The 139,459-nt window shown below is 50.9% G+C and overlaps 9 protein-coding genes across 29 annotated transcripts in view; 6 read left to right on the top strand and 3 right to left on the bottom strand.

Annotated features, from left to right (window-relative positions):
* The window catches only part of MAST2 (microtubule associated serine/threonine kinase 2), a 57,703-nt gene extending 50,737 nt beyond the window's left edge, over positions 1 to 6,966 (top strand). For all 11 annotated transcript variants that reach the window (XM_072128631.1, XM_072128633.1, XM_072128632.1 and 8 more), the window contains 13 exons: positions 66 to 198; positions 738 to 903; positions 999 to 1,100; positions 1,175 to 1,297; positions 1,883 to 1,989; positions 2,068 to 2,219; positions 2,408 to 2,715; positions 2,800 to 3,015; positions 3,101 to 3,327; positions 3,426 to 3,548; positions 3,768 to 3,904; positions 4,007 to 4,194; positions 4,464 to 6,966. In XM_072128631.1, coding sequence (XP_071984732.1) covers positions 66 to 198; positions 738 to 903; positions 999 to 1,100; positions 1,175 to 1,297; positions 1,883 to 1,989; positions 2,068 to 2,219; positions 2,408 to 2,715; positions 2,800 to 3,015; positions 3,101 to 3,327; positions 3,426 to 3,548; positions 3,768 to 3,904; positions 4,007 to 4,194; positions 4,464 to 6,025 — 3,544 coding nt within the window. In that variant the 3' untranslated portion in view covers positions 6,026 to 6,966. The remainder of the gene's footprint in view (positions 1 to 65; positions 199 to 737; positions 904 to 998; positions 1,101 to 1,174; positions 1,298 to 1,882; positions 1,990 to 2,067; positions 2,220 to 2,407; positions 2,716 to 2,799; positions 3,016 to 3,100; positions 3,328 to 3,425; positions 3,549 to 3,767; positions 3,905 to 4,006; positions 4,195 to 4,463) is intronic.
* PIK3R3 (phosphoinositide-3-kinase regulatory subunit 3) overlaps positions 1 to 32,407 on the bottom strand; it is an 87,295-nt gene extending 54,888 nt beyond the window's left edge. The window contains exons 1-11 of one of the 4 annotated variants that reach the window (XR_011850439.1): positions 30,729 to 32,407; positions 26,555 to 26,660; positions 26,370 to 26,468; positions 26,052 to 26,232; positions 25,847 to 25,972; positions 24,458 to 24,600; positions 24,202 to 24,378; positions 23,960 to 24,034; positions 23,719 to 23,886; positions 18,434 to 18,537; positions 874 to 1,412 (exon numbers count right to left, since the gene is read on the bottom strand). Coding sequence is in view for 2 of the 4 variants with exons in the window: in XM_072128641.1 (XP_071984742.1) it covers positions 23,217 to 23,415; positions 23,719 to 23,886; positions 23,960 to 24,034; positions 24,202 to 24,378; positions 24,458 to 24,600; positions 25,847 to 25,972; positions 26,052 to 26,232; positions 26,370 to 26,468; positions 26,555 to 26,660; positions 30,729 to 32,124 (2,670 nt within the window). In the remaining 2 variants the exon portion in view is untranslated. Of the gene's footprint in view, positions 1 to 873; positions 1,413 to 18,433; positions 18,538 to 18,819; positions 23,416 to 23,718; positions 23,887 to 23,959; positions 24,035 to 24,201; positions 24,379 to 24,457; positions 24,601 to 25,846; positions 25,973 to 26,051; positions 26,233 to 26,369; positions 26,469 to 26,554; positions 26,661 to 27,167; positions 27,192 to 30,728 lie in introns of those variants that run through there. The other 3 variants (XR_011850438.1, XM_072128641.1, XM_072128642.1) reach the window with 3 other exon arrangements.
* A 22,094-nt stretch (positions 32,408 to 54,501) lies between these two features.
* Positions 54,502 to 57,519, top strand: TSPAN1 (tetraspanin 1). Its single transcript, XM_072127672.1, has 8 exons — positions 54,502 to 54,654; positions 55,557 to 55,621; positions 55,909 to 56,118; positions 56,309 to 56,383; positions 56,478 to 56,576; positions 56,669 to 56,809; positions 56,882 to 56,965; positions 57,178 to 57,519. The coding sequence occupies exons 2-8, from the start codon at positions 55,565 to 55,567 to the stop codon at positions 57,241 to 57,243; spliced, it is 732 nt and encodes a 243-aa protein (XP_071983773.1). The 5' UTR covers positions 54,502 to 54,654; positions 55,557 to 55,564; the 3' UTR covers positions 57,244 to 57,519.
* Positions 57,520 to 65,236: 7,717 nt separating this feature from the next.
* On the bottom strand, positions 65,237 to 82,614 carry POMGNT1 (protein O-linked mannose N-acetylglucosaminyltransferase 1 (beta 1,2-)). Of its 3 annotated transcripts, none has more exons than XM_072126648.1 (22): positions 82,482 to 82,614; positions 80,296 to 80,510; positions 79,236 to 79,338; positions 78,990 to 79,105; positions 78,740 to 78,805; positions 77,193 to 77,306; positions 76,962 to 77,079; positions 76,655 to 76,753; positions 75,608 to 75,735; positions 75,377 to 75,447; positions 74,738 to 74,813; positions 73,954 to 74,037; positions 73,706 to 73,747; positions 70,747 to 70,805; positions 70,445 to 70,517; positions 69,457 to 69,585; positions 69,264 to 69,389; positions 68,015 to 68,079; positions 67,862 to 67,906; positions 67,118 to 67,253; positions 66,749 to 66,858; positions 65,237 to 66,564 (listed from the first exon to the last, which is right to left on the bottom strand). In XM_072126648.1, exons 2-22 carry the CDS (start codon positions 80,455 to 80,457, stop codon positions 66,480 to 66,482), a joined length of 2,007 nt encoding a protein of 668 aa, XP_071982749.1. In that variant the 5' UTR covers positions 80,458 to 80,510; positions 82,482 to 82,614; the 3' UTR covers positions 65,237 to 66,479. The 3 variants fall into 3 exon arrangements, with proteins under 3 accessions (XP_071982749.1, XP_071982748.1, XP_071982750.1); XM_072126647.1 differs by having other exon boundaries at positions 82,471 to 82,609; XM_072126649.1 differs by lacking the exons at positions 65,237 to 66,564; positions 66,749 to 66,858; positions 68,015 to 68,079 and having other exon boundaries at positions 82,471 to 82,609.
* A 14,186-nt stretch (positions 82,615 to 96,800) lies between these two features.
* Positions 96,801 to 99,433, top strand: LURAP1 (leucine rich adaptor protein 1). Its single transcript, XM_072127674.1, has 2 exons — positions 96,801 to 97,064; positions 98,663 to 99,433. Exons 1-2 carry the CDS (start codon positions 96,909 to 96,911, stop codon positions 99,158 to 99,160), a joined length of 654 nt encoding a protein of 217 aa, XP_071983775.1. The 5' UTR covers positions 96,801 to 96,908; the 3' UTR covers positions 99,161 to 99,433.
* Positions 99,434 to 102,294: 2,861 nt separating this feature from the next.
* RAD54L (RAD54 like) lies at positions 102,295 to 120,570 on the top strand. 5 transcript variants are annotated; one of them, XM_072127164.1, is made up of 18 exons: positions 102,295 to 102,484; positions 103,034 to 103,111; positions 103,601 to 103,714; positions 103,789 to 103,849; positions 103,921 to 104,056; positions 113,200 to 113,269; positions 116,421 to 116,709; positions 116,793 to 116,917; positions 117,614 to 117,764; positions 117,840 to 117,966; positions 118,105 to 118,179; positions 118,254 to 118,384; positions 118,452 to 118,562; positions 118,645 to 118,768; positions 119,551 to 119,629; positions 119,709 to 119,888; positions 119,964 to 120,127; positions 120,206 to 120,570. In XM_072127164.1, the coding sequence occupies exons 1-18, from the start codon at positions 102,482 to 102,484 to the stop codon at positions 120,405 to 120,407; spliced, it is 2,220 nt and encodes a 739-aa protein (XP_071983265.1). In that variant the 5' UTR covers positions 102,295 to 102,481; the 3' UTR covers positions 120,408 to 120,570. The 5 variants fall into 5 exon arrangements, with proteins under 5 accessions (XP_071983265.1, XP_071983264.1, XP_071983263.1 ...); XM_072127163.1 differs by lacking the exon at positions 102,295 to 102,484 and adding an exon at positions 102,506 to 102,525; XM_072127162.1 differs by lacking the exon at positions 102,295 to 102,484 and adding an exon at positions 102,546 to 102,564.
* A 1,398-nt stretch (positions 120,571 to 121,968) lies between these two features.
* LRRC41 (leucine rich repeat containing 41) lies at positions 121,969 to 128,818 on the bottom strand. 2 transcript variants are annotated; one of them, XM_072129115.1, is made up of 10 exons: positions 128,457 to 128,818; positions 126,928 to 127,014; positions 126,764 to 126,846; positions 125,785 to 126,634; positions 124,613 to 124,840; positions 124,374 to 124,538; positions 123,364 to 123,462; positions 123,147 to 123,269; positions 122,954 to 123,029; positions 121,969 to 122,873 (listed from the first exon to the last, which is right to left on the bottom strand). In XM_072129115.1, the coding sequence occupies exons 1-10, from the start codon at positions 128,557 to 128,559 to the stop codon at positions 122,654 to 122,656; spliced, it is 2,034 nt and encodes a 677-aa protein (XP_071985216.1). In that variant the 5' UTR covers positions 128,560 to 128,818; the 3' UTR covers positions 121,969 to 122,653. The 2 variants fall into 2 exon arrangements, with proteins under 2 accessions (XP_071985216.1, XP_071985217.1); XM_072129116.1 differs by having other exon boundaries at positions 126,776 to 126,846; positions 128,457 to 128,816.
* UQCRH (ubiquinol-cytochrome c reductase hinge protein) lies at positions 128,781 to 130,581 on the top strand. The gene is made up of 4 exons (XM_072129117.1): positions 128,781 to 128,932; positions 129,010 to 129,042; positions 130,056 to 130,217; positions 130,379 to 130,581. Exons 1-4 carry the CDS (start codon positions 128,888 to 128,890, stop codon positions 130,409 to 130,411), a joined length of 273 nt encoding a protein of 90 aa, XP_071985218.1. The 5' UTR covers positions 128,781 to 128,887; the 3' UTR covers positions 130,412 to 130,581.
* An 8,794-nt stretch (positions 130,582 to 139,375) lies between these two features.
* NSUN4 (NOP2/Sun RNA methyltransferase 4) overlaps positions 139,376 to 139,459 on the top strand; it is a 2,725-nt gene continuing 2,641 nt past the window's right edge. The window contains exon 1 of the mRNA XM_072128738.1: positions 139,376 to 139,459. This exon is cut by the window's right edge and continues 66 nt beyond it. Coding sequence (XP_071984839.1) covers positions 139,436 to 139,459 — 24 coding nt within the window. The 5' untranslated portion in view covers positions 139,376 to 139,435.

The raw sequence follows: 139,459 nt of genomic DNA, 5'->3' as shown, positions 1-139,459 counted from the left end.
CAGAGGGCATTTCGCATTAGTAGTAGAGCGTGTGCTGAAGCTCATGTTTGTTTCCTTCCTTGCAGCCTCCTCATCACCTCCATGGGTCACATCAAGCTGACAGATTTTGGTCTGTCTAAGATTGGCCTGATGAGTCTGACCACCAATCTGTACGAGGGGCACATAGAGAAGGACACCCGCGAGTTTCTGGACAAACAGGTGTGTAGAGGAAATCTCCCATCACAATCCACCCTGATAAACCAGGGATATTACTCATGGATACAGATACCGTATATGGCCTCCATCCGTCCAAAATCAACTTTTAAAATTATGCTAATTGGACAGAAGTGTTCCTGGGGGTGTTACCAGAGGCCCTCAGTGCTGTAGTTTCATAGGCTGTTACATTGACTCCCTTAGTGCTTCCCCCTCCCTCTGCCTGATGTAATCTTTCACGGGGGGGGGGGGGGGAGTAATCCTGCACAGTATAACAGCCTGGGAAGCTGCAGCACAGAGGAGCTGAGCTAGCAGCCCCCCTCCCCCAAGCTCATTTGCATAAATATAAAAGTTAATTTTAGAAGGAAAGCGATTATGCATAACAAATATGATAAAATTCTCAGTCACAGTGCCTGGATCGATCGGTATTGTCCCTGGTTTATCATGATGGCTTTTCATGGTAGATAAACCTGCTGATGATCCTCCCTATGATCTGTGGGTCGTGTTACCTGCATGTTAATAATTGCTCCCCACATTCTCCCCAGGTGTGTGGGACTCCTGAGTACATTGCTCCTGAAGTTATCCTGCGGCAAGGCTATGGGAAGCCTGTGGACTGGTGGGCGATGGGCGTCATCCTCTATGAGTTTTTAGTTGGCTGCGTCCCCTTTTTTGGAGACACCCCAGAGGAGCTGTTTGGTCAGGTGATCAGCGGTGAGTGCGGATGTGTCCTGATGCATCCAGTCTGTTTATTTGTTGTTTCTCCGCTGTGAATGGGTTGATCTGATATCTGTCTCTTCTTGTCCCAGATGAGATTGCATGGCCAGACGGGGAGGAGGCTCTGCCGGCCGAGGCTCAGGATCTCATCTCAAAGCTCCTCCGCCAGAGTCCCTTGGAGCGTATGGGAACGGGTGCGACTGCTTCTGATCTTGTCTTGTCATGACCCGGGTCGTGAGCCGCCATGTAATCCACTATCATTTTGCAGGAGGCGCCTACGAGGTTAGGCAGCACCAATTCTTCAGGGATCTGGACTGGAACGGGCTGCTCCGGCAGAAGGCAGAGTTCATTCCACAGTTGGAGTCTGAAGATGACACCAGTTATTTTGATAGTAAGAAACGTGTCCTCAGCTGTGCTTCAGAAACAGTCAGTATGATTGAATGACAATCAGATGGTTCCCCACAGCCAATAGCAGCTCTGCAGTAAATGTATCATAGTATATAAGGCTGGAAAAAGACAAAGAAAAAGTCCAAACTTTAAGAATTAAATAAATGTTTTTTCCCCATAACCCGTGATATTTTTTCTCTCCAGAAAGGCATCCAGGCCTCTCCTGAACATGTACATAGAGTCCACCATAACAACCTCCTGCGGCAGAGAGTTCCATAGTCTCACTGCTCTTACAGTAAAGAACCTTTGTCTATGGTGATAGAAGACATCCTCTACACCTAGAGGAGAGGCAGTTCTACTGTCTATGGTGATGAGCCGCCTCTCCTCTAGGCGTAGAGGATGCCCCCTTGTCCTGGTCACAGGCCTGATGCAGATAGTTCTGTAGTGACCACATTTTTGGGGCTACTCACTGGCTGTGAGAGATCATGTGATTCTCCACAGATCTTTCTTTTGCCATTGTGGGGTCCCGTCTAGTCATTTGGTCTGTGCCGCCATACTATTCTGATGATTGGTATTTTTACCTTTGCAGCTCGCTCCGAGCGCTTTCATCATGTGGATTCGGAGGAGGATGATACCAATGATGAAGAGCGTGTGGAGATTAGACAGTTTTCCTCCTGCTCCCCAAGATACAGCAAGGTACATTGAACCTCTCTTCAGGTCCCCCATTTACATTGCTCCGAGTGTTTAATGATGTCTGCCCTTCGCCCCCTCCAGGTCTACAGTAGCATGGAGCGTCTTTCCATTCATGAAGAGAGGACTCCGCCACCCACAAAGCGTAGTCTCAGCGACGAGAAAGATGACAAACTGGATGGACTGGGAGGCCTGAAGACGAGAGACCGGGGCTGGGTTCTGGGGTCCCCTGAAATGTGAGTGTCTGTGCGGTCTCTGGGGGAAATTACTCCCATTGCTTGGCGGTTGTGTGTGTAGCTTATTGCATGGCTGTCGCTCTTTCTTCATGGTGTACTTGCATCCCACGTGTTGTATGTCTGCCACTTGTACATCTGAATGTGGAGAAGTACAGGTCCGGCTCTGACCACTATTTCCTCTACATTAGACTCCGCAAGCGCCTGTCTGCCTCTGAGTCTTCGCATACAGAGAGTGATTCCAGTCCCCCCCTCACGGTGCGCCGGCGCTGCTCCGGCCTGGTGGAAATGCCACGCTTTGCCATCTCCACCGAAGAGGATCCGCGGTCACAGAGGAAAGTACTTCAGCAGGAGAATTCATCCACACCAATGTTATTTCCCCGAGATGCATTTGTGCTGCAACAGCCGGTGGAGAGGGAGCTGAAGCTGGATGAAGAGCAAGTGCCAAGCACACCGTCCTCCACCATCAGCAACACCAGCGGCTCCACCACGTTGACTGGTAATAGTCGCCCCCTTTCCCTCCTGCTGTGGTGCGTGGATTTCTGTTCACTCCTCTCACAGTGTTGTCTCTTCTGATCCACAGCTGGCAGCACCGCTGACTTCTCGGATCAGAGCACCCACATGGTCCCCACAGACACCCCAGAGTTCACCACTCCAAAAGCCATTAGTGATTTGGCTGTACGGAGGGCCCGGCACCGGCTCCTTTCAGGAGACTCCATTGAGAAGCGCACCTCAAAACCAGTCAATAAAGTTATCAAGTCGGCCTCAGCCACCGCCCTGTCGCTGATGATCCCCTCTGGTAAATGAGAAGTTGTTGGATAGCTGGAAATGTTATGTTATTACTGCCATTATTCACCGCCACTTGTGGTATTGACTCTCCACAGATCACCATATGTGTTCTCCTTTGGTCAGTCCCATGTCTCCACACTCCCAGTCCTCCAACCCATCATCACGAGACTCCTCTCCAAGCAGAGATTTCTCCCCCGCAATCTCCCATCTGAAGCCTCCTATAATCATACATCGAGCAGGGAAGAAGTACGGGTTCACCTTAAGGGCCATTCGGGTCTACTTGGGTGAGAGTGACATCTACACGGTCCACCACATGGTCTGGGTGAGTTATCTGCACATGTCTTCCATTGTCCTTCTGAGGATTGTGTCCTTCACGGTTATCCCGTGGTCGTACGTCATAAACTTTTGTCTTGTGCACAGCATGTGGAAGAGGATGGTCCTGCTCACGAGGCCGGCCTGCGAGAGGGGGACCTCATCACTCACGTGAATGGCGAGCCTGTCCATGGGCTGGTGCACACGGAGGTGGTTGAGCTGATTCTGAAGGTAATGACCTCTTTATAACATTTGGGGATGCCCAGCATTGACCTAGAAATCTGCAGAGGCTCTTGGGTATTGTTGCAAACGAGAGGGTGGAGGGGATAACCTACTACTCTAGACTCCGTGCTGCTCGGCTGGATGTATAGTTGCAGGTTTTTGATGTGACTTCCCAGCAGTCTGTTGTTCCTCTTTGACATGTGACCTGTTTCTTCTGTTGTGTTGCAGAGCGGGAGTAAAGTCTCCATATCGACTACTCCTTTTGAAAACACTTCAATCAAAGTTGGGCCGGCACGGAAGGCGGGTCACAAATCTAAGATGGCACGACGCAACAAGAAGAACAAGGCAAAGGATGGGCAAGAGAGGCAAGTAAATATCTGTTGGCAAATAAGTAGTGGTAAAAGAAGGTAATGATGGTCCCAGCAGAGCGGCGAGAGAAGTCCTGACGTTTTCTATTTGTCTCTCAGTAAGAAGAAGTGTTCCCTGTTCCGGAAGATCACAAAACAAGCCTCACTCCTGCACACGAGCCGCAGTCTGTCTTCCCTAAACCGCTCTTTATCCTCTGGAGAGAGCGTACCAGGGTCCCCCAACCACGTCCTGTCACCTCGCTCTCCAACCCAGAGCTACAGGTCCACCCCGGACTCCACACACTCTGGTGAGCTCCTCTGCTCAGTTTTCTGTCTTGTCTGATATTTGGTCGCCTATGACTCGTCCTTTGTCAGGAACTGGTGCAGATTATAGCCCAACTCTATGCCATGTGGGGCATGCCGAAGAATTATCCATTAGCTTGGCCAATATAAAAAGGCCTCTCAATATATCTGGCAAATAAGGGAGGCACGTTTTTACCCCCTCCCTCCTACTTAAGCACAATTCTTACTCTAATGTCCTGTGTCCCAGTATAACATGTTTTCTTTTTGCTTCCAGTGGGTGGGAATTCCTCGCAGAGCAGTTCTCCGAGCTCCAGCGCACCCAACTCGCCAGCCAGCTCTGGACATGTCCGACCCAGCTCTCTACATGGGCTGGCACCAAAGCTTCAACGCCAGTATCGCTCCCCAAGAAGGAAATCTGCTGGGAATATACCACTCTCCCCTCTGGCACATACACCATCACCAACATCGCAGTCCACCTCCCCACAGCGCTCACCCTCACCACTCCCCGGGCACAGCCTTAGTAACTGCAATCTACTGCAGTCCTTTCCTGTAAAGTTGCATTCATCACCACCACTTGTCCGACAAATCTCCCGACCAAAGAATGTAGAACCCCCCCGATCTCCTCTGCTGAAGAGGGTGCAGTCTGCAGAGAAGTTGTCGGGCTCCTTATCATCGGAGAAGAAGCTTTCTTCCTCCCGTAAGCACAGTCTGGACATCTCCCACTCAGACTTTAAGAAAGAGCTGATCCAGAGAGACTTGAGTTTGCAGTGTTTACCCGAGTCCATGATTGAGTGCAGTAGCGGGAAGGTGGGACTTGCAGAAAAGGGAACTCTTCAGAAACCTGCTTCACGGAAGCTTGGTGCTATCCGGCAAGACAGGGTTGAGAGACGAGAGTCTCTGCAGAAACAGGAGGCCATTCGTGAGGTAGATTCCTCTGAGGATGAAACGGATGATGGGTCTGAGGACAGTCAAGATGGAAGAAGGCTGGATCAGGCAAAGTACAGGAATGACCAGGATACTGGTTTTATTGATGATAGAGAATCTTTTAAGACTCAAACCAAGAGCGGAAATGATGATTACTCCTTCGCTCAATTATCATGCGACAAGTCCAGAACTCTCCCTAAAGCTTGCCTGGAGTCAGATGCCAAAACACTTTCTAACAATCCTGATCTAACACTTGAAGCAGCAGAGGTGACCTCCATACCCCTCCAGCTACAGAGACAAAAGTGCTACCAGGAAAGCCCCACCAAAACAGGTGATGCCCAACCAGGGACCAGCATCAAAGACATTGCCCTGCACTCCCCTCTGCAGTCCATGCTGCATCATGTAGCTTCTGATCATGCACATGAGCCACCCCCCATAGACATATCCCCGGACAATGTGCAATGTAACCCTGCGCTCAGCGACCACACACTGTGCACTTTATTGAACTTGGCAAGTGATGCTGCAGCCGTTACCTCTCCCATGGGGCTGGAAACTGCTGGCTCTGGTTACCCCCTCGCCAAAAGTGTCCTGGGACCAGTCAAGCTCCACGTACCTGCAGCAAAAGAAACCGGAGACACCAGCGCAAGGACATTAATTCCCAGATCGGAGTCCATGCAGGAAAAGGTGCGCTCAGCCTGTGCAGAGGGAGCCTCTCGGACACTTCTATCTCTGAACGAGTGCTCTGCAGTAGTCCAGCCTGGTGACTCCCCATTCCCCATCAGGAACTCTGAGCAGCCCCAACCCTCTGACTACCTAGATCAGACTCCAGCAGTAGTCAGAGTGGTAGACGAGGCTGCAAAGGGCTGCAATAACTGTCCTCCGCCACATACAGACGCTAAGAAGAAAACATAGCACGTAGCCAGACGGCCGCTCGCTGTAGATTTCCATAGAGGACTTTGTTTTTGTGTTTTCATGTGTTTTGCTTCCTTTTGAAGGATTTTTCGACATTTCCAGCTGTTTACAGAGTTCTGCTTGTAGTGATACAAGTTATGGAGCAGCCCCCTACCCAAACCCCCGTCCCTCTTCGTCCCGTGCCAGGATCATTTCACAATTTTTCTTTTTGTATTGCCACCCCCCTTCATACATATGGTATAAAGCAGTATTTACTTCCAGGAGGCGATCAGGGTCAGACCCCTCAGGTGTAATATAGACAGTGAGGACCTCAGAGGATGGAGATTTCATCTGATCCACATTTTCCACTATGTTGTGGTTTCTGAGACCCCGGCATGATGTGCTCCGGCCTAGAGTGCTGCCACTTTGTTGCTCCTGAAGTTGGTCTAGTTTTTAACTTTTTAATATACAAGGTACAACCCACACTTTTATAGATTGCTGCTCCTGGTGTCTTGGTTGTGCGGCTGCTGAGAGCTGGGGAAGCGTCGCAGTGTCTGCACGTGACCGTGCGTCTAGATGTGTGTCTCTGATTAGATTATATTCCTGTGCTCCGTGTAATGTTTACAGCTCCGCTGCGTGTGGATGAGGCCCTCACCTACAACCACTCAGGTTATTATAAGGCAATAAATGTCTGCGGCCTCCTGGTGCCTCTCGTCTTCCTTCTAGTTGGTCGTTACACTGTAATTTGTACTTAATCAAAATTGAGATGAGGGAAATAAGGTGGGTCCAGCACCCCCAGCCGCTGATCCGAGGGACCCACCAATAGACGTACGACAGACAGCACTTGGTTGATCCCTTATTACCAGTGGGTGAGGGGATTGTGTGGAAGATCTGGGGTCGCTGTCGCTTATCTGTTGTCTGCCTCTATTCACAGCAGCCAATAAAATAATTTTTTGCCTCTGTTTCTCTCTATGGTCTGACATTATTATACGAGTCGCCTGTGGTGCGGTTCATACCTGATGGGGAAGACGGGTCAGAAGCAGATTAGTAGTATGTATTACACATGGCAACTCAGGGGTTAGCATTGAGTCTTGTCTTGCTGGGAACAAGCACAGCATCTGCTTTCAGTCTCTATGTTTTACTTGTCTTTATGACTGTATATGAAACCTGGAACACCAGACAAGCTGCAGAGGAGCAGAAGAATCTGTCCACTAGTGCAACCCATAGAGTAGGTGGAGGGGACATAAGAGGAGTGAGGGTTCTGATCACAAGAGCTTACAATGAGGCAATGGAGGGGATACACTAGAAAAGCCAGAAAGGTGAGGAGCAAGGGTCCCTGGTGCTTGGCCCAAGGTCAGCCAGACTGCACAGGTGAGGAGCAGAGGTCCCTGGTGCTAGACCTGAAGTCGGCCGGACTGTACAGGTGAGGAGCAGAGGTCATTGGTGCTAAACCCAAGGTCAGGCAGAGTGCATCGGTGGGGAGCAGAGGTCACTGGTGTTAAACCCAAGGTTGGCCAGACTGCATGGATGACGAAATGAGGTCACTGGTGCTAGACTCAGAGGGCCTATATCGAAACATTTACTGCATCATCCAGCAAGATCTTCAAGATGCAATAAATTCTAATATTCCTGTCTGGTCTTTGTAAGTATTGCTGTATAATCCACTATAAGCCGTAAGTATATCAGTGTAACCTATGAGTATCCTAATGCAGATCTTCAGAGTGCCCTAATAAGGGCAATTATTTCAGACTTCCACTTGTCCGTAATAATAGCAGTCTGTTATACACTTTAGTTCCCTGAAAAGGGCAATTGCTGGTTTTGTTCCTACCTGCCTTGACTGACCCTATGAAGTGCAGCAATCTCTCCCTTGCTCTGTCTCCTGTGTATAATATTGTCTGTACATGTGACCCTGCTCTTAGACTGCAGAGTCACATGTCCAGCCTGGCCAATCACAGTCATACCTACAACATGGGATAATTACTTTAGTGCATGTGAAGGTTAACAGCATTAAGGCAAAATGCCGCATTTATACAGATCTATAATACTGCAGCCATTATGCCACCATCAGAAACCAGCTGAAATCGTCTGCTTTCTTTTGCTATTTTATGATGAATAGAAAATTGCAGAATCCTATGTAGGTTTTTTTTAAATAATATGCACCAGATGTATTAGAGCTCCTGCAGACGGCTGTAATTGGTGGCCATGAGCCAACCACACGAACTGCAACTTGCTGACAACCACCAGTGATTATGCACGGACACGATGCAGTGAGCACATTGTGACCAACCTGGACGGCCACTCCACTCCTATGGACATGGGAGAGGCTCACATCCTTCCCGTTTGCACCCGGCCAAAAGGGTCTGCAAACATTCACATGGTTCAGATATACTGAAGAGTCCATGATGAGCGACTACGAAACCCTAGCTAGACGTTTGGGAAAACGCGGTAAGTGCAGCACGCTGAGCTATTGAGCCGCCAATCAACCAGCTATCAGCCCCAAAGCAAACACAGCCATACTGACATATTGCAGGGTATTGGTTACTCTCAAACACAAGACCGGCTAAAAAACAAAGAGAAATCTGATTCGACAAATCCCCAACCACCCGCCTTACACGAAACTTTGGACCATTACATTGACCCCTTTAGACCGGTTGTACAAACTTTAATACTAGAAAAGCAAGACAGGGAAACCTCTAATGTGCAGGAAACAAGGGCCATCAACTCCCTGAAAAACTACAATCAAACCTGCAGATAACGGAGGCATCTGCCTACATGACAGACGCCCACAGACCGCTCATTCACAGCCAATACGACACCAAATCGAGTAGGAACCAAACTCATAAATACACAAGAGAACCGAGGAAAGTCCTTAGAGAGTTGTCAGAAAACCTTCTGGACTTAATTCTCCAGAATCCCAGAATAGGAGAATTATATATGCTTCCCAAAAACCAGGGAGACCAATCATCTCGGGTGTGGGAACTCTCACTGGAATAATTTCAGAATGGGTAGAGGGTATCCTTAAACCACTAGTGAGAAATACCACCTCCAGGACACCACAGACCTACTGAAAAACATATCTTCCATCCTCTTCCCATAGGTCCTGGCTACCCTGGATGTGGAATCCTAATATTCTAACATCCCACACAAAGATGGACTAATAGCCAGCCAAATTCATTTTGAGGCTCATGGACTTCCCTCAGACCGAGTATTACAGCACAATTATTTCTGCTACAGAAGACTGGAACTGCCATGGGAACAAAGATGGCGCCACAATATGCCAACCTCTTTATGGCAAAAACTAGAAAATGACTTCCTGGAATCCTCCCACATTAAACCCTTTGCCCTTCTACTGGTTTATGAGATTTTGATCATCTGGAAGGGTTTCAGAACGACAGCTAATTACATTTCATGAAAATTCCTTCCTGCAATCAACCAGACTTTAAAATGTTCATACAGTGAAAGTAACTTCTAGGACACAGCCATAAAGATCCTATAACTATATATATCATCTCCTATATAAATAACAAGCAAAAGAAAACACAGCCAATCACATGTTGGTAATACATTAACCCCAAACTCCACACAGGACTCCACTTATCACAGGGATTCATGACCCACTACTACAACATCTAACAAATGTTACCCTGAGCTAGTGGGGTCAGCACAGACTCGGAGACAATAAAACATACGCTCTGCCCAAGTCATCTCGTCTCTACGTTGTTTTTGATTTTGTCTTTTTGTTTACATTTTTTTGTATCACTTTCTCTGTTCACTGTATACAAATACATCTGTGTCACATCAGAAATCTGTCCAGAACATCTTATTATTTCAGACCAAAAAAAGATCAGAATAAGCCGGTCGGAGCATTTAATCCAGGCCGTCCGAAGTCCACGGACCGAAGCTTGTACAGGAAGAGATGGAAATTCAGCACACAAGACCAGACTGGAGTATACACGTGCTTCCTTCTTTCTTTGCTCAGTTAATATACATGCTGATACAAAGTAGCTACGTCTGGATCGTCGCGTTTCGATATACAAATGTCTTAATCATGATCAGTATACAAAATATGTATCGCTTTAGAAATCCGGCTATACCAGGCCTGATGAAGGGACTTGGCTCTCCAGAAAGCTTGTAACCGCTTATATTTCAGATAGCCATTAAAAGGTATCACAGTCTCAAGGAGGTTACCGGAATATAAGGCGACTTTTAAATCCCCAAACTTCTTTTCAAAAGTCAGGGGACCCCAGGTGAGGGGGGCACTTTATTGAAGCGATATAGGACACACAATGGGGCAGATTTACTTACACGGTCCTGCCGCGATCCTGCGGAGCGTTGTCCAACGAGGATTCGGGTCCGGCACGATTCACGTAGCTTGTGTGCCCGAGTTCCTGCATCAGTCACTTCTGTGCCGAGGTCCGCCAGAGTTCACCTGCTTCTTCCCGGTGCTTGTAAGTAAGTGTCTTGTGCAATATTTCTAATTGTTAAATCCTGCGTGTTGTCCAAATCCGTCGGGTTGTCCATGGCCCCTTCCCCCCGGTTTCTGTCGTGTGCAAGCCGGCGCCGATGCGCTAAAATCCGATCGTGTGCGCCAAAATCCCGGGGCAATTCGGCGGAAAACGGAAATATTCGGGAAACCCGACGAAAGTGCGGCATTGGTACCCTTTGTAAATGAGCCCCAGTGACTGCGATAGAAGGACGTCTATCACCAGATCAAGGACTGTAAACCAAGCACACTGACATACTGGTGTGCACCCCTTCTGGCAGGATCTGCTCTTCTTTTAGTTTCTCATGTCCTGATTCTTACAAAAAAAAAAAGGCTTTAAAATTATGCAAATGATGCATAATTTTTAAAACCCTTTTTACTTAAAAACAAGGGCATAAGAAACTAAAAGAAGAGCAGATCCTGACAGAGGGGGCGCACACCAGTATGTCAGTGTGCTTGGTTTACAAGAAATCTTGTGGTCTCTAATTTTGCTCTCCAGTGTATAAAAACAAGACACAAGTTTTGTCTTCATCGTGGTCATACTGCACTGTGGATCACCACATGGTGGCGCTGCCGCTCTGCTTCCATCCTGCCGCTCCAATGCTGTTAACCAGGTGCCAGCTCCTGAAGTCTTCTGACTAGTGTTGAGTTAACTTGTTAAATTATGGGTTTGTCTGAAAAAAGTTCACTCTGGAGACCTGGACATGAACCGATCTTGAACCCAAACTCCATTGAATTACTAATGCGCAAGGTCAATTAACCCCTTCAGCCTATTTAAGCCTCAAGGACACAGTCCTATATTTCAAATCTGCCCTGTGTCTCCATAAGTGTTTATAGTTTTGGAAGTTTTAACATATCCAGGGGGGATTTTGATTGTTATCTCACTACATGTACTTCAAATTAGGTTCATAAATTGGATGATATCTTTTGTGTTTAGTTATTAAAAAAAACTGAATTTTGGCATAAATTTCAAAAGATTCTCGCTTTTCAAAGTTCTAATTTCTCTTCTTTTGAAGCAGATAGTCATAGAACCCAAATTAATTTATACATTTCCCAAATGTCTGCTTTATGTTAGAATGGTTTTTGAAGAATCCACATATTTTACTAGAATGTAACGAGGCTTAGAATTTTGGTTGCAATTTTTGGGGAAAATCGCCAAACCCCGTATTTAGAGGGACCGGCCCAACTTTTAATTGACTGTGAGAGGCCTAAACAATAGCAAGACTCCTAATTTACCCATCATGGAAACTACACTCCTCGTTAAGAAGTTTGTCAACCCTTTAGGTGTTCTATAGGGGTTAAAATAAAATGGCGGTGTGGTCTAGAAATTGTAAATGTTTTGGACTATACATTCATTTTTTTCTTTGTGGTTCACCAAACCATAAAAATTATATTTTTATTCTATGGGTCACTACGCTCACAAAAATACCTCATTTATATGTTGTTTTTAAAAAAAAAAAAATTCTGAACAAAAAATAATTTGGAGAAAATCTTTTCAGAGGCAGAACTTTTTTTTTATTTTTTACCTGTCAAATCTGGTTTAGAACTTATTTTTAAGTTCTAAACTTAAGGAAAAGTTGTTCTTTTTAGTGGTTTTATTCTGGGTTGCATAACTTTTTTTAATCACATTTCAGAGCATTTTTTAAGGGTACTAATTAAAAAAAAAATACTTTTTCTGAATTTTTTTCAGCTTTTTTTTTTTTACGCCGTTTACTGTGCGTGTCGAATACCATTTTTATTTTATTAGAACAGACTTGCAGACGCAGCAGTTTTGTTTTTTTTTGTGCTTTTTATACTTTAGTAAGTGTTTATGGGATTGTGTAATTTTAGGGGCTTATGTTTCATTTATGTGAAAAGTGTTTTAAATTTTTTTTTTTTTTTACTTTATACTAACCGTGAAAAGGGTCTGGCTGCAGAATAGATCGGGCAGCCTCTGGGAACTGAACTGACCCTGAGGCTGCCCTGAAGAGGATCTGATTCCCTGGTAAGCGGCACAGGGGATCCAATTCCTTGGGAGAAACCCCTTACATGCCACGGTCATGCTTGGCCAAGACGTGTTAGGGGTTGATACCCGCAATCAGAGACTTCTCCGATCATGGATGTTAGAGTGTGGTGTCAGCTGTGATATACAGCTGCTTCTGGTGCCGCTTCTTCTCGAGAGCTTGTGCCAGAAGCAGGACACTATAGCTCGTCTATGTGTGGGAAGTACCTATCCACATGGAAGTACTATTACGTCAGGGGTTAAATACTGATTTCAGACACCGCTTGGACACACTGGTTCAGAAAGGCCCAGGAAGGGAGTTAGAGTTGCCCACACAAGCTCCGGCATGGCACAACATTTGCTTAGACCCGTGAGAGGCTGGAAAACCCCTTCCACCCGTCCAGTGAAAATGAGCTCTTACAGGTTTAAGCTGCCACCAGCTGTTAGAATCCCGTTACGGACCCGACTTATATCTATCAGGTCAGAAGCCAATCCCAGCGTATAGGAAACTGAGAACATGGATGTGGGGGAGGGGGTGTACTGTGTAGTGTGGAATAAATATGAAAACCTTGCATGTAACCCCCCAAGTCATCATGGACGCCGGCCTGTGCCACTACAGACTGCGTGGCTGCAGGCACCGGGAGAAGAGGACGAGGAGCTGCGGGGGAGCGCCGGGGCTGGAGCCTGAAGGAGAGTACAGTACATGTTTTTTATTTTCTTGGGGTGTCACTGCTGTATATATACAGGGGACCTGCTGGAGGCTGTATACAGGGGGGGGGGGGGTTCTGGAGGCTGTATATATACAGGGGGGCTTCTGGAGGCTGTATATATACAGGGGGGCTGCTGGAGGCTGTATATATACAGGGGGGCTGCTGGAGGCTGTATATATACAGGGGGGCTGCTGGAGGCTGTATATATACAGGGGGGCTGCTGGAGGCTGTATACAGAGGGGCTGCTGGAGGCTGTATACAGGGGTGGCTGCTGGAGGCTGTATACAGAGGGGCTGCTGGAGGCTGTATACAGGGGTGGCTGCTGGAGGCTGTATACAGAGGGGCTGCTGGAGGCTGTATACAGGGGTGGCTGCTGGAGGCTGCATACAGGGGGACTGCTGGAGGCTGTATACAGAGGGGCTGCTGGAGGCTGTATACAGGGGTGGCTGCTGGAGGCTGTATACAGTGGGGCTGCAGGAGGCTGTATACAGGGGGGCTGCTGGAGGCTGTATACAGAGGGGCTGCTGGAGGCTGTATACAGGGGTGGCTGCTGGAGGCTGTATACAGGGGGACTGCTGGAGGCTGTATACAGAGGGGCTGCTGGAGGCTGTATACAGGGGTGGCTGCTGGAGGCTGTATACAGGGGGACTGCTGGAGGCTGTATACAGGGTGGCTGCTGGAGGCTGTATACAGGGGTGGCTGCTGGAGGCTGTATACAGAGGGGCTTCTGGAGGCTGTATACAGGGGTGGCTGCTGGAGGCTGTATACAGGGGTGGCTGCTGGAGGCTGTAAACAGGGGTGGCTGCTGGAGGCTGTATACAGGGGGACTGCTGGAGGCTGTATACAGTGGGGCTGCAGGAGGCTGTATACAGGGGGACTGCTGGAGGCTTGCATGCTGGGGGGGGGGCTGCTGGTGGCCGTGTATGCAGGGGGGAGGCTAAATTAGGGCACCTAATAAATTGTAGGTGCTGTATATACTATAATTTATTCAGATGACTATATAAAGGATGTTTTATGTAAGGAATAGTGTGTTCAGTCATGTTGTGAAGATAATATATATTAGGAACATGCTCCATTATACTGTAAGTGACTGTGGCATTTTTAGGGACGCCGTGTGGAGCTGTGCTGCATAGAAGAAGAAGTTTGACTGTGAATTCAGCAGAGATAAACCATGGCTGGGAGAAATCGTAATGAAGTCCTCTTCCTGATGGAGCAGATTATCACCTGCATGGTACTAGATGTCACTAATGTCTGTGTCACTGACTAAACTACTGGTGTGTGAGCTAGCATTATCGGGCACCTCAGGCAGCAAAAAGGCTAGAATCGGCCCTGCCTCCCACCGCCTTGACCAGCATGTCGGTAGATGTTTGGAGATATTGTAACCCCACCGCGAGAATATACTCCTGTTACTCAGCCTCTTACCATAGCTTGTCCAGAACAGATATGGCAAAAGGGTCAGAGCACATGGTAACTAAGGTGAGGGAGGTAGAATATTTGGCCCGTAGTATTTCTGAGCGGGGTGAGAGAGAGACCATTGTGGTAAGTCAATCCATTGACTTATATAAGGATCATCAACTGCATAGGGCATCCTATAAGGGGTACTTTTGTTGAAGGGGAAGCCTCATGGCATCTATTAGCCACAGATGAGTAGCTCCATGCTTATGTTCTGCAGAAGGATGGGAGATAACAGATGATTCGGGTATCCTTAGAGAGCTACTGAAGTTGTATGGACAGCTATATAGCTCGAAATTGGGTTACCGGGGTAGTTTTTTTAAAAAAAAGGATTAGGACTTCCTGCTGCCCCTTTTGCTGAAAGTGTTTGAAAAGACAGCAGAAGAGGGTAACCTCCCAATATCCACGGTGGTGGTGTTGCCGAAACCGGAAAAGGATTCAGAAAGAATCCAGAACCTTCTAGCCCCATTTTGCTTTTTTCGACAGATAATAAACTAGCATGTCGCTTATCGGGGGTGGTGCAGGATCTGGTGCATACAGACCAGGCCGGGTTTGTGCCTAATAGGTCTACATGTACTAATACACATAGATTGTTCACCACTACGCAGGTCTCTCCACTGGTGATACTGGAACAAGGGTGGTCCTCTCACTCGACGCTGCCAAAGCTTTTGATTAGGGGACGTATACAGCTCCTTGCACCCGGTGATACACCTTATCATAGAATACGGCATGCACTCTGGTCTCAAAATCAACTTGGACAAGTCCTTTTCATCCCGGTGGATGGGCTCAACACCCATACCCATACACGTCCTGGAGCCCCAAAGAGCAGAGAGCATTAGCTTTACAATATAAGGTATGGGATAGGGGGAAGAGCATGCTGGGATTGGAAGGCTTGAGCAGCCACACACCCATCTGACATTTGGGGAATTCCTGAAAATGGAGGAGCCCCAGTTCTGGTCCAATAAGGGCATTGTGACACTTCAAGAGATTCAAACTGATGGGGAACTAAAAAGCTTTAACACTATCAGGGAGATGTCTTAAATACCGCACATCACCTTTTTCAGGTATTTACAGTTGCGTCATGCATATGACTCCCAGAAACAAATCCTAAATATGGCAGTAAGGAGATTAGGATTATTGGAGTCGTTGTTGCATCCTGGTCCCTCCTAAGGGGCTCATTTCACTGTTATATGGGGCATTGTAGGACGAGTTTCTCAGAAGTGTCGCATTTCCCAGTAGGTCCAAATGGGAGGCTGATATAGGACCACTTACCAATGCTCAATTATCCTTTCCCTAACACCAGTCCTCTCCCTTATTTAAAATAAGAGATCTTCGCTCTTGCTGTTATTACACAGGGTTTATAAACCGCCAAAAATCATGGCCATATCAGACGCAAACTGCATTGAATCCTAGCTATGTGATTTTTCATGACACCATAGAGAGGTAAATGAATCATAATAATTCCTTTATATATCGGGCACAGATTCCGCATCGCTGTACAGAGCTTGCCAAATCGGACCACGGTTACACTAACAGTCAGTAACACAGTACCAAAGTTACATGCTGAAATTCAGGAAAAACAGGAAGAAAAATCAGTGGAGAACCACACGTGGGGTGGCAGCATCCTGATCCAACCAGAATGGTCTTCAAAAGTGGCTGAAGAGTTTGTACCCAGCATCACCTGGTGCACACAGAACACCCCCCACTCCCATCCAGGTACAACATGTGCAAACTTGTACTGAATGGTTATAGCTTATCAGGTTCTAGTTCATGGAAACCGGTTGTCCTATTCCTCTTCCTAAGCTTGCATCAGGTCACACGTGGCCCTTAAACGCTCAGGCCTTGATCACAAAGAGCTCAGGAAGGTGCAGATCCCTTACAAATTGTGAATTGTGCCAAGGGCAGGGTGGCTGACGACAATGGTCATGACACAACAACAGAGGTTAATCGGGTTTTATGGCACCACCAGGAGCCCAGGTTTCATACTGTGGTCTGTATGACATCTGGGGAGAATATCTCCCCAATACAGATTCATAAGGACGCTGTGGCTCTGTGCATGAGGTCTAAACCTCACGGTCATGTATTCCCATATCCCGATCGGAAGGGGTTCTCCAGCCTCCCTATTCCTGTATATGGTGTCATCCGCAGATGCACCTCTCTCCTGTAGATTTCTAGGTGAGGTAATGTCGGCATGAACTCTTTTTTTTTCAACAGCGTTTTCTATTTGGTCTTCGGTGTATTTCACACTCCTTACAGTATTTTGCAGTGGTGACCAGGCCTGCACCCCATCCCCCTCCATCAGCTCTTTCATACAAGTTCCAGATGTTCAGACTTCGCCCCTTACACCATCCCCCCCTTCTAGAAGCTGCTCCAAGGCAAACACGGTCCCTCCCTGCACTGCACCCCTCTCTCGCTGCTCGCATCCTCTATACGTTCCCTTTGAAATGTTCGTGTTTTTGTTGGTTTGCTGGTCACCGCTTCACCTTTCTCATTTCCTATCTCAGGGGGTGAGGAGGGCTGTGGTCAGGGCAATCACAGAAACTCATTCATTCTGTGCTGGGCTCTATGTATACAGGTGCAGCTTCCACCTCACATCCAGCATCAATGGGCGCATTGTGCCCTCAACAGCGCTGACCACCAAACAGCAGCCCCATCCTCTGACCACCTGCGCCAGTCACAGCGTCCTGCTCCGAGCTCGGGTTATCGGGTAGATTCTGCTGCAGCATCTCACTCATTTCCTGTTCCTTCCACAGAGCCGGCGATGAACAAGTTCTCTAGGGATGAATACAGCAATGCCCTCATGCCATGGACAATGGATATATAGCCGCCTGTTTGGTCAGTGGATGAATTGTCTCCACGGCTCACACCAGGAGGGGGAGGCCAAGTCATCCAGGGTATATATTATATATTACACTATACCCTAAACTATATATTATACCATGAGAGCTCAGGAGGATACGGTCATGGAAGATGAGGAGGAGAAGGGGCTGCACATTTACTTTCTTTCTGCGGGTCTTGCTATCACAGCTTTGGTATAGTATTTGTCACTTTCACCAGAGCAGGTGACATCCCTACTGATCCCTGAGAGGTCGTGCTCTAGTATAAGTCCCTGTTCGCTACTCTCAGAATTTAAGTCAAAATCAAAACTAGATCCTAAACTCCGATGCACAGATCCCTCCATGATACTTTCTCTGTAGGACACTCTCCTCCTGTCCATAGTCTGCTGTGCCTCAGTACTGGTTCTTCAGGGCTTGTATCTCTATGGAATAACCTACCCGAGGAACTACAGGAGCTAAACGTCTATCTCATAGTCCCCTCAAGAACAGATGATGGATTTGTAGCCAGTTTAATGTATTGTCCCTGGAGAGGTGTTTTAATCATAGCGTTGTGTATAGTGTTAGGACTGTAAAATATGGGTTTATGTTCCAGGATTATAACTGGACTTAAAGCACTCTGGTGTAGTGGTGCGAGATCTCCTCCCAATCCAGCCACAATTCTGAAATATCAGACCATATTTAACCATCTTGCTACTATGATTACTGCTGGTTGCTGACAGGTTCCCTTCAAATATGACTTCTATGATTTCTTTGAACATAATCACCTCGTTGGTATAGTGGTAAGTATCCCTGCTTGTCACATATGAAATTTAGGATCATTTTCCCCAGAAAAGGCTTTGACTCAAGATCCCTTCTTTGCACCCTCCTTACTGTGGCCCGATACTCCGACACTTCATAATCCTCCACCATAAGAATCCATCTGAAGACCCGATACACTGGAAATACCTAGAGCCTACAGTAACTTACCTCCATACTGTTCTTCTGTTCGCTTCCACTTTGATACAAAAGATTCAATCGGCACTTGTGGAAACACATCAGTCCCTGTGGCACATGTTCAGCCTAAGGTGACACTGTAAATCATAGACTAGATTAGTAAGTATTCAATAATGGGGGAAAGCCTAAGCAGGTAGTCAGACATATATGTGGTATTATATCATAACAGTCTAAGGAAAAGCTGTGACCGGAGCAATTAATGCAAAATCCCAGGCTGGTGGGTGCTGTGGGCATCACATAGATCACATTGATTGAGGCATTGGCCAGTCATGAATTTGTTCAATCACCAGATGTGACAATATTCCATTTAAGACATTGATGATCTCCATGAACCAGTGAAAGAAGACACTGCAGCCAAATCAAGAAAATATTTTCTGTTTAATTCTGCAAGACAGGTAAATATAATGGAACCATGGAAATGCTGTCCACGGATCTGCCCCCACGACGCTGGGGTAAAACACAGCCGATACAAAGTACAGAACAATTAGAAACAATTTCACTTGTTACAACAGTGCACCATGGAACCAAACCAAAAGCAAATACTGAGGGTTAAACACAGGTCACCAGATGGCACAGATCCATGAGAAGATGGTTGGAATTGGGGGTTTATCCGGGATGGTCACACCCACCTGTAACAGGGAGCAGTCCCCACCTGGTGACGAGTGTTTCCATTGTGAATCCTACCTAACATCTACAGCATGATCTGTTGGATAAACACGAAAACATATACTTTGCTTCTTGTGAGACCCATTGAATCCTAGCTACATGATTTTTTTTTCATGACACCATAGAGAGACAAACGGTTTACACTAACAGTCAGTAACACAGTACCAAAGTTACATGCTGAAATTCAGGAAAAACAGGAAGAAAAATCAGCGGAGAACCACACGTGGGGTGGCAGCATCCTGATCCAACCAGAATTGTCTTCAAAAGTGGCTGAAGAGTTTGTACCCAGCATCACCTAGTGCACACAGAACACCCCCCACTCCCATCCAGGTACAACATGTGCAAACTTGTACTGAATGGTTATAGCTTATCAGGTTCCAGTTCAAGGGAACCGGTTGTCCTATTCCTCTTCCTAAGCTTGCATCAGGTCACACGTGGCCCTTAAACACTCAGGCCTTGATCACAAAGAGCTCAGGAAGGTGCAGATCCTTTACAAATTGTGAATTGTGCCAAGGGCAGGGTGGCTGACGACAATGGTCATGACACAACAGCAGAGGTTAATAGGATTTTATGGCACCACCAGGAGCCCAGGTTTCATACTGTGGTCTGTATGACATCTGGGGAGAATATCTCCCCAATACAGATTTACAAGGACGTTGTGGCTCTGTGCATGAGGTCTAAACCTCAAAGTCATGTATTCCCATATCCTGATCTAGAGGGGTTCTCCTGCCTCCCCGTATATAGTGTCATTTGCACCTCTTTCCTGTTGTTTTCTAGGTGGGGCATGAACTTGTTTTTTTCAACAGCATTTTCCAGCTGGTCATTAGGAAAATAAAGTGCATGTTGTGGCTAGGATGGGATTTCAGCGAGTCATGATTGTTTAGATATATGTATAACTGCCTGAAGGAAGAAACCACCAATGATAGGAGTGACTGAAAACCTCGACACAAACATCCACCTCCATCCTGGGTAATGGAAGATCTCACCTGACCCCAGCACAAGCATCTGCCTCCATCCGAGTAATGGAAGATGCCACCCAGCCCCCGTCACAAGCATCTGTCTCCATCCCGGGTAATGGAAGATCTATTCCATTTCCCGTCACAAGCATCCATCTCCAACCCAACTAACTGAAGCTTTCTCCTGACCCAGATTCAATCCCAGGTAATGGAAGATCTCATCTGACCCCAGCACAAGCATCTGGCTCCGTCCCAGTAATGGAAGATGCCACCCTATCTCTTGCACAAGCATCCACCTCCATCCCGGGTAATGGAAAATCTCACCTAGCCCCAGCACATGCACCCTTCTCCATCCCAGGTAATGGAAGATCTCTCCTGACTCAGCACATGCACCCTTCTCCATCCCAGGTAATGGAAGATCTCTCCTGACTCAGCACATGCACCCTTCTCCATCCCAGGTAATGGAAGATCTCTACTGACTCAGCACAAATATCTGCCTCCACCCTGGGTAATGGAAGATTTCAACTGACCCCAGCAGAAGTATCCACCTCCATCCTGGGTAATGGAAGCTCTTACCCGACAATGGCACAAACATTCTCCCCCTTCCTGAGTAATGGAAGATCTCACCAGACCCCGTCACAAGCACCCGCCTGCATCCCAGGTAAATGAAGATCTCACCTGACCCCAGCACGGCACATTACAGTACAAGCATTTAATTTATTGCATCATTAAAAAGCGCTGTTTGAGGCTTCTCAGAGAGTGAGGACAAGCCAGGTCCACATGAGAAGCAGTGCAGAGGCGCTCTGGTCCAGATACAACAAGGTGTACCGTGACTAATGAAAACTGGGGAAAAAACAAATCCTGGAAAAAGGTGAGGAAAAAAAAAGAAAAAAATCTATGAAACAAGTTACTTCAATCCCATAAAAAGCGATTACTAGATTTATGTTTCCCCTGAAACTGCAGAAATACAGAAAGATGTAGAAAAACTCCCAACAAACCCATAAAAACAGATCCTTAGATTGTTCAAGTACCAGGAATTCAACTCATTGTCTCTTGTTAATAAAAGAAAATAATTTTGACTCTTAACATCTGCGGGATAGCAGAGGGCAGCAAAGCTTCCAGGGGCTGCTCAACCTTCTGGACAGTATCTACCAAAGGGAGGATTGCAGCTCTGGAGTAGAATCAGATCCAACCATCTCCACACATGTAAAGTCATGTGCAGCTCCAGCCCCTTCCCAAAAATTTAATTTTTAATCTTTATACCTATGGGAGACGGCTGGCAAGCCAGCAAAAATGTCTGAGCTTACATGATGCAGCAATACCGATGGAAGGGGCGGAAAGACTCTCATCCAACACTCTCCTTCTTTGCAGCAGAAGCTACACAAGGACCGGTGTAAATGTTAAGAAACAAAAGCAAAATAAAATATAGACTTGCAAATCACCCTTGTCTGATCGCCACTGGAAGAAATGGGCAAGCGAGGTGTGAATGCATGCCCAGGAGACGAGGATCCACAAAAAGCAAGTCATCGAGACCAAATAATGCCATTGCACATTTCATATTGCACAGATATTCTCATGAGCGAATCAAACTGGAATGAAATAATAAGAGAGCAATGGTTTGGAGGCTTATGGACACATATCCCACAGTCACAACAACAGAATAACATAAAAGAGTGAGAATGTGATCAGGGAAAGGCCCCCCCATCACCTAGTGATGTCTGCCCCTCCGCTCTAGTGCATTAATGCTTGGGGTTTAATTATCCATCTTCTGCCTTTTACCCATATATTACCAAGTGCCGAATGAGTGCAAAATACAGAGTAGGACAGAGTTACTGTGCATCGGCCGACTAGGGTAGAAAATGGGTAGAGGCCATGCGCAAAGGATCTACAGAGAGCAGGTGCACAATGCTTCTAGATGGCTCCATCCGCTCCGCACCAAAGTGATTTCATCAGGTCACAACTCCCTTCCCTCATTAAAAGAATAAATTATAGAATCTGCTAAAAAACGATATATTAAAAGAACCAAAAAGTGTCATATAGCTGCCATAATCAGATATCAAATCTATTTCCAAAAAGAGAAGTCCCTACAACCTCCGATGTTCTACCAATCGAGGCCACTGCTGGAGCCAATCCCGCAGCAGTCATTACTGAGGACTCTTAAAGTGCAACTTCCCATACAGAAGTACTAAACTGCAGGGGCATTAAATTAGGCCTCCCCCCGATCTGCTGAAAATTTCAGCCGGTCCAACATCAAATAAGAGCTTTTCCCTATAAAGCACCAATGAATATGAGAGACCTTCATGAAGGACAAACACCAGTTAGTCACCCGTCCGCGTTACTCTGCTTTTGTATTACGAGCCATCTAGAAGCACTGACCTGGCAATACAAAACAAGACGGATCTTCCCCAGGATGAAAAGACTCGGAGCACCAGCTCCCAACCATATACATTCCAAAGTAAAGCGTCCATTGGAACAAAGTTTTGAAAAAACAAATATTAGAAGCTCATGTAATTGTGCGGGTGGTGGTATTACATGGCATAATGTGCTAGGCCACCACACAACATGTAGAAAGGATAACCCATGATGACAGGTTAGTCGTTTTCTTTCAAACCACCTTTAGTTTTCTTCAAGTTTTGGCGTAAAAAAGAAAAATAATTTGTGCAGGCGCCACGTGCTTCCCACCAAGGTGCTCGAACTAGCAATGAACAAAGTTTTGGTGGCTGAATTTGGTTAAAACTATCAATGTTTCCTCCTTTAAAGGCTCGTGCAGTGGAAGCCAAAACTTTGTTTAACCGTTGGGAAAAAAATAAAGCAACTTTATTAGTTTGTTTCCTTACAGGAAAAGTGAATCTTGAGAATCCTTTGGTCTTCCATCCTAAGCTCCTGCCAAAACCAAGCTGGAGTCAAAGGTCAGCCGAGGGCAATGACCAGGGCAGTCCTGTGATGTTGCATGGTCAGGACTGGAAGCAGCGAGAGCCCTCAGATCGGTGCCGCTACTTCACGCTATATTTCACATTCACAAATTCACTTCTTGTGCAAAACAAGCAGTCTAAGTAGAAAGAATGCCCTCAAAGTTCTAGTAAAAACTTTAGAAAAGATCTAGAACAGCCAGCTCCATCCATCAATGCAGGGGCTTATCTGCACAGGGGGGACGTGCGTGCGTAGACAGGGTGGGCCAGCCTGACGTTCAGACAATCATTGTGTTGAATGAGAGACGTGTGCTGGTAATGAAGCACCAACTCCTTAAGTGTGCTGTATAGATTGTATGGCTCTGCAAACCCGTAGCCTCGAGACGTGCTGTATATGATGCAGTGCTTGACTTCACCATCCGCCCTGTACAAGGAGGAGACAACAAGGCAACATTTATTGTACAAGCAGGAACCTGATTAATAACATCCAAATGCGGGGCTCAGTTTCTCCTCTACATTCCCTGATCCCCCTGAGTGCTCCCACAAAATCCCTCTGCACATATGTGACTTATCCTGACCCAGAAGAATGGCGAGAGCAGCTCTGAAGAACAGTAGTACAGCCTGCCAGAATTTATAAAACACATCCATAAATCTAGACACAGATTGTAGTGTGGGCCACACACATGTCAAGCTTAGGACAAATAAACCAAAAGAAGGCGTCACTCACACCACAGAACAGGCGTAACAGCCTTTCTTGCTGCTTTCCCGGATCAAAAAGGCGCCGTCAGGCTTTTCGTGAAGCAACTCCTCTGCTTGTATCCGATTTATATCCCCAACAAACCAGGTGTTCTGGTCGTAGTGCGGACAGTCCTCTTCCTCACACAGGAGGTACGTCCTGGGGAACAAGGGAGAGGAGGTTATAGTGTGAACACATACATGCTGCCACAACCCTTGTACAGAGAACTCACTCATCAAGTTTCTCGTTCTTGATTCCCAGCCATTCATTAATTCGCTTCTGCTGCACTCCTTTGTGATTGAGCCATCTGTCAAGGAGAGAAAAAATTCTTTTATTAAGAGACACTGCGGGCAGATCATGATACAGCGGGGGAGGGAGCTCTGAATCACATGGGGGAACAACATGAGCAGACAGATGAGAAGGCAATCACTACAGGTTATCGGAGTGGCGAGGAGGCGACATGGCTTGACTTACCCCAGGTACTGGTCTCGGATCTTCCGCAGTTGGATTAGATCGGGTTTGATGCTATTCATCCTCTTGTCTATTTCCCGGTTGTCCAGTGCTTGCTTCTTCAAGTCCTGCTCCAGTCGCAGTTTGCCATCGTGAATTTCCCCCAATCGAGATTTGAGTTTCTCATGATTGACCACTATTCTGTAAAAGCAGTGAATGTGAGAAGCTGCAGTGGTCCCGGTGTAAGAAGAGTTACTTTTCTGAGATGTGACAGCCTTACCTCTCCATCTCCTTATTATTGCCTCCTTGGCAATAGCGTTCCATGATTTCTTTGCTGTATCGCTCTTGGGAATGGCACTGCTCCTCGAAGATCTTAATGGTCTCATTAAAGGCTTCAATGGCAGTCCGCTTCATCTGAATCTCCTGTAACATGCACTTATGTTATTCGTCAAGCCAGAGACTCATAAAACAATGCTAATGCCTACGGTCCCTTCAGAACCGTCCCAGGTCTGTACCTATATCTAAGCCAGGTATGGCCCTCGTGAGTGGCCACTCCTATATGTAAGCCGGGCATGCTATCCTATAACTAAGCCAGGGACGGCCCTCGTGAGGGTTCACTCCTATATAATAAGCCGGGTAGGGCTATCCTAAAACTAAGCCAGGGAAGGCCCTTGTGACAGGCCACTCCTATATGGAAGCTGGGCAGGGCTATCCTTATCCTGTTTCTAAGCCAGGAACGACCCTCATGAGAAGCCAATCCTAAATACAAGTCGGGGAGGACCTTCGCGAGAGGCCACTTCTATATTTATGCTGGACAGGGCTATCCTATATCTAAGCCTGGAACGACACTCGTGAGAGGCCACTCCTGTATGTAAGCCGGGCAGGGCTATCCTCTACATAAGCCAGGGACGACCCTCATGAGAAGCCACTCCTATTTATGAGTCGGGCAGGGCTATCCTATTTCTAAGATAGAGACGGTCCTAGTGAGAGGCTACTGCTATATGGAAGCTGGGCAGAGCTATCCTGTATCTAAGCCAGGAATGGCCCTTGTGAGAAGCAACTCCTATATATAAGCCGGGGACAACCTTCGTGAGAGGCCACTTCTATATGCATGCTGAACAGGGCTATCCTATATCTAAGCAAGTGACGACCCTCGTGAGAGGCCACTCCTATATATAAGCCGGGGACGGCCTTCATGAGAGGCCACTTCTATATATAAGCCAGGCAGGGCTATCCTTGATCTAAGCCAAGGACGACCCCTTGTGAGAGGCAACTTCTATATATAATTCGGACAGGGGTATCCTATATCTAAGCTAGGGACGGCCCTCGTGAGAGGTCACTCCTACATATAAGCCGGGCAGGGCAAACCTACATCTAAGCCAGGCAAGGCCCTCGTGAGAGACCACTCCTATTTATAAGCCTGGCAGGGCTATCCTATATCTAAGCCAAGGACGGCCCTTGTGAGAGGTCACTCCTATACGTAAGCCGGGCAGGACTATGCTATATTTAAGCCAGGGACGGCCATCGTGAGATACCACTCCAATATACAAGTCGGGCAGGGCTATCCTATATCTAAGCCAGGGATGGCCTTCGTGTGAGACCACTCCTTTATATAAGCCGGGCTGGACCATCCCATATATAAGCAGGAGTCATGACCTGAGACACTGACCTGAGATGACTTGGTGTATTCTTCATACAGTCCATCATACTCTTTACTCTTGTCCTGAAATTGTCCGTGGCATTCCTGCAGCTTCTTCCCTACAGCATCAATGTTGTCTTCCTTTATGATTTGTTCCTGTGAAGGACAGAGCCCGGGGCTGTCAGAAAAGCAGGAATCAGCCACACAGGAGGCTCGTGTGCTGGACGTAACTCACCTGCTGGAAGCGGGATACTGGATGCAGTAACTTCACGTCTAGCTTAGGGTTGTATTGGGCCAGGGACTCATGCCTGTAGTGGTCGATCAGTTCCACAACAGATCTGAATGTCAGAGGATCGGAAAAGCCATACTTTCCATCTTGGTGGTAGATCTTTATGAGTTTGTTGTTTCCACCCTTCCTATAACCAAGCAATAGGGAAGCGGTTAGGGTAGAGGACATGTACGAACCTAGTCACAGATTAGCCAAGCTCCATCGCACAGGGCATCACACTTAATGGCATGAGAACAATGGATGCTGCCGTGTATCAACACCTACCGCAGGGTGAGTGTGTAATCTCCTTGTGTCTTGGTGGAGGCGTCACGGACCAAAAATGTCCCGTCCGGCATGTCTCGCAGCTTTTCGTTGACTTCCTCCCTGGAGGCAGAAACCAATGATACGAGAGATGAGACGCATGGATGTGGAGTCAGACTCTGTTACAGCACAATTATACAGGTCCTTACCGTGATATGTCTCCCCAGTACCACTCCACGTCCTCTAGGGGTGTCAGCGTTGTGCCCCTGCTTTGACACACCAGACTCAAAGGCTTGGGGGGTTTGGGAGGAAGAGCTGAAAAATCACAGAGAAAAACCCAGATCAGACAAGACTGAAAGGTGGGGGGGAAACTTATAGTACAACTTCAGACGTATCGATAGAATTCTCCGCAAATTATAATTGGTCAGCAGAGAGCCATGAAGTATAACGTTACTGCTCCTGTAATTCAGTATTACAGGCACTGCGTCTGCGCCCTCATTATCATCTAACTGGGTGTACAAAACCGAGAGATACAAGGCTGCACAGCATATAAAGTGTGTGTGTGTGTGTATGTATGTATGTGTATATATATATATATATACACCCCAAGCAATATAGAATGACTCTGACTACAGAATAATACAAGGCACCTAATGCCAGAGAGAAATATAATACACAGAGATACAAGGCTGCACAGTATAATAGTGCAGTGGATACTTGTAGTGTAATATGGAGCAGAGCCATGTACTACAGTTGAAGACCAGGTATCGAGTTCTGAGCCATGGAGCGCTCGCTAGTAACCCTAATCCTCCTCCATCCAACCTGATCTCTTGTCTTAATCCCAAATCAGACGCCGTTGGCATAAAGTAATCTCTGAATGGAGACAGTGGAGCAGCCAATCAGAAGCCGGCAAGGGGATCGTATGTTACTGACGTTCACTGCATACAGAGCATGTCCGGGGGAAGCTCAGAGGGAATAAGACATGTTCACACCAGCAGACGGAGGCGCTAGGGGGAGGGGACACAACCTCACAGGACCAAGCTGTCTGCCCACAATACCCAGGCACAGCGGGCACCATAAGGCTGACGTCACACACAGATCCCTGTGACATCAAATACTGCAGCAGTGTGAAAGCACCCCGACACAGCCTTGCACTGACCCTCCAATACTGATTCCAGGGGCGGCATAGAAGCACCCCGACTTAACATGGCACTGCCCCCCCCAATACGGAACCCCCCCATAGAGCCACCCGACACAGCCTGCACTGAACCCCCAATACTGATGCCAGGGGCGGCATAGAGGTATCTCGACACAGCCTGGTACTGAACCCTCAATACTGGATCCAGGGGCAGCAAATAATAACCCCCGATACAGCCTGGCACTGACCCCCCCCGATACTGATACAGCTCTGTGTATATGTAGTGTAGGGGGGGGGGGGGCACAGCGTGTATATGTAGTGTAGGGGGGGGGGGGGCACAGCGTGTATATGTAGTGTAGGGGGCGGTACAGCTCTGTGTATATGTAATGTTGAGGGGGAACAGCTCTGTGTATATGTAGTGCAGGGGGCAGTACAGCTCTGTGTATATGTGGTGTAGGGGGGGCACAGCTCTGTGTATATGTGGTGTAGGGGGGGCACAGCTCTGTGTATATGTAATGTAGGGGGGGCACAGCTCTGTGTATATGTAATGTAGGGAGCACAGCTCTGTGTATATGTGGTGTAGGGAGAGCACAGCTCTGTGTATATGTGGTGTAGGGGGGGCACAGCTCTGTGTATATGTAGTGTAGGGGGGGCACAGCTCTGTGTATATGTAGTGTAGGGGGGGCACAGCTCTGTGTATATGTGGAGTAGGGGGCAGTAGAGCTCTGTGTATATGTGGAGTAGGGGGAGCACAGCTCTGTGTATATGTGGTGTAGGAGGGGCAAAGCTCTGTGTATATGTGGAGTAGGGAGAGCACAGCGCTGTGTATATGTGGTGTAGGGGGGGCACAGCTCTGTGTATATGTGGTGTAGGGGGGGCACAGCTCTGTGTATATGTGGTGTAGGGGGGGCACAGCTCTGTGTATATGTAGTGTAGGGGGAGAACAGCTCTGTGTATATGTGGTGTAGGGGGGGCACAGCTCTGTGTATATGTGGTGTAGGGGGAGAACAGCTCTGTGTATATGTGGTGTAGGGAGAGCACAGCTCCGTGTATATGTAGTGTAGGGGGGGCACAGCTCTGTGTATATGTGGAGTAGGGGGAGAACAGCTCTGTGTATATGTGGTGTAGGGAGAGCACAGCTCTATGTATATGTGGTGTAGGGGGAGAACAGCTCTGTGTATATGTGGTGTAGGGGGAGAACAGCTCTGTGTATATGTGGTGTAGGGAGAGCACAGCTCTGTGTATATGTGGTGTAGGGGGAGAACAGCTCTGTGTATATGTGGTGTAGGGAGAGCACAGCTCTGTGTATATGTGGTGTAGGGAGAGCACAGCTCTGTGTATATGTGGAGTAGGGGAGCACAGCTCTGTGTATATGTGGAGTAGGGGGGAGCACAGCTCTGTGTATATGTGGAGTAGGGGGAGCACAGCTCTGTGTATATGTGGAGTAGGGGGGCACAGCTCTGTGTATATGTGGAGTAGGGGGAGCACAGCTCTGTGTATATGTGGAGTAGGGGGCAGTACAGCTCTGTGTATATGTGGAGTAGGGGGCAGTACAGCTCTGTGTATATGTGGAGTAGGGGGCAGTACAGCTCTGTGTATATGTAGTGTAGGGAGAGCACAGCTCTGTGTATATGTGGAGTAGGGGGCAGTAGAGCTCTGTGTATATGTGGAGTAGGGGGGCACAGCTCTGTGTATATGTGGAGTAGGGGAAGCACAGCTCTGTGTATATGTGGAGTAGGGGGCAGTAGAGCTCTGTGTATATGTGGAGTAGGGGGGCACAGCTCTGTGTATATGTAGTGTAGGGAGAGCACAGCTCTGTGTATATGTAGTGTAGGGAGAGCACAGCTCTGTGTATATGTGGAGTAGGGGGAGCACAGCTCTGTGTATATGTGGAGTAGGGGAGCACAGCTCTGTGTATATGTGGAGTAGGGGAGCACAGCTCTGTGTATATGTGGAGTAGGGGGCAGTAGAGCTCTGTGTATATGTGGTGTAGGGAGAGCACAGCTCTGTGTATATGTGGTGTAGGGAGAGCACAGCTCTGTGTATATGTGGAGTAGGGGAGCACAGCTCTGTGTATATGTGGAGTAGGGGAGCACAGCTCTGTGTATATGTGGAGTAGGGGGGAGCACAGCTCTGTGTATATGTGGTGTAGGGGGAGAACAGCTCTGTGTATATATGGTGTAGGGGCAGTAGAGCTCTGTGTATATGTGGAGTAGGGAGAGCACAGCTCTGTGTATATGTGGTGTAGGGGGGGCACAGCTCTGTGTATATGTGGTGTAGGGGAGAGCACAGCTCTGTGTATATGTGGTGTAGGGGGAGAACAGCTCTGTGTATATATGGTGTAGGGGAGAGCACAGCTCTGTGTATATGTGGTGTAGGGGCAGTAGAGCTCTGTGTATATGTAGTGTAGGGGGTGGTACAGCTCTGTGTATATGTGGTGTAGGGGGCAGTAGAGCTCTGTGCATATGTGTTGTAGGGGGGCACAGCTCTGTGCATATGTGTTGTAGGGGGGCACAGCTCTGTGTATATGTGGTGTAGGGAGAGCACAGCTCTGTGTATATGTGGTGTAGGGAGAGCACAGCTCTGTGTATATGTGGTGTAGGGAGAGCACAGCTCTGTGTATATGTGGTGTAGGGAGAGCACAGCTCTGAGTATATGTAGTGTAGGGGGGCACAGCTCTGTGTATATGTGGTGTAGGGAGAGCACAGCTCTGTGTATATGTAGTGTAGGGGGGCACAGCTCTGTGTATATGTGGTGTAGGGAGAGCACAGCTCTGTGTATATGTGGTGTAGGGAGAGCACAGCTCTGTGTATATGTGGTGTAGGGAGAGCACAGCTCTGTGTATATGTGGTGTAGGGGGAGAACAGCTCTGTGTATATATGGTGCAGGAGGGCACAGCTCTGTGTATATGTGGTGTAGGGAGAGCACAGCTCTGTGTATATGTGGTGTAGGGGGAGAACAGCTCTGTGTATATATGGTGCAGGAGGGCACAGCTCTGTGTATATGTGGTGTAGGGGGGGCACAGCTCTGTGTATATGTGGTGTAGGGGGGGCACAGCTCTGTGTATATGTGGTGTAGGGGCAGTAGAGCTCTGTGTATATGTGGTGTAGGGGGCAGTAGAGCTCTGTGTATATGTAGTGTAGGGGGGGCACAGCTCTGTGTATATGTAATGTAGGGGGGCACAGCTCTGAGTATATGTAGTGTTGAGGGGGTACAGCTCTGTGTATATGTAGTGTAGGGGGTACCTGGTGGTGGGGTGTCCATCTCGATGTAGAAGATGAGCTCGGAGGAGTAGGGCATGCTGAGGGTTTCCCCACTGTTGCTGTGGTACATGCTGAGGGTTTCCCCTTGCATGATGGGGGTCATCTCGATGTCACTGTGGTACATGTTGGCGGTCTTCTCGTGGTCGCTTTTGAACATGCTGTGGTTGTTCTCACTGTGGTATGTGATAGGGGTCTTCTCGCTGCTGCTGTGGTATATGCTGGGGGTTTCCTCGCTGTGGTACATGCTGGGGGTCTCTTCGCTGCCCCTAAAGTATATGCTGGGGGTCTTCTCGCTGCCGCTGTAGTATATGCTGGAGGTCTCCTCCCCGTGGTACATGATGGGGGTCTCATCGCTGTGATTCATGCTGGGGGACTTTTCGCTGTCGCTGTGGTATATGCTGGGGGCCTCCTCACTGTGGTATATACTGGGGGCTTTTTCCCTGTGGTACATGCTGGGGGCCTCCTCGACGTCACTGTGGTGCATGCTAGGGGTCTTCTCGCTGTCGCTATGGTAGATACGGGGGGTCTCCTCGCTATCCCTGTGGTATAAGCTGGGGGTCTTCTCGCTGTGGTATATGCTGGGGGTCTCCTTGCTGTCCCTGTGGTATATGCTGGGGGTCTCCTTGCTGTCCCTGTGGTATATGCTGGGGGTCTTGTCGCTGTGGTAAATGCTGGAGATCTTGTCGCTGTGGTATATGCTGGGGGTCTCGTCGCTGTGGTAAATGCTGGGGGTCTCGTCGCTGTGGTAAATGCTGGGAGTCTTCGCACTGTCTCTGTGGTACACACTGGGGGTCTTCTCGCTGTGGTACACACTGGGGGTCTTCTCGCTGTCTCTGTGGTACACACTGGGGGTCTTCTCGCTGTGGTACACACTGGGGGTCTTCTCACTGTGGTATATGCTGGGGCTCTTCTCGCTGTGGTACATAATGGGGGTCTTCTCGCTGTGATATATGCTGGAGGTCTCCTGGCTGTGGTATATACTGGGGGTCTTCTCGATGTGGTAAATGCTGGGGGTCTTCTCACTGTCTCTGTGGTACACACTGGGGGTCTTCTCGCTGTCTCTGTGGTACACACTGGGGCTCTTCTCGCTGTGATATATGCTGGGGCTCTTCTCGCTGTGATATATACTGGGGGTCTTCTCGATGTGGTAAATGCTGGGGGTCTTTTCGCTGCCCCTGTGGTACACACTGGGGGTCTCCTGGTTGTGGTACACACTGGGGGTCTTCTCGCTGTCCCTGTGGTATATGCTGGGGCTCTTCTCGCTGTGGTATATGCTGGGGCTCTTCTCGCTGTGGTACATAATGGGGGTCTTCTCGCTGTGGTATATATTTGGGGTCTTCTCGCTGACGCCCCGCTCCCATCTCCTTTCTCCCCTCATCACATTTCATTATAAGAGCCTCGTGCGCCAACCGGCAACCTGCGGAACCTACCACCGCCGCTGCCGGGAGGGGGAAGGAGGGGGCGGGGACCTGTCATAGAAACAGAGCCGCACGGCCCACCGCCCACTACACAAGCTGGAAGTGGCACAATACACACAAAACACCCCCGCGGAGCTCCAGCTCCGCCATACCGCTACGGCAGCCCCTCGGTGCCCCGGTCCCTATGTCCACGACCCCTCGCAACAGTGAGGGAGAAGAACCCACATGGTACAGTCCAAAAACTGGCCCCAAGCCAAAGCCGTTACAGGCAGGCGGGGGCGGGGCCTATATGAGACAGTAAAGTGACGTGACGATTGGCTGAAGTAGAAGCGCGGTGGGGAGTGAAGGACAGCGCTGAGTGGCTGGAGGGAATCCATGGGCGGGGCGTTGTCTCAGCTTGCTTCTTTGTCTGCGTGAAGTACGCGAGAGCTTGAGAGATGAAATAATCTCTCAGCTCCGCCCCTTCCCTGCGGCACCCAATCAAGGGATAGAAAAGTCGGACAGCTAGTCTAATTGGTTCTCGCAGTTACTAAGAGGGACAAAGGGTGAAAGAAAGCTTCAGAGGAGTGAGAAAACAGGAGAAATGACCGAGGACGAAGATGATGAGGATGAGAGAGAGAAAGATGGGGAGTGAGAGGACGGGCAGGAACTATGAGGATGGAGAAGAGAGAGGAATGATGAAGAGGGGGAGAAAAGAAGAGGAAGGAGAGAGAGAAAATATAAAGAAGAGGGAAGATGAGGAAAGATAAAGAAGGAGGAAGAGGACAGAGAGAGAGGAAAGATGAGGGGGAAGAACAGGAAGGGTGGGATAGGAAAGATGAGGAAGAAAAGGGAGAGGAAAGATGAGGAGGAAAAAGATGGAGAGAGGGAGAGGAAAGATAGGGAGGGAAAGGAAAGTTGAGGAGGAAGAAGATGGAGAGGAAAGATAAGGAGGAAGAACAGGGAGGGAAAGGAAAGATGAGGAGGAAGAGTAAAGATGAGGGGAGAGGGAGAAGAAAGATCAAGAGGCAGAAAGGTAGAGGAAAATGAGGAGGAATTAGAGGGAGGGAGAGAGAGAAAAGATGAGGAAAAAGTGAGGGAGAGGAAAGATCTGGAGGAAGAAGAGTGAAGAGAATAAAGATGAGAAAGAGTAAGGGTTGGAGAGGATAGATGAGGAGGAAAAAGATGGAAAGAGGAAAGATGAACAGAGGAGTACAGGGAGAGGAAAGATGGGGAGGAAGAAAAGGGAGAGGAAAGATAAAGAGGAAGAAGAGGTAGAGGAAAGATAAAGAGGAAGAAGAGGGAGAGGAAAGATGAGGAGGAAGAAGAGAGAGGAAAGATGAGGAGGAAGAAGAGAAAGGAAAGATGGGGAGGAAGAAAAGGGAGAGGAAAGATAAAGAGGAAGAAGAGGGAGGAAAGATGAGGAGGAAGAAGAGAAAGGAAAGATGATGGAGGAAGAGAAATGATGTAGTGGAAGAAGAGGGAGCTAGAGGAAAGACTAGGAGGGAGGATGAGGAAAAAGAGGTAGGGAGAGAAAAGATCAGGAGGAAAAAGAGTGAGAACGGGAGAGGAAAGATTAAGAGGGAGGGAGATTAAAGATAAGGAGGAAGAGGAAAGATGAGGAGGGAATGGAAAGATGAGGAAGAAGAGGGAGGGAGTGGAAAGATGAAGAAGAACAAGATGGAGGGAGAGGGAAGATAAGTAGGAAGAGGGAAGGAGGAGGAAGAAAAGGGAGAGCAAAGATGGGAAGGGAGAGGGAACATGAAACGGAAGAAGATGGAGGGAGAGGAAAGATGAGGAAGCAGGTTGTAGATGAAAGATGAATTGGGAGGGAGAGGGAAGATGTGGAGGAAGAAGAGAGAGGGAGAGGAAAGATGCGGAAGAAGAGGGAGGGAGAGGAAAGATGTGCAAGGGGAGGGCCGTGTGCCCATACAGCATTGTACCACCACATATGGGGTAAGGTACACTCGGGAGAAATTGGGTATCAAACTTTATAGAGCATTTCATCATTTAATTCATTATGAAACAGTAAATTTTGGCCTAAATTTTTCCCCAAAAATTCACTTCATCGCACTTCTATTTTGTTTTAGCCTATGTGAAGCACTTAAAGGGTTAATAGACTGTTTTACATACCTAGAAGTATCTACTTTCTACAGTGGGGTAATTTATGGGGTTTTACAATTATTTAGGCCTTTTGAGGTCACTTGAAAGCTGAGTTGTCCCTCAAAATGTGAATTTGGCATATTCATGAAAATTAGAAAAATCGCACCTAAAGTTCTAAGCCTTCTTAGAAAAATGAGGGGACACTTAAAAAAACATGTCATCATAAAGCAGACATTCCAGAAATGTTAGTTTTTGCATTTTGGGTATTTTTGGGGTATATTCTGGAAAGCAGAGTCTTTCAAACTTTGAAAATAAGGAATTTTTCTGAAATTTTGGCAAATTTTCATCTCTATTCAGAATGAAACTCAAAACTTATCAAAAATTTGACAACTAACATGAAGTACATTGGGGTTCAACTACTAAGGGTCGCGGATCGCACTTTCGACTGTTCGCCGTTTTCGGGGATTACACGGCTTCGACAGGTATTTAACAGGTGTCTGCGCTGGGAGTGTGTCACACACGATCTTTTTTTGGCACAGCTGTGCTGGCTTCCATGCGTCAGAAATGGGGGGGGGGGGGGCGTGCCATCAAATGATCCGACTTATTCGGACTGAACGTAGGATTTAACTTTCAAATTGTGTTGCAAGACAATGCACTTACATGCACCACGAAAAAGAAGGTGAACTCCTGAGCAGGGAAGCGACACATGCAGGATATCGGGCGCACGATCTTAGTGAATCGTGCCAGAGTGCATTATCGCCCGACAATGCACTTTTGGTGAACTCCAACAGCCACGTAAGTAAATGAGCCCCATTGTGGCACAATAAAACAATCTCAAAATCACCTGGAAATGTTAAAGCGTTCCGAAGTTATCACCAATTATGGTGAGACAAGTCATATTCTACAAATCATGTCTGGTCATTAAGGTGAAAACAAATGTCGGTGATATCTTGGAGGGTGGCCGACTCCTGTGGCTACTCCTTGTGATGAACGCCTACTCTCGAGTAGACAAAATCCTCAAACGATGGGATTTATTGCAAAAGAAAATACTAATTTATTGATACGTCAATAAAAACACAGCTTGTTAAAAAGGTAATAAGAGGTCCACCATTATATTAGAAGAAGGGCATAAAGGCTTACAGACTTGGAACACCTCAAGACCTGTAGTTCATCCTCCAATGTGTGCGCCAAACTACCTCTCATCAGTTTTCAGGATATCAGGCTTAGAAACTAAAAACATTCAAAGAAACAAATGTTCGAACAGCTGAACATAATATACAGTACATTGACCATAATATAGACAAGTACAAAAAACCTCAAGAAAAGTGTAGGCATCCAAGAAATCCGCAAGGGGCCGAGGGGGGGCCAGATGTTGGACAAGGATAAGACACAAAAATTGAATCAAGATAAGTACTCCTGATCCTCTCATAGAGATCCTACGGATCCTATGTCCGAGGAGACAGTAGTGCACCTGGTCCTCCCCACCGCACTGCGGCTGCAGTGGGGCCAACAGACGCTTGTACAGCAGGGTTGTGTAGATGCAGGGGAGAAGTACCTGCACCTGATGTCCGTTCTCCGTCTCCCCGAGGCTACCGAGGTGAGGCTAGGTCTGGTGGCGCTTGCTGGTGGCGGTTTCTACGTGGTGTCAGTGGAGAAATGGCGAGCGGAATTGGAGTACCGCCTGTTGCAGCACTTACCGGCGCCATCTTGGCTGCAGAGGCCCTGGTGAGATGCCCGTCTGCTTCCCCTTTCTACTATTGCCCATAGTTAGTGCGGTATCAGCTGGTGTGTAGCTTATGCGAGCGGGTTGGACGGAACGCAGCTAGTGCGCATCCGCCTCGGTCCACATCCAGACACGCCCCCCCTACTCAGTTTTATTACTGTTTTAGCTCTAAAAACTAAGTGATGGTCAGTGTAAAATTCCAGGGTGTGAGCGGGGACTCTCTAAGCACACTTTATGATTCCTCTGTGCTGTTAGATGTTGTGTGCTGACAGTGTGCTTAGATTATCAGGGTACATGGTTTATCTACACTTTCATTTACCTTCTGAACATCCTACTAGTATCTGACACATAGAAAGAGAGATGAGAGATGATCAGATCATGGATATAACACACAATGACGCTCTCAGCTCTGCTAACTCACCTATAGGAAACAAAGTTCTGCTATATACCTCCCTCCCCTGGAGGGAGGTAGATCTTATCTGCCAGATCTTATCTGCCTGTAGCTTGTAGCTTTACTCTTCTCACAATGGGGCTCATTTACTAAGGGTCGCGCTGCTCATTTTTGTCAGGTTGTTCGGGGATTGCACGGCATGGACAGGTATTTAATGAGTGTCTGCGCTGGGAGTTTGGCGCACGCAATCCTTTTTTCGGTGTAGCTGCGCTGGCTTCCATGCAACACAAATCAGGGAGCATGCCCTCGGACGATCCGACTGATTCGGACTGAGCGCAGGATTTAACTTTCAAATTGTGTCACAAGCCCAACACTTACATGCACCACAAAAAAAATGGTGAACTCTGCCAGACCAGAGCGAGGAAGCGACACATGCAGGCTATTGGGGCACATTTACTTACCCGGTCCAGTCGCAATCCAGCGGCGGGTTCTCCGACGCTGATTCGGGTTCTGCCGGGATTCACTAAGGTAGTGCGCCGATATTCACCAGGTGTCGCTGCTGCGCCGAGGTCCGCCGAAGTTCACCTGCTTTTTTCTGGTGTATGTGAGTGCTTGATCTTGCGACACAAATGGCTTTTTAAATTCTGCGGTTTTTCCGAATCCTTCGGGTTGTCTGGTGGCCACGCCCCCCGATTTCTGTCGCGCAAAAGTCGGCACGATTGCGCCAAAAATCGATCGCATGCGCCACAATCCCGTGAAATACAGTGCAAAGCGGAAATATTCGGGAAAAACCCGACGGATTCGCGGCTGCGGACCCTTAGTAAATGTGCCCCATTGTGCGCACGATCTTAGTGAATCGCGGCACAGTGCATTATTGTCAGACAATGCACTTTAGGTGAACTCCAGCAGGCGGCTTAGTAAATGTGCCCCAATGTGTTGTTGTTTGCAGGCAGGAAGTCAGTAGGGCACATCTACTTACCCTTCCAGAGTTCACAAAACGAGCATTGTCCGGCGATAATGTATTTTGCCGCGATTCACTAAGAATGTGAGCCCGATATCCTGCATCTATTGCTTCCCCGCTCAGGTCCGCCGGAGTTCACCTTCGGCCGGCGCCACACAGGGCGCTTTGTCTGCGCTTGCAAACGCAGACAAAGTCGCGCCCACCGGGGCGGGCCTCGGCCCGATCGCATCGGCGTTTCTATGGAAACGCCTGCGATCGGGAACGAGCCGCCGGTGTTTTGCGTTAATTTAACGCCGATGCGATCGGGCCGAGGCCCGCCCCGGTGGGCGCGACTTTGTCTGCGTTTGCAAGCGCAGACAAAGCGCCCTGTGTGGCGCCGGCCTTCTTCTTCCTGGTGCATGTAAGTGCTTGGTATTGCGACACAATTTGAAAGTTAAATCCCGCGCTCAGTCCGAATCAGTCCCATCATCCGATGGCACGCCCCCCGATTTCTGTCGCATGAAAGCCAGCGCAGTTGCGCCAAAATCCGGTTGCATTCGACACAATCCCCTGTTAAATACGTGTCACAGCCCTGCAGAACCCAAAAACGACAGAAAATCTGACGGAAGTGCGTTCGCAGACCTTCAGTAAATAAGCCCCTGTGTCTGTGTCTCTGTGGGAGCTCGTCCTGGAATGTAGTGGGAAGGCTGGAGGCAGAGAGCAGAGAGAAGCTCAGTGCAACGACAGACAGAAAACAAGATGTCTGCCAACCCTAAATCTGCCGACCCTGGTGGCAACCAAAATTGTTTACACCACAACTGATAGAGACATGTGAAATGCTGTATTTTTGTAATTAATAATTAAATTTCCGTCTGCAGTTTCCAGCCGGCTCCATTGAGATGTATGGAGCTGAACAGTCTCATCACTGAGACCCCCACCGATTAGCAAGTTAGACCCTATCTTGTGGTTAGAGCCTAACTTGAATTAGTGGGAAAACCCCTTTAAAGGGCACCTACCACCACAAATCTACCTATAAAGGTAGATTGGGTGGTAGGTGGATCAATGGGACGTGAGGATAGCCCTTTTAAGGGCTAATCCTCACGTCCCTGCACTTTTTTAATAACTTTTATTAGGTATTTATTCAAATTTACTTATGCGGCTACTGGGGCGTGAAGTAGCCGCATATGAGATTTCACGAGGCGGCTACTCCACGCCCCGGTAGCCACTTTACCCCTCCTACTCACCCATCTTTGGCGCGCAGCTCCGCGTAGCTGCGCGCCCTCGTCCGGCGATCCTGCCGTCTGCGCATGCGCAGAAGAGCAGGCCCGCGCCTGTTTCAGAGTAGTGACCGCGCAGGCGCGGGCCTGCTCTTCTGCGCATGCGCAGACGGCAGGATCGCCGGACGAGGGCGCGCAGCTACGCGGAGCTGCGCGCCGAAGATGGGTGAGTAGGAGGGGTAAAGTGGCTACCGGGGCGTGGAGTAGCCGCCTCGTGTAATCTCATATGCGGCTACTCCACGCCCCAGTAGCCGCATAAGTAAATTTGAATAAATACCTAATAAAAGTTATTAAAAAAGTGCAGGGACGTGAGGATTAGCCCTTAAAAGGGCTATCCTCACGTCCCATTGATCCACCTACCACCCAATCTACCTTTATAGGTAGATTTGTGGTGGTAGGTTCCCTTTAAGAAACTTGTCTTTGTGGGAATACCCTTAACAACGTCACCATCTACTGACTCTATCTGGTACTGCAACTGCTTAATATCTGCCTGAGAGATGTTAATTAAGTGACCAATCACATGTATTGTTATTCTTATATTGTACAAAGGTGCTGGTTGGATGATAAGCTTGCTACCTCACAATGGGAGTTTATAAAACCCCTTGGGGCTTATTCACTAAGGGTCCTAAGCCGCACTTTTGTCATTTTTTCTGACGTTTTCGGCATTTGCCCTGCTTGGACAGGTATAACTGGGGATTGTGTTGCACGGCATCGGATTGTGGCGCTGCTGCGCTGGCTTTCATGCGACGGAAATTGGGTGGCTATCCGACTGATTCGAACCTGCAGGTCCTTCAAAGGTAGCAGGTTTTTCTTGACAACAAAAGACAATTACCTGTCGCAACTAGTCCTGGAGCCAACAAGAGGGGGGCACTGCTGGACCTTATCCTTACCAACAGACCTGATAGGGTATCAAAACTACAGGTTGGGGGGAACCTGGGTAATAGTGATCATAATATCATTGATTTTGTATTGCGCTTTACTAAGAATGTTAGGGAAGGGGCAGCCAACACTCTAAACTTCAGGAGGGCAAATTTTCAGCAACTAAGGGAAGACCTTGTAGGCACAATGTTCTCAAAGACAAAAGCCCCCCCCCCCCCCAAAAAAAAAAAAAAAAAGCATAAGAGGAACAAGAAAAAGCCAATGTGGCTAACTAGTCTTGTAAGGAAAGCAATAAGCGAGAAAGATAAGGTGTTGAAGGTAGCTATGAGGCATTACAGGATTATAGAGAGAAAAATAAATCCTGTGTAAAAAAGCAGATAAAGGCCGCAAAAATAGAGACTGAGAGAAATATTTTTCAAGTATATAAATGATAAGAAACTAAAAATGGAGAGTGTGGGCCCCTTAGGAATAATATGGGGATCATGGTGGAAGGAGATGAGGAAAGGACCAATCTACTGGATGTCGCCTTCTCAACTGTCTTTACCCAGGAAAATCCCCTGGTGGAAGACACAATGAGGAATAAAGTAAATTCTCTTTGGAATTTCAACAGTTTAACCCAGCAAGAGGTTCGTCGCCGCTTCACAACCACTAAGATAAATAAATCACCTGGGCCAGATAGCATACACCCCCGGGTTCTGCATTAACTATGAAGCGTGATATACAGACCAATATTTTAATATTTTAAGGTATATCTGAGGACTGGTTCTGTTCCACAGGACTGGCGCATAGCAAATGTGGTACCAATATACAAAAAAGGATCAAAAAACGATCCTTGAAACTACAGACCTGTGAGTCTAACTTCTGTGGTGGGGAAAATTTGAGGGGTTTGCTAGAGATGCTATCCTGGAGTATCTCACTGTACATAACCTTATAACCCAAAAAGTCATGGGTTTATGAGGGATTGGTCCTGTCAGACTAATCTGGTTTCTACGAGGAGGTAAGTTCAAGATTAGATTTTGGGGGACACTGTGGATGTTGTATATCTGGACTTTTCAAAGGCATTTGACACCGTGCCACATAAAAGGTTGGTATATAAAATGAGACAACTGGGAATAGAGGAAAATCTGTGTATTTGGGTAAGTAATTGGCTTAGTGATAGAAAACAGAGGGTGGTCATTAATGGCACATTCTCAGATTGGGTTGATGTTACCAGTGGAGTGCCACAGGGGTCAGTATTGGGGCCACTTCTTTTTAATATTTTTATTAATGACCTTGTAGTGGGTTTACACAGTCAAGTTTCAATATTTGCAGATGATACTAAGCTGTGTACAGTAATTAATACTGAGGTCGATAGTTTAGCATTACAGAGGGATTTGTGGAAGCTTGAGGAGTGGGCAGAGAAATGGTTGATGATGTTTAATGTAGATAAATGTAAAGTTATGCACTTGGGCCACGGAAACAAAAAGTATAATTATGTTCTAAACGGTCAATTACTTAGTAAAACTGGAGCTGAAAAGGACTTGGGGGTATTGGTGGATGGTAAACTTAATTTTAGTGACCAGAGCCAGGCGGCTGCTGCTAAAGCAAATAAAATAATGGGATGTATCAAGAGAGGAATAGATTCTCATGATAAAGACATAGTTTTGCCCTTATACAAATCCCTGGTCAGACCACACATGGAATATTGTGTCCAGTTTTAGGCACCAGTGTATAAAAAGGATATAGTAGAGCTGGAACGGGTGCAGAGGAGAGCAACCAGGATTATTAGGGGAATAGAGGGATTAGAATACACTGACAGATTACAAAATTTGGGATTATTCAGTTTAGAAAAAAGACGACTGAGGGGAGACCTCATTACAATGTACAAATACCTGAACGGACAGTACAAGGATCTCTCCAAAGATCTTTTTATACCTCGGCCTGTGACCAGGACACGAGGGCATCCTCTACGCCTAGAGGAGAGGAGGTTCTACCATCACCATAGACAAAGGTTCTTTACTGTAAGAGCAGTGAGACTATGGAACGCTCTGCCGCAGGAGGTTGTTATGGCGGACTCTATGTACATGTTCAAGAGAGGCCTGGATGTCATTCTGGAGAGAAAAAAATATCACTGGTTATGGGGATAAAACATTTATTTAATTCTTAAAGGTTGGACTTGATGGACTTGCATCAACACATGCAGGATATTGGCACATGATCTTAGTGAATTGCAGCAGAATGCATGATCGTCGGACAATGCACTTTTGTGTACTCTGCGGGATGGGTAAGTAAATGTGTCCCCTTGTGTCTGGAAAAGCTCTCTCTGCCCAGGATGGAATAAGAAGCACATCTGTCTGAGGCTTGCTGCCCAGACACTATCCTTACAACTAAGGTCTCTGCACATCTTTGGGCCCAAACCAGAGCCTACCTTAGAGTACTGCAAAGCAACTCCTCCTCTCCAGCCTGAATCTCCCTATACCAGGCTGTGAGCAACCTCTGCCAAACACCATCCAACCAGCAACCTTGAAGCAGTTGAATGGTTCCCTGCTGTTGTGGCCGTTGCTGTGTTCCAGAATAAACGAACTGTGGGGCTCATTTACTTACCCATCCTGATGCTTTACCCGAAAGTGCATTGTCCGATGATAATGCACTGTGCCATGATTCACCTTCTTCTTCCTGGTGCATGTAAGTGCATTTTCTTGTGACACAATTTAAATCCTGAGCTCAGTCTGAATCAATCAGGCACTCTTCCCCATGAAAGCAAACAGCGCCACAAATCCCGAAAATCCAAAGAAAGTGTGGCCGCGTATCCTTAGTAAATAAGCCCCTGTGAGTTTTGTGGTTGACCATTGTCTTTGAGTGATCCTTGCGTAAAGCTGCTACCAACAAGGGAGCCCCATTTACCATCACCCAAGGAACTATCCTACACCTGCAGCCTCTCGACAAGGCCTGTTCCTCCCGTACCCAATGACCATGACCTAGACAAACACTAGGCCACCCTCAGCCAGCCATTCAAGTACCAAAGGGAATCAAGCTGACCCCAAGCGCAAAAACGCCGGGCCCCGGTGGGGCATTTTGTAAGTCACATGAGAGACTAGGAAGCAGCGTCACATAAGACACCGAGGAGAAGCATATGCAGCGCCACATGAGACATTGGGGAATAGCGCACATGAGACGCCGGGAGCAGAGCCACATGAGATGCCAGGGAAGAAAAGTCACATGAGATGCCGGGGAGCAGCAAGACATGAGACATCGGGGAGCAGTATCTTGTGCGCCAAATGTGACACCGGGAGCATTGTCTACATGAAACACCTGGGAAAAGATGGCACACCTCTCTTGAGGCCCCCAGGGAGTAGCAGGTGCTCCTCTCTTGAGGCCCCCAAGGAGTAGCGGGTGCCCCTTTTTTGAGGCCCCCAGGGAGAACCGGGTGCTCCTCTCTTGAGGCCCCCAGGAAGAAGCGGGTGCTCCTCTCTTGGGGCCCCCAGGGAGAAGCGGGTGCTTCTCTCTTGAGGCCCCCAAGGAGAAGCGGGTGCTCCTTTCTTGAGGCCCTCAGCCCCCCAGCAGGTCCACCATGTCATGAGGCACTGGGAAAAGCAGCTGAATCCTTTCTTCACATTATATGACACTATAAATCTGGAGCAGGTTATCTTGGGTCAGCAGGACTCAGGCTTTCATGTAGAGCCCAGTGCAAGCAATTAGTGAGAGGAGTTTTGCTTGCACAACCAGAAGTAATTCTTTTAGCGGCTCCAATGTGCAGAGAGAAGGTCGGGATGAGCAGAGGCTTTATACAAGGAATATTTTCAGCAGAACATTCTGGTTTGGAAGCGATGTCCAGCTGCACCCAGGCCAAGGAGAGCGTAAAGCAATCCACTCAGCTAATCCATGGGGAAGGATTGAGAGGAGAAGCCGCGTCACTGCCTGATCTCTAGCAGAGATTTCTGATTCCAATGAACAATGGCACAATTACATAAGGGAATGTTAATTGGTATGGAGGTATCACAGCTCCTGGGCTGCAGCTTCTCTCCAGGCGATGATCTTACCGTCCTACAACCACTCCAGGAGCTCAGAGTCAACAAATGTACAGTAAATTATCAGCCTAGTCATATTCCTGATATGGAAATCCTAGCTAGCATCCTACCGCAGCCTCCAAATCTGGTACTTGTGTAATGTCCTGAAGTAGGGGTCATTCCGAAATCCTGTGTCTGGTAATCTTGCTGGTGTTGTCGAAGCTGGCCTGATCAACCTGCAATGATCTGTAACTCAGGGACCTAGCTTTCTACAGAATATAACCAAGTTTTTCTATGTCATTTCCAAATTCCCTACTAGTTAAAGAGAACCTGTCAGGCAAATTAACCCCCCAAAACTAAATACTGTATATTTTGATAAACTGCAGAAAGCATTGGCCCTGCTCCTACATTGTCCTTCTAGATTCCTGTAAACTTAAAGAAAATCTACCAATTGTTTTCATGCATTGTGAACCAAACATACCTTGTGAATGCTGTAGCTACACTGATGCAGAAACATTTCTTGTTTATCCCCTTCCTGCTGAGGCCCTATTTCATTTTTTCTGTTTTCATTTTTCACTCCCCACCTTCAAAAATCTATAAGTTTTTTATTTTTCCATGTACAGAGCTGTGCGAGGGCTTGTTTTCTGCATAACAAATTATACTTCATAGAGATGGTATTGAATATTCCATGCCGTGTACTGGAAAGCGGGAAAAAAATTCCAAATGCAGTGAAATTGGTGAAAAAACGCATTTGCACTGTTTCTTCTGGGCTTAGATTTGCTGGATTTCACTGTGCGCCACATATGACAGGTCTACTTTATTCTTTGGGTCGGTACGATTACGGGGATACCAAATTTGTATAGGTTTTATAATGTTTTCATATATTTACAAAATTAAAACTTTGGGATTTTACCATCTTCTGGCTCTAATAACTTTTTCATACTTTGGTGTACGGAGCTATGGGTGGTGTGGTTTTTGCGACTTTTGATGATGTTTTCAATGCTTTTATTTTTAGTACTGTATGGTCTTTTGATCACTCTTTATTGAATTTTTTATATTTTTCAAAATGGCCATTTTTGGTGTTATTTTCCGTTATGGGGTTAAATTGGGCATTTTCGGACATGGCGATACCTAATGTGTTTAGGATTTTTACTATTTATTTATATTTATATCAGTTCTAGGGAAAGGATAGAATCGGGGGTAAAAGTGGGGTGATTGACTGTCCTGCGGGTCCCTATTATGTATTTTATAGGGAGCCGTTCAGGAGCCAGAAGAGCCGTCTCTTCTTAGTGAGTAGAGCCTAATGAGCCAGCTCACCAAGAAGAGCAAGAATTCCCATCACTAGAGCTCTTCTCTGCTCCCTGCAGTGGCCCCTCCCCCTGCATTCCAGAATGAGCTCACTCTGACTTCCTGCCGGCAAACATCAACAGCAGCGAGAGGCGAGCTACAAGCTACAGGCAGATAAGTTCTCTATCCGAGGGGGGGGGGGGTGAGGCACATGAAATCTGATAGTGTGATAGAGCAGAGATGTAGCAGAGCTGTCTGTCTTGTTGTGTGTAACATGCATCTCATGGATCTCGTCATCTCTGATTTGTGTCAGATACTAGTGAATGTTCAGAAGGTAAATGAAAGTGTATATAAACCTGGTACCCTGATAATCTAAGCACATTGTCAGCTCACAGCATCTCACAGCACAGAGGGATCATGAAGTGTCTGCTTAGAGTCCTCGCTCACACTCTGGAATCTTATACCGACCATCACTGAGTAATAGGAGCTAAAACAGTAATAACACTGAGTAACATTGTAAAGTAAGAGGGTAAAAATTATCTTTATTGTGTAAACATCACTAGGGTATTGAAATTTGAGAATTTTCTTTCATAGTCAAACCCCTTTAAAGCAGCCATTGGACACAGCCATTGCATTGCATCAGCATGAAAACTAGCACTTGCAGTGTTTCACTATCTTTGATCCACTTGTCCCTGGCTAAATCCACTGACATCCTGGGGCTCCCCTGTACCATCAGCTCGGACCCATTACACACACTACGAGTGCCCCAGGGGCAACCATGTTCCCATGAAGTTTCCCCCTCTTCTAGCTCCACCCTGCTGGCCCTGACGGGTGTGGAATAGGCCTACGCTAGAACTGTGCTACTATGACATGCGGGACTAGGCCGCAACCAAGCCAGGCACTCATTTACTGCTTCACCACTTCTAGGACCTCACCACAGTCATTGTATCTTGTACCTGTATCTAGGACCTCATTACAGTCTCTGTGTCTTGTATCTAGGACCTCACCACAGTCTCTGTGTCTTGTATTTGTATCTAGGACCTCATTATAGTCTTTGTATCTGGGACCTCACCACAGTCTCTGTATCTTGTATCTGGGACCTCACCACAGTCTCTGTATCTTGTATCTAGGACCTCACCACAGTCTCTGTATCTTGTATCTGGGACCTCACCACAGTCTCTGTATCTTGTATCTAGGACCTCACCACAGTCTCTGTATCTTGTATCTAGGACCTCACCACAGTCTCTGTATCTTGTATCTAGGACCTCACCACAGTCTCTGTATCTTGTATCTAGGACCTCACCACAGTCTCTGTATCTTGTATCTGGGACCTCACCACAGTCTCTGTATCTTGTATCTAGGACCTCACCACAGTCTCTGTGTCTTGTATTTGTATCTAGGACCTCATTATAGTCTTTGTATCTGGGACCTCACCACAGTCTCTGTATCTTGTATCTGGGACCTCACCACAGTCTCTGTATCTTGTATCTAGGACCTCACCACAGTCTCTGTATCTTGTATCTAGGACCTCACCACAGTCTCTGTATCTTGTATCTAGGACCTCACCACAGTCTCTGTATCTTGTATCTAGGACCTCACCACAGTCTCTGTATCTTGTATCTAGGACCTCACCACAGTCTCTGTATCTTGTATCTGGGACCTCACCACAGTCTCTGTATCTTGTATCTAGGACCTCACCACAGTCTCTGTATCTTGTATCTAGGACCTCACCACAGTCTCTGTATCTTGTATCTAGGACCTCACCACAGTCTCTGTATCTTGTATCTGGGACCTCACCACAGTCTCTGTATCTTGTATTTGTATCTGGCAGGAGCTGCCGCTGACTCCTCTCTCCCCTCCTCCAGCCCCTGGAGGCTCTGGCTAAAGAACAAAGTATTTTACATTTTCTCATTAATTGTGCTTTAGCAAATTGCTTCATTTAGAAATATTGGCAAGAAATCAGAGATTCTGAGCTGAGCTGGACTAAGACCGCGAAAGAGAGATGAAGGTGGGTCCCGACCATTACTGCCTGAGCTGTCACCACTCCAGAGCAGCGCTTCTAACCTCACAAGGTCAACACAGGTCGGCAGGGTCACCGGGTTGATAGAGAGATCTCTGCATCCACCATATATGGCAAGTCACACCAACAGAAGGTCAGAGATTGGGGATAGACATCTCTTCTCCTGGATGACCACACTAGACCAAACCATCAACGACCAGGAACAAAAACGACCCCCATATTACACATCTGTGACCTTTCATTCCTACAGTATTATATCCCCAAGAGATTCAATGTCAGACCAACAGGTCCCTAACTACCAGCTGTGAAAACTGGTCCCAGTTCTACAAGAGGAACATCTACACAACAGTGATGTCACATTTTATCATGTAATAATTAATAGTTCTCCATGGGGAACTCCTGATGGGTGTGTGTGAGAGGATCCCTAGCTAGATGGGAGATAAGAGGCCCGGGATGTCAACCATAACACACAAACTTCAACGTGGGCAACAGGCCAAGGCAACAAAGGAAAGCTCCAGGCTTCAGGATGGAGAGATTGTAGGCTTCTACAGCAGCAGAGTTCAAGGCAGGCTCTGGAGTCTGGCAAGACAGGCGGTGTCCCTGAAGTCTGCAGGACACATGTGCTTCTTACTCTTAGATCTGACTAGAACTTGCCAGCCCCAAGGGGTTTTATAAACTTCCATTCTGAGTGGTCAGTTCAGAGGTTATTCAACCAGGACCTTTGTATAATTTGTTATAAGTCTATTGGCCACATTAATAACATTTCTTCTCAGGTTTTAAGCAGCTGCAATACCAAATTTAGACAGTAGATGGCACACAGGGGTGATTAGGCTCTATGGGACTCATTAGGGCACATGTATTTAACTTTTGGCTTGACTTTTTATTTGATTTTTCAGACTTTTCACAGTGTTTGGGCTCATTTGTGACTTTTTTTTGCACCTAAAACTGTCTCCCTTTAAAGTTGGTCAAGTTTTCTGCAGTGTTCCCAGATGTGAAAGTTGTGAATTTCTTAAAAACTCTCAAAAAAGATGTCAAATTTGGGCTGACCCAAAGAGAAGAGAGAAGAAGCTGCAGTGTGTGGTGCAGGGAGGAGAGAAGAAGCTGCAGTGTGTGGTGCAGGGAGGAGAGGAGAAGCTGCAGTGTGGTCAAGGAGGAGTGGAGAAGCTGCAGTGTGTGGTGCATGGAGGAGAGGAGAAGCTGCAGTGTGGTCAAGGAGGAGAGAAGAAGCTGCAGTGTGTGGTGCATGGAGGAGAGGAGAAGCTGCAGTGTGGTCAAGGAGGAGAGGAGAAGCTGCAGTGTGCGGTGCAGGGAGGAGAGGAGAAGCTGCAGTGTGGTCAAGGAGGAGAGAAGAAGCTGCAGTGTGCAGTGCAGGGAGGAGAGAAGAAGCTGCAGTGTGTGTTGCAGGGAGGAGAGAAGAAGCTGCAGTGTGCGGTGCAGGGAGGAGAGAAGAAGCTGCAGTGTGTGGTGCAGGGAGGAGAGAAGAAGCTGCAGTGTGTGGTGCAGGGAGGAGAGAAGAAGCTGCAGTGTGGTCAAGGAGGAGAGAAGAAGCTGCAGTGTGCGGTGCAGGGAGGAGAGAAGAAGCTGCAGTGTGTGGTGCAGGGAGGAGAGAAGAAGCTGCAGTGTGCGGTGCAGGGAGGAGAGAAGAAGGTGCAGTGTGGTGCAGGGAGGAGAGGAGAAGCTGCAATGTGTGGTGCAGGGAGGAGAGAAGAAGCTGCAGTGTGCGGTGCAGGGAGGAGAGGAGAAGCTGCAGTGTGCAGTGCAGGGAGGAGAGGAGAAGCTGCAGTGTGCGGTGCAGGGAGGATAGGAGCAGCTGCAGTGTGCGGTGCAGGGAGGAGAGGAGAAGCTGCAGTGTGCGGTGCAGGGAGGAGAGAAGAAGGTGCAGTGTGGTGCAGGGAGGAGAGGAGAAGCTGCAATGTGCGGTGCAGGGAGGAGAGAAGAAGCTGCAGTGTGCGGTGCAGGGAGGAGAGGAGAAGCTGCAGTGTGCGGTGCAGGGAGGATAGGAGCAGCTGCAGTGTGCGGTGCAGGGAGGAGAGGAGAAGCTGCAGTGTGCGGTGCAGGGAGGAGAGAAGAAGGTGCAGTGTGGTGCAGGGAGGAGAGGAGAAGCTGCAATGTGCGGTGCAGGGAGGAGAGAAGAAGCTGCAGTGTGCGGTGCAGGGAGGAGAGGAGAAGCTGCAGTGTGCAGTGCAGGGAGGAGAGGAGAAGCTGCAGTGTGCGGTGCAGGGAGGATAGGAGCAGCTGCAGTGTGCGGTGCAGGGAGGAGAGGAGAAGCTGCAGTGTGCGGTGCAGGGAGGAGAGAAGAAGGTGCAGTGTGTGGTGCAGGGAGGAGAGGAGAAGCTGCAGTGTGTGGTGCAGGGAGGAGAGGAGAAGCTGCAATGTGCGGTGCAGGGAGGAGAGAAGAAGCTGCAGTGTGCGGTGCAGGGAGGAGAGGAGAAGCTGCAGTGTGCAGTGCAGGGAGGAGAGGAGAAGCTGCAGTGTGCGGTGCAGGGAGGATAGGAGAAGCTGCAGTGTGCGGTGCAGGGAGGAGAGGAGAAGCTGCAGTGTGCGGTGCAGGGAGGAGAGGAGAAGCTGCAGTGTGCGGTGCAGGGAGGAGAGGAGAAGCTGCAGTGTGAGGTGCAGGGAGGAGAGAAGAAGCTGCAGTGTGCGGTGCAGGGAGGAGAGAAGAAGGTGCAGTGTGGTGCAGGGAGGAGAGGAGAAGCTGCAATGTGCGGTGCAGGGAGGAGAGAAGAAGCTGCAGTGTGCGGTGCAGGGAGGAGAGAAGAAGGTGCAGTGTGGTGCAGGGAGGAGAGGAGAAGCTGCAATGTGCGGTGCAGGGAGGAGAGAAGAAGCTGCAGTGTGCGGTGCAGGGAGGAGAGGAGAAGCTGCAGTGTGCAGTGCAGGGAGGAGAGGAGAAGCTGCAGTGTGCGGTGCAGGGAGGATAGGAGCAGCTGCAGTGTGCGGTGCAGGGAGGAGAGGAGAAGCTGCAGTGTGCGGTGCAGGGAGGAGAGAAGAAGGTGCAGTGTGTGGTGCAGGGAGGAGAGGAGAAGCTGCAGTGTGTGGTGCAGGGAGGAGAGGAGAAGCTGCAGTGTGCGGTGCAGGGAGGAGAGGAGAAGCTGCAGTGTGCGGTGCAGGGAGGAGAGGAGAAGCTGCAGTGTGCGGTGCAGGGAGGAGAGGAGAAGCTGCAGTGGGCGGTGCAGGGAGGAGAGGAGAAGCTGCAGTGTGAGGTGCAGGGAGGAGAGAAGAAGCTGCAGTGTGCGGTGCAGGGAGGAGAGGAGAAGCTGCAGTGTGTGGTGCAGGGAGGAGAGGAGAAGCTGCAGTGTGAGGTGCAGGGATGGGAGAAGAAGCTGCTTTGGGGTGAAGGAAGCAGATTAGGATGCAGAAAAATAGCTTATTTTTATTTTTGTCTGCTCCAGGATCTCTAGTATTGGTAGCTTCATGCTCTGGAGTCTCCAGCACTATTATTGTCTACTCTGGGGTCTCCAGTATTATTATTATTGTCCGCTCTGGGGTCTCCAATAATCTCGGGTCTGCACTATTATTGGCTGCTCTTAGTGCAGTATTTGGGTGGCATGTTGTGCTGTACTCTGGTTGTAGGTGCATCTAGGGTGCTGGTTTCTGATACACCCCTTAAAGTTGAGCATTATGAGACCTTGGACCAGTAAATGTCCCATTGGGACCTCAACACAAGGTCCTATTTTACACCCCGCTCCGTCTGGGGGACAAGACCTCTTAGTGGAGCTTTCCTGGAACGGAAAGTGCGTTGCGGTGTGTGTCATACATTAGATTTGGTCGAGCCGTGGCGTCATTGTCCCGGGTACTTACCTTGTACATTGGGTACATTACTGACCTGTAGGACATTCCTCTTTAATCTCTCCTTTGTTGATATATGATTTCGAATAATTACAATATTTTTAGCTTTGTTTCCGTAACCAGCGCTGCCCTGTGATGTCACCCTCAGAATAAACGGAGCGGGTCATATGACACTGCAGAAATCACAAACCGGTTCTACAGACTCACAAGTCACATGGAGACCATTGTCAGAAACTCCTGTACAAAGGAAAGGTCCACGAAATACAATCTCATGATCACCTGATTATTATATCCATGATGTCATTAGCAGGGGGCGGGGCTGTGACTACCACTCACACAGGATATACAGGCAGGGGGCGGGGCTGTGACTACCTCTCACACAGGATATACAGGCAGGGGGCGGGGCTGTGACTACCACTCACACAGGATATACAGGCAGGGGGCGGGGCTGTGACTACCACTCACACAGGATATACAGACAGGGGCGGGGCTGTGACTACCTCTCACACAGGATATACAGACAGGGGGCGGGGCTGTGACTACCTCTCACACAGGATATACAGGTAGGGGGCGGGGCTGTGACTACCTCTCACACAGGATATACAGGCAGGGGAGCGGGGCTGTGACTACCTCTCACACAGGATATACAGGAAGGGGGAGGGGCTGTGACTACTCACACAGGATATACAGGCAGGGGGTGGGGCTGTGACTACCTCTCACACAGGATATACAGACAGGGGGCGGGGCTGTGACTACCTCTCACACAGGATATACAGGCAGGGGAGCGGGGCTGTGACTACCTCTCACACAGGATATACAGGAAGGGGGAGGGGCTGTGACTACTCACACAGGATATACAGGCAGGGGGAGGGGCTATGACTACCTCTCACACAGGATATACAGGAAGGGGGAGGGTCTGTGACTACCCCTCACACAGGATATACAGGCAGGGGGAGGGGCTGTGACTACCCCTCACACAGGATATACAGGCAGGAGGCGGGGCTGTGACTACCCCTCACACAGGATATACAGGAAGGGGGAGGGGCTGTGATTACTCACACAGGATATACAGGCAGGGGGAGGGGCTATGACTACCTCTCACACAGGATATACAGGAAGGGGGAGGGGCTGTGATTACTCACACAGGATATACAGGCAGGGGGAGGGGCTATGACTACCCCTCACACAGGATATACAGGCAGGGGCTGTGACTACCCCTTACACAGGATATACAGGAAGGGGGAGGGGCTGTTACTACTCACACAGGATATACAGGCAGGGGGAGGGTCTGTGACTACCCCTCACACAGGATATACAGGCAGGAGGCGGGGCTGTGACTACCCCTCACACAGGATATACAGGAAGGGGCTGTGCCTACTCACACAGGATATACAGGCAGGGGGCGGGGCTGTGACTACCCCTTACACCTGATATACAGGAGGCGGGGCTGTGACTACCTCTCACACAGAATATACAGGCAGGAGGCGGGGCTGTGACTACCTCTCACACAGAATATATAGGCAGGGGGCGGAGCTGTGACTACATGTCAGCAGTAATAGATGATGAGCGGTTACTGTAAAGTGTGTGGATTTCGTGATCAGGTAGGTGTGGACCCCGGACCCTTTCCTGTTCTGTGTTCTCACCTGGGGTGTGGAGGGGGTGGAGTTTCTATATTTAACTTTCTGAATGAGCTCAGCGTTTAACCTATAACATGCCATAAAATATTTGCCTGTGTATAGAGGAGGTGTCACAAGTGGCTACTTTACTCTGGTGTCCTACAATCTCAGTTATAAGGAAAGATCAGAGGATCATCATAACATGACCAAACATAACTGAGTGCCTGGACCTCCACCTCCCCAATACATTGTGACCCGGACCTCCACCCCACTACCCCCCCCCCCCCCCCTCCCTTCTCAATACATTGTTACCTGGACCTACACATCCCCAATACATTGTTACCTGGAGGACCACCTCCCCGATACATTGTTACCTGGAGACCTCCTCCCCGATACATTGTTACCTGGAGGACCACCTCCCCGATACATTGTTACCTGGAGGACCACCTCCCCGATACATTGTTACCTGGAGGACCACCTCCCCGATACATTGTTACCTGGAGACCTCCTCCCCGATACATTGTTACCTGGAGGACCACCTCCCCGATACATTGTTACCTGGAGGACCACCTCCCCGATATATTGTTACCTGGAGGACCACCTCCCCGATACATTGTTACCCGGAGGACCACCTCCCCGATACATTGTTACCTAGAGGACCACCTCCCCGATACATTGTTACCCGGAGGACCACCTCCCCGATACATTGTTACCTGGAGGACCACCTCCCCGATACATTGTTACCTGGAGGACCATCTCCCCGATACATTGTTACCTGGAGGACCTCCTCCCCGATACATTGTTACCTTGAGGACCATCTCCCCGATACATTGTTACCTGGAGGACCACCTCCCCGATACATTGTTACCTGGAGGACCATCTCCCCGATACATTGTTACCTGGAGGACCTCCTCCCCGATACATTGTTACCTTGAGGACCATCTCCCCGATACATTGTTACCTGGAGGAGCACCTCCCCGATACATTGTTACCTGGGGGACCACCTCCCCGATACATTGTTACCTGGAGGACCATCTCCCCGATACATTGTTACCTGGAGGACCTCCTCCCCGATACATTGTTACCTGGAGGACCATCTCCCCGATACATTGTTACCTTGAGGACCATCTCCCCGATACATTGTTACCTGGAGGACCACCTCCCCGATACATTGTTACCTGGGGGACCACCTCCCCGATACATTGTTACCTGGAGGACCATCTCCCCGATACATTGTTACCTGGAGGACCTCCTCCCCGATACATTGTTACCTTGAGGACCATCTCCCCGATACATTGTTACCTGGAGGACCTCCTCCCCGATACATTGTTACCTGGAGGACCATCTCCCCGATACATTGTTACCTGGAGGACCACCTCCCCGATACATTGTTACCTGGGGGACCACCTCCCCGATACATTGTTACCCGGAACCTCCACCTCCCCGATATATTGTTACCCGGACCTCCTGATACATTGTTGCCTGGACCACCCTATACGTTGTTGCCTGGACCACCCTGATGCATTAGTGCCTGGACCACCACAATACATTGTTGCCTGGACCACCCTGATACATTGAGCATGAGGCTCTGCCCCCCCTGTATATGTGGGTGCATCCTCTGCCAGGTCGGACTTGCTGGAGATTTCTGGTGGTGACTTTGGTAAATCCGGTGGGGCCGGGCGTTCCCTCCTGCTCCGCACTCCGACAGAGAAGCCTTAATAAATCCCCCCCATTGTTACATATTGGTCACATTGTCTTCTCTGTAGGTGACAGGAAGTAATTATTGTTGGGAATTTCTTGGTTTCATTATCTGAGACAATACTTTTCTGGAAGCAGGAAGAGAAAAGTGACCTCATCCATGACCACAGATCTGGTGGACGAGGCTGATCCAGACATGATAAAGACCCTGTGGTCAAGAACTGGTGCGATCTCTGGGGTCTGATCACTAGATTAGGGGGTCACGGGGACTTTCTCGTATATCCCTGTCCATAGGGTCGGGGGCGTCCGGAATCCGGTGTTACGCTGCAATTATTTTCCCGTGGATGGCGTCCATATCAGCGGGCGTGGGCCAGATAACAGCCGGGCGCTGACACCTCAGCCCTTATCTTATCTACAATGGAGCCGCTGCTGCCTGCTCTACCTCTCTGCCGCTGTTCACACTGTTCACACTGCTCTCATTGTACATTGCCATGGATCTGCTCTTTGAGTGGTGCAGGAGGGAGTTAAAACATTAAAACTTCGTCATCAAAGTAGAGGCACCTAGCAGAGCGGCGCCCCCAGCAGATCCATGGGACCTACTGCAGGTCTCTGAACAGGACGAGGCTTCACAACTTACACAGAATTACACAGAAACTGAAGATTTGCCTGAAGCCAAGTCACAGGTGATTGGCTGGCCACCTCCTGACCACGCCCCCTGGATGCAGGTGCAGGTATAAGACCGAGCAGGTGAGAGCCTGGAGACACCTGTGTGCGGACACCGACGTCTACTGGGACCTGAGTGCAGGTAATGAGAGCTGTATAGGGGGCAGTTGCTGGTGCATTTAGTGTATGCTGCAGGGAAATCTATATAGAAGGGGCATATATAGTAACCTGTATATAAGAGGGGGCAGATTCTGGTGCATTTAGTGTATTCTGGGGGAAAATCTACATAGAAGGGGCATATATAGTTATTTATATAAGAGGGTGCAGATACTGGTGCATTTAGAGTATGTTGGGGGCAGATCTGTATAGGGCGGGGGGGAGTTACTGGTGCATTTAGTGCTGGGTCAGATATGTATAGAAAACATATATACAGTTGCTTGTATATTAGATGGAGCAGACACTGAATATGTCCTTTCTATACATATCTGCCCCCAGCAGATGTGTATAGAAGGGGCAGGTACTGGGGGCATACAGTATATGTGGGGGGGGGGGGGGGGGGCAGAACCTTTTATATAAGAAGGGCAGATACTGATATATAGTGTATGTGGGGGGGGGGAGGGGGTGATACTGTTACATGTGTAATGGAGGGAGGGGGTGACGAGTTGAATATTGGCACAAACCTCTGTGGGCAGAATCGTCACAATGTGTTGGTTGTTCCTCCGCTGTTGATCTCCAAGGGGGGGGGGGGGGGGTAAATGTTGTTGCCCCACCCTCCTGTGGCGGATGCCAGGCTTTGCCACCTCCGATCATAAAACAGAAGGTCCCTTGTCATGGGATTGCGCCACTTCCCTCTGGATTACACAATGGTTGGGATTAACCACTGCTGTGCCGTGGACGTTGGGTGGTGTATTTGTCCCTATTCGGGATTGCAGTGATCCCCCATCATCCTACCTACCCCACATACTGGGCAGTGAGGATTGTGCACTTGTATATTGCGGTCCCCCCCGTTGTCCCATCCTTACCCTTTCTTTCTGTTCTCTCCAGACGGAACCATGAGTTGCTTCACCTGTATCAAAGTTTTGATGATCCTATTCAACCTGGCCATATTTGTAAGTACTGGAGCCCCTAGAGTCCCCCTCTACCTCCCCAGCTCTGCTCATGTGATGGGGTGGGGGTGATGGATGTGTCCTATGGTATTTGGTGTCCCAGGGTGCGGCCGGATCCAGCAAACAAAAGGGATGAAAGATCTTGTGTGTTGGGACCGCGTTTGCTTGAAGATGTTTGTATTAGATAGCGGCGCTCCCCTTCCAGTGCTGGGTCTAAGGGGTCTATAACTTCTGTATCCAGAGACTTTGTCCTTGACCTTGTGGTGTTAACCCTTCTCTTCCCTCTCCAGCTGGCTGGGGGCACCTTGCTGGGGGTCGGTATATGGGTCAGTGTGGACAGCGGCTCCTTCCTGAAGATATTTGGCGCGTTACCGGATAACGTGGCGGCTCAGTTCGTCAATGTCGGATACTTCCTGATTGCCATCGGGGCGCTGCTGGTCATCCTTGGCTTCCTGGGCTGCTGCGGGGCTCAGAAGGAGAGCAAATGTCTTCTGATCACGGTGAGGAGGCTGGCGGGTGGCAGCACACATGATGGGCTTGGATACAGCACCGTATCACATGATGGAATTAGAAGCACAGACATCTCTCATCATGAGATTAGATACATAATGGGGTTAGATACAGGAGGAATTACACACATTGGGCTTGGATTTTTGGGGCGGTAGTGACCGGGGTTCCTTATTCCTCCAGTTCTTCTCCATTGTCCTGATCATCTTCATTGCGGAGGTTGCTGGTGCGGTGGTGGCTCTGGTCTACTCTTCTGTGGTAAGTCCTAGAAGATCCTCCACGTGTATGTAGAAAATTTGGGGGGGGCTCCTGGAGCTTTTGTCTGACCCCCCCCCCCCATCTTCCTTTGCAGGCGGAGAGCTTCTTAACTTCTGTACTGACCCCTGTCCTGAAAAACGATTATGGGCAAAATCCGGAGGTGACGAAGATCTGGAACAACACCATGACTGAGGTGAGGAGCCGCGGGGTGTGACCTAACATGGTGGTGTCTGTAAAAAAAAAAATTTGTGCCCCCCTCACCCTTTTCCCACTCTTCTCTTGCAGTTTAAATGCTGTGGACTGTCGAATTACACAGACTTTGACAATTCGGCTTTTCTGAGCAAGAATAATGGTATTTACCCATCCCAGTGCTGCAAAAACTCCTCCTCCTGCAACAACAACAATGCCGCAACAAGTGCAGTACCGGTGAGTCCCCTGGATAATATGGGTGCCCCTGGATGATGTGAACAGTCTCTGACCCCTGTTCTCTCCTCACAGGGCTGCTTCAATCAGATCCTTAACATGCTGAAGTCTAACGCCGCCATTGTAGGAGGAGTGGCTGCTGGTATCTGTGCACTGGAGGTAAGTGAGGGCTTCTACTCCAGTCACATCTGGAGCTGTACCCTAAAGCATTCTACAGCTCTGGATGTAACTAGTGTATTAGGCACAACCAGCTTGAGGACCCCATTTTGTCTCTGGGAATTTGTAAAGGGTTTGACTCTTAATGGGTGTGGCCTGTAAGCAGGGGAGGGTCATTGTAATGCTCTGCCTCTGAGGTGCTCGTCTCTTTGCAGTTGGCGGCTATGGTCGTGTCCATGTACTTGTACTGCAGGATTGACAAAGAGGGCTCCATCCATTGACGGCTGCAGACTGCGGAGTGACTTGTGTACATTTGTGTAAATTTTCATTTCAAGGCGATGAGGATGAGCGGCATCACTGCGACAGGAATACGGTGTCCGGGGCTTGAGCTTCAGCCCTCCCTGGGCTGCTGTGTGATTGCACTGGTTCTATCTCGTCTCCATCTCTGTGCCAAAATCTCAATGTCTGAATGTTAAATCCTGGTTTTATATTAATTATTTAATGATGGACAATATGACTCTTCTGGATGTAATAATAAAGCTGGACTTTACTAATAAGCCTCTCGCTCTCTGTTTGAAGGTAGGATCCACATCCATGAGGGCTGCCACTAGGAAGTTTGGGGCCAACTGGCACTTTTTAAAAAAAAAATTTATGGGCCTCTCCACCGAATCTGTGCACAGTGGGTTGCCTGTGACTCAGGGCCCCTTTATATATTGTACTCCTTTGTGTATATCTATCTAATATATATATATGACAATGCACAGTACTACCTCTCCTGTGTGTGTGTATATATATATGGACAGTGCAAAGTACTACTACTCCTGTATATATGGACAGTGCACAGTACTACTACTCCTGTATATATAATATATACCAGTGCATTGTTTTGCATGTTTATTATGGATATAAATGGGGTTGGACTTGGTTTCCCCAGGTGATAACTTCTGGGATCTTGATACCCGGATCTTGGCACTTGATATGACATGTGATTGTGAAATGCTCCATTCACATCCAGAGCTGCAGCGACGATGGTGGAGCTTGAGCAGTGAGCGTGGGATTGTTTTGCGCACACAGGGGAACGTTCTGACTTTGTCTTTCAGCGTTATCGGTGTCCGTGTGTACCTACCAGAGTGATAACAGATGTACGAAAAGACTTGTAGTTAACTCTTCCCATGCCATGGTGTGACTGCAGAGGTCATCACATACAGCAGGCTGTGAGTGCAGCTCTGGCTGTGACTAGAGACCGTTCTCACAAGGATAGGATATTCCCTTTATCTCCTGGGACAATGAGGCTGTCCTGTACCTGTCTCGTTATGAGTCTCACATATTATCAGGGCACAAAAGCCTCCAGTGTCTGCACCCTGGGGCAGGGGAGGGGGCACATACTTCATTCAGCACAACACAAACCCAGCAGGAGAAGTAACCCCACAGAGCTCGTGGTCACAGGGGGCTGGATCCTAATACAGCAGCTCCAGGCACCTTCCTTGCTATGAGGTGTATGTCCAGTATGTAGGAGTTCCCCTTCAATACAACAATCACCTGTTTAGAATACACAGAACAATCTGCCCCCCCCCCCTCCCCCAACTATTGCCCTCAGGGTATAATCTCAGATTTCTGCCTCACTGGATGAACCAGTTTATATACTTGTAGTGTCGATGGTGCTGGTTTAGTGTCAGGTATCAGAAGCCTCAATTGGCAGCTCGCTGTGTATGGAGGACGTGTTCAGAGCGCCCATGCTGACCCCTGACCACTGCTGGCTATGATAGAAAGGTGTCAGGACACAGGACATGGCAGCTCGCTGTGTATGGGGGGTGTAGTCACAGGGGGGTCAGAGCGCCCAGGCTGACCCCTGACCACTGCTGGCTATGATAGAAAGGTGTCAGGACACAGGACATGGCAGCTCGCTGTGTATGGGGAGTGTAGTCACAGAGCGGTCAGAGCGCCCATGCTGACCCCTGACCACTGCTGGCTGATAGAAAGGTGTCAGGACACACAGGACATGGCAGCTCGCTGTGTATGGGGGGTGTAGTCACAGAGGGGTCAGAGCGCCCATGCTGACCCCTGACCACTGCTGGCTATGATAGAAAGGTGTCAGGACACAGAAGACATGGCAGCTCGCTGTGTATGGGGGTGTAGTCACAGAGGGGTCAGAGCGCCCATGCTGACCCCTGACCACTGCTGGCTATGATAGAAAGGTGTCAGGACACACAGGACATGGCAGCTCCCTGTGTATGGTGGGTGTAGTCACAGAGGGGGTGAGAGCGCCCATGCTGACCCCTGACCACTGCTGGTTATGATAGAAAGGTGTCAGGACACACAGGACATGGCAGCTCGCTGTGTATGGGGGGTGTAGTCACAGAGGGGTCAGAGCGCCCATGCTGACCCCTGACCACTGCTGACTATGATGGAAAGGTGTCAGGACACACAGGACATGGCAGCTCGCTGTGTATGGGGGATGTAGTCACAGAGGGGTCAGAGCGCCCATGCTGACCCTTGACCACTGCTGGCTATGATAGAAAGGTGTCAGGACACAGGACATGGCAGCTCGCTGTGTATGGGGGGTGTAGTCACAGAGGGGGTGAGAGCGCCCATGCTGACCCCTGACCACTGCTGGTTATGATAGAAAGGTGTCAGGACACACAGGACATGGCAGCTCGCTGTGTATGGGGGGTGTAGTCATAGAGGGGTCAGAGCGCCCATGCTGACCCCTGACCACTGCTGGCTATGATAGAAAAGTGTCAGGACACACAGGACATGGCAGCTCGCTGTGTATGGGGGGGTGTAGTCATAGAGGGGTCAGAGCGCCCATGCTGACCCCTGACCACTGCTGGCTATGATAGAAAGGTGTCAGGACACACAGGACATGGCAGCTCGCTGTGTATGGGGGAGTGTAGTCACAGAGGGGTCAGAGCACCCATGCTGACCACTGCTGGCTATGATAGAAAGGTGTCAGGATACACAGGACATGGCAGCTCGCTGTGTATGGGGGGGTGTAGTCACAGAGGGGTCAGAGCGCCCATGCTGACCCCTGACCACTGCTGGCTATGATAGAAAGGTGTCAGGACACACAAGACATGGCAGCTCGCTGTGTATGGGGTGTGTAGTCACAGAGGGGTCAGAGTGCCCATGCTGACCCCTGACCACTGCTGGCTATGATAGAAAGGTGTCAGGACACACAGAACATGGCAGCTCGCTGTGTATGGGAGGTGTAGTCACAGAGGGGTCAGAGCACCCATGCTGACCCCTGACCACTGCTGGCTATGATAGAAAGGTGTCAGGACACACAGGACATGGCAGCTCGCTGTGTATGGAGGGTGTAGTCACAGAGGGGTCAGAGCACCCATGCTGACCCCTGACCACTGCTGGCTATGATAGAAAGGTGTCAGGACACACAGGACATGGCAGCTCGCTGTGTATGGGGGGTGTAGTCACAGAGGGGTCAGAGCGCCCATGCTGACCCCTGACCACTGCTGGCTATGATAGAGGGGTGTCAGGACACACAGGACATGGCAGCTCGCAGTGTATGGGGGGTGTAGTCACAGAGCGGTCAGAGCGCTTACGTTGGTCCGTTATCCCATTATTATGTGCTATGGCTTCACCATCAATCCGCAAAGGTATATGGGATTCCATGTAGGACCCACAGGATGCTAATGATCAGTGTCCATCCCCCATGCCTGGAAGATTAACCCCTGAGATTCTGCATCTGTCCTGGATGTAAGATGGCCGAGGCCTCTCATCTTATGTGATAAAACATAAACCATGTCATAAGCAGTGTGCAGCATCGCCTCATTACATGCCAAGTACACCCACAATAGAGCGAGCGGCCAGTCAGGCCCCATCAACCCTCCCTTTCTTTATGGAACTTTTAATTTGTGCCCTTTGTTATCAGAAAGCAGTGAAGTGAAGCAATAAAGCTGAGTAAATATTTACAGCCACAACTCCCGTGGCCCGACTTTAAGGGCCATGATTGAATATTAACAAGTTAACACCTGACTCACCCTTATCTGATACAACATGTACAGGAGGGTGCCAGAAAGCGGTGCTAAACTGACCATACTCAGCCTGTATAAATTCACTCCATCAGTAGAATAGTGAGTGCAGCTCTAGAGTATAATACAGGATGTAACTCAGGATCAGTACAGGATAAGTAATGTCATGTATGTACACAGTGACTGCACCAGCAGCAGAATAGTGAGTGCAGCTCTGGAGTATAATACAGGATGTAACTCGGGATCAGTACAGGATAAGTAATGTCATGTATGTACAGTGACTGCACCAGCAGCAGAATAGTGAGTGCAGCTCTAGAGTATAATACAGGATGTAACTCAGGATCAGTACAGGATAAGTAATGTCATGTATGTACACAGTGACTGCACCAGCAGCAGAATAGTGAGTGCAGCTCTGGAGTATAATACAGGATGTAACTCAGGATCAGTACAGGATAAGTAATGTCATGTATGTACACAGTGACTGCACCAGCAGCAGAATAGTGAGTGTAGCTCTGGAGTATAATACAGGATGTAACTCAGCATCAGTACAGGATAAGTAATGTCATGTATGTACACAGTGACTGCACCAGCAGCAGAATAGTGAGTGCAGCTCTGGGTATAATACAGGATGTAACTCAGGATCAGTACAGGATAAGTAATGTCATGTATGTACACAGTGACTGCACCAGCAGCAGAATAGTGAGTGCAGCTCTGGAGTATAATACAGGATGTAACTCAGGATCAGTACAGGATAAGTAATGTCATGTATGTACACAGTGACTGCACCAGCAGCAGAATAGTGAGTGCAGCTCTGGAGTATAATACAGGATGTAACTCAGGATCAGTACAGGATAAGTAATGTCATGTATGTACACAGTGACTGAACCAGCAGAATAGTGAGTGCAGCTCTGGAGTATAATACAGGATGTAACTCAGGATCAGTACAGGATAAGTAATGTCATGTATGTACACAGTGACTGCACCAGCAGCAGAATAGTGAGTGCAGCTCTGGAGTATAATACAGGATGTAACTCAGGATCAGTACAGGATAAGTAATGTCATGTATGTACACAGTGACTGCACCAGCAGCAGAATAGTGAGTGTAGCTCTGGAGTATAATACAGGATGTAACTCAGCATCAGTACAGGATAAGTAATGTCATGTATGTACACAGTGACTGCACCAGCAGCAGAATAGTGAGTGCAGCTCTGGGTATAATACAGGATGTAACTCAGGATCAGTACAGGATAAGTAATGTCATGTATGTACACAGTGACTGCACCAGCAGCAGAATAGTGAGTGCAGCTCTGGAGTATAATACAGGATGTAACTCAGGATCAGTACAGGATAAGTAATGTCATGTATGTACACAGTGACTGCACCAGCAGCAGAATAGTGAGTGCAGCTCTGGAGTATAATACAGGATGTAACTCAGGATCAGTACAGGATAAGTAATGTCATGTATGTACACAGTGACTGAACCAGCAGAATAGTGAGTGCAGCTCTGGAGTATAATACAGGATGTAACTCAGGATAAGTAATGTCATGTATGTACACAGTGACTGCACCAGCAGCAGAATAGTGAGTGCAGCTCTGTAGTATAATACAGGATGTAACTCAGGAGCAGTAATGTCACGTATGTACACAGTAACTCCACCGGTAGCAGACTAGCGGGGGCAGCTCTGGAGGTTATTGCCTCATTAGTAGAGGGTTTGGCTGTGTGTGTGAAGCTGCTTTGTGTTTGAGCTCCTGGATGAAGATGTACGCACACAGGGTCTGCTCTCTCCTCTCCCAGGAAGGGAGTTTTGTGGATAAGTGAGGGAGCCAAGTCCCAAGCTCCTGCTTCCAGTACCAGGCCGGCGTGAGGCTGGAGTAACCAGCTACCGGCCAGCGCTATGGAGGGGTGAGATGTTCCACCAGGAGTCATAGCAATGCAGCTCCTACTCCCCCTGGGTCTGGTGTGAAGCGGCATGTCCATGTCGGTAAGGGCGGTCCTTCCCGGGCTGAAGCGGAGTGGTCACAGAGGTAACGCTGGGAGGTGCAGGGGGGCCGGGGCCTGGACCTTCATGGTGAAGTTGAGGCGTTCAGGTAACTCGGTCCCCCATATGCCTTCATCAGCCTTCCTGGCTTCTACCAGGGGCAGCCTCTGTGACCCCACACATTTCAGCGCAAACTGCACCAAGCAGAGGTGTGCTTTTGTCACTCGTACAGTCGTTGTCCTCTTTCCTTCGCTAATGCATGCTCAGCCCCAGCGGATGAAGATCTTGAGGCTGAATCTGCTGGGGAGGGGACTATCAGAGGCGGAGGAATGGAGAGGCCAGGGAAGAAAGACAGGAAAAAGACACCTGCCCAGCTACGGCGTCTGGCGAAGTGTCAACAGGAGAGAGAGCGGGGGGAGTCTCGGGCTGCTGGGACGACCTCTGATGCTGTCCTGGAGACCACACCTATCGCTGAGGCCCCAGGGGATGATGTACTGGATGAGGAGGTCAGGAGGATGGAGAGGTAGGAAGGTGCCACGTCCTCAGACTCCTCCCATTATGAGAGTATGGATGAGGATACTAGGGCGTGGCTAGAGGAAAAGAGTAAGTGGGACACTAAAAAGAAGAAAAAGGGTAAAAACAAGGGAGGTGTAAGATCCTCTCCCACTCTAAGGTACCGAAGGAAGGTGCAACCGACCCCCCGCTGGTCGAACTTTCAAATTGATTTCTGGCCCTGGATGGAGCCTCTCCTGCCGATGGAGGGGATGAGGGCTGCAGGGGGTGCCGAGTCTCCCCCTGGGGAGTCAGTTTCCTTAGAAGGTGAGACTGGCCCAGAGTCTGGAGGTAGGTCCTGGATCTGCCCCTGAAGCATCAGAGGTGAGGGAAATGGAAACCAAAATCTGTCTAAAAAGGGGGTCTTCAGTTCCCGAGGGTGAAGGTAAAAAGGATGAAAAGAAAGCCGTCTAAATCAATCACACATGATGGCGGCAGCCACTCCATTGATGCGGCTTCATTTGCAGTCTTTGATTTTTTAGGCCGCGTTAAAGCAGACATTTTATTTTTGCAGGAGACCAGGTTTCCTGATTTGGCGGCCATCGTTAAAGCTAAGAGGGAATGGAGACACGGGCCTTCCTATTGGTCTCTTGCGGCCGAGCCGTATAGCGGAGTGACATCCCTTTTTACCGCATCAGTAGAATACCAAAGAGTTATTGAGATAGAAATGGGGAGGTGCCTGATCCTGGATGTCCTCATGACAAAATCTGGGGTGTGGGATATGATGACATCTGTGTGGGGGGCTGTTAGAGCGTGTGGGATGTGCACATGTTTATTTGTGGGTGTGGCTTGTCTTTGTAGTTTATTGGTTTGGTTTAGGATGTGATAATTGGTTTGGGTGGGGCTTGTGGTATTTAGCGTTTAGTTATTTTGGTGTAGGCTAAGTTATTGTTATTTCTAGGTGTTTGTGCTAGGTGTAAATGGGGCTGGATCTACAGGAAAGGTAATGTCATGTATGTACACTTTGGGGGATAAATTTTAGGTTCCATCAGTCTCTGGCTGGAGAGAAGAAAGTTGGTTCCCCCTTTTAGATCACGCTTTAGTCTGAAGCCTTGATAATTGTGGTGCAAGGCCTTAATAAATTCCCCCCAGTGATTTCCAGCAGGGCTGGGTGCTGGCTATACCAAGGGGCTGGAGGTGTCCGCTGGATGTGGAGGTGTCTGCTGGATGCGCCCCCTAGATCTGCCCACAAAGCGGCTTCTGCTGAGTGCGGAAGATACGATAAAAGGATTTGCAGAACTGAGCGTGTCCTCAGCTGCAGTGACAAAAGGGAAAACAGACATTTGCCGGAGGAATAAGGACCCCCTGAGGCCATGCTCAGCCCCCGTAGTGTGAACAGAGCCCAATGTAGCAAAATATCAAGAGTTGCCCAGGAAACCCCTTTAACTGTTAGGTATGAGCAGATGACACTCACAGCCGCCCCCCTCAATCATCTGCTGCACCATCCTTGTTAGTATAGTGGTCAGTATCCCACCCGCTACAATATGGTAGTATCACGTCCATCACTAACCGGTCTCACTACACGTTACTTAGTCTCACTTATTCCTTCTATTTGTTTTGGGATACAAGAATAAGGAAACTGCAGCCACAAAATTACAAGGAACTAACAAATAACCTTCAGCACATGTTCCTGCCAAACCACCGGCTGCGGGAAGTCCCCAGCAGAGGACGGGGCACGAGGTAAAGCAGGAAGGGGGACAATGGCGCCTCCTGTGGGTGAGGGGACAGATAAAGGCAGACAAACTCATACAAGATGACTGACATTAGTGGTTTATTGAGTATGAAAAAACTATTAGTCCATGGGAAGGGTGCGGTATTGGCCCCTATTGACTTGTGACAGGTTTTCATCCCATTCCCCTAAGCTCTGCCCAAACACTGTGCACCTAAAAGCAGTAGCTGGGGGTGCAAGGTGGACATACGGCAGATCCTCCCCACACGAGGCCAGAGGGCTACCATAAATCTATCCTCCGCACGTCTTCCAGAACACTGGGGGGGACATCAGACAGGATAACAGCAATAAGGCACTGAAGAAAGTCATCAACAAAAGTGAGCAGATGACGTCAGGGCTGTGTGGACGGGGCACAGTCATTATCATCCTCCTCAGGACGGGAACACTCAGGATAATCATAAATAAATAATTTCACACATTACTGTCCAGAAGACCAAAACCCCAAGTATATATATATAAAATCCTGAAGCTGCTGAGGTGAGAAACTTCCTGCACTTCAGTCCAGACACCTCGTCCCCAAATGAGCAGCAGCATGGCGGTGTAGAAGGGGACACAAGGGAGCAGGGACACCAGGGGAAAGGGCACAACGCTCTGGAGCAGGGAAACCAGGGGAAGGGGCGCAATGCTCTGGTGCAGGGGCATCAGATGGAGGAGAAGGTGCGCAGCACAAGGGAGCAGGGGCATCAGATGGAGGAGAAGGGGTGCAGCACAAGGGAGCAGGGGCATCAGATGGAGGAGAAGGGGTGCAGCACAAGGGAGCAGGGGCACCTGGCGAAGGAAAATGGGCGCAGCATGAGGAACCAGGGGCACCACGCGGAGGAGAAGGTGCGCAGCACGAGGAAGCAGGGGCACCACACGGAGGTGAAGGGGCGCAATGCTCTGGAGCAGGGGCACCAGACAGTGGAGAAGGAGTGTGGCACTAGGGAAGAACAACATGGTGGAGGAGCAGTGGCAAAACATGCTGGGCACTGGGTGGTGGAGAAGAGGTGCAACACACTGCTGCGGGGGCAGAGGTACCGAACGGTGGAGCAGAGGTGCAACATGCTGGAGCAAGGGCACCGGGCGGTGGAGCAGAGGTGCAACATGCTGGAGCAGGGGCACAGCGGGTCTGCAGAGGTTGAGGCTTCCAGTGAATTAAAGGAACACTAAGTAGTCGAGGTACTGTATGCTACATTCAGATCTGCTTCCTCTGGCGGCACGTGCAAATGTTACGGCACTTTCCTTAGGATGGGCAATAGACAGATGGAGCTGCACAGCTCATCTGAAGGTCAGGCCTGGTCAACGCCAGCAGCAGCATCTTCTTTGGGTGGAGGCTCCAGGTAAATGGGGGTCACAGACTGAGGCTTCTTACTCCTAGAACAGAGAATGAATTAATTCATGTGCTCTTAGGATGGGACAGGACTCCCTGCTCTGATCTGTGCACCAAACACAACACAACCTTCCAAATGGCATGATAAATGTAGGACCTCCATTAGTGGGGAGCAGTCTCCTAGCCAAGTGACTATCACTGCTGCGGTCTAGACGGACAAATACTCACGAGTAAGGAGAAGAAGGAAACCCAACCACCAAGAAATGGTTCTTCTTTCGGAAAAGACGCCAAAGTCCCTTATGGTGCCCTCTGACATCAAGGTCCCAGATGTGGAGGCACTAGGATCGGAAAGAGAGGAAATAGTCTTATTGCAGAAACTGTATGTGAGGCCCCAATATCTGAAACCAATATCTGGCCTGAGGCCAGTCAGCAAAGTGGTGACATCTAGGTCCCTCAAAAGATAAATGGTGCATACACACGTCATCATGTACTCTAAAGGGCCACAGGATGGAAGTATTGGGGGCGATATATAGACAGACTGGCCCCCACACCGACCATATGCCCGCTAAGCAAGCAGTGAGGGAGCAGCTCAGGCACCTTTGCCAGCTGAGACCAGGTGGTGAAATCCACATCCTGCTCCATGCGGATGTACATCACGTATGTCTTCCCCTCAGTATCTGGGATGAACGAGTCTTCACAAGGATTCTTGGAGTGATCCAACACCTCAGCCTGACTGGAAGAAGCAGAGCTGTATGAGCACAGAGTCCGAGCAGCTGAGCAGCTAAGCAGAGGCGCAGAGCGAGCACAGGGTCCGAGCAGCTGAGCAGAGGTGTGGAGCGAACGCAGAGTCCAAGCAACTGAGCAGAGGCGCAGAGCGAGCACAGGGTCCAAGCAGCTGAGCAGAGGCGCGGAGCGAGCACAGAGTCCAAGCAGCTGAGCAGAGGTGTGGAGCGAACGCAGAGTCCAAGCAACTGAGCAGAGGCACAGAGCGAGCACAGGGTCCGAGCAGCTGAGCAGAGGCGCAGAGCGAGCACAGGGTCCGAGCAGCTGAGCAGTGGTGCAGAGCGAGCACAGGGTCCGAGCAGCTGAGCAGAGGCACAGAGCGAGCACAGGGTCCGAGCAGCTGAGCAGAGGCGCAGAGTCCGGGCAGTTGAGCAGAGGTGCGGAGCGAATGCAGAGTCCAAGCAGCTGAGCAGAGGCGCGGAGCGAGCACAGGGTGCGAGCAGCTGAGCAGTGGTGCAGAGCGAGCACAGAGTCCAAGCAGCTGAGCAGAGGCGCAGAGCGAGCACAGAGTCCAAGCAGCTGAGCAGAGGCGCGGAGTGTGCACAGACAGTGGTATACCTGAGGATCCGCTGCACTTCTATCTCATAGGCGTCCTTCCTCAGACTGCAGACAATAGAATGACAACCAGTTACCCCATTACATAGAAGTAGAATGTGCGCCCCCCGGAGGAGGCCTCACTGCACAGAATACACGGCACAGCTCACATCCCACCTTTCCACGTTGGACAGCTGCACATTCGGGACAGTGTTGAACTTGTGTTTTTTAAAATAAGCTTCCTGCAAGAAAATATCAGGAATCAGGGGGGGAAGTGTTTATCTATGATCAGACTGATGGCCTAAACCCCAAAGTAAGAGGTCGGGGGAGGGGGGGGGGGGCATCCACTGTCACAGCCTGAGGGTATAAACCCTATTGTGTACAGTGAGGGGTCCACAGGAGGCCGAGGGGGCCTCTTCTACATACATACAGTAATGATAAAGGGTCTGGGGTGCTGAAGGTACTGGGGATGATCCCTACACTAATAATGAGATGTCTGTGGGGAGTTTCAGGTGCTGGGGACGATCCCTACAGTAATAATAAGGGGGCCTGGAGGAGGCTTCAAATGCTGGGGATGATCCCAACAGTAGTCATGAGGGGTCTTGGGATGATCCCTACAGTAATGTTGACGGGTCAGAAGGTGGGCTGCATTAATGGTAAGGAGTCTGGCGGAGGGCTACAGGTGCTGGGGATGATCCCTCCAGTATTGGTGAGGGGCCGGGGAAGGGGGGGGGGGGGGGCTCCAAATGCCAGGGATGATACCTACAGCAATGATGAGGGGTTTTGGGATGATCCCTACAGTATAGTTGAGGGGTCTGGTGGAGGGCTACAGTATTGATGAGGGATTTGGGGGGGGGGGGGGGCTCCAAATGCTAGGGATGATGCCTACAGTAATCATGGGGGGGTGCAGGTGCTGGGGAAGATCCCTACAGTAGTGATGAGGGGAGTGGGGCTGAAGGTTTGGGGATGATCCCTAAGTTAATGATGAGGGGTCTTGGGGAAGGGGCGGTACCTAAAGTAATAATGAGGGGTCTGGGGGGACTGCAGGTGCTGGGGATGATCCCTACAATAATGATGAGAGGTTGGGTGGGAAGGGAGGTGGGGGCTGCAGGTGCTGATCCCTACAGTAATGATGAGGCGTTGGGGGGGGGGGGGGGGCTGAAGTTGCTGGGGATGATGCCTATGGTAATGATGAGGGGTCCAGAGAGCTTTAGGTGCTGGGAATGATCCCTACACTAATGATGTGGGGTCTAGGTGGGGGATCCAGGTGATGGGGATGATCCGTAGAGTAATGAGGGGTCTGCAGATGCTGAGGATGATCCCGACAGTAATCATCATGGTCTGAGGGGTCTCGAGACTGCAGGTGCTGATCCCTACAGTATTGATGAAAGGTCTGTGGGGCTCCCTACCTTCTGCAGATACTCACATGGAAATATCCGTTCATGTTGAGGCCTACGATGCCAAAGTGATAGGATCTGGAGACATCTGGGATCAGACATTCCCGGCCCTTGCGCTGCTCCGGCATCCGCATCCACATGTCCCAGTCCCACAACTGTCAGAGAACATACGGTCACTACAGGCCTCGGCCACAGGTCAGGCACTCACCTACTGCCACTTACCTTCTCTGGAGTCGGCCATTTTGGCTCTAGTTCCTCCTTGTAAAGATTTTTCGTGAGCACCCAGCCCAGCCCAGGCATGGTCTCCACCCTGTAGAGGAGCGATGGGTCCTCCGCTGTATGTTCATAGCCCTAAGATATCAAGGGCAGCAACGCTCAGCATCTGCACCAGAGGCCACAGTAGTGCAGTCTGTGCCACACGCCCCCTCTCTGCATCGCATCCCCCCCAGTAGCACAGTCGCTGCCCCCCTCTGTAGTGCAGTCTCCGAACTCTGTAGTGCAGTCGCCGCCCCCCCTCTGTAGTGCAGTCGCCGCCCCCCCTCTGTAGTGCAGTCGCCGCCCCCCCTCTGTAGTGCAGTCGCCGCCCCCCCTCTGTAGTGCAGTCGCCGCCCCCCCCTCTGTAGTGCAGTCGCCGCCCCCCCTCTGTAGTGCAGTCGCCGCCCCCCCTCTGTAGTGCAGTCGCCGCCCCCCCTCTGTAGTGCAGTCGCCGCCCCCCCTCTGTAGTGCAGTCGCCGCCCCCCCTCTGTAGTGCAGTCGCCGCCCCCCCTCTGTAGTGCAGTCTCCGCCCCCCTCTGTAGTGCAGTCTCCGCCCCCCTCTGTAGTGCAGTCTCCGCCCCCCTCTGTAGTGCAGTCTCCGCCCCCCTCTGTAGTGCAGTCTCCGCCCCCCTCTGTAGTGCAGTCTCCGCCCCCCTCTGTAGTGCAGTCTCCGCCCCCCTCTGTAGTGCAGTCTCCGCCCCCCTCTGTAGTGCAGTCTCCGCCCCCCTCTGTAGTGCAGTCTCCGCCCCCCTCTGTAGTGCAGTCTCCGCCCCCCTCTGTAGTGCAGTCTCCGCCCCCCTCTGTAGTGCAGTCTCCGCCCCCCTCTGTAGTGCAGTCTCCGCCCCCCTCTGTAGTGCAGTCTCCGCCCCCCTCTGTAGTGCAGTCTCCGCCCCCCTCTGTAGTGCAGTCTCCGCCCCCCTCTGTAGTGCAGTCTGCAGACAGGGCAGCCCTATACCTGATCGTTCCAGGCAGAGATGCAGTACAGGCTCTCGTCTTCCTCCAAGAGATGAACGGTCTGACTCAGGAAACTGCAAAAACAGGAGAAGGGTCAGTGATGGGCGCTACACAGCACGAGACGGGGAGGGGCGTCACCGCCCGACACAGACACAAGGAGGGGGAGGGGCGTCACCGCCCGCCACAGACACAAGGAGGGGCGTCACCGCCTGGCACAGACACAAGGAGGGGGAGGGGCGTCACCGCCCGGTACAGACACAAGGAGTGGTTGGGGGGGTGGGGGGTGGCGTCACTGGACATTACCTGAAGAAATCCACTGAGATGTCCAAATCTTCTTCAAGTACCACGACCAGTCGGGCATCCTGCAGGCGAGGACGGAGGAGGTGAGTGATGATCTGTAGTATCGCCCCTTGGCGTCAGCTAATTGGGGGGTTTTGTACTTCACTACTGTACTTGTGCCGGACTCTGACCTCTCCTTTGCACCGCATATTCAATCTCTTGCTCGCTATTGCCGCATCTCAGAAACATCTCCAGGATCCGACCATTTCTGACTATTGAAACCTCTAATGATAATTGTTGGTCTCGTCTAGACTCCTGTAACTCCCGACTAATCATCTGCCACTCACATAATCTCTCTCCTCTCCAATCTCTTCATAATGCAGTAGCCAGACTTATCTCTCAGACCGAACGCTACACGGATGCCTCCAGTCTGTGCCAATCACTGCATTGGCTGCCTGTCTCCTTCCGTATTCACTATAAAATAATAACCCTCATCCACAAAGCTCTGCATAATGCTGCACCTCCCCATCTCTCTTCTCTCATCTCAGTCTATCGCCCTTCCCGTGCTCTTCAATCTGCCAGTGACATTAGATTAATCTCTACCTTAATTCGAACCTCGAACTCATGTCTCCAGGACTTCTCTCGAGTTGCTCCAAATCTCTGGATTGCCCTTCCCCGGACAATCAGACTAATCCCCACCCTCCAAAGCTTCAAATCTGCTCTTATATCCCATCTCTTAGGCAGATCTATCACACTCGCTAACTGCATGAAACGTCAACTCTCCCTTTACTAATCCATCCCATGTCGTATCTCCTGTCTGTTATCTGGCAAGCACCAGATATATACCAAGCTCCCGGCTTCTCTGCAGTCACATTGACCTTGGACTTTGCATATAAGATGGAGGCTGATGGCTGGTTCAAGAAGCAGAATTTTTATTTATTAAATTATTTTATATTGTTCCCTTATAAATGCTGGGCCATTATACAACCTCTTGTGTCCCCCCTTCATCCTCATAGACTGTAAGCTCTTGTGATACCCCCTCATCCTCATAGACTGTAAGCTCTTGTGTCCTCCCCTCATCCTCATAGACTGTAAGCTCCTGTGTCACCCCTTCATCCTCATAGACTGTAAGCTCTTGTGTCCTCCCCTCATCCTCATAGACTGTAAGCTCCTGTGTCACCCCTTCATCCTCATAGACTGTAAGCTCTTGTGTCCTCCCCTCATCCTCATAGACTGTAAGCTCTTGTCACCCCCTCATCCTCATAGACTGTAAGCTCTTGTCACCCCCTCATCCTCATAGACTGTAAGCTCATGTGTCACCCCCTCATCCTCATAGACTGTAAGCTCATGTGTCACCCCCTCATCCTCATAGACTGTAAGCTCATGTGTCACCCCCTCATCCTCATAGACTGTAAGCTCATGTGTCACCCCCTTCATCCTCATAGACTGTAAGCTCTTGTGTCACCCCCTTCATCCTCATAGACTGTAAGATCTTGTGTCACCCCTCATCCTCATAGACTGTAAGCTCTTGTGTCACCCCTTCATCCTCATAGACTGTAAGCTCTTGTGTCATGGCCCTTATCCTCATAGACTGTAAGCTCTTGTGTCACCCTTCATCATCATAGACTGTAAGCTCTTGTGTCACCCCCTTCATCCTCATAGACTGTAAGCTCTTGTGTCCCCCTCATCCTCATAGACTGTAAGCTCGTGTCCCCCTCATCCTCATAGACTGTAAGCTCTTGTGTCACCCCTCATCCTCATAGACTGTAAGCTCTTGTGTCTCCCCCTCATCCTCATAGACTGTAAGCTCGTGTCACCCCCTCATCCTCATAGACTGTAAGCTTTTGTGCCCCCCCTCATCCTCATAGACTGTAAGCTCTTGTGTCACCCCCTCATCCTCATAGACTGTAAGCTCTTGTGTCCCCCCTCATCCTCATAGACTGTAAGCTCTTGTATCACCCCCTCATCCTCATAGACTGTAAGCTCTTGTGTGTCACCTCCTCATCCTCATAGACTGTAAGCTCTTGTGTGTCCCCCTCATCCTCATAGACTGTAAGCTCTTGTGTCACCCCCTCATACCCATAGATTGTAAGCTCTTGTATCACCCCCTCATCCTCATAGACTGTAAGCTCTTGTGTGTCACCTCCTCATCCTCATAGACTGTAAGCTCTTGTGTGTCACCTCCTCATCCTCATAGACTGTAAGCTCTTGTGTGTCCCCCACATCCTCATAGACCGTAAGCTCTTGTGTCTTCCCCTCCTCCTCATAGACTGTAAGCTCTTGTGTCACCCCCTCATCCTCATAGACTGTAAGCTCTTGTGTCACCCCTCATCCTCATAGACTGTAAGCTCTTGTGTCACCCCCTCATCCTCATAGACTGTAAGCTCTTGTGTCCCCCCTCATCCTCATAGACTGTAAGCTCTTGTGTGTCACCTCCTCATCCTCATAGACTGTAAGCTCTTGTGTCCCCCCTCATCCTCATAGACTGTAAGCTCTTGTGTCACCTCCTCATCCTCATAGACTGTAAGCTCTTGTGTCACCCCCTCATCCTCATAGACTGTAAGCTCTTGTGTGTCACCTCCTCATCCTCATAGACTGTAAGCTCTTGTGTCCCCCCTCATCCTCATAGACTGTAAGCTCTTGTGTCCCCCCCTCATCCTCATAGACTGTAAGCTCTTGTGTCACCCCCTCAGCCTCATAGACTGTAAGCTCTTGTGTCACCCCCTCATCCTCATAGACTGTAAGCTCTTGTGTCACCCCCTCATCCTCATAGACTGTAAGCTCTTGTGTCCCCCCCCTCATCCTCATAGACTGTAAGCTCTTGTGTCCCCCCCCTCATCCTCATAGACTGTAAGCTCTTGTGTCCCCCCCCCTCATCCTCATAGACTGTAAGCTATGTTGCCCCATTGATATGTGCACACCCAGTGCCAAACACATTATGGTCGGGTGCTGGGGCACACTATAGGGCGCAGTTCAGACTCACCGGGTGCAGGTTGAAGGTGGCGGTCAGACTCGACTTGTAATGCTGAGAAAGAACAGATTGTGTGAGTTCACATGACAGTCACGTGACCTGGGGAGGGGTGACACAGTCACGTGACCTGGGGGGCACAGTCACATGACCTGGGGGGGGGGGGCACAGTCACATGACCTGGATTGAGAGGCACCATGATCACAAATACTGCATAACCTGAATGTGTGAACACAGCACAAGCGCTGATGTGAAGGCCTCACCTGCGCCACGCGGGCGTTCTTAATGCTGATGGGCGTGTGCTGGATGCCCTTCAGCCCAAACAGCTCCACCACATCCATGGGTTCCTGCGGGACAAAAGGAAAAGGATGAGGGACAGCTACAGGCACCAAATACTGTGCACACCGGACCACCCCACAGGAACAGTAGACCCCCCACACACACACACAGGAACAGCGGACAAACACCAAAACCCCCCCACAGGAACAGCTGAGACACGACGGATCCCCTTACAGGAACAGCGGACAATAACAGACGCACCCCGAACCCCCCACAGGAACAACTGAGACACGACGGATCCCCCTACAGGAACAGCGGACAATAACAGACGCACCCCGAACCCCCCACAGGAACAACTGAGACACGACGGATCCCCCTACAGGAACAGCGGACAATAACAGACGCACCCCGAACCCCCCACAGGAACAACTGAGACACGACGGATCCCCCTACAGGAACAGCGGACAATAACAGACGCACCCCGAACCCCCCACAGGAACAACTGAGACACGACGGATCCCCCTACAGGAACAGCGGACAATAACAGACGCACCCCGAACCCCCCACAGGAACAACTGAGACACGACGGATCCCCCTACAGGAACAGCGGACAATAACAGACGCACCCCGAACCCCCCACAGGAACAACTGACACACGCCGGAATGCCGACTCCTCCCGGACAGGAACAATGGACGTCCCCCGGACCCCCCACAGGAACACAAAGTATTATGAACACACCCACCACGACAGGCTGCAGAGCATCTCACCTCATAGTAACCATCAATGAAGACCGAGATCATCTGAGGATTAACCCCTTGTGCTGAGAGGAGCGACCGCAGCATCCTGCACCACACAGAACAGACCATAAGGGGTCACATACATCACATAACAGTGCCCCCTCCAGTCGTCACAGGGGAACCTGGGGACCCCCCCTCCTGTCATCAGAGAGGAACCCGGAACCCCCCCCCCCCTCCTGTCATCAGAGAGGAACCCGGGCCCCCCCCCCCCTCCTGTCATCACAGAGGAACCTGGGACCTCCCCCCCCTCCTATCATCAGAGAGGAACCCGGGACACCCCCCCCCCCCTCCTGTCATCAGAGAGGAACCCAGGACACCCCCCCCCCCCCTCCTGTCATCAGAGAGGAACCCGGGACACCCCCCCCCCCCCTCCTGTCATCAGAGAGGAACCCGGGACACCCCCCCCCCCCCCCTCCTATCATCAGAGAGGAACCCGGGACACCCCCCCCCCCTCCTATCATCAGAGAGGAACCCGGGACACCCCCCCCCCCTCCTATCAACACAGAGGAACCCAGGGACACCCCTCCTGTCATCAGAGAGGAACCCAGGGACCCCCCCCATCATTACAGAGAAACCCCGGTGCCCCTTCTATCATCGGTAATTTCTCACCTGTACAAATAATTGGGTCGGTTCCCGGCAATCACCGCCACTGGAACGTTCAACATTTTGTTTTCTTTGAGCTGCAGGGACAATAAGATCAGGGGATTCCATCAGAGCCTTTGATGTAGGGGTCTGCACTACGCAGATTCTGGGACTGAAAGGGTCACATCTGCCACAAGATGTCTCTGAACTACGGAGGCAGCAGGATCCCCCCAGAACCCCTCCACAGGGGGTACTTACGGGCATGGGGTTAAACTCGATGGGGGTGGGGTCCTTGCAGCTGCACACGCTCCCGTACCCCTCCACCTTGCTGCAGAAGCGTCTCCGCCGGCGGTTGTGCTCCGTATCCGGCCACTGGCACTCAGCATCTACACAGAGAGGAGAATTACAGAGGCGCCAGCAGGGGGCGCTGTCCACATCACACACAGGGTATTACCATATATACTCGAGTATAAGCCGAGACCCCTAATTTTACCACCAAAAACTGGAAAAACCTATTGACTCTAGTATAAGCCGATGGTGTAGTATACAGCCAGCCAGCCCCCCATAGTATACAGCCAGCCCCATGTAGTATACAGCCAGCCCCCTGTAGTATACATCCAGCCAGCCCCATGTAATATACAGTCAGCCAGCCCCATGTAGTATACAGCCAGCCAAACCCAATTAGTAGTATATAGCCAGCCAGACCCAATTAGTAGTATATAGCCAGCCAGACCCATGTAGTATATAGCCAGCCAGCCCCATGTAGTATATAGCCAGCCAGCCCCATGTAGTATATAGCCAGCCAGCTCCCTGTAGTATACAGCCAGCCAGCCCCCTGTAGTATACAGCCAGCCAGCTCCCTGTAGTATACAGCCAGCTCCCTGTAGTATACAGCCAGCCAGCTCCCTGTAGTATACAGCCAGCCAGCCCCCTGTAGTATACAGCCAGCCAGCCCCCTGTAGTATACAGCCAGCCAGCTCCCTGTAGTATACAGCCAGCCAGCTCCCTGTAGTATACAGCCAGCCAGCCCCCTGTAGTATACAGCCAGCCAGCTCCCTGTAGTATACAGCCAGCCAGCCCCCTGTAGTATACAGCCAGTCAGCCCCCCTGTAGTATGAGGGATGAGGAGTTTGTCTTGGGTTGCAGGGTGCGTTCTCAGGGTCCGTTCCCTACCCTGGAGGTGCCGTGTAACCTGCGCCTCTGGTTCCATCCCAGCTCCTCACCCAACACCTTGCTACTGTACACATACAATACAACGCCCTCCGGTGATGAGAAGAAGCATGTGCACTACCAGAACCTTCTCACCTTCAGGAGGCACCAGCTGGACGTCTGTCTTCAGCAGCACAGGGTCTCCCCACGTGGACAGCGCCGGAGACTTGGAGTGTTTCTCCCCGTAGATCTGCCCTGCACAAGACAAGGAAGAGACCTGATGTGACGGTGAAGCAGGGGCAGATGGCCGCATGGGCAGTGGGAGAGCGGGGCAGCGTTAGCAACGAGTAGGGGGATGGGGAGGGTTTGGCATCACAGGCAGCAGAAGGGTGTGGCGGGTGCCGGCACGGGCAGCAGGAGGGTGGGGCGGGTGCCGGCACGGGCAGCAGGAGGGTGGAAGTACCTCCTTTTTTCACCACAAACGTCCACATGTCTCGCCAGCTGAGGTTTGGCGCGATCTGACTGCCCAGGCTCTTCAGTAGGTTCTTGGCCGTGTCCTTCAGATGGAAGGAGCCCTCATCCTACACACAAGCAGCAGTAGAGGCCCATCAGACACAGAGCAAGCACGAGAGAGGCCAGAGAGAGAGAGAGATCCTATATCAACCCCAAATCCTGGAGAACTCCTGCAAGTCACCTTGACTGTGAAGATGAGGACTCGGCCTCGGGCCACCATATTGAGGAAAAGAACCATGGCCTCGTCCTCATGCGGGGAGTACGTGTCAAACACTCTCTTCGCCATCACATGACCCTGCACAAGGAGCGGTACAAAGACACATTAACAGATAGGAGAAGAACACAGAGGGTACACACCCCACCATCAGGAGGGGAAGGGGTACACACCCCCATCAGGAGAGGAGGGGAGGGGGTACACACCCCACCATCAGGAGAGGAAGAGATGGGGTACACACCCCACCATCAGGAGAGGAAGGGATGGGGTACACACCCCACCATCAGGAGAGGAGGGGAAGGGGTACACACCCCTCCATCAGGAGAGGAGGGGAAGGGGTACACACCCCTCCATCAGGAGAGGAGGGGAAGTGGTACACACCTCACCATCAGGAGAGGAGGGGAAGGGGTACACACCCCACCATCAGGAGAGGGGGTACACACCCCACCATCAGGAGAGGAGGGGAAGTGGTACACACCTCACCATCAGGAGAGGAGGGGAAGGGGTACACACCCCACCATCAGGAGAGGAGGGGAAGGGGTACACACCCCACCATCAGGAGAGGAGGGGAAGGGGTACACACCCCACCATCAGGAGAGGAGGGGAAGGGGAACACACCCCACCATCAGGAGAGGAGGGGAAGGGGTACACACCCCTGCATCAGGAGAGGAGGGGAAGGGGTACACACCCCACCATCAGGAGTGGAGGGGAAGGGGTACACACCTCACCATCAGGAGAGGGGGTACACACCCCACCATCAGGAGAAGGGGTACACACCCCACCATCAGGAGAAGGGGTACACACCCCACCATCAGGAGAGGGGGTACACACCCCACCATCAGGAGAGGGGGTACACACCCCACCATCAGGAGAGGAAGGGAAGGGGTACACACCCCACCATCAGGAGAGGAAGGGAAGGGGTACACACCCCACCATCAGGAGAGGAAGGGAAGGGGTACACACCCCTCCATCAGGAGAGGAGGGGAAGGGGTACACACCCCACCATCAGGAGAGGAGGGGAAGGGGTACACACCTCACCATCAGGAGAGGGGGTACACCCCCCCCCATCAGGAGAGGGGGTACACCCCCCCCCATCAGGAGAGGGGGTACACCCCCCCCCATCAGGAGAGGGGGTACACCCCCCCCCCATCAGGAGAGGGGGTACACACCCCACCATCAGGAGAGGGGGTACACACCCCACCATCAGGAGAGGGGGTACACACCCCACCATCAGGAGAGGGGGTACACACCCCACCATCAGGAGAGGGGGTACACACCCCACCATCAGGAGAGGGGGTACACACCCCACCATCAGGAGAGGAAGGGAACACACCCCACCATCAGGAGAGGGGGTACACACCCCACCATCAGGAGAGGGGGTACACACCCCACCATCAGGAGAGGGGGTACACACCCCACCATCAGGAGAGGGGGTACACACCCCACCATCAGGAGAGGGGGTACACACCCCACCATCAGGAGTGGAAGGGGGGGGGGTACCTTATACCTCATACCGTGGCCTGATTCAGCACAATAACGTGGACTCCTCTTCCCTGTTCTCGGGCCTCATCCTCCAGCACCTATTAATGGTGAAGTAACAAGACAAGAGGTTATACAGGTCACATGACACAGAGGAGACAGCGGGGGAGGGGGGGGGGGATCTCCTATAGAATATGTGACCCACGTCTCCCCCCACCACATGTAACACGATGGATTGTCTGTCATGTCCAGCAGTGGATTATGGAAAGAGCGGACTCCACTCACCGTCGTCCCGTCCACCGCTATGTACACCTTGGAGCGACTTGAGTACACCTCCACGTCCAGCGCTCTCCTCCCCCCCGCCGCACGATGAGGGAAGTCCACGCTCTGCTCACCCTCATCTGCCAAACACAAATATAACATGATGTAATAAACGCAAATAATCAGAGCTCCCCGAACTGCCACCCGAATCCTGCTCCACCCACCCGAATCCTGCCCCACACACACCCACCCGAGTCCAGCTCCACCCACCATAATCCTGCTCCACCTCCTCCTCATTCACTGCGCGTCGCGTGTCCAGGATAAGTTTGATGTTGACAATGACAGTAACGAGAAGAAAGAGAACCGACACAGTCTGCAGGAGAGGGAAAGACAATAATACTGACACATGGAACATACAGTACACATAACACTGCATCACCCACTACAACCAATCACAACTAAACCACAAGACCCTGAGTTACATCCTGTTTTATACTCCAGAGCTGCACTCACTATTCTGCTGCTGGTGCAGTCACTGTGTACATACATGACATTACTTATCCTGTACTGATCCTGAGTTACATCCTGTTTTATACTCCAGAGCTGCACTCACTATTCTGCTGCTGGTGCAGTCACTGTGTACATACATGACATTACTTATCCTGTACTGATCCTGAGTTACATCCAGTATTATACTCCAGAGCTGCACTCACTATTCTGCTGCTAGAGTCACTGTGTACATACATGACATTACTTATCCTGTACTGATCCTGAGTTACAACCTGTATTATACCCTAGAGCTGCACTCACTATTCTGCTGCTGGTGCAGTCGCTGTGTACATACATGACATTACTTATCCTGTACTGATCCTGAGTTACATCCTGTATTATACCCCAGAGCTGCACTCACTATTCTGCTGCTGGTGCAGTCACTGTGTACATACATGACATTACTTATACTGTACTGATCCTGAGTTACATCCTGTATTATACCCCAGAGCTGCACTCACTATTCTGCTGCTGGTGCAGTCACATGACATTACTTATCCTGTACTGATCCTGAGTTACATCCTGTATTATACCCCAGAGCTGCACTCACTATTCTGCTGCTGGTGCAGTCACTGTGTACATACATGACATTACTTATCCTGTACTGATCCTGAGTTACATCCTGTATTATACCCCAGAGCTGCACTCACTATTCTGCTGCTGGTGCAGTCACTGTGTACATACATGACATTACTTATCCTGTACTGATCCTGAGTTACATCCTGTATTATACTCCAGAGCTGCACTCACTATTCTGTACATACATGACACATCCCACTACCTGGCACATGCGCCGCACTGTCCTCTGGTTGCTCAGTTTGTATTTCCATGCCAGGTACCAGCTGCGCTTTTTATGGGGTAGGGGGGGTTTCCCCTGGATGTTGTTGTCCCACTTGTCCATGACTCCCCGGGTAGCTGCAGGTCCCTGTGCAATGTGCTGCATCTCTTGTCATGGGCATCTGAGGGGCCCAATGCTCTCAGTAGGCAGCAGGAAGGCTGAAAAGAGAGGAAGACAAGGTCAGGAACACAAAGCGCTATACACTCAGTCAGGGCTCGGGTTATGCTCCAGGCTCCCAGTCGGGGCTCGGGTTATGCTCCGGGCTCCCAGTCGGGGCTCGGGTTATGCTCCGGGCTCCCAGTCGGGGCTCGGGTTATGCTCCGGGCTCCCGGCCAGGGCTCGGGTTATGCTCCGGTCTCTCGGTCAGGGCTCGGGTTATGCTACGGGCTCTCGGTAAGGGCTCTGGCTATGCTCCGGGCTCTCGGTCAGGGCTCGGGTTATGCTCCGGGCTCTCGGTCAGGGCTCTGGCTATGCTCCGGGCTCTCGGTCAGGGCTCTGGCTATGCTCCGGTCTCTCGGTCAGGGCTCGGGTTATGCTCCGGTCTCTCGGTCAGGGCTCTGGCTATGCTCCGGGCTCTCGGTCAGGGCTCGGGTTATGCTCCGGGCTCTCGGTCAGGGCTCGGGTTATGCTCCGGGTCAAGGCTCGGTTTACGCTCCGGGCTCTCGGTCAGGGCTCGGGTTACGCTCCGGGCTCCCGGTCAGGGCTCGGGTTACGCTCCGGGCTCCCGGTCAGGGCTCGGGTTACGCTCCGGGCTCCCGGTCAGGGCTCGGGTTACGCTCCGGGCTCCCGGTCAGGGCTCGGGTTACGCTCCGGGCTCCCGGTCAGGGCTCGGGTTACGCTCCGGGCTCCCGGTCAGGGCTCGGGTTACGCTCCGGGCTCCCGGTCAGGGCTCGGGTTACGCTCCGGGCTCCCGGTCAGGGCTCGGGTTACGCTCCGGGCTCCCGGTCAGGGCTCGGGTTATGCTCCGGGATCCCGGTCAATGCTCGGGTTATGCTCCGGTCTCTCGGTCAGGGCTCGGGTTATGCTACGGGCTCTCGGTAAGGGCTCTGGCTATGCTCCGGGCTCTCGGTCAGGGCTCGGGTTATGCTCCGGGCTCTCGGTCAGGGCTCTGGCTATGCTCCGGGCTCTCGGTCAGGGCTCGGGTTATGCTCCGGTCTCTCGGTCAGGGCTCTGGCTATGCTCCGGGCTCTCGGTCAGGGCTCGGGTTATGCTCCGGGCTCTCGGTCAGGGCTCGGGTTATGCTCCGGGCTCTCGGTCAGGGCTCGGGTTATGCTCCGGGCTTCCGGTCAGGGCCCGGAGCATGGGCTCGGTTTACGCTCCGGGTTCTCGGTCAGGGCTCGGGTTACGCTCCGGGCTCCCGGTCAGGGCTCGGGTTACGCTCCGGGCTCCCGGTCAGGGCTCGGGTTACGCTCCGGGCTCCCGGCCAGGGCTCGGGTTACGCTCCGGGCTCCCGGCCAGGGCTCGGGTTACGCTCCGGGCTCCCGGCCAGGGCTCGGGTTACGCTCCGGGCTCCCGGCCAGGGCTCGGGTTACGCTCCGGGCTCCCGGTCAGGGCTCGGGTTACGCTCCGGGCTCCCGGTCAGGGCTCGGGTTACGCTCCGGGCTCCCGGTCAGGGCTCGGGTTACGCTCCGGGCTCCCGGTCAGGGCTCGGGTTACGCTCCGGGCTCCCGGTCAGGGATCGGGTTACGCTCCGGGCTCCCGGTCAGGGATCGGGTTACGCTCCGGGCTCCCGGTCAGGGCTCGGGTTACGCTCCGGGCTCCCGGTCAGGGCTCGGGTTACGCTCCGGGCTCCCGGTCAGGGCTCGGGTTACGCTCCGGGCTCCCGGTCAGGGCTCGGGTTACGCTCCGGGCTCCCGGTCAGGGCTCGGGTTACGCTCCGGGCTCCCGGTCAGGGCTCGGGTTACGCTCCGGGCTCCCGGTCAGGGCTCGGGTTACGCTCCGGGCTCCCGGTCAGGGCTCGGGTTACGCTCCGGGCTCCCGGTCAGGGCTCGGGTTACGCTCCGGGCTCCCGGTCAGGGCTCGGGTTATGCTCCGGGATCCCGGTCAATGCTCGGGTTATGCTCCGGGATCCCGGTCAGGGCTCGGGTTATACTCCGGCCTTCCGGTCAGGCCCCTCACCCGCCGCACACCTCCAGCCTCGGCGCCCGGTACCGGCGGCTCCGCTCATTGTATCTCCGGGATCAGAGGCGAGAGCACGAACACACGTGATGGAGGTACGTAAAAGGAGCGACCAATGAGAAGAGACAAATAAGAGCAAGATTATTGTCACTATGAGGCTTCCGTACACCATGAAGTCAGATGAGCTTCTAGCCCCGCCCTGCTGGAGGCGTGGTCTGAGGGACGACCTCAGCAACTGAAAACTGCAGCGGAGTGCGAAGAACTGCTCTCTGGTGTCAGCCACTGCCGACCAATGCGACACTGCCTGTAGTGAGAATGAAGCTGGAGGAGGACAGAGGAGTGTGGAGGAGGAGGACAGAGGAGTCTGTAGGAGGAGGACAGAGGAGTCTGTAGGAGGAGGAGGACAGAGGAGTCTGTAGGAGGAGGACAGAGGAGTCTGTAGGAGGAGGACAGAGGAGTCTGTAGGAGGAGGAGGAGGACAGAGGAGTCTGTAGGAGGAGGACAGAGGAGTCTGTAGGAGGAGGAGGACAGAGGAGTCTGTAGGAGGAGGACAGAGGAGTCTGTAGGAGGAGGACAGAGGAGTCTGTAGGAGGAGGAGGAGGACAGAGGAGTCTGTAGAAGGAGGAGGAGGCCAGAGGAGTCTGTAGGAGGAGGAGGAGGACAGAGGAGTCTGTAGAAGGAGGAGGAGGACAGAGGAGTCTGTAGGAGGAGGAGGAGGACAGAGGAGTCTGTAGGAGGAGGAGGAGGACAGAGGAGTCTGTAGGAGGAGGAGGAGGACAGAGGAGTCTGTAGGAGGAGGAGGAGGACAGAGGAGTCTGTAGGAGGAGGAGGAGGACAGAGGAGTCTGTAGGAGGAGGAGGAGGACAGAGGAGTCTGTAGGAGGAGGAGGAGGACAGAGGAGTCTGTAGGAGGAGGAGGAGGACAGAGGAGTCTGTAGGAGGAGGAGGACAGAGGAGTCTGTAGGAGGAGGAGGACAGAGGAGTCTGTAGGAGGAGGAGGACAGAGGAGTCTGTAGGAGGAGGACAGAGGAGTCTGGAGGAGGAGGACAGAGGAGTCTGGAGCAGGAGGACAGAGGAGTCTGGAGGAGGAGGACAGAGGAGTCTGGAGGAGGAGTCTGTAGGAGGAGGAGGAGGACAGAGGAGTCTGTAGGAGGAGGACAGAGGAGTCTGTAGGAGGAGGACAGAGGAGTCTGTAGGAGGAGGAGGAGGACAGAGGAGTCTGTAGGAGGAGGACAGAGGAGTCTGTAGGAGGAGGACAGAGGAGTCTGTAGGAGGAGGACAGAGGAGTCTGTAGGAGGAGGACAGAGGAGTCTGGAGCAGGAGGACAGAGGAGTCTGTAGGAGGAGGACAGAGGAGTCTGTAGGAGGAGGACAGAGGAGTCTGTAGGAGGAGGACAGAGGAGTCTGTAGGAGGAGGACAGAGGAGTCTGTAGGAGGAGGACAGAGGAGTCTGTAGGAGGAGGAGGAGGACAGAGGAGTCTGTAGGAGGAGGACGAGGACAGAGGAGTCTGTAGGAGGAGGAGGAGGACAGAGGAGTCTGTAGGAGGAGGAGGAGGACAGAGGAGTCTGTAGGAGGAGGAGGAGGACAGAGGAGTCTGTAGGAGGAGGAGGACAGAGGAGTCTGTAGGAGGACAGAGGATTCTGTAGGAGGAGGAGGACGAGGGCAGAGGAGTCTGTAGGAGGAGGGCAGAGGAGTCTGTAGGAGGAGGGCAGAGGAGTCTGTAGGAGGAGGGCAGAGGAGTCTGTAGGAGGAGGGCAGAGGAGTCTGTAGGAGGAGGACAGAGGAGTGTGGAGGAGGAGGAGGACAGAGGAGTGTGGAGGAGGAGGAGGACAGAGGAGTGTGGAGGAGGAGGACAGAGGAGTGTGGAGGAGGAGGACAGAGGAGTGTGGAGGAGGAGGACAGAGGAGTCAGGAGGAGGAGGACAGAGGAGTCAGGAGGAGGAGGACAGAGGAGTCAGGAGGAGGAGGACAGAGGAGTCAGGAGGAGGAGGAGGAGGACAGAGGAGTGTGGAGGAGACCAGAGGAGTGTGGAGGAGGAGGAGGACAGAGGAGTCTGTAGGAGGACAGAGGATTCTGTAGGAGTCTGTAGGAGGAGGGCAGAGGAGTCTGTAGGAGGAGGGCAGAGGAGTCTGTAGGAGGAGGGCAGAGGAGTCTGTAGGAGGAGGGCAGAGGAGTCTGTAGGAGGAGGAGGACAGAGGAGTGTGGAGGAGGAGGAGGACAGAGGAGTGTGGAGGAGGAGGACAGAGGAGTGTGGAGGAGGAGGACAGAGGAGTGTGGAGGAGGAGGACAGAGGAGTGTGGAGGAGGAGGACAGAGGAGTCAGGAGGAGGAGGACAGAGGAGTCAGGAGGAGGAGGACAGAGGAGCTGGAGGAGGACAGAGGAGTCTGGAGGAGGAGGAGGAGGACAGAGGAGTGTGGAGGAGACCAGAGGAGTGTGGAGGAGGAGGAGGACAGAGGAGTCTGTAGGAGGACAGAGGATTCTGTAGGAGGAGGAGGACGAGGGCAGAGGAGTCTGTAGGAGGAGGGCAGAGGAGTCTGTAGGAGGAGGGCAGAGGAGTCTGGAGGAGGAGGACAGAGGAGTCTGGAGGAGGACAGAGGAGACCAGAGGAGTGTGGAGGAGGAGGAGGACAGAGGAGTCTGGAGGAGGAGGAGGAGGACAGAGGAGTCTGTAGGAGGAGGAGGACAGAGGAGTCTGTAGGAGGAGGAGAACAGAGGAGTCTGTAGGAGGAGGAAGACAGAGGAGTCTGTAGGAGGAGGAAGACAGAGGAGTCTGTAGGAGGAGGAGGACAGAGGAGCCTGTAGGAGGAGGACAGAGGAGCCTGTAGGAGGAGCACAGAGGAGCCTGTAGGAGGAGCACAGAGGAGCCTGTAGGAGGAGGACAGAGGAGTCTGTAGGAGGAGGAGGAGGACAGAGGAGTCTGGAGGAGGAGGACAGAGGAGTCTGTAGGAGGACAGAGGATTCTGTAGGAGGAGGAGGACGAGGTCAGAGGAGTCTGTAGGAGGAGGGCAGAGGAGTGTGGAGGAGGAGGAGGACAGAGGAGTGTGGAGGAGGAGGAGGACAGAGGAGTGTGGAGGAGGAGGAGGACAGAGGAGTGTGGAGGAGGAGGAGGACAGAGGAGTGTGGAGGAGGAGGAGGACAGAGGAGTGTGGAGGAGGAGGAGGACAGAGGAGTGTGGAGGAGGAGGAGGACAGAGGAGTGTGGAGGAGGAGGAGGACAGAGGAGTGTGGAGGAGGAGGAGGACAGAGGAGTGTGGAGGAGGAGGAGGACAGAGGAGTGTGGAGGAGGAGGAGGACAGAGGAGTGTGGAGGAGGAGGAGGACAGAGGAGTGTGGAGGAGGAGGAGGACAGAGGAGTGTGGAGGAGGAGGACAGAGGAGTGTGGAGGAGGAGGACAGAGGAGTGTGGAGGAGGAGGACAGAGGAGTGTGGAGGAGGAGGACAGAGGAGTGTGGAGGAGGAGGACAGAGGAGTGTGGAGGAGGAGGACAGAGGAGTGTGGAGGAGGAGGACAGAGGAGTCTGGAGGAGGAGGACAGAGGAGTCTGGAGGAGGAGGACAGAGGAGTCTGGAGGAGGACAGAGGAGTCTGGAGGAGGAGGAGGAGGACAGAGGAGTGTGGAGGAGACCAGAGGAGTGTGGAGGAGGAGGAGGACAGAGGAGTGTGGAGGAGTCTGGAGGAGGAGGAGGAGGACAGAGGAGTCTGGAGGAGGAGGAGGACAGAGGAGTGTGGAGGAGACCAGATGAGTGTGGAGGAGACCAGAGGAGTGTGGAGGAGGACAGAGGAGTGTGGAGGAGGACAGAGGAGTGTGGAGGAGGACAGAGGAGTGTGGAGGAGTCTGGAGGAGGAGGACAGAGGAGTCTGTAGGAGGAGGAGGACAGAGGAGTCTGTAGGAGGAGGAGGACAGAGGAGTCTGTAGGAGGAGGAGGACAGAGGAGTCTGTAGGTGGAGGAGGACAGAGGAGTGTGGAGGAGGAGGAGGACAGAGGAGTGTGGAGGAGGAGGAGGACAGAGGAGTGTGGAGGAGGAGGAGGACAGAGGAGTGTGGAGGAGGACAGAGGAGTGTGGAGGAGGACAGAGGAGTCTGGAGGAGGAGGAAGACAGAGGAGTCTGGAGGAGGAGGAAGACAGAGGAGTCTGGAGGAGGAGGAGGACAGAGGAGTCTGGATTGATCAGAAAAACTGTAGATGAGACTGAACCATTATTAATAAGAAAGACTGTATAAGAAATCAGATAATTATAGGCGACCCAAATACAATAAAAAAGGAGCCATGACAAGACAATATAGAAACAAATATAGGTAATGAAACTAATGGCAACAAAGTATCCAAATGCTATATAAAAAAGAAGCCAATGTGGAGAGATGCAACACAATAAAACTACCTTCCCATCTAATTCAAGTGGAGAAGTATTTATAATAAAACCAAAGTGAATTGTCACTCGAGATTCACAGTCTATTCAATAGCGTCAATGTGTAGGGAGGAGCAACCAGTCCCTACACTGTAGACTGAACCAACACCTTTTCAAGATAAACCACAGCAACATAAAACAGGGGTTATCAAGACATACAGGAATAAAGCACAAAGGAGAATGTGATAGTAATATTATTCCAATAGATCAAGTACCTGAGAGTCACTCTCATCGATTCGAGACATTGAAAAGACGTGAAATCTAATGGATTTTTAAAATGAAACCAGAAGGGTTAAATTAAGTCTCAGACTATCTTAGTCTAATATCAGCCCTATATATATATATATATACACTCACCGGCCACTTTATCAGGTACACCTGTCCAACTGCTCGTTAACACTTAATTTCTAATCAGCCAATCACATGGCGGCAACTCAGTGCATTCAGGCATGTAGACATGGTCAAGACAATCTCCTGCAGTTCAAACCGAGCATCAGTATGGGGAAGAAAGGTGATTTGTGGCCTTTGAACGTGGCATGGTTGTTGGTGCCAGAAGGGCTGGTCTGGGTATTTCAGAAACTGCTGATCTACTGGGATTTTCACGCACAACCATCTCTAGGGTTTACAGAGAATGGTCCGAAAAAGAAAAAACATCCAGTGAGCGGCAGTTCTGTGGGCGGAAATGCCTTGTTGATGTCAGAGGAGAATGGGCAGACTGGTTCGAGCTGATAGAAAGGCAACAGTGACTCAAATCGCCACCCGTTACATCCAAGGTAGGCAGAAGAGCATCTCTGAACGCACAGTACGTCCAACTTTGAGGCAGATGGGCTACAGCAGCAGAAGACCACACCGGGTGCCTCTCCTTTCAGCTAAGAACAGGAAACTGAGGCTACAATTTGCACAAGCTCATCGAAATTGGACAGTAGAAGATTGGAAAAACGTTGCCTGGTCTGATGAGTCTCGATTTCTGCTGCGACATTCGGATGGTAGGGTCAGAATTTGGCGTCAACAACATGAAAGCATGGATCCATCCTGCCTTGTATCAACGGTTCAGGCTGGTGGTGGTGGTGTCATGGATCCATCCTGCCTTGTATCAGCGGTTCAGGCTGGTGTTGGTGGTGTCATGGTGTGGGGAATATTTTCTTGGCACTCTTTGGTACAACGCCACAGCCTACCTGAGTATTGTTGCTGACCATGTCCATCCCTTTATGAGCACAATGTACCCTGTAACATCTGATGGCTACTTTCAGCAGGATAATGCGCCATGTCATAAAGCTGGAATCATCTCAGACTGGTTTCTTGAACATGACAATGAGGTCACTGGACTCAAATGGCCTCCACAGTCACCAGATCTCAATCCAATAGAGCATCTTTGGGATGTGGTGGAACAGGAGATTCGCATCATGGATGTGCAGCCGACAAATCTGCGGCAACTGTGTGATGCCATCATGTCAATATGGACCAAAATCTCTGAGGAGCTTCCAGCACCTTGTTGTATCTATGCCACGAAGAATTGAGGCAGTTCTGAAGGCAAAAGGGGATCCAACCCGTTACTAGCATGGTGTACCTAATAAAGTGGCCGGTGAGTGTATATATATATATATATATATATATATATATATATACATATACATATATAATAATTCTTTATTTATATAGCGCACACAGATTACGCAGCGCTGCACAGAGCTTGTCATATCAGTCCCTGTCCCCAATGGGGCTCACAATCTAATCAACCTACCAGTATGTTTTGGAGTGTGGGAGGAAACCGGAGGACCCGGAGGAAACCCACACAAACACGGAGATAACATAAAAACTCTTTGCAAATGTACACGAGTCTATATATAAAAAAATAAGCATAATTAGTTATTCCAATTTTTACCTTCCGTAGTTGTAGTTTAACCCATCTGTTACCATACTTGTAGTTTTCAGTGCTATGTATCAGTTGGAGGGAGATGAGAAATATGCAGAGTTTTCCAGGATGGGAGAAGGAAAACCACGCCTCTTAACTACCTTAGCTTTGACATCAAGCATGACCTTCATGAAGCCTAATGACATGATACAAGGTTAAAACCAAACCAGTATATCTATTCCATAAGGAACAGACTTCCAACTGTAGACAGTGCTGCTTCAACCTGTTTGGGGCTCTTCAGTACAGTGTAGGGAACTGGTGAGAGGCTTGTGACTAGGGTAAGTTTTCCTTACGGAGGCTGAAAATTAAGGCCGCTGTGTAGACGTGTGAAGTTTTATAGCCAGGTTGATTCTGGGAAAATATGTAAATTTTCCTGGATCAGATAAAGAAAACCACGCCTCTTTTAGCTGCCTTATAAGGCAGTTCCCTTGACATCAAGCATGACCTTCAGGCTGACTGTAGACAGCACCGATTTGACCTGGAATGAGATGAGCATTTTTAATATTACCCCTTCCGGGTTAATACTGACCTTTCGTCCTGTTTGTACGCAGCAACTGAAGAAGAATCCGTTCCGGATTTGAAATGTGTATCGCCAATTCGTTTTATACTTTGTTTTTATGTTTAACCTGTGGTTTTATAACGATAATAAAATAGATCTTTTCACAAAAACGTTGGATCCTGCACCAAGAATTTCTTTGTGGAATGGAGAAAGTCGTCCCAAGGCGTCCTCACCGCTTCATCTCTGATACAGTTAGGGAAACTGACGCCATACTGCTCCTTCATGTCTTGACAGCTGCTAAGTGCCTCATTGCCTTACATGGGAAGCGCTCGCTACCGCCTTCTCCTATAGATCTCTATTACCACATAAGAGATGTGAGGACAATGGAACACTTTGGGGGTTTTCCCACGAACAATAGTTAGGCCCTATACACTAACTTGCTGATCAGTGGGGGTCTCGGTGCTGAGACCCCCACAGATCATGAAAACAAGGGTTCCGATGGGACCCCTCGTCACTCCATCAGACTAATGGAGCAGGTGGCCGCGCATGACCATTCTGCTCCATTCATCTCTATGAGCTCTGTGCTCACCGATGTCCATCAGCTCCATAGAGATTAATGGAGCAAAACGGTCATGCGCTCCCGTCTGCTCCATTAGTCTGACGGAGCAACGAAGGGTCTGACTGAAGTACATCGGACCCCTCATTTTTGTGAACTGTGGGGGTCTCACCACTGAGACCCCACTGATCAACAAGTCCTGTGGATAGGGCCTCACAATTGTTAGTGGGAAAACCCCTTTAACCCCTTCACGCTCCGTGGCGGATATATCCGCCACGGAGCGCAGTGACTTAGCGCTCAGTGGCGGATATATCCGCCACGGCGCTTATGCCGGCTCGGCTCTGGATCAGAGCCGAACCGGCATCGGGAAACACGGGGTGCCGGCTGTAACTAATAGCCGGCACCCCAGTGTAACACCCGCAATCGGAGTTGTCTCCGATCGCGGGTGCTTAACCCGTTAAATGCCGCGGTCAGCGCGACCGCGGCATCTAACATGCATCTGGGGGGTCTTTCCCCCACGATCGGCCCCCCCGAACCGTTTTCGGGGGGCGCCGATCGTTGCTATAGTAACTCTGGGGTCCGATCTGGACCCCAGAGTTACCTGCAAGAATTGCCGGTAAGATGGCGTCTGTGACGTCATCTTACTGGCACAGTGCCAGCCTATGCAAGTGTATAGGCTGACACTGATAATACTCTGCAATACATGAGTATTGCAGAATATTATCATGAAGAAGCAATCAGATGATTGCTTCTTCATGTCCCATGGTATAAAAGTGAAAAAGTTAAAAAAAAAAAAGTTATTCAATAAAAAAATAAAGTCATAAATCACTAAAAATGCCCCAAACCCCCAAAACATATAAAGAGACATATAACTCAAAAAAAGTCTAAATCATAACACAAACCCCACATATATAGTATCACCGCGTCCGTAACAACCGTAGAATAAAAGTAAATTATTATTGAACCCCCACGATAAACGCCGTAAAAAAAAACTGTTATAAACCCTCCAAAAATTATGATTTTTACCTTTTCAATCCCACAAAAAATGCTATAAAATGCGATCAAAAAACCATATGTACTCAGACATGATACTGGTGCAAAGTACAACATGTCCCGCAAAAAACAAGCCATCAACCAGCTCCGTAGCCAAAAATGTAACAATGGTATGCCACTTGGAAGACGGCAATACATAAATGATAGATTTTTCCCCACATTAGGGTTTTGTTTGACAAATTTAGTAAAACGTAAGAAAATATATTCATGTCTGGTATCCCCGTAATCGTATCGACCCATAGAATAAAGATAACATGATTATTAGGCTATACGGTGAACACCAAAAAAAAAAAAAGTAAAAAATCCAGTACAGAATTGATGCTTTTCTACTCCTGCCCTCAAAAAAAGTTCCTAAATTTTCAACAATAGGTGGTACTAACCCCAAAATGGTAACAATGGAAAAAGCATCTCGTCCCGCAAAAAAAATGCCGTCACATGGCCCCAATAACGAAAAAGCGAAAATTTTATAGCCTTCAAAAGGGGCCAATGAGGAAACTAAAATCCTGGCAGCTGCAGCGCCCTCCTTCCCTTCTGCGCCTCGCTGTGTCCCCATAAAACAAGTAACGGCCACATGTGGGGGGTCTTTGTACTCAGGAGAAATTGCAGAACAAATTGTATGGTGGGTTTTCTCTTTTTATATTTTGGAAATGTGTAAATTTTAGGGCTAAATGAACGTATAAGGGAACAATATGACCATTCTAAATTTCACCTCCATTTTGATTCAATTACTATGAAGATCTCAAGGGGTTAACAATCTTCATAAAAGCTGTTTCTGATAGCTTGAGGGGTGCAGATTTGAAAATGGGTAGATTATATAGGGGGTTTTGATGCTAAATATGTAAAATTTCATTCAAAACTGTATTTATCTCCAAAATAGTCAATTCTGAAAATCCGGAAAAGCGATATTCTATTTGTAAGCCGCGTGACATCAAAATAAATTATCCAGACATTTCAGAAATTATGAAAATGTAAAGTAGACAAATGGGAAATGTTATTCAGCAACTTATTTAGGTGGTAAATCTATCTGCCTGAAAACGCAATGATTTAGAATTTCGAAAATGGCAAATTTTTCAAAAAATGTATCATATTTTCTTTTTTTTTGTAAATAAACGCAAAACTTATCAGCCAAAATTTACCACTAAAATGAAGTACAACATGTGGGGAAAAAAACAATCTCAGAATCGCTTTGATAAGTAACAGTGTTCAAAAGTTATAACCATATAAAGCGAAGCAAGTCAGAATCCAAAAAATCGGGCTGAGCCTTAAGCTACAAAATGGCTGCGTCCTTAAGGGGTTAACAGCATCAATAAAAAATTAAATGGACATGTTTGATTTTATATGGGGAGGGTGGAATTCATACTGTGCTGGGCTTTCCTCCAGTTAGATACGGCTTTGGCCTTTCTCTCTCAACAATATTCTGGTGAACTACCCGCTCCTCACTCCATGCCTCTCTTATGTAGTCTATAAGTGGTGCCACCATGATGAAGGATTGTAAGTCCCCTCTGGCAGAATCTGGTCTTCTCTTAGATTCTTAAAGGGGTTATCCGAGTTTAGGCATATTTTAGGGCAGTGCTGGGGTGGGCTATTTAAAAATAATAAACGTATACTTACCTCGTCCAGTGCTGCTGATGTCGCGCGCCGTTGTCCTTCTGATCTGTGCGCCGGTTTGATTACAAGGGTGCAAGCTCCCATCCGACACCATCTCTCAGCGTTTACAATGCTGGGAGATAGGGACGGATAAGAGGAGCCGGCCACATCAACGGCCGGGAACCTCCCTGTGCGCGGCTTCTGTGCCCCCGTAAACAATCAGGGGCACGGATGAGATGGACCGCGGCGCGGGACATCAGCAGTGCCGGAGGAGGTAAGTACATGTTAATTATTTTTAAATAGCCTGCTCCAGCTCGGCCCTAATTTATTAGTTAACTCGGATAACCCCTTTAAGCCCTTGTTTTTAAGAAAAATAGGTTTTAAAAATGATTTAAATGAGTCTGAGTGGCTCCAGGCTCCATTGACATATATTGTGCCTGGAGCCCCTCAGAATCATTTGCATAAGGTTTTTTAACCTTATCTTAAGGTAGAGAAAATTCTGGCAGATGCGTGGATTTTATTGAAGTCGCAGCATCGTTTCGGTGATACCCCCTTTGTCAAGCAATTTTACAAGTGAACCCATCTGGGTTTAAATAGCAAATACATGATATGAATTTTACATAAAAATGGGCGTATACAAACGTGATCAATAAACCAAATAAAACATAATTGTTGTATAACACCAATTCCAAGAGATCCATAGCCAATTTATGCTCATGAACCAGATATTCAGAACCTTCATTTTTTATCAAAAATTTTTATTGTGTATTCAGACCCTTCTAATTTTCTCCTAACAGCTGCACAAACAGGGGCACAAAAGCTGCAGTGCATTCAGCTTCCAGACGGCCAAGGTGGCCGGACATGCCCAACCATCCCTATTCCCTGCCCTGTATCATGCAGCACGGGTGGGCTTCCACCATGACCCACCATGACCCCCAGGTTATTACTCATCTCTCTCCACCATGACACCCAGGTTATCCTTTATGTCCCTTTACCATGACCCCCAAGATATTCCTCATCTCCCTCCACCATGACCTCAAGGTTATTCTTCATCTCCCTCCACCATGACCTGCAGGATATTCCTCATCTCCCTCTACCATGATCCCCAGGTTATTACTCAACTCCTTCCCATGACCCCCAGCTCATTTTTCATTACCCTCCTCTATGACTCCCAGGTTTTTCATCATCGCCCTCCACCATGATTCCAGGACATTCCTCATCTCCCTCCACCATGACCACCAGGTTATTCTTCATGCTGCTCCACCATAATCCCCAAGTTATTCCTCCTCTCCCTCCACCAGGACCCCCAGGTTATTCCTCAACTCAACTCTATGACCCCTAGCTAGTTCTTCATAACCCTCCACTATGACCCCCAGGTTATTCCTCAACTCCTTCCACCATGACCCCTAGCTCATTTTTCATTACCCTCCACTATGACCCCCAGGTTTTTCCTCATCTCCCTCATGGCCTTAGAGTCGGCTGCTTTCTTCTCCACCTTCAACCTTACCATTGGCTACTGGCAGTTGGCTATGCCACCTGAAGATAGGGTGAAGATGGCCTTCACCATCCCACCCAAGTTGAACAACATGCGATTTGGCTTGTGCAATGCCCGGGGTACTTTTCAGCAGTTAATAGAAAATGTTTGGGACACAGGAACTTTGAAACTGTCCTACTATACCTGGATGACATCATCATCTACTCCAAAACACATGAGGACTACCTACAATATCTGGCTGGAATTCTCCAAATCCTGACCCAGCATGGGCTGAAGGTAAAACCATCTAAGTGCCATCTGCTACAGCCAAGTATAAAATACCTGTGGACATGTGGTGAGTGCCGATGGAATAGAGCCATATGCTGAAAAGATTGCAGCTGTCCACGGCAGACCTGCTCCATCTACAATCCGGGATGTCAAAAGCTTCTTCGGATTTGCCAGTGGCTACCGCCCCCTGGTTTATCCCGAAGTCCTATGGGGACTTCCTAAGGACAGCCAACAGTCCTGAATATCCATCAACTAGACAGAAGAGCAAGTAGCTGCATTCCAGGTGCTGAAGCAAAGGTTCACAGAGCCTGGTGTTAGGGTGTCCAGACTACAATCTGCCTTTCATACTCTACACCAATACCAGCAAACAGGGCCTAGGGGCTGTTCTATCCCAGCTCCAAAACGGAACTGAGAGGGTCATAGACTACGCCAGCTGTTCCATCAAAATTATAGCTTGTTCAAGTTGGAGGACCTGGTGTTAAACTGGGCAGTGACCGAAAAGTTTAAGGACTCCCTGGCTTCTTCCTTCTTTACTGTCCTTATTGACAATAACCCTTTGGCGCACTTGAGTGGTGCGTGGCTCAGGGCACTTGAGCAGCGGTGGGCCTCCAACTGCCCAAGTTCAACTTCCGTCCTGTGCCATTGCTTGAGGAGAGTGACATAACCAACGAGCTCCACAGCAACCCATCGTGAGCCAGCACCCCCTGGAGATTGTGACTAGAGATGAGCGAGCACTAAAATGCTCGGGTGCTCGTTACTCGAGCCGAACATTTCCCAATGCTCGAGTGCTTGTTTCGAGTAACGAGCCCCATTGAAATCAATGGGAGACCCGAGCATTTTTCAGTAAAATTAAATAAAAAAAATATTTTTTTACTGTTCTTCACTTCTTTTTTTTTAATTAAATGCTCGTTATCGAGCAGGGCAAATACTCGTCCGAGCAACGAGCCGGTCCGAGTATGCTAATACTCGACCGAGCATCAAGCTTGGACGAGTATACTCGCTCATCACTAATTGTGACCCTACGTCACGTGAAGGTGGTTCGGCATCATAGACCATTGCACCAAGTTTATGGTACCTGTGCCAGTTAACCCCTTAACCCCATTTTTCACTCCCCCACCTTCAAAAATCTATAACTTTTTTATTTTTCCATGTACAGAGCTGTGTGATGGCTTATTTTCTGCGTAACAAATTGCACTTCGTAGTGATGGTATTTAATATTCCATGTCGTGTACTGGGAAGCGGGAAAAAAATTCCAAATGCAGTGAAAATGGGGAAAAAACGCATTTGGGCCAGTTTCTTGTGGGCTTGGATTTTACGACTTTCTCTGTGCGCCCCAAATGACAGGTCTACTTTATTCTTTGGGTCTCAGCGATCACGGGGATACCAAACTTGTATAGGTTTTATAATGTTTTCATACATTTACAAAAATTAGAACCTCCTGTACAAAAATATTTTTTTTTATTTTGCCATCTTCTGGCACCAATCAATAACATTTAGAGCTGTGCGTGGTGTCATTTTTTTTCTGCGACTTTTGATGGCGTTTTCATTGTTATCATTTTTAGGACTGTGCGACCTTTTGATCACTTTTTATAGATTTTTTTATCTTTTTCAAAATGGCAAAAACTTTGGGCGCTATTTTCCATTACGGGGTTAAACGCAGTGAAAAAACGTTATTATATTTTGATAGATCAGGCATTTTCGGACACGGCGATACCTAACATATTTAGGATTTTTACTGTTTATTAATATTTATTTATATTATGGAGGAGGAGTCCAGGAGAACATGAAGGGTCCTTGAGGAGGGGTCCTGGAGGCAGTGACATGGAGGGTTCTGGAGGAGGATCGCTGAAGACATTAACATGGAAGGTCCTGGAGGGGGAGTCCCAGAGACATTAAGTTGGGGGATCCTCGAGGAGAAGTCTTGGAGGCAGTGATATGTAGAGTCGTGGAGGAAAAGTCCTGGAGGCATTCACATGGAGGGTCCTGGAGGACGAGTCTTGGAGTGGGAGTCCTGGAGGCAGTGACATGGAGGGTCCTAGAGGAGTCCTGAAGGAGGAGACTTGGAGGTATTAACATGGAGTGCTGGAGGAGGAGTTTTAAAAGGAGTGATATGAAGTATCCTGGAGGAGGAGTCTTAGAGTGTGAACCCTGGAGGCAGTGACATGGAGAGTCCTGGAGGAGGAGTCTTGGAGTGTGCATCCTGGAGGCATTGACATGGAGGTTACTGGAGGCCGAGTCCTGGAGGAGGAGTCTAGGAGTGGGAGTCCTGGAGCCAGTGACATGGAGAGTTCTGGAGGAGGGGTCTAGGAGTGGGAGTCCTGGAGGCAGTGACATGGAGGGCCCTGGAGGAGGAGTCTAGGAGTGGGAGTCCTGGAGGCAGTGACATAGAGGGTCCTGGAGGAGGAGTCTAGGAGTGGGAGTCCTGGATGCAGTGATATGGAGGGCACTGGAGGTGGAGTCCTGGAGGAGGGGTCGGGGCTGCTCTTCCTCTTCTACCTTACTGGATGATTTAGTATCGCGCAAGTGACATAGCGTGACGTCACTACCTCCCCCCGCTATCTTCCTGCTAGTGGCCTATTCCGTTCCCCTATCCCTGCGGCGCAGTGGTTTGCTCCGGAGGCTCGGGCTCCCCCTGGCGGCCGCTGCCGCACATCACACACCGGAGCGGAGAGATGGAGGCCCCGGAGCTGCGGGATGTGGAGCGGAAGGTGGGAAGGAAAACCCCGGAGAGTCTCCTGCGCTGGATGCGGGAAGAACCGACACTGAGGAGCGACGGCACCGGGACCCGAGGACTGGACCGCAAGATGGAGGCGCTGAGACTGGAGCTGGTGAGAGGCCAAAGCACCGGGGGATTATATACAGCCTCCCCCCCCCGCACTGGTGTATTATATACAGCTCCCCCCCGTACTGGTGTATTATATACAGCTCCCCCCCCCCGCACTGGTGTTTTATATACAGCACCCACCCCCTTACAGGTGTATTATATACAGCCCCCCCTCCCTTTACAGGTGTATTATATACAGCTCCCCCCCTTTACAGATGTATTATATACAGCCCCCCCCTTTACAGGTGTATTATATACAGCTCCCCCCCCTTACAGGTGTATTATATACAGCCCCCCCCTACTGGTGTATTATATACAGCCCCCCCCCCCTTACAGGTGTATTATATACAGCCCCCCCTACTGGTGTATTATATACAGCTCCCCCCCTACAGGTGTATTATATACAGCTCCCCCCCTACAGGTGTATTATATACAGCCCCCCCTACTGGTGTATTATATACAGCTCCCCCCCTACAGGTGTATTATATACAGCCCCCCCCCTTACTGGTGTATTATATACAGCCCCCCCCCCCTTTACTGGTGTATTATATACAGCTCCCCCCCTTTACAGATGTATTATATACAGCCCCCCCCTTTACAGGTGTATTATATACAGCTCCCCCCCCCTTACAGGTGTATTATATACAGCCCCCCCCTACTGGTGTATTATATACAGCCCCCCCCCCCTTACAGGTGTATTATATACAGCCCCCCCTACTGGTGTATTATATACAGCTCCCCCCCTACAGGTGTATTATATACAGCTCCCCCCCTACAGGTGTATTATATACAGCCCCCCCTACTGGTGTATTATATACAGCTCCCCCCCTACAGGTGTATTATATACAGCCCCCCCCCTTACTGGTGTATTATATACAGCCCCCCCCCCCCCCTTTACTGGTGTATTATATACAGCTCCCCCCCTTTACAGATGTATTATATACAGCCCCCCCCTTTACAGGTGTATTATATACAGCTCCCCCCCCCTTACAGGTGTATTATATACAGCCCCCCCCCTACTGGTGTATTATATACAGCCCCCCCCCCCTTACAGGTGTATTATATACAGCCCCCCCTACTGGTGTATTATATACAGCTCCCCCCCTACAGGTGTATTATATACAGCCCCCCCCCCCCCCTTACTGGTGTATTATATACAGCCCCCCCCCCTTTACTGGTGTATTATATACAGTTCCCCCTCTACTGGTGTATTATATACAGCCCCCCCTTTACAGGTGTATTACATGGCCCCCTATTGGTGTATTATGTACATCCCCCCTGGTATATTATATACCTCCCCCTCCTTACTGGTGTATTATATACAGCCCCCCCTTCCTTATTGGTGTATTATTTACAGCCTCCCCAATGGTGTATTATGCATTTTCTACAGTTACTTCCCCCTACTGATGTATTATATACAACCACTCCCCTATTGGTGTATTATATACAGCCCCCTCTTCCCCGCTGGTGTAGTATACACAGCCGCCCCTCCCCTGCCACACTGTCCCCACCCCTTAGCAATAGCTCCTCCCCCACATTGGATACTGTCTCCGCCCCTGAGGTTCCCTCCTGTCATGTGACCCTCTATGTCTTGTCCCCCAGGTTTGCCTACGAGCCATCGATGTCCAGATTTTGCAGCAGCTGCTCCTGGTCAATGAGGGGATTGAAGCAGTGAAATGGATCCTGGAGGAGAAGGGGGCGCTAACGAGCCGCTGCAGCAGCCTGACCAGCAGCCTGGCGGGCAGCCATGAGACATCGCGGCGTGGAAGCTGGAGCAGCCTGCAGGACCCAGCGGACCGGCTGGACAGCATATCCATCGGCAGCTACCTGGACACGCTGGCGGATGACCTGGACGAGTACAGCCTGAGCGCCAGCGAGCCCATCGTGTCCTCCACCCCGCAGCGCCCCCCGCTGGCAAGCACTGATGATTACATGAACCCCCTCACCCGGCAGCCCAATGGCCCCCTAAAAGACCTAGAACCAGAGGAGAAACCTAAACTCAGGCTGGGACAGAACGGGAGGGCATCCAGCAAAGTACAACTGGAGTACGACGCCCACTGGCGCTGGGTGCAGTCCCAGGATGACGTGACCTTCCTATAAGACATGGCAGTAGGAAGGCGGCCGGACAGTTCTTATGGTACAGGGAAGGGGGAGGCTGTGAAATAGACGGGTCAGGTTCTAGAACTTGTTATAATGGCCTGTGCAGGGGCTCCGACAAGATGGAGGACGGGAGGAGACGCCAGGAAGATAAAATATGCGTTGTGGAAGACATTGCTGAACAATGACTGTGATTGGTTGTTGAAGTCAAACTGTACTAAAGATACGACAACCAGAAACTTCCCCGGTACAATAAATGTTATTTCATGCATCGCTCATCAGTCTGATTGTCCACACAGAGGGGTCAGAGCGCCCATGCTGACCCCTGACCACTGCTGGCTATGATAGAAAGATGTCAGGACACACAGGACATGGCGGCTCGCTGTGTATGAGGGGTGTAGTCACAGAGGGGTCAGAGCACCCATGCTGACCCCTGACCACTGCTGGCTATGATAGAAAGGTGTCAGGACACACAGGACATGGCAGCTCGCTGTGTATGGGGGGGTGTAGTCACAGAGGGGTCAGAGCGCCCATGCTGACCCCTGACCACTGCTGGCTATGATAGAAAGGTGTCAGGACACACAGGACATGGCAGCTCGCTGTGTATGGGGGGTGTAGTCACAGAGAGGTCAGAGCGTCCATGCTGACCCCTGACGGCTATGATAGAAAGGTGTCAGGACACACAGGACATGGCAGCTCGCTGTGTATGAGGGGTGTAGTCACAGAGGGGTCAGAGCACCCATGCTGACCCCTGACGGCTATGATAGAAAGGTGTCAGGACACACAGGATATGGCAGCTCGCTGTGTATGGGGGGTGTAGTCACAGAGGGGTCAGAGCGCCCATGCTGACCCCTGACCACTGCTGGCTATGATAGAAAGGTGTCAGGACACACAGGACATGGCATCTCGCTGTGTATGGGGGGTGTAGTCACAGAGAGGTCAGAGCACCCATGCTGACCCCTGACCACTGCTGGCTATGATAGAGAGGTGTCAGGACACACAAGACATGTTAACTTTGATGTGCAGAGGCGGTATAGACACGCCCATGATGACCGCTAACCACTGCTGGCTATGTTAGAAAGGTGTCATGTGTTTTGCACACTGTAGGCGGCTTACATACATCTTGCAGTGAGGAGAGGCTTCCATTGGCAAACGCTACCATAAAGCCCGGACTGCTGGCGGCTGCAGTGATAGGCGACTCCCATCTGCATCTCTGGAGCTCGGCCACAGGGATCTTCTTCTTTACCTCTCTCACAAAGGTTCTCCTCCCACGATTGCTTAGTTTGGCTGGACGGCCAGGTCAAGGAAGAGTTTTGGTCGTCCCAAACTTCTTCCATGTAAGGATTATGGATGCCACTGTGCTCACAGGAACCTTGAGTGCTGCAGAAATTCTTTTGTAACCTTGGTCAGATCTGACATGCACTGTGAAGTCCTATACAGACAGTTGTGACCTTTCCTAATCAAGTTTAATTAAACACAGCTGGACTCCAATGACGGAGTAGAACCATCTCATGAAGGATCAGAAGGAAATTGTCAGTGTGTGAGTTACATATGAGGGTCACAGCAAAGGGGCTGAATACTTATGACCATGTGATATCTCAGTTCTTCTTGTTTGATTAAGTATCCCACCAGCAAACATAGACCACCACTCCCCATTTCCCACCATCAAACACTCGGTGCCACCTCCCTGCTCCAAAACAGAGGCAAACACAGATCCCCTCTGCACCGCACCCTCCGGCAAACATTAGTTGCCACCCCTTAACCCACCGGAAAGTACTGCTTTCCACCCAGCAAGGAGCACTCGAGGGGGCTGGTCTCTGCCTGTGGATATGGGGGTTCTGTCTGGTCTGAGGAGCATGCGAGGGGGCTGGAGCCCACAACGCCAGGGGGCTGGAGCCCACAACGCCAGGGGGCTGGAGCCCACAACGCCAGGGGGCTGGAGCCCACAACGCCAGGGGGCTGGAGCCCACAACGCCAGGGGGCTGGAGCCCACAACGCCAGGGGGCTGGAGCCCACAACGCCAGGGGGCTGGAGCCCACAACGCCAGGGGGCTGGAGCCCACAACGCCAGGGGGCTGGAGCCCACAACGCCAGGGGGCAGGAGGGGGCAGGAGCACGCAGGGGCCAACATAAAGAGGCGGCTGGAGCACGCCAGACAAGCCCCCAAATCCACAGGCAGAGACCCCAGACCAGACAGCCCCCTCCCATATCCACAGGCAGAGACCCCAGACCAGACAGCCCCCTCCCATATCCACAGGCAGAGACCCCAGACCAGACAGCCCCCTCCCATATCCACAGGCAGAGACCCCAGACCAGACAGCCCCCTCCCATATCCACAGGCAGAGACCCCAGACCAGACAGCCCCCTCCCATATCCACAGACAGAGACCCCAGACCAGACAGCCCCCTCCCATATCCACAGGCAGAGACCCCAGACCAGACAGCCCCCTCCCATATCCACAGGCAGAGACCCCAGACCAGACAGCCCGCTCCCATATCCACAGGCAGAGACCCCAGACCAGACAGCCCCCTCCCATATCCACAGGCAGAGACCCCAGACCAGACAGCCCCCTCCCATATCCACAGGCAGAGACCCCAGACCAGACAGCCCCCTCCCATATCCACAGGCAGAGACCCCAGACCAGACAGCCCCCTCCCATATCCACAGACAGAGACCCCAGACCAGACAGCCCCCTCCCATATCCACAGGCAGAGACCCCAGACCAGACAGCCCCCTCCCATATCCACAGGCAGAGACCCCAGACCAGACAGCCCGCTCCCATATCCACAGGCAGAGACCCCAGACCAGACAGCCCCCTCCCATATCCACAGGCAGAGACCCCAGACCAGACAGCCCGCTCCCATATCCACAGGCAGAGACCCCAGACCAGACAGCCCCCTCCCATATCCACAGGCAGACCCCCATTTCCACAGGCATTGACACCAGACATATGCCCCCCTCCCCATTAGAAGCAGAGACCCCAGCCCAGAGAGATGCCCCCAGTTCAGACAGACTCATCTTACAAACCATGAATACAAAACCATAGCACACGTGATATTCTGGGAGGTGCTGAGCCATGACAGACGCGGCCTCCTCTCTCCTGCACCACAGCCTGACTGTTGCAGATAAGCCGCAGCTCCCGTGTACACACAGGTCATGTGACAATGGAATACACGTGACCCATAGCAAAGCGGTCCGCTGCCGCCCCGGAGCACTGTGGGTAATGTAGTTCGCGCTAGAGACTACAACTTCCGGTCTATGCGCATCCTGATGCTGAAGACCGCGGGAAATATAACTGTAATGATAACGTCCTGACCCCCGCACCATGGTATGTCCTATACCCCTCCCCCCCCCGACATCCGCACCATGGTATGTCCTATACCCTCCCCACCCGACACCCACACCATGGTATGTCCTATACCCCCCTGATCCCCGCACCATGGTATGTCCCATACCCCTCTGACCCCCGCACCATGGTATGTCCTATACCCCCCTGGCCCCCTCACCATGGTATGTCCTATACCCCCCTGGCCCCCTCACCATGGTATGTCCTATACCCCCCTGGCCCCCTCACCATGGTATGTCCTATACCCCCCTGACCCCCTGCACCATGGTATGTTCTATACCCCCCTGATCCCCGCACCATGGTATGTTCTATACCCCCCTGACCCCCGCACCATGGTATGTCCTATACCCCCCTGACCCCCCGCACCATAGTATGTCCTATACCCCCCTGACCCCCGCAGCTTGATATGTCCTTTGCCCCCCCCCCCCGACCTTCCCTATGGTATGTCTTATACCCCCCCTGCACTGTTGTATGTCCTCAGCCCCCCCCCCCCCCGTGCTATGCTGGGTCTAATTGGTTGTCTGTGCACAGAGGCGGAGCCTGGCGCCCAGCCAGTTGGGCAAGCGGAGTCGTGATGTCTCATGTGATGGAGAATTAGGACAGGAGGCGGTGAGTACCTGTGTGCCCCGCCCCGGAGGAAAGGAGCGGTCACCTGTGTGCCCCGCCCCGGAGGAAGGGAGAGGTCACCTGTGTGCCCCGCCCCGGAGGAAGGGAGAGGTCACCTGTGTGCCCCGCCCCGGAGGAAGGGAGAGGTCACCTGTGTGCCCCGCCCCGGAGGAAGGGAGAGGTCACCTGTGTGCACCGCCCCTGGGAAGATAAGGGGGAGGTCACCTGTGTGCCCCACCCCGGAGGAAGGGGGAGGTCACCTGTGTGCCCCGCCCCGGAGGAAGGGGGAGGTCACCTGTGTGCCCCGCCCCGGAGGAAGGGAGAGGTCACCTGTGTGCCCCGCCCCGGAGGAAGGGAGAGGTCACCTGTGTGCCCCGCCCCTGGGAAGAGAAGGGGGAGGTCACCTGTGTGCCCCGCCCCGGAGGAAGGGAGAGGTCACCTGTGTGCCCCGCCCCTCCTGTGGCAGACATTATTCTCATTATTTTGTTGTAGAGGCCAAGAAGGGTGCTGGGTGTTCCTGGGACGCAGGACCTCTGGGTGTCTCCGTACCGGAAGCCGCTGGAGCCATTAACCAACCGTCCGGTGTGTGTGGACAGCCGCCAGCATGTGAGTGATGCCAGGAGCCGAGCGGTGGGTCCATCATGTGACAGCGGCTGTGACCTCTCTCCTCTTCCCCGCAGGAGGCCTTTATCCGCAGTATATTATCCCGACCATTCCGGGTGCCCATTCCCAACTACAAAGGTGAGTGATTGGGGGCGAGGGAGCGGCAAACTTTCCCTCATCGTCCCGTCCTGACTTCTGGGGGTCCACAGGTGGTCTGGGGGCACGGGCTCTGGGGATCAAGAAGACTGGAGTGAGGAGAGCGCTTCATGACCCCGAGGAAGAGGGGGCGCTGGTGTTATATGAACCCCCAAATCTCAGCGCACACGACCTGCTGAAGGTAGACAAGTAAGTGCTGATACACAGGTAGCGGTGATACTATACAGGAGGAGGGGACAGGTAGCAGTGATATTATACAGGAGGAGGGGACAGGTAGCAGTGATATTATACAGGAGGAGGGGACAGGTAGCAGTGATATTATACAGGAGGAGGGGACAGGTAGCACTGATATTATACAGGAGGAGGGGACAGGTAGCGGTGATATTATACAGGAGGAGAGGACAGGTAGCAGTGATATTATACAGGAGGAGGGGACAGGTGTTAGGGTAGGATTCAAGACATCCTCTTTTAGTGTGCGTTGGCTGCGTGTTTCTAATCAATAAGCATGCGTGCACATCATAAGAAATTAATTCAGACACATTTGCTGATTTAAATCTCACTCATGCGATCATGGCCATGGCAAATCTGCACTGCTAGAACTTTATTTGGTTTCACAAAACTATATAGAAATTAAGGAAGAAGCAGAAGGGGCGGAGAATTCCCAGCTCGTGTAGTCTCTTGATTGGAGAACTTCCTTGCTGTTGCTTATTGACGTCAGGATTGAAGTCTTGTTGACATTCTTTAGCTTTAATTGTTTTCGTTATGATTACGAGGCCGGCGCCATCTTATAATGAAGTCTCTGTTACAATGATTTTAGGAAAATAGAACAAGTAGAAATGACAGGATTTGATCTATCAGCAGGTTTACCTTAACAGTCCCCCCTAAATCCTGGAATTTCTCTCAGCTACTCTTAGTCTAGAAGGACCTACAGATCTGCCCATATGTGCATCGCTCTCCTCTTCACCAGTTGGATGACAGCAGACCCCTGTTGGGTGTGCCCCCATTTAGTGGACTTTCACATATGGGAATCAAATCTCTACTCTACTGTTCCCTACTCCAGGGGCTGTTTGATATGTTTCAGGGGTGGTTGATCTTAGAGGGATATCTTCATTATGCAAATTTAGGTAACTTGAGTAAGGGGTCTTTGGCTTGTCTAACTACTGATACCCATGATACTAGGCGGACTTGATGGGGGGGACCACATAACACGCAATAAGTGACAAGAGCAAAATCACAATCCCCAATATCACCCCCACTTACAGGAAACCCTTCCAATCCCCCAACTACAAAGTGAAGGATATAGCGTCCACTTCTGAGTTTCTCTTGGGTTCCCTGGACAGTCCTTCAATCTTTTCAAGTGCATGGATAATGGATCCATAGGGGGCGATGTCATCTGGGATGTACATGCAACAAGTCACTCCCACCATCTTACAGACTCCTCCCTTCTCAGCAAGGGTCATGTCCAAAATCATGCGGTTCTGGGAAGCATCTCGGATATAATCCACAAATCTCTGTTGATTACAATAAAAACAGTTAACCCAACAAACATCTTTACTCATAGCTCTCTGGGGAATAATGGACTCTAGACCTGCCCATATCTGATTGTGGGCCTTGTACTCATCTGGAACCCCCCTTGGTGCTCCAACTGTATCTATATAAACGTTGTCATCTAGGTGCTTCTCTCTCAGACCTCCAGAATCCTTTGGGATTCTCTACCTTTTCTTATGTGTCTGATCAACCTTATCCCTGGGGATCACGAGCAAGGAATGCACAAACCTTATCACCGTGCACTCACCTTCCCGGCCTCTAGGCCTAACCTAACTCTCCTATCCCCACAAATCCTGTACACATCAGACACTGCTAATACAGGGTTACCTGTGCTGTCAGTGTTATAGAAGGTCATTGTCTTGTTGCACCAACCGTAGGTAAAGTCTCCTACCCTGGGGGCATCCTGGTCACCCCTATAGATACAGTGATAGTCATGGTTGGGGTGTCCCTGAGCATACAGTCAGTCAGACGAGACCAGCTAGCAAGAAGAATAAGTAAGTTTGCAATAGAAAGCATGGAAGCGTGCTGACTTCCCTCTAGCTTCACAGACGTGGCACTGGTCAGCAGGACTTGGAAAGGACCGTCATAGCGAGGCTAAAGACTCTCTCTCTGGTGTCTCTTCACCACCACATAGTCTCCAAGCTTCAGGTTATGCGTCCTGAGGTCTCTGTCTGCATCTGAAAAAGGAATCAGAAACACTTTTGCAGACCTTTTTCAAGGCCTGGCTCAACTGTATGGCGTGTTCCACCTGGTTTCCTGCCATCATCTCTAGGGTCTGTGGGAAGTAGGGGCCTAGTCTGGGTGCACAGGCAAAAAGTACTTCAAAGGGGACAATCCCATCTTTCTGGTGGGGGTGGTCCTAACTGAATGATGGTCAGCAGGAAAGCACTAGCGCCATGGTTTCCCTGTTTCTTCCATGGCCTCCTGGATCTCTAACTTAAGAGTGCCGTTTAAAGTATCTCAAACGCACCACCAACTTGGGAAGGGTATGGGGTGTTCAGGGCCTGTTCTACACCCAGGAGGGACAAGGCTTCAGGTCTTTACCTGTCCAATGAAGTGGGTTCTGCGACTGGACTCTATGGTCTCTGGAAGTCCAAACCTGCAGAAAAATCTCACTCACCAACTTCTTTGCCTCAGCTCTGGCAGTAGCCTTGGTCATGGGAGAAGCTTCTGGCCACCCTGGAAAGAGATCAATGCACACAAGCAAGTACTCCTACGTACCACTTTTTGGTAGCTGGATAAAATCCATCTGCAGTCTTTGGAAGGGATACAGCGGCTTGGGTGTCACCTTCTGTGGGGTCTTTTCCACCTTACCCGGGTTGTGGCGGGCACAGACTATACAGGCTTTCACTAGTCTAGTGACAGGGGTAGTAATGCCCGGGGCAAACCACTTGCGGTTTATGTGCACTAGCATGGCCATTTTGGATATGTGTGTGTGTCCGTGGCCTACTTGACTTACTGTCGGGTGCAGGGCTCTGGCCAGGCACACCCTCTCTCCCAGCATCCAGGTCCCATCGTCATCTGGGCTCCAGCTTTCCTCCACACTTCCTTCACTTCTGATGACTCTCGGGCCACCAGGGACTGGAACACCTGTGGACAGCAGCTTTTAGCTCAGAACTCACCGCTGAGACTTCAGGACAGTCTCCAGGCTCCATCTGTGCAGCTGCCATCGCCATCCCGTCAGCCACATACTTGCCCTTGGCTTGTGGAGTTACCAAATTGTGTGTGCTTTTACTTTTATTATCCCCACCTCTTGTGGAAGTAAGAGAGCATCCATGAGCTCTTTAACCAGCGTGCCATGCTTAAAGGGGGTCCCTGCAGAGGTGAGGAAATCTCTAGCCTTCCATATGGGTTCATAGTCGTGTTTAGACCCCAGAACTATACCTTGAGTATAGATGTTTGTCCTTTTACCTTCCACCAGCTGTAGCACTTCCCTGAGTGCCGTCACTTCACCTCCAGCGCTGACCTGTGTGGAGGGAGTGGTTCTGCTTGTACTACCTCATGTGCGCCACTGACCACTGTATATCCAGTGTAGAACCGTCTGTCTTCTCCTGCAGACCTGGAGCCATCTATGAGAAAAAACTCAACATCTGGGTTAATCACCCTTCTCTCCCCCCTCTCTGAATCCTGGAAGACTGGCGATAGAATGAAGGATTCAGAGCTGTGCACCTTATCATTGTATCCTGGGGCATCAGGAGTGCACACTGGAGTCTGAGCTGTCTGGCCTTTGCACAGATGCTTGGGCTGTACTTGGGTGAGGACACTGCAAGGTATATGGCGTTTGCACAGTAACTGAGTGATCTAGGGTCCAGGATCAGCTCACTGGCCTTGCTGAGCAGATTGCTGGCTGCAGCTACTGACACATGAGGGACTCCCCACACAACTGAATCTAACCGGGCCTAATAATGGGCCACTGGGGAGGCCACCACGTTCCTGGGCTAAGACACCTGTGGCCTAGATACTCCGTGCAAAATAAAATAAAAGGTCTGGTTCAGTGGCATGTGCCTAGGGCTGGGGCAGACAGGATTTGCCACCTTAAGGGTATGGAATGCATCAATTGCCTCCTGACTAAGGGCAAATGGGGAAGAGGCAATTCAGTCAGAAAGGGGCAACATCAGGCTGGGGGCAGCAGACCTTATCCCAGGCCTGCAGGAGCTGACCAGTCCTAGAAACATGTGCAGAGGCTTAGGGCCTCAGGACAGGGGCACATTCTGGACTGTTAGCTTTCTTTCCTCTGCCAGATATTTGCCTGTGGCTGAGAAGCAGTGGCCTAGGAAGACCACCTTCTCCTGGCAGTACTGGAGTTTGTCTCTGGAAACTTTGTAACCCTTCTGGAACAGAAAACACATAAGGTCAATAAATGCATCCTGACAAACAAAAAACAGTAGGTCATCCGCATACTGAAAAGGAGAACATCCAGTAAGGGGCTAGTCTGCCAGTCTACTCCCTGTAGGGCCGTGGGGTATTTGCTGGGTGAGTTTTACCCCCCTTGTGGGAATCTGCATCAGGTATACTGGAATACTGAACTGGTAAAGGCAAATAGGTACTGGCAATCCTCATGTAGGGGCACAGAGAGGAGGACATTTGCCAAATCAATAACAGTGAATAATATGTCACTCTCAGGGACTGCTGCCAGTTTGGGCTAGGGACCACTGGGCTTCAGTACACTCATTGGCAGCTTGGAGGTCATGGACCATCCTACATGTATCCGGCTGTTCTTTCTGAGTCTTTTCTTGACTCCGGCTAAAATCATCATCGGACTAGCAGGGGAGAGTTCTACAATGAAAGGCGATAACTCTGTTTGGGGGGGCTGTTCTCTCTGACATCCTTGTCCGTAACCACCCCCCCTTGTCTTGCCCTGTGGGGGCCATCTCCGCCACTCACTACAGTAATGTCTCCTCCCCACAGTCGAAAACACGCCCACTTGGGTCGGTCGGTTGAGACTATTGGAAATGTTGTCAGTGTAACTTTGCCGTGGTCTGTGAAACTGGTCTCTGTTTCCCTCTGGCTTTCAGTCACAATCTTATGAGTGTCAGTGTCTCATCCAGACATTTAGGATTCTCTTAACTATCTATAAACTTCTGGCTAGACTCCAACATCTCAACAAAATCCAGGTACACTTATGTTGGTTTTTAATCAAAAAGGAACAAAAGTCAGTCATAGGCTCTGTAATACAGTTGGGGGGCTCATTCTTGCTTAGTCTGTTCATGGGGTACACAGGAGGACATCACATCATACTGTATCCCTGTTCCACAACAAAATAAATTCCTTCAAGTCTTTTCTTTAGATTGTCAGGGAGAAGTCTAAATGCAGCGATCTGCCCCCTTCTGTAAACAACTTCAGCTTACTGTAGCGTCAAGGTCAGAACAGAACACAAAGTGATAACACAGCTCAGACAGAGCCCTAGATTTTTGGAGAACTTCAGCGTCAAGGCCATGTACATGTCTTCACAAAACAAAACGCAGCTCCAACAGCCCCCACCCTTTTGTTAACCCCTTAAATGCCAGAAAGCAGGTACCAGAGACATTGTAACACTTTTTATAGTAATTTTTCTCTAATTGTCGGGATCAATAAATTTTAATAATACTCAAACAACCTCCCACACTCCAAGACCCCTAGCAGACGTCCGAAAAGGTGAGATATCACCAGCCGGCATTTGTTTTCAAACGTCTGGCAGGACGCCCCAAGCATGGTCAGCTGTTATCCTACAAAGCATAAAATGGCTGCCACTGAAAAATAAACTGACTTAAGATGGCCGCCACTGAAGAATGGTAGGGCGTGTCATCTTCTCTAACCACCAGATACAGGGGTGGAGTCTGGATTACAGGGGCCATTTTTCACTCCAAGGAAAATATAATTAAATCTCTTTTTCTCAAATTCTTTCCACACCAAAAACTTTGAAATGTCCCTTATCGCCTGTCTCTATCTTAAACGGCACTCTGAAGGATCCCTGTCACTCTGTCCTGGTCGTCAGTCAAAGTTAGAGGTTCTCAGAGTCTGTTTGCATGTTTACAAGTTGTACAATCATCAGATCCTCTAACACATCCCAAAACTCTCAAACCTTCATTATTACTTTTTATTTCACCGCAAACCTGTTCCATTAAATCAAATTGCACTTTTCCAACAGTCCTACTTAATTCATCCTACTTGACTCAACAACCTTCTCTCTACTTACATCAAGCCAATCTTCTGTCTACCTCATTTTTCCATTCTTTGCACTGAACTATCGCTAGCGCACCAGTGGTTCCCTCTGGGAGGACGTCCTTTCTATTCCGAAACCGCAGCATAATTTGTCCGAGACCCTTACCGTGCAGCTGCTCACGGCTTAAGGGCTGACCTTCAAGCTCCCCGATCACCAGTTATAGAGACTTAGCTCACTGCGTGTCGGTTAGAGGTTTATCAGAAGGTCCCTGCTTAACGATCTCCCTTTTTCTCCTAATTCCTGTCAAAATCCTCAGACACCCGTTCTTTACCCGTTCTCCTATTCTGGCGGCCTATGTTTGGCGGGCAAACATCCGTCCTTTTTCTCCTTATTCTGGCGGCCTATGTCTGTGTGCAGACATCCGTCCTTTTTCTCCTAATTCTAACGGCCCATATGTCTGATCTTCACTGCGGCTTCGCTACACTCCTCTCTATATGAACTTCGAACGTCCTCGCTCTCCCTTTCTGTTCTGGCTCAGCAAAGCGCATAAACACAGCAGCCAAGGCACTTCTCATACAGAGCTATATAACAATTCAGACCCCGATGCAGGACACCAGGTGGCTATACATATTTACCCTCCAATCCCAGCTGTCTACAGCCACAGGTATCACCACTCCCCGAGTCACAGGCAAGTCACAGGTTAACATATGTTATCTGAAACTTACCGTGATCGTGGGATGATCAGACCCAGTCGGGAAATGGTGACCCCAAGACTGCAAATGGTGCTGGAACGAGGGGGCGTCCTGGTCGTCCTGATCGCAAAATCTCAGCAGTGCCTCCAATGTTAGGGTAGGATTCAAGACATCCTCTTTTAGTGTGCGTTGGCTGCGTGTTTCTAATCAATAAGCATGCGTGCACATCATAAGAAATTAATTCAGACACATTTGCTGATTTAAATCTCACTCATGCGATCATGGCCATGGCAAATCTGCACTGCTAGAACTTTATTTGGTTTCACAAAACTATATAGAAATTAAGGAAGAAGCAGAAGGGGCGGAGAATTCCCAGCTCGTGTAGTCTCTTGATTGGAGAACTTCCTTGCTGTTGCTTATTGACGTCAGGATTGAAGTCTTGTTGACATTCTTTAGCTTTAATTGTTTTCGTTATGATCACGATGCCGGCGCCATCTTATAATGAAGACTCTGTTACAATGATTTTAGGAAAATAGAACAAGTAGAAATGACAGGATTTGATCTATCAGCAGGTTTACCTTAACACAGGTAGCAGTGATATTATACAGGAGGAGGGGACAGGTAGCAGTGATATTGCACAGGAGAAGAGGACAGGTAGCAGTGATATTATACAGGAGGAGAGGACAGGTAGCAGTGATATTATACAGGAGTAGGGGACAGGTAGCAGTGATATTATACAGGAGGAGAGGACAGGTAGCGGTGATATTATACAGGAGGAGGGGATAGATAGCAGTGATATTATACAGGAGGAGAGGACAGGTAGCGGTGATATTATACAGGAGGAGGGGATAGATAGCAGTGATATTGCACAGGAGAAGAGGACAGGTAGCAGTGATATTGCACAGGAGAAGAGGACAGGTAGCAGTGATATTATACAGGAGGAGAGGACAGGTAGCGGTGATATTATACAGGAGGAGAGGACAGGTAGCGGTGATATTATACAGGAGGAGAGGACAGGTAGCGGTGATATTATACAGAAGGAGAGGACAGGTAGCGGTGATATTATACAGGGGGAGAGGACAGGTAGCGGTGATATTATACAGGGGGAGACGACAGGTAGCGGTGATATTATACAGGAGGAGGGGATAGATAGCAGTGATATTATACAGGTGGAGAGGACAGGTAGCAGTGATATTGCACAAGAGAAGAGGACAGGTAGCAGTGATATTATACAGGAGGAGAGGACAGGTAGCGGTGATATTATACAGGAGGAGGGGACAGGTAGCGGTGATATTATACAGGAGGAGAGGACAGGTAGCGGTGATATTATACAGGAGGAGAGGACAGGTAGTGGTGATATTATACAGGGGGAGAGGACAGGTAGCGGTGATATTATACAGGGGGAGACGACAGGTAGCGGTGATATTATACAGGGGGAGAGGACAGGTAGCGGTGATATTATACAGGAGGAGGGGACAGGTAGCGGTGATATTATACAGGGGGAGACGACAGGTAGCGGTGATATTATACAGGAGGAGGGGACAGGTAGCGGTGATATTATACAGGAGGAGGGGACAGGCAGCGGTGATATTATACAGGAGGAGGGGACAGGCAGCGGTGATATTATACAGAAGGAGGGGACAGGCAGCGGTGATATTATACAGGAGGAGGGGACAGGCAGCGGTGATATTATACAGGAGGAGGGGACAGGCAGCGGTGATATTATACAGGAGGAGCGGACAGGCAGCGGTGATATTATACAGGAGGAGGGGACAGGTAGCGGTGATATTATACAGGAGGAGGGGACAGGCAGCGATGATATTATACAGGAGGAGGGGACAGGCAGTGGTGATATTATACAGGAGGAGGGGACAGGTAGCGGTGATATTATACAGGAGGAGGGGACAGGCGGCGGTGATATTATACAGGAGGAGGGGACAGGCGGCGGTGATATTATACAGGAGGAGGGGACAGGCGGCGGTGATATTATACAGGAGGAGGGGACAGGTGGCGGTGATATTATACAGGAGGAGGGGACAGGTGGCGGTGATATTATACAGGAGGAGGGGACAGGTAGCGGTGATATTATACAGGAGGAGGGGACAGGTAGCGGTGATATTATACAGGAGGAGGGGACAGGTAGCGGTGATATTATACAGGAGGAGGGGACAGGCAGCGGTGATATTATACAGGAGGAGGGGACAGGTAGCGGTGATATTATACAGGAGGAGGGGACAGGTAGCGGTGATATTATACAGGAGGAGGGGACAGGTAGCGGTGATATTATACAGGAGGAGGGGACAGGTAGCGGTGATATTATACAGGAGGAGGGGACAGGCAGCGGTGATATTATACAGGAGGAGGGGACAGGTAGCGGTGATATTATACAGGAGGAGGGGACAGGTAGCAGTGATATTGTGCTGGATGAGGTGACATGTTTCTTGTTGCAGGGAGAAGCTTCCGGTCCATGTCGTGGTGGACCCGGTGTTGGGAAGGATCCTGCGGCCACATCAGAGGGAGGTGAGGGGGCGCAGTAGTCGGTTCTGATCCATTACATGACCTCTGTGCCTGGCGGTTCTGTTTGTATTTCGTGGAAGAGAAAGGAAAGTTGGCACTCACCGCCTTTAGTAAAACTCTTTTTCTTTATTGATCCATATTAAAACATGGCGTACACAACAGGGGAGGGTTGAGCAAATGGATGCATTACTTCGTTCAGGGACGATTCGTTTCGCGCACAAATTAGCGCTTCATCTTGCCTGACTCTCCAAGCGTCCTCATCTGGCTTTTAAATGAGGGCGCCGGGAGACTCTGCTGCGTGTGCAGCCACACCTACAATTCAAAGACATTACATTGGATAAAAACAATTGGGGGCGGGGGGATACAATCCTAGCCCCGCCCTTGTCACATGGCAGATTCGAGCTTCGGGTTATAGTACGGGGGCGAGGATAATGAACAAGGGAAAGAGGAGGAGACAAACCTTTCTCCGTATAAGTAATACACTCCAGCCTAGGAGAGATCGTAAACGATAAATATTAAATAAAGGTCGTGAATTCTCACGCATTTTCCTCTTATGCCTTCTTTTTTCCTTCCTTTTAGTGGTTACGATAAGCAGGTATAGCTCCGTTTAAACGGAGAACAAGGGAAGAATGGAGCAGGCATAGTTAATGACCCAATAACAGAGACAATGGGGCAAATTTATCAAGCAGTCTGAAAGTCAGAATATTTCCAGTTGCCCATGGCAACCAATCACAGCTCAGCTTTCATTTCACCAGTGCTCATGAATATTTTAAAGGGGAGCTGTGATTGGTTGCCATGGGCAATTGGAAATATTCTGACTTTCAGACACTTGATAAATCTGCCCCAATATCTTAGTACAGCGGTAAGGCAATAAACGTTAGTACAGCAATAGGCATGTTATCATAGAAAACCCCCCATGTCATTTCTATCATTGAGGCCCAATGCACCTAGTGCTTCAGTACGTATAATCCATTGGGCTTCCTTTCTAAGTAATAGCCTATGCCTGTCACCCCCGTGCGTCGGTATTGGGATTTGTTCGATTCCTGCCAAGGTGAGTATGTTCGTATCTCCTCCGTGAGCCGCATTAATATGTTCTATTAGGCGAGGGGCACCTTTGCCAGTTGTTATTGAATGTTTGTGCTCCCTGAAGCGTGTGAACATGGCCCTAATTGTGTTTCCTATGTAAAATCGCCCACAAGGGCAGAATATAACGTTAACAACAAAACTTGAACGACATGTGATAAATTGTTTGATCCTATGCTCCCAACCACCAATCTTTAAGGATTTTCCAACTACCAGTTGATTGCAATGATTACAGTCCCCGCATCTATGGTTACCCAGGGGAGCGGCCTTTTTTAGCCATTCATCTTTTCTGGGTGCACTCGGGAGCCTGCTACGGACCAACTGGTCCTTAAGAGTTCTGCTCTTACGAAAGGTAATTAAAGGCCCGTTCTCGGCTATGTCTTTTAATAGCGGGTCAGATTTAGCCATAAACCAGTTCCTGTTGATCGCGCTCTTAATTTCTGATGCTAAGGGGTTGTAATCAAATGAGAAGGTAAATTCTTCTCTTTTGTCTTTGTTCGTGGATGTTTTTAAAAGTTGTGCTGGGGTTTTTTTTAAAGGCTTTTTCTTTAAAGAGGTAGCGGGTAGCCTCTTTTATGGAGGTTGTAAAATCTGCTTGGTCTTGGGGTGCCAGTTAATATTAAATTAACAACAATATTCAATGGATCTTTACAGGGGATTTATTAAGGGTACAATACAGGGGAATACACATAGAGGGTAAACTAACTAAGGGACAGAGAGATGGTGGGGAAGGAAGTGCACTGACTAAAGATCTGTATACCATCATATATACACGCACACATAGCTCACACACATTGCCCATCATCCCACCTCTACCACTGTCTTGGCCAATCCAATGATGATGTAGAATCAATACATTCTTATCACACGACTTGCAGGACAAGTAACTTGAGTCTTTGTTTCCCACAGGATCTGGTAGAATCTCCAGGGGGCGATGGCCTCCAGGTGTAATAGCACAGTCCATTGTTATCACATGCATCTGTTTCTACAATCTTTATTAGGGGCAATGTAGGCATTTATGGCTTAGTTCTTCCTCTGTCCACAAAGACCCTTAAACTGTCTCAAGCCACATCATGCCATATTTCCAACAGAGGTGGTCTACTAGTTCTTCTGCTTGAAGTAGAAAAAGGTCGTCCTGGTTATTGATTTGTCTAAGACGTATAAACTGTCCGTAAGGGATGGCCTTTTTAACACTGTCCGGGTGATAACTGGAAAAGTGTAAGTACGAGTTTGTAGATGTAGGTTTCCTATAAACTGTAGTTATAATCCACCCTCCTACATTGTTAACTTCTACGTCAAGGAATTCTATATTTCTTTCATCTATTTTATGAGTGAAGAGCATATTAAGGGTATTATGATTTAAGTATGCCATAAACTCCAAAAAGGCTGCTTTTGTTCCAGACCAGACCAGAAAAATGTCGTCCACATAACGGTGATAAGTTGATATATATTTGAGAAAAGGATTGGTGGGGGTATAAATCTACCCTATCTATCCTCGAAGAAGCCTAAAAAGATATTTGGGTATGTGCATGCCGCTGGGGTCCCCATCGCAGTACCCATGAGTTGTTTAAACCAGGTGTCCATGAACTTAAAGGTATTGTTTGACAGTATAAAGAGCATAGCCTCGCATATAAAAGATATAACATTTGGGTCTTCATTTATTTTTTCTAGAACTTTTCTTATAGCCTCTATTCCTATCTCGTGGGGGATCCTAGTATATAAGCTCTCTACATCTATTGTGGCGAGCAGTACATTCTCTTGCCATGTACAATCTTTTATGGAAAGTAGAAAATCGTTAGTATCTTTAAGATAGGCTGGGATTTTTGACAGGAGTGGACGCAACATCCAATCAATAGATTGCGACAATGGCTACGTGACCAAACCCACTCCGGCGACAATGGGTCGTCCGGGGGGTTCGTCAGGGATTTGTGTATTTTTGACAGGAAATACCATCCTGGTTTCTGTGGGTGTTTGGGGTATAGTTTCTCTGCTGTACGGCGAGAGGTAGTGCCTCTTGAGGTATGGTCTCTTAAAAAGGTGATAAGTTTGTATAATTCATGTAATTCCGCAGGGAGTGAAGTTCCTCTGGGAATGTGTGACGGGCCGGCGTATTCCCGGGAGCCACGGATCCATCATGGCGGATGAGATGGGTCTGGGGAAGACCCTGCAGTGCATCACTCTCATGTGGACCCTCCTCAGGCAGAGTCCAGACTGTAAGGCAGAGATAGACAAGGCGCTGGTGGTTTGCCCGTCCAGCCTGGTCCGGAACTGGTCCAATGAGGTGGGCAAGTGGCTGGAGGGCAGGATCCAACCTCTGGCCATTGATGGCGGCTCCAAAGATGAGATTGACCGGAAACTGGGTAAGACGCAGAGTGTGTCCCATAACGGAGGACGCAGGTGAGATCCGCAGACGTCTGGTAACCCTGTACTCGCTTCTGTCCAGCTGGATTCATGCAGCAGCGGGGACACCGGGTCCCCTCCCCGATACTCATCATCTCCTACGAGACCTTCCGCTTACACGCTGATGTTCTTCACCGGGGAAGTGTAGGGCTGGTCATCTGTGATGAGGTGAGTGTTACTGATGCTGGGATGACAGGAGATGGCCATGGGAGGACTGTGGGGGGAGGGGGAAAGGTGTCATGGGGGCACTGGGAGGACTGTGGGGGGGGGGAGTAAGGTGTCATGGGGGCACTGGGAGGACTGTGGGGGGGGGGAGTAAGGTGTCATGGGGGCACTGGGAGGACTGTGGGGGGGGGGGAGTAAGGTGTCCTGGGGGCACTGGGAGGACTGTGGGGGGAGGGGGTAAGGTGTCCTGGGGGCACTGGGAGGACTGTGGGGGGAGGGGGTAAGGTGTCCTGGGGGCACTGGGAGGACTGTGGGGGGAGGGGGTAAGGTGTCCTGGGGGCACTGGGAGGACTGTGGGGGGAGGGGGTAAGGTGTCCTGGGGGCACTGGGAGGACTGTGGGGGGAGGGGGGAAGGTGTCCTGGGGGACTTGGGAGGACTGTGGGGGGTAAGGTGCCTTGGAGGCATGTGGTGGGGGGGAGAGTAAGGTGTCCTGGGGGTGCTGGGAGGATGGCAGGTGGCGTGGTTCCAGGGTGTTGGGAGGACTGTAGGGGATGGGGCGCCCCTGGGTGGGGAGCTGTGAGGTCGGCGGGTGACGGGGTCTCCTAACAATGGGTTTGGAGAGTAACTGTTCTGTGGGTCCTTATAGTCTGACATTGTGCCCCCCCAGCCCTCGATAAGTTGTGGTGACATTATTGCAGGGTCACAGACTGAAGAACTCTGAGAATCAGACTTACCAGGCACTGAACCGGCTGAACACCCCCCGACGGGTCCTCATCTCTGGGACCCCCATTCAGAACGACCTCCTGGAATACTTCAGTCTGGTCCACTTTGTCAGTGCGGGCATTCTGGGTGAGTGACTGCCCCCTCTGTGGTACATGACTATGCCCCTTCTGCCCTCAGTCACTTTACTTTCCCCCCACACAGGAACGGCTCAGGAGTTTAAGAAAAGGTTTGAAATTCCCATCTTAAAGGGGCGGGATGCAGATGCCAGCCCTGCGGACCGGGAGAAGGGGGAGGAGAAGCTGAAGGAGCTCATCAGCGTTGTAAATAGGTCTGTCTATTATTTGTCTATAAGGACGGGTTCTCCCTTTGGTGGTGGTGGGGGGCTGGTGTGGTCGGCTTCCCCCTTCCTTCCTTGTTAGTCCCTTTACATGGGCAGCCTTGTCCTGATGGTTGCTTCGTATTTCAGGTGTCTTATTAGAAGGACATCTGACATCCTCTCCAAGTATCTTCCTATCAAGGTGGAGCAGGTGATCTGCTGCAGGTAAGTGTCCCCCGTGGTGGCTGCGGCTTGTTGCCGGTGAGTGTCGTGGTTGTTAATCTTCTACTTCCCTGCAGACTGACGCCGCTGCAGTCTGAACTCTACAAACTGTTCCTGAAACAAGCCAAACCCGTGGAGGAGCTGACAACCGGCAAGATGAGTGTGTCCTCCCTATCCTCCATCACCTCGCTCAAGAAGCTGTGTAACCGTAAGTAGTCGTAATGGAGGTGGCAGGTAAGTGTCCCCAGCGTTATCTGACGTCTCACTCTGCGCAGATCCTGCTCTGATCTATGAGAAGTGTGTGGAGGAGGAGGATGGCTTCCAGGGGGCGCTCTGTCTCTTTCCCCTTGGGTACAGCACCAAGTCAGTGGAGCCTCAGTTGTCAGGTGGGTGGGGCCTCAGTTGTCAGATGGGTGGGGCTTCCGATGTTGTCTTCTATCCAGTGACTGAAGCTCCTGTCGTTTCCAGGTAAAATGTTGGTGCTGGATTATTTATTGGCTGTAACCAGAAGCACAAGCAATGACAAAGTCGTCTTGGTCTCCAACTACACGCAGACCCTCGACTTGTTCGAGAAACTCTGCAGAGAGAGAAGGTGAGGACCTACTCCATGTCTCCAATGTGTGACCCTGGCATTGGAGGTGGTGGAGGGCCAGACAGCATAGATTTATGGGAGGGTAGGTGCTCCGATGGTAGTGTATGGTGCTGGTGGAGGCCTGGGCTGCTGCGGTCACATGAGGGCAGCCCCTCCGGCGGTAGTGTATGGTGCTGGTGGAGGCCTGGGCTGCTGCGGTCACATGAGGGCAGGCTCTCCGGCAGTAGTGTATGGTGCTGGTGGAGGCCTGGGCTGCTGCGGTCACATGAGGGCAGGTTCTCCGGTGGTAGCGTATGGTGCTGGTGGAGGCCTGGGCTGCTGCGGTCACATGAGGGCAGGCTCTGCGGCGGTAGCGTATGGTGCTGATGGAGGCCTGGGCTGCTGCGGTCACATGAGGGCAGGCTCTCCAGCAGTAGTGTATGGTGCTGGTGGAGGCCTGGGCTGCTGCGGTCACATGAGGGCAGGCTCTCCGGCGGTAGTGTATGGTGCTGGTGGAGACCTCGGCTGCTGTGGTCACATGAGGGCAGGCTCTCCAGCAGTAGCATGTGGTTTCTTTAGTTACAGGAGGGCAGGCTCTCCGGCGGTAGTGCGTCTTCCTGGAGCAGAACACTTGCACAATGTAGTCGTGGTCTCTTGGGGCTTGGTGAGGGTCCTCTGGCTGTGTGGCAGACTCCTGTCAGATCTGAACAATGAGTGGAGAAGATGTGTCCGTGGTGTCCATTATTCCAGCCTCTTGGTCTTGTAGGATGCGGTGATTAATCCCCGGCCTTTTCCTTTTTCAGGTATTTATATGTCCGGCTTGATGGAACAATGTCCATTAAGAAGCGAGCCAAGATCGTGGAGAGATTCAACAGCCCCTCGGTAGGTGATTAGTGGTGTTGGGGCGAGGGGCTTGTATTGTATACAGACCCCCTGCATTCTTCTGCTTCCTTTATATTAGAGCCCAGAGTTTATCTTCATGCTGAGCAGCAAGGCCGGAGGTTGTGGTCTCAATCTTATCGGAGCCAATCGTTTGGTGATGTTTGACCCCGACTGGAACCCAGCAAATGATGAGCAGGCGATGGCCCGAGTGTGGAGAGATGGGCAGAAGAAGATGTGCTTCATCTACCGGCTGCTCTCGGTATGTCCTCCCCATCCCTTGGTGCTCCCATCCAGATGCTCATTACACAGCGCCTGAATGTTGTCTTCTTCTCAGACTGGGACCATCGAGGAGAAGATTTTCCAGCGTCAGGCACATAAGAAGGCGCTGAGCAGCTGCGTGGTGGACGAGGAGCAGGACGTGGAGCGACACTTCTCTGTGGGAGAACTGAAGGAGCTCTTCACCCTGAATGAGGAGACCTCCAGCGATACTCATGAGCGGTGGGTTCTGCTCGGGGCGGTTCTGGTTCTGCTGTGGAGGCTCTTCAGTGCTGACCTTTACCTGTCTTTTGCTATTAGGTTTAGATGCCGTCGCTGTGTGAACGGGCGCCAGGTGCGGCCTCCTCCCGATGGCACAGACTGCACCTCGGATTTGTCGCAGTGGAATCATTGCGCTGATAAACGTGGTCTGCAGGATCCGGTGCTGGTGGCGGCCTGGGACGCTGCGGTCACATTTACTTTTCATCATAAGTCACATGAAGAGCAGCGAGGACTCTTATAGCAGGACGGCTCAGGATATCAGAGGCAGAGGTGTCCTGCTGTTCTATAGGACTTGTGTATAGTCATGGGAGCTCCTGCTGCACCACCAGCCACGTGATGAGGTTATACCACCAGGACCTGCTCATTGTGGACTGTTGTAATATTAAAGAGTGGAATTGAATGTAGCTAAGAGGTCCCCTGGTGTGACTGCCCCTTCTCATACCCCCTCTGCCCCCCATCAGCCATTACTATTGATAGAACACTATTACATCCATGGTGCTCTACATTCAGGGCTCAGACACATTACAGAAGAAAAGTCCTGCAGACAATCGTAATCGCCCTTCAGCATATAACTTTCTGTTCTTCTCACATGTGAGCAGATAAGGATGAATGGAGAAGACAGGATGCCCACTCTGTGCCTACCCCCCCCCCCCCCCCATACACAGCGAGCTGCCATGTCCTGATACCGTTCTATCATAGCCAGCAGTGGTCAGGGGTCAACATGGGCGCTCTGACCCCTCTGTGACTACACCCCCCATACACAGCGAGCTGCCAGGTCCTGTGTATCCTGACACCTTTCTATCATAGCCAGCAGTGGTCAGGGGTCAGCATGGGCGCTCTGACCGCTCTGTGACTACACCCCCCATACACAGCGAGCTGCCAGGTCCTGTGTATCCTGACACCTTTCTATCATAGCCAGCAGTGGTCAGGGGTCAACATGGGCGCTCTGACCGCTCTGTGACTACACCCCCCATACACAGCGAGCTGCCATGTCCTGCGTGTCCTGACACCTTTCTATCATAGCCAGCAGGGGTCAGGGGTCAGCATGGGCGCTCTGACCGCTCTGTGACTACACCCCCCATACACAGCGAGCTGCCATGTCCTGTGTGTCCTGACACCTTTCTATCATAGCCAGCAGGGGTCAGCATGGGCGCTCTGACCTCTCTGTGACTACCCCCCCCCCCCCCATACACAGCGAGCTGCCATGTCCTGTGTGTCCTGACACCTTTCTATCATTGCCAGCAGTGGTCAGGGGTCAGCATGGGCGCTCTGACCCCTCTGTGACTACACCCCCCATACACAGCGAGCTGCCATGTCCTGTGTGTCCTGACACCTTTCTATCATTGCCAGCAGTGGTCAGGGGGCAGCATGGGCGCTCTGACTGGTCTGTGACTAGAAGGAAACACTGCCTCCTCCTGCTGTAATGATTTGGGTATCTATGTTATAGCTCAGTCACCCCTAGTGGTGATATGAGGTGGTAATGGTATAGGACAGTCACCCCCGGAAGTGATTGGAGGTCTGTGCAGCAGCTTCAGCCATGCAGGTAGAATGCTGCATACAATGGACCACAGATATGAAAGTGTTTGGACAAATTTTCTGCACTAGAAAAAATATACAAACTTCTTGTATGTTCACAAAAAGTGCAGAGTTGAATCTTGTGCCACATTTATTACTGAAGTGCGACACAATTCTGCAGCATAAAGTACACAAACAAACGGCGCTTCCAGAGAAGTGCAGGGGGCACCAGTTTCAGCAATCGGCCACCCTGTGCCCACTGCACAGGACATAGCACAAACTCTGAGTGTGATCGATAGAGCAGCGCCCCCTGGTGCAGGGCCCGTCTTCTTTATTAGTGTTGCCCAATTACAACATTAACATATAGCACAGAAGTAGAAAAAAAAACCTTATGTACAGATCATAGAGGGGGAGGGCGAAGAAGACGCATAGAAAGAGCAATGTTCATCCCTCCGGTGCCTCCATCCATCACCGTCTCCGAATATCTCAGCAATGGCACTACATAGACATAGCAGGAGCTGCACCCCATAACCTATAATGTGTGTATTGCAGATGTACGTCCCCCTGTTATTCAACATCACGTCAAAGGGGCAGAAAGTCCACAGAATAATGGAGACCTCTCCCCCCCTAGTAACAGAGGTATATAGGGATGTACGTGGCACATGCTAATCATTAAGGACTGTGAGAAGATCACCGCCACCTGCGCTGACATGAAGCAGCAGATTTTAGAAGAAGGTGCATGCATAGTCTGATGTGGAAGGGGGGGCCAACCCGCACAGTGACCTGCGCTCAGCTCCCCCCAGGTTCTGCTATAAAGGCCATGCATGATCATGAGAGACAGAAGCCTCCAGCCTTATAAAGGGACACTCCAGGATCACAAAGAAAACCCGCACTCAGCGCCTCCTGCTGGCCACAGTCTGAGCTGTACCTGCATATTCCACCCCCAGCAGTCTATATACACAGGATGGGGCCTCACATGACACTAACGTGGTCAGCAAAGGCCTGGCTGGAGTCCCAGCTGTCACTGTGCACACAGCACACCCCCTCCAGAGACTGCAGCGCCTCGTGGGCCAGGATGGGGTCCCGGTCCAGCAGGTTCTGGGAGATCGCCAGCTGCCGCAGCTTTATCTTCCCGCACGCCTCCAGCTTCTTAGCAAAGCGCAGCAGTCCGTCCGGCTTGATGCAATTGGAGCTGAGGATAAAGGACATGATAGATAGTAAGATCTACACAGCGGGTCCACGTTCTCCCCGTGGCTCGGTGAGGGGCATTACCTGACATCCAGGTAGTGGATACCACAGGAGGCGTCGGAGGAGAAGAGGTCGGCCAGCGCACACAGCCCATCGTTACCTAGAGAATAACATCAGTCTTTAAAGGGAGGAGTCACATGTGGCCCCCAAAGCCAAGGGCCCAGTGACCCCACGTCTTCCACACTGCTGTCAGTACTTTCACACAGGCGCCACTTACCTAGGCGGTTCCCACACAGCTTCAGGATCTTCAGCGATGGATTTCTCTTTACAGCAGCAACAAACTCCGCCAGGAAATCAGTGGACTCCATCTCAAAGAGGCGGCAAAAGGAAAACGTCACCTCTACAAGAAGGAGAGAGATGTGAGAAGAGAGAAGATAGAAGAGGAGAGATGTGTATGGGAGAAGGTGGAGAGATGAGGAGGAGGAAGGCAGCACCTTCAAGTCTGGAATGGTTGAGTAAATGGACAATCTCATGGTGAGTTTCCGACATCTTCATATCGTGAAAACGCAGTCTCCGCAGTGCAATGTTATTATCTATCAAGACAAAGGATATCCATTATAGGCAGAAAAACAACAAATCAGAGAGTGCAGCTCTGGAGTATAATACAGGATGTAACTCAGGATCAGTACAGGATAAGTAATGTCATGTATGTACACAGTGACTGCACCAGCAGCAGAATAGTGAGTGCAGCTCTGGAGCATAATACAGGATGTAACTCAGGATCAGTACAGGATAAGTAATGTCATGCATGTACACAGTGACTGCACCAGCAGCAGAATAGTGAGTGCAGCTCTGGAGTATAATACAGGATGTAACTCAGGATCAGTACAGGATAAGTAATGTCATGTATATACACAGTGACTGCACCAGCAGCAGAATAGTGAGTGCAGCTCTGGGGTATAATACAGGATGTAACTCAGGATCAGTACAGGATAAGTAATGTCATGTATGTACACAGTGACTGCACCAGCAGCAGGATAGTGAGTGCAGCTCTGGAGTATAATACAGGATGTAACTCAGGATCAGTACAGGATAAGTAATGTCATGTATATACACAGTGACTGCACCAGCAGCAGATTAGTGAGTGCAGCCCCGTGTGTTATAATACAGGATGTAACTCAGGATCAGTACAGGATAAGTATTGTCATGTATGTACACAGTGACTGCACCAGCAGCAGAATAGTGAGTGCAGCTCTGGAGTAGAATACAGGATGTAACTCAGGATCAGTACAGGATAAGTATTGTCATGTATGTACACAGTGACTGCACCAGCAGCAGAATAGTGAGTGCAGCTCTGGAGTATAATACAGGATGTAACTCAGGATCAGTACTGGATAAGTATTGTCATGTATGTACACAGTGAATGGTGATGAGGGGTCACTGGTTGCCCCTCATACCGGTGATTAGGCACGTGGTTGCATGCACACAGATGAGGAGTCCTTACCTGCAATAACCTGGAGAACACGACGCAGGTCATCCGCCACTGGAAACGTAGCATTGTCCAGAGAGAGCTCCACCAGGGATGGCGATGCCTTTAGGACACACATGAAGTGCTCAACGTGCACCGGGTCCTGGGGGAAGCGCAGCTCCAGCTGTTTTAAGTTATTCTCTGCACAGACCACAAGAAGAAAACGTGAGACGATGCAAGGACAGGAGGGTCCCAGAACTTAGTAGACCACTCACCAGGGGAGCGCACAGTTCCAGGTCTCTCCACCTCAATGTGGCTCTCCAGGTCGTAGCTGAGTGACAGCTGCTGCAGCTGCGGGAGGATCCCTAGGACTGTGTGCAGCAGCTCCAACATGGGGACGCGCGTGGTGAAGTCACTCAGGGAGAAGACTCGGAGGCTGCAGCCGGGGAGCCGTGACAGTGCAGACAACGCATCCAGCACCAAATGGATATTGGGCCCTAGGTCTGGACAAAACATAGGATTACACAGGGGCAAGACGCAAGAGCCTCGCCCAGGAAGGCAAGACTCAGCTACTCCAGGCCGTGACCGCTCTACCCAGAAACTCACATTGTATGATTAAAAAAAAAAAATAAAATTAGCCTTTTATTACATGAAGTAAGTATTTCATACAGAGCCTAATATTTGGACCATTTCCCTTTTTCTACAGGTCCAGAGGTCGGACGTCTCCTGTAGTTTGCAGCAGGGATTGCACTTCGCTCCTCTGTACTGATCTGCTCCAGATCTTTCAGGGATGTCAGCAACATGAGTTTCTCATCCCTCTAAAGATTTTAGATTCACTCACTCCCTAGTGTCCTGGCTGTGTTTTGGGTTATTATATTGGAAGCCATCTTCACGCTGGAAGACCCCGGCCGCGAGCCATCTTCACGCTGGAAGACCCCGGCCGCGAGCCATCTTCACGCTGGAAGACCCCGGCCGCGAGCCATCTTCACGCTGGAAGACCCCGGCCGCGAGCCATCTTCACGCTGGAAGACCCCGGCCGCGAGCCATCTTCACGCTGGAAGACCCCGGCCGCGAGCCATCTTCACGCTGGAAGACCCCGGCCGCGAGCCATCTTCACGCTGGAAGACCCCGGCCGCGAGCCATCTTCACGCTGGAAGACCCCGGCCGCGAGCCATCTTCAATGCTCTTACTTCATTACAGTGTAGTTGTCCACCCTCCCATGTTTTGCGGTTGGGACAGTGTTCTTTGGGTTCTCCTCATCCTATTTATTTCCTATTTCTGGCAGTCAGATTTGTCCCTGTGGTTCTGCTGCAATGTAAGAAATGCCACAAAACGGTATAAAAGCCCCCTTGGCCCCTTCCATGTGCACACTCCTCCCCCTCCCCCCTCGGGCCCCCTCTCCGCGTTCCTCAAACCCCCCCCCAGTTGCTGTAGTATAGCTCCTTACCATTATAGGCCATTGTGAGCCGTTCCAAAGAGGTCCAGGAGCGCAGCAGGAGGCAGACAGACTGGCAGGAGGACAGAGTGAGGGGGACGTTGTGTAGGTTGAGCGCCCGGATGCTCCTGAAGCGGAAGGCACCAGATGGGGACGTGGCCCCGATCCCCGTCTCCTCCTCTGATGTTGAGGCCTCAGGAACACCCTCCCCCATGGCAGAAACACTGAAAATGAAGTCATACAAGTCATTGCACTGGGAGTGCTGGCCCTGGGTTCTGTGCGCTGGTCCAGTCTGTGAGGTAGAGGATATATTATTGTGCGGCAGGGGGCTCCTGGCACCGTTCTGGCTAATATTTAGGGGCTGCAGGCTTAACAAGGCACTGAGGCTGGCGCTCTGGCCTGCGCTGCCCGGGGGGGCCTCTGCGGTGTCCTGGCACAATGTGCAGTGCGGGGAGTCGGGGTCCGGCTGCCAGGAGCCAGCACTCATAGTCAGGATCAGGCGGAGCAGCTGGGTGTCGGGGTAGGGCCAGGAGAGCACAGACACCTTGTGCACCCGGCCGTGGTGGATGAGGTGGTGCAGCATCTGGCGCAGGGCGCTCTGGGTGTCGCTGTCTGATGAACGCAGGTGCAAGAACTTCAGGGTCTCCACGGACTGGGTAAGGCACTGCAGCACGGTGGGGGTCAGCTCCCGCACCCCCTGCTGCTTGTTGCAGATGGTTAGTTCTGAGACGTGACGCGAGCTGTGCACCAGGGGGGAGAAGCGCTGGTCATGGAGGCGCCGGTCCGAAGACACATCCAACACACCACGAAGAACATTATGGAAGAACGCCTCCAGGAACTTCTTCCTCCAACATGTCACCGTCTACAAGGGGGGAGGCAGAGCGTTACCAGAAATATTACCCACAGATTGCTGCCCCCATCTACCCACAGACCACCCCCCTACACACCACAGACTGCCCCCCCATTACACACACACCTCCTCTGTACACACCTGCAGACTCACCCCAAATCTGGACGGTTTACTCTTCATGATGTCATTCCACAACTTGCACCAGATGGACTGAGTGGAAAGTCCTAGGGAGGAGAAGCTCAGGTGTCAGCGCTGCGCTCAGTATCAGGGCTGAGATGTTACAATCCTGCACAGGAGACACTCACCTTTCCTCACAGCTGCCCCCTCTATCCGCTCCAGGTAATAAATGTTGAGTAATGGGAGGAGACCCTGAAGAATTACAGCCGGGAGCCCTGGAAATACAGGAGGATCACATGATCAGAGCGACTAGAGAGACAAGGTACCATGCACCATGCATCGAAACCTCCATTCCTGTGCCACACATTCATCCCCAGAACAGCTCAATACCGGAGTCTGTCATTACTGTACGGAATGACTTGTGCTGCTCTACAGACTCCTAGTATCTGTATATACGTGTATGGTGTGGGGGATCCTCCGTATATATAGATGTGCTAGACTATGGTATTACTGGTATATAGAGATACAGCGCCCCCATCCACTAGACTATGGTATTACTGGTATATAGGGATACAGCGCCCCCATCCACTAGACTATGGTATTACTGGTTACACTGGGTGATGTTGTATCACTAGAGCCTCCATAGAGTTACAATGTGACACACGCTCCATGCACTGGTATATAGGGATACAGCGCCCCCATCCACTAGACTACGGTAGTACTGGTTACACTGGGAGGATGTTATCACTAGAGCCTCCATAGAGACCGCCGCAAACCCCCACCCCCCCCCCGGACACCGCCAGAGAGAGACCGCCGCCGCCCCCCGGACACCGCCAGAGAGAGACCGACGCCGCCCCCCCCCCGGACACCGCCAGAGAGAGACCGCCGCCGCCCCCCCCGGACACCGCCAGAGAGAGACCGCCGCCGCCCCCCCTCTCCCCCCCGGACACCGCCAGAGAGAGACCGCCGCCGCCCCCCCCGGACACCGCCAGAGAGAGACCGCCGCCGCCCCCCCCCGGACACCGCCAGAGAGAGACCGCCGCCGCCCCCCCCCGGACACCGCCAGAGAGAGACCGCCGCCGCCCCCCCCCGGACACCGCCAGAGAGAGACCGCCGCCGCCCCCCCCCGGACACCGCCAGAGAGAGACCGCCGCCGCCCCCCCCCGGACACCGCCAGAGAGAGACTGCCGCCGCCCCCCCCCGGACACCGCCAGAGAGAGACTGCCGCCGCCCCCCCCGGACACCGCCAGAGAGAGACCGCCGCCGCCCCCCCCGGACACCGCCAGAGAGAGACCGCCGCCGCCCCCCCCGGACAGCGCCAGAGTGAGACCGCCGCCGCCCCCCCGGACACCGCCAGAGTGAGACCGCCGCCCCCCGGACACCGCCAGAGTGAGACCGCCGCCCCCCGGACACCGCCAGAGTGAGACCGCCGCCCCCCGGACACCGCCAGAGTGAGACCGCCGCCCCCCGGACACCGCCAGAGTGAGACCGCCGCCCCCCGGACACCGCCAGAGTGAGACCGCCGCCCCCCGGACACCGCCAGAGTGAGACCGCCGCCCCCCGGACACCGCCAGAGTGAGACCGCCACCCCCGGACACCGCCAGAGTGAGACCGCCCCCCAGCCACCGCCAGAGAGAGACCGCCCCCAGCCACGGGACCACCACACCAGGGATACCCCCCATAGCCCCCCCTCTCACGTGACCAGGTTGCCCCTCACCCCACACATCCTCCTCCAGCTGCTCCATGTTGGCGGTCACGGCTCGGGCTGACAGCTGGAACAAGGTCGGGCTCCCCCCGGCATCTTCCGGCGACTTCTCCATGGCCTGGGCTCCCGCTTAGCGGCTCATGTCGCGGGGAACCGAAACCTGGAGCCTCGGACAAGTCAGGAGGGAGCGGAGCGGCCGCAGAAACGTTACGGGGCCGCCATCTCTTCCGGGGAGGATGTTTGTATCACGTGACGTGGGCGGCTCTCCTGGCTGACAGGAGGAAATCCGCCATCTTGTTAATGATCCTCAGCCGTGGTCTCCGGAAATATGGCGTCTGGTTCTCTAGTGGCAGGAAAGGCAGTGCTGTCTATAGCTTCCAGGGCGGGGTTAGATGACGTACTTCCTGTAGCTGACCCCGCTTGTCCTTCTGTGAGCCGCTGCCATGGTGCTGGAGATGGAGAAGGTCTTTGCCGGTGAACCCGAGGAGGTGAGAGCTGGCGGCCTGAGGCTGATAACAGCGAGAAGTAGCTGTATCCGGGGTAACATCTGCTTTTATTGTTACAGGAGGAAACTGAGGAGGAAGAGCAGGAGCTAGTGGTGAGTGCTGAGCGCTGTACACACTGCTGCGTTACCTGGAGCTGCAGGAGGGTCATAGGGGAGACCGGTGCTGGGACCCCCTGTGACTGGCTGGGCCCCCGGTGCTGGAGGAGAATGCGGCCTGCTGGGGGAGGCTGGGGCCCCCTGTGACTGGCCGGGCCCCCGGTGCTGGGGGAGGCTGGGGCCCCCTGTGACTGGCCGGGCCCCCGGTGCTGGGGGAGGCTGGGGCCCCCTGTGACTGGCCGGGCCCCCGGTGCTGGGGGAGGCTGGGGCCCCCGGTGCTGGAGGAGAATGCGGCCTGCTGGGGGAGGCTGGGGCCCCCTGTGACTGGCCGGGCCCCCTGTGACTGCTGGGGGAGGCTGGGGCCCCCTGTGACTGGCCGGGCCCCCGGTGCTGGGGGAGGACTGGGCCCCCTGTGACTGGCCGGGCCCCCGGTGCTGGGGGAGGCTGGGGCCCCCTGTGACTGGCCGGGCCCCTGGTGCTGGGGGAGGACTGGGCCCCCTGTGACTGGCCGGGCCCCCGGTGCTGGGGGAGGCTGGGGCCCCCTGTGACTGGCCGGGTTCCCCGGTGCTGGGGGAGGATGGGGTCCCCTGTGACTGGCCGGGTTCCCCGGTGCTGGGGGAGGATGGGGTCCCCTGTGACTGGCCGGGTTCCCCGGTGCTGGGGGAGGATGGGGTCCCCTGTGACTGGCCGGGTTCCCCGGTGCTGGGGGAGGATGGGGTCCCCTGTGACTGGCCGGGTTCCCCGGTGCTGGGGGAGGATGGGGTCCCCTGTGACTGGCCGGGTTCCCCGGTGCTGGGGGAGGATGGGGTCCCCTGTGACTGGCCGGGTTCCCCGGTGCTGGGGGAGGATGGGGTCCCCTGTGACTGGCCGGGCCCCCAGTACTGGGGAGGATGGGGCCCCCTTTGACTGGCCGTGCCCCTCAGTGCTTGGCGACCATAGTATTATTGGGCTGACACTAGTGGTTGGGGGTTGCCTATGGAGTCTATACATTAACCCTTCTCTCTCTGCAGGATCCGCTGACGTCCGTTAGAGAACACTGTGAGCAGACAGAGAAGTGTGTGAAAGCGCGGGAACATCTGGAGATGTGCGAGACGCGGGTCAACTCCCGATCACACACCGAGGAGGAATGCACAGAGGAGCTCTTCGACTTCCTGCACGCCCGGGATCACTGTGTAAGTTACTGCAGGGGGGTGGTGGTGGAGCTGTGAGTGAGGGGTCGGCGATGGTGGGAGGCAGGCGTGACTGGAGCGGCAATTGGGAGTTGTCAGTGGTAGGATGTTGGGGGTTGTTGTGGGGATGCTGGTTGTGATGTCTCTTCTGTCTCTTCTTACAGGTCGCCCACAAACTCTTCAAACACTTAAAGTAGTGGTTGTTGCTATTGGCCGCTGTTTTGTGTTGTCCTGCCGTCTGCTCCCATTGGCTGTGCTGTCGCTGAGCCGCTTGCCCGTTATCCGGGCCCCCAGGGATGATCCTAAAACATTCAGTATCAGGAGCCGCCCGGTTATCCTCATCAATAAACGTGATGTGAAAGTGTTACTGAGTCTGTGCTGTCATCACTGCCCCTCCCACCTGTACACTTACTATAGAGTGACCAGATATATCACAAATATCTGTGGAGCCCCTTTATATGGGGGTTAAGTAGTCCAAAAACAAGGGAGTGTCCTGCCCCTGGAGTTTCATAACCGTTCCAAGCCTTAGGTCTCACTGAAATCTTATGTTTTGCTGGGATGTTTCCCCCAGTCCCGCTGCATCTGGTTTTACAGGACTGACTGTTGTGTTATTCGAAGCCCTTAGGCCAAACCTTACATGTGTGAATCCCCCTAATCTAATGGTACTGGTCGTGCTGTGTGGTGGAGTATATAAAGGATATTCTCCTCTCGTGTTGTGGATGGTATATATAGAGGATGTGTCCGCTCTCCTCCCGTGTGGTGGAGTATATAGAGGACGTGTCCGCTCTCCTCCTGTGTGGTGGAGTATATAGAGGACGTGTCCGCTCTCCTCCCGTGTGCTGGAGTATATAGAGGATGTGTCCGCTCTCCTCCCGTGTGGTGGAGTATATAGAGGATGTGTCCGCTCTCCTCCCGTGTGGTGGAGTATATAGAGGACGTGTCCGCTCTCCTCCCGTGTGGTGGAGTATATAGAGGACGTGTCCGCTCTCCTCCCGTGTGGTGGAGTATATAGAGGATGTGTCTGCTCTCCTCCCGTGTGGTGGAGTATATAGAGGATGTGTCTGCTCTCCTCCCGTGTGGTGGAGTATATAGAGGATGTGTCTGCTATAGAGGATGTGTCTGCTCTCCTCCCGTGTGGTGGAGTATATAGAGGACGTGTCTGCTCTCCTCCCGTCTGGTGGAGTATATAGAGGACGTGTCCGCTCTCCTCCCGTCTGGTGGAGTATATAGAGGATGTGTCTGCTCTCCTCCCGTGTGGTGGAGTATATAGAGGACGTGTCTGCTCTCCTCCCGTGTGGTGGAGTATATAGAGGACGTGTCCGCTCTCCTCCCGTGTGGTGGAGTATATAGAGGACGTGTCCGCTCTCCTCCCGTGTGGTGGAGTATATAGAGGACGTGTCCGCTCTCCTCCCGTCTGGTGGAGTATATAGAGGACGTGTCCGCTCTCCTCCCGTCTGGTGGAGTATATAGAGGACGTGTCCGCTCTCCTCCCGTCTGGTGGAGTATATAGAGGACGTGTCCGCTCTCCTCCCGTCTGGTGGAGTATATAGAGGACGTGTCCGCTCTCCTCCCGTCTGGTGGAGTATATAGAGGACGTGTCCGCTCTCCTCCCGTCTGGTGGAGTATATAGAGGACGTGTCCGCTCTCCTCCCGTCTGGTGGAGTATATAGAGGACGTGTCCGCTCTCCTCCCGTCTGGTGGAGTATATAGAGGACGTGTCCGCTCTCCTCCCGTCTGGTGGAGTATATAGAGGACGTGTCCGCTCTCCTCCCGTGTGGTGGAGTATATAGAGGATGTGTCCGCTCTCCTCCCGTGTGGTGGAGTATATAGAGGATGTGTCCGCTCTCCTCCCGTGTGGTGGAGTATATAGAGGACGTGTCCGCTCTCCTCCCGTGTGGTGGAGTATATAGAGGACGTGTCCGCTCTCCTCCCGTGTGGTGGAGTATATAGAGGATGTGTCTGCTCTCCTCCCGTGTGGTGGAGTATATAGAGGATGTGTCTGCTCTCCTCCCGTGTGGTGGAGTATATAGAGGATGTGTCTGCTATAGAGGATGTGTCTGCTCTCCTCCCGTGTGGTGGAGTATATAGAGGACGTGTCTGCTCTCCTCCCGTCTGGTGGAGTATATAGAGGACGTGTCCGCTCTCCTCCCGTCTGGTGGAGTATATAGAGGATGTGTCTGCTCTCCTCCCGTGTGGTGGAGTATATAGAGGACGTGTCTGCTCTCCTCCCGTGTGGTGGAGTATATAGAGGACGTGTCCGCTCTCCTCCCGTCTGGTGGAGTATATAGAGGACGTGTCCGCTCTCCTCCCGTCTGGTGGAGTATATAGAGGACGTGTCCGCTCTCCTCCCGTCTGGTGGAGTATATAGAGGACGTGTCCGCTCTCCTCCCGTCTGGTGGAGTATATAGAGGACGTGTCCGCTCTCCTCCCGTCTGGTGGAGTATATAGAGGACGTGTCCGCTCTCCTCCCGTCTGGTGGAGTATATAGAGGACGTGTCCGCTCTCCTCCCGTCTGGTGGAGTATATAGAGGACGTGTCCGCTCTCCTCCCGTCTGGTGGAGTATATAGAGGACGCGTCCGCTCTCCTCCCGTCTGGTGGAGTATATAGAGGACGCGTCCGCTCTCCTCCCGTCTGGTGGAGTATATAGAGGACGCGTCCGCTCTCCTCCCGTCTGGTGGAGTATATAGAGGACGCGTCCGCTCTCCTCCCGTCTGGTGGAGTATATAGAGGACGCGTCCGCTCTCCTCCCGTCTGGTGGAGTATATAGAGGACGCGTCCGCTCTCCTCCCGTCTGGTGGAGTATATAGAGGACGCGTCCGCTCTCCTCCCGTCTGGTGGAGTATATAGAGGACGCGTCCGCTCTCCTCCCGTCTGGTGGAGTATATAGAGGACGCGTCCGCTCTCCTCCCGTCTGGTGGAGTATATAGAGGACGCGTCCGCTCTCCTCCCGTCTGGTGGAGTATATAGAGGACGCGTCCGCTCTCCTCCCGTCTGGTGGAGTATATAGAGGACGCGTCCGCTCTCCTCCCGTCTGGTGGAGTATATAGAGGACGCGTCCGCTCTCCTCCCGTCTGGTGGAGTATATAGAGGACGCGTCCGCTCTCCTCCCGTCTGGTGGAGTATATAGAGGACGCGTCCGCTCTCCTCCCGTCTGGTGGAGTATATAGAGGACGCGTCCGCTCTCCTCCCGTCTGGTGGAGTATATAGAGGATGTAGTGGACGCGTCCGCTCTCCTCCCGTCTGGTGGAGTATATAGAGGATGTAGTGGACGCGTCCGCTCTCCTCCCGTCTGGTGGAGTATATAGAGGATGTAGTGGACGCGTCCGCTCTCCTCCCGTCTGGTGGAGTATATAGAGGATGTAGTGGACGCGTCCGCTCTCCTCCCGTCTGGTGGAGTATATAGAGGATGTAGTGGACGCGTCCGCTCTCCTCCCGTCTGGTGGAGTATATAGATGATGTAGTGGACGCGTCCGCTCTCCTCCCGTCTGGTGGAGTATATAGATGATGTAGTGGACGCGTCCGCTCTCCTCCCGTCTGGTGGAGTATATAGATGATGTAGTGGACGCGTCCGCTCTCCTCCCGTCTGGTGGAGTATATAGATGATGTAGTGGACGCGTCCGCTCTCCTCCCGTCTGGTGGAGTATATAGATGATGTAGTGGACGCGTCCGCTCTCCTCCCGTCTGGTGGAGTATATAGATGATGTAGTGGACGCGTCCGCTCTCCTCCCGTCTGGTGGAGTATATAGATGATGTAGTGGACGCGTCCGCTCTCCTCCCGTCTGGTGGAGTATATAGATGATGTAGTGGACGCGTCCGCTCTCCTCCCGTCTGGTGGAGTTTATAGATGATGTAGTGGACGCGTCCGCTCTCCTCCCGTCTGGTGGAGTATATAGATGATGTAGTGGACGCGTCCGCTCTCCTCCCGTCTGGTGGATTGCACGGAGAGGACGTGTCTGCTCTCCTCTTGTGTGGTGGAGTGTAGAGAGAGGGCCTCATGGGATACGTCGTAAGCCACCGTCTTCCTTGTAGTGTATCTGGCAGGGTTTGAATACATGTGCCAGAATTATTTCATCTATTTCCATTTAAATTTTCAAAAGGCTAGAATCGGCCCTGAACAGCAGCGAAGATTCCTATGGCACAAGCTCCATTGTGTTCTGTGTAAAGCTACGCTCGGCTACGTCATAATACACACAAGGGGTGTCTGAGGTAAAATTGGTCAGTATCTTTTCCTTTGGGAAAGCTAGGCGTGAGCTTGAGTTCAGCGTACGCAGCTTTAGCTTGAGTGTTGGACGACAAAACCATCAGTTGCTGGGGGCAGTGTCCATTACTCCATTATATTCTGCCCTATTCCATCAGAAGATGCTAGTTCTCATTCTTGAGGCACTTGTGTCTTTGCTACTGCCAAGTTGATTCTTCAGTATACATCACTGCATCTATAGTCATATTGAAGTTTCTCCCAAGGATGATTGGTGAACCATCAGTGAAGTCATGTCCTGGAGTACTCGAATTCCGAATGCTACCTAACCTGTGTCAGGTAAATAAACAATAGTGTAAATTATGATCACCCACTGGACCCTACTGTCCGGGTCAGAGGAGACAGAACCTGAGTGGAGAACAATCTATGAAAGGTCATAAAGATGCCTTTGGTTCTGTGACGTTGCTTTTATCTAGGGGCGTAACGAGGAAAAGCTGGACAGCATAGCAGACTTCTGCATGCCCCCCCCCCCCTTATACAATCACGCACATTTACGCACTCATATACACTCATATAAAGTTCTAGACTCGCACACTCACTTTTATATACTCGTCTACACTTGTATGCACATAGTTTTATAATTGCCTTTCAGCAAAACTAATTTCAGAGATTAAACAAGATATGTTTCTGCATCAGTGTCTCTACAGCACTCTCAAGGTATTTTTGGTTCAAAATTACATTAAAACAAACGGTAGATTTTCTTTACGCCTCACTGGGCGTCTATCTGTCCTGCGTCTTATTTCAATGAAATGGTGGGGATGACCCCGATACTATTACAGCTTTCTTTGTTGTAGAACAGATTCCCTCCCATCTAATTTTACCCAATCACAGCGGCAGCTTTCTGACCACCTTCTTACCATTGTTTGAGACTGTGATACGACTGCTCCACGACCACATAAAATAAAGAGTGCAGAGTGTAGGAGGTGAAATCTTGTTTTACTCCACCACCACCCAAGATACTTGTAATAATTTAGATTCCATTCATCTCTGGTGGAACATAGAAAATCTTCTACTAGGGTGCGTGGCCTAGGCGCGTAAGGAGAGTGGTCGCATCAGGCTAGAGCTCCCGCCGCCTCACGAACTCACCGAGCCAAATCAGGTCACAAGACCCCCGCCCCGACCTCAGGGACATGATGAGTCCGCTCCTCGAATTAAGGATCCCCTGAAATCCTCCTGCTATGTTGCAGTGTGGCACTCCGCAAGCAGCTCCCAAGATGGCCCCCGCACCATGCCCCCCAGGGCACTCAGGCCGCTCGCAATCCTCAGCCCCCAGTTCACCAGGCTCACACTCTTTGCCTGCAGTCTGGCCTCCTGGCCCACTAGATATAACAGATGGAGAACTCCCCCTCACCAGGGCTGATCTGCAAGAAGCCATGAAGATCCCCCCCACCAGGGGGTTTTATGATGCTATAATGTCCTGCATGGAGAAGCTGCAGAAGCAGTGCTTGGAGGAAGTACACAGGACTGCTGAACACGTAAATGGAGCAGCAACACTCAGAACATGACACCCATCTGCAACACACAGAAGCCCAGCTTGTTAATCAACAATCACTGCTGCAGAACCTCGCTCTGGAACATGACGATTTGGAAAATAGGAATAGACGGAATAACGTCTGTATACGCAGCTTACCTGAAGCTATTGACCTACGCACAGTGACTGTTGCCATTTTCAATAAGATCCTAGCTGACCCGCCGGAATCTCCCTCAGAACAAGCTACGTAAAAATGACAGGCCATGTGACAGGGTATGTATACTCCACTACTATAGAGCCCAGGAAGCTCTCATGGGGACACCTGAGCTACGAGGGTCACCACATACTGCCCCCCCCCCCCAGCTCCCAAAGTCCCATATACAGGACATGCAGCGTCCTAGTCCTCTCTTACCCATCCTTAATTCTCATATTTCATTCTTCTAGTTATGTTTACACAATAAAGATAATTTTTTACCTCAGTTTTATTGCTGTTTTAGTTACACTGACATCGCTCAGTTATAATAAGATTCCACAATGTGCTATGATCCCGCTGTGCTATGAGATGCTGTGAGCTGACAATGTGCTTAGATTATCAGAATACAGGTTTGTATACACTTTCATTAACTTTTGAACATTGTACTAGTATCTGACACAGAGAAAGAGGGTTGAGACAGATCAGAGATGAGATCCATGAGACGCATATTAGACACAATGGGGCTTATTTACTAAGGGTCCCGCGGCCGCTATTTCATCAGGTTTCCCGACCTTTCGGGGATTGCGCCGGGGAAAGTGTCGCGTGTGATCGTTTTGTGTCGCCTTTCATGCGACACAAATCGAGGGGCGGGACGTCGGACGATCAGACAGATTTGGACTGAGTGCAGGATTTAACATTTAAATTTGTGTCGCAAGCCCAAGCACTTACATGCACCAGGAAGAAGATGGTGAACTCCGGCGGACCTGAGCAGGGAAGCGACACATGCAGGAAATTGGGTGCACAATCTTTATGAATCGCGGCAGAGTTCATCCTCATCAGACAGTCTGGATCGGGGATCGCGCAGCTAATGGGTAAGCAAATGTGCAAAAATGACACAGTCAGCTCTGGTACATCTCTGCTCTATCACACAGCTCATGTGCCTCCCTCTCCCTCCCCGGATAGAGAACTTATCTGCCTGTAGCTTGTAGTTCTCCTCTTGCTGCTGCTGTTTGCCGGCAGGGAGTCAGTGTGTGTCGGTGTGAGCTCATCCTGGAATTCAGGGGGAGGGGCTACTGCAAGGAGCAGAGAAGAGCTCAGCTCCACAGCCTCAGGCAAGACGTCTGCTGACCGTAAAGTCAGGAGATACAGGGTCGGAAACCAGAGGCAACTGAAATTGTGTACACCAGGATAGAGACAGGTTGGAATTATACCTGTGAGATGCTGTATTTTTGTTAAAAACAGTGAATAAGTGTTGTTATCCTGAGTATACTGTATTTAAGAAACTTGTCTTCGTGGGATAACCCTTTAAGTCTCACTCCCCCCAGCCTTTTGTTTTTTTTTTTTTATCCCCCACCCTGGCTCATGACGGGTTCGGTGAAGCTCGCCTCATTTAACGTCTGAAGCCTCAGAACCCCTTAAAAGAGAACCATGCTCTGGAGAGACCTGCGGTTACTTCGAGCCCAAGTTGATTTCCTGTAAGAAGCACACTGTCGACATGACAGGATCCCCAAACTGGCAGACACCGCTACCATGCAGGCTCAAGTGACTCCAGTTCCAGGAGGGTAAGTGTTTTGATTTCCCAGACAGGTCCTTGGACTCTTACTGACTCCTTGGTTGACCCAGTGGGACATTTTATTTTTAATTAACGTGTTATTCACAGATACACAGTGACATTCGTTAACCTATACATGCCAAACACAGGATAGTCTTATGCCATAGCATGGAGATCCTTCAAACCTTTGAAGAAGGAATATTATTAGTGGAGGGAGACCTAAACGTAGAATGTAGAGTAGAAACTTCCAGGGGCTCCTCTCACGTAACGCTATCCGACAGACCCTCCACGCTCACCAACTGGTAGATGCTTGGAGAATCGTGCACATAGGATTGATTACTTCTAGATAAGTCAGTTCCTCCTGGACAGAGTGGTCAGGGCTGACGTTCACATTCACCCCACTCACCAATTTCGATTGCTATCTTAAAATTCCCCTCCTCGGAAACACAGGGCGCCTGGAGACTCAACAGATCCTTACTGGAGGACACATTGGTGAGGGAGGAAATCCAGAGGGAACTAGAACACTTCTTTTATACTAAAGTAGGTTCGGTGATCCACATTCTGCATGGGAAACCCACAAATGCTATATCTGCAACATGTTTATTAAAATAGGGGGCGAAAGTGAAAAAACGGCAAATGGGGCGAGCTCATGGAATCCCAAACCCAAAACACCAAATCACGCCTCCTTGACCTTATAGAACAACTTAGGACACTGTACCTGGGGAAGCCAAAGGAGACCTTGGTAAAGTGTTGAAAAACTTTTTTATGAACTTGGCAATAAGCCAGAACGGCTGCCAGCCCACGCCCTGAGGACCACTACATATGTACCACACAAATCAGTGGACATAAATTCATACTCAGGACTTCCCACAATCACATAGGACATATATAGCTGCTCTAGAAACATCTATCACAAAGGAAGAGCTCTCTCAGGTCCTGAAGGATGACCTAATGGGGAAGACTTCAGGCCCTGATAGTCTGTCAATAGGATACTATAAACTTTTTCAATGCTCCCTGGCTTTCCAATTCCTGACAGCTTTCAACAACTTGACTATGGGATCAATCCTTCCAGTTGACACAACGAGAGCCCACATCATCGTGATCCCCAAGGAGGGGAAAGACCCAGCCCAGTGCGCCAGCTACAGACACATTTCACTTGTGGATCTCAAACTGTTTGTTTTATCAAACCGGCTAGCACCCTTGATCCCTGGGGTCGTTTATCTGGACCAGAAGGGGTTCGTGTCTTCCAGAGAGGCCAGAGATAACACCATTCACCGTGCTACAGCGACCTCCAACCCCCACAGTCGTGTTTTCATCAGATGCAGAGAAAGCTTTCGACAGGTTGGCGGTCGCTTTCTATTAGGCACCCTGGAACATCTGGGTATCGGCTCCCACATGTTAGCATGGATCCACACCTTCTACTCCTCACCTTCAGCCGCTGCCAGGCTGGGCGAACGGGTTCTATTTGGACAGTAATGTAACAAGACAGGGGTTCCCCCTTTCTCCCCTCCTTTTTGCCCTGACCTCGGAGCCCCTTCTCTCTGTGGGGGGCACAGGTGATGGGAGGTGTCCTGTGTGGGGACACTGGTAATGGGGGGGGGGGGATCCTATGTGTGGGCACAGGTGTTAGGGGTGTCTTGTACGGGGGTCACGGGGGTCGTGTGTCAAGTTTCCGCTGTGCAGGAGGAGGCGGTACCTCTGTGCTGCTCTCATGTTCCAGGCGGAAGATTTTCCCGGCTGCACACAAACATGGCGGCCTCCGATCGGGCGACA

Source organism: Engystomops pustulosus, chromosome 10 (genome assembly GCF_040894005.1).
Source record: "Engystomops pustulosus chromosome 10, aEngPut4.maternal, whole genome shotgun sequence".
Taxonomy (NCBI): domain Eukaryota; kingdom Metazoa; phylum Chordata; class Amphibia; order Anura; family Leptodactylidae; genus Engystomops; species Engystomops pustulosus.
This window is presented reverse-complemented; position numbering and strand designations above follow the sequence as displayed.

What these genes read in the sequence shown, in the direction of transcription:
- LRRC41 (XM_072129115.1), bottom strand. Translation starts at nt 128,559, where the DNA reads ATGGAGAAGTCGCCGGAAGATGCCGGGGGGAGCCCGACCTTGTTCCAG. An exon ending in TGTTCTCCAGGTTATTGCAG is followed by an intron (nt 123,463 to 124,373) that starts GTAAGGACTCCT and finishes TTGTCTTGATAG; the next exon opens with ATAATAACATTGCACTGCGG. An exon ending in CAACCATTCCAGACTTGAAG is followed by an intron (nt 123,270 to 123,363) that starts GTGCTGCCTTCC and finishes TCCTTCTTGTAG; the next exon opens with AGGTGACGTTTTCCTTTTGC.
- UQCRH (XM_072129117.1), top strand. Translation starts at nt 128,888, where the DNA reads ATGGTGCTGGAGATGGAGAAGGTCTTTGCCGGTGAACCCGAGGAG. An exon ending in TTGCCGGTGAACCCGAGGAG is followed by an intron (nt 128,933 to 129,009) that starts GTGAGAGCTGGC and finishes TTATTGTTACAG; the next exon opens with GAGGAAACTGAGGAGGAAGA. An exon ending in TGCACGCCCGGGATCACTGT is followed by an intron (nt 130,218 to 130,378) that starts GTAAGTTACTGC and finishes CTCTTCTTACAG; the next exon opens with GTCGCCCACAAACTCTTCAA.
- RAD54L (XM_072127164.1), top strand. An exon ending in GGCTGGTCATCTGTGATGAG is followed by an intron (nt 116,918 to 117,613) that starts GTGAGTGTTACT and finishes ACATTATTGCAG; the next exon opens with GGTCACAGACTGAAGAACTC. An exon ending in AGAGATTCAACAGCCCCTCG is followed by an intron (nt 119,630 to 119,708) that starts GTAGGTGATTAG and finishes CCTTTATATTAG; the next exon opens with AGCCCAGAGTTTATCTTCAT.
- LURAP1 (XM_072127674.1), top strand. Translation starts at nt 96,909, where the DNA reads ATGGAGGCCCCGGAGCTGCGGGATGTGGAGCGGAAGGTGGGAAGGAAA. An exon ending in AGGCGCTGAGACTGGAGCTG is followed by an intron (nt 97,065 to 98,662) that starts GTGAGAGGCCAA and finishes CTTGTCCCCCAG; the next exon opens with GTTTGCCTACGAGCCATCGA.
- POMGNT1 (XM_072126648.1), bottom strand. Translation starts at nt 80,457, where the DNA reads ATGCAGCACATTGCACAGGGACCTGCAGCTACCCGGGGAGTCATGGAC. An exon ending in AGAACGCCCGCGTGGCGCAG is followed by an intron (nt 73,748 to 73,953) that starts GTGAGGCCTTCA and finishes GTTCTTTCTCAG; the next exon opens with CATTACAAGTCGAGTCTGAC. An exon ending in AATGGCCGACTCCAGAGAAG is followed by an intron (nt 69,390 to 69,456) that starts GTAAGTGGCAGT and finishes GTTCTCTGACAG; the next exon opens with TTGTGGGACTGGGACATGTG.
- TSPAN1 (XM_072127672.1), top strand. Translation starts at nt 55,565, where the DNA reads ATGAGTTGCTTCACCTGTATCAAAGTTTTGATGATCCTATTCAACCTG. An exon ending in CCGCAACAAGTGCAGTACCG is followed by an intron (nt 56,810 to 56,881) that starts GTGAGTCCCCTG and finishes CTCTCCTCACAG; the next exon opens with GGCTGCTTCAATCAGATCCT. An exon ending in CTGGTATCTGTGCACTGGAG is followed by an intron (nt 56,966 to 57,177) that starts GTAAGTGAGGGC and finishes GTCTCTTTGCAG; the next exon opens with TTGGCGGCTATGGTCGTGTC.